The sequence below is a fragment of the Mastacembelus armatus genome, chromosome 13 (genome assembly GCF_900324485.2).
Source record: "Mastacembelus armatus chromosome 13, fMasArm1.2, whole genome shotgun sequence".
Lineage (NCBI taxonomy): Eukaryota > Metazoa > Chordata > Actinopteri > Synbranchiformes > Mastacembelidae > Mastacembelus > Mastacembelus armatus.
In genome coordinates, this window is record NC_046645.1 from 7,235,113 (window position 1) to 7,365,338 (window position 130,226).

At 38.8% G+C, this 130,226-nt stretch overlaps 7 protein-coding genes, 1 long non-coding RNA gene and 2 other non-coding genes across 18 annotated transcripts in view; 6 read left to right on the plus strand and 4 right to left on the minus strand.

The window, feature by feature from the left end:
* The window catches only part of arhgef17 (Rho guanine nucleotide exchange factor (GEF) 17), a 53,788-nt gene extending 51,490 nt beyond the window's left edge, over positions 1-2,298 (plus strand). Inside the window, exon 24 of the mRNA XM_026327936.1 lies at positions 1-2,298. This exon is cut by the window's left edge and continues 1,942 nt beyond it. The gene's annotated coding sequence lies outside the window, so the exon portion shown is untranslated.
* Positions 2,299-3,783: 1,485 nt separating this feature from the next.
* relt (RELT TNF receptor) lies at positions 3,784-27,142 on the plus strand. 2 transcript variants are annotated; one of them, XM_026315571.1, is made up of 11 exons: positions 3,784-3,983; positions 17,578-17,652; positions 17,877-17,960; positions 18,274-18,458; positions 18,853-18,905; positions 19,051-19,305; positions 22,473-22,553; positions 22,965-23,043; positions 24,881-25,258; positions 25,449-25,574; positions 26,226-27,142. In XM_026315571.1, the coding sequence occupies exons 2-11, from the start codon at positions 17,611-17,613 to the stop codon at positions 26,227-26,229; spliced, it is 1,287 nt and encodes a 428-aa protein (XP_026171356.1). In that variant the 5' UTR covers positions 3,784-3,983; positions 17,578-17,610; the 3' UTR covers positions 26,230-27,142. The 2 variants fall into 2 exon arrangements, with proteins under 2 accessions (XP_026171356.1, XP_026171365.1); XM_026315580.1 differs by having other exon boundaries at positions 19,054-19,305.
* A 2,009-nt stretch (positions 27,143-29,151) lies between these two features.
* Positions 29,152-34,455, minus strand: p2ry2.1 (purinergic receptor P2Y2, tandem duplicate 1). 5 transcript variants are annotated; one of them, XM_026299169.1, is made up of 6 exons: positions 33,675-33,700; positions 31,820-32,164; positions 30,574-30,742; positions 30,094-30,321; positions 29,976-30,003; positions 29,152-29,893 (listed from the first exon to the last, which is right to left on the minus strand). In XM_026299169.1, exons 1-6 carry the CDS (start codon positions 33,691-33,693, stop codon positions 29,699-29,701), a joined length of 984 nt encoding a protein of 327 aa, XP_026154954.1. In that variant the 5' UTR covers positions 33,694-33,700; the 3' UTR covers positions 29,152-29,698. The 5 variants fall into 5 exon arrangements, with proteins under 5 accessions (XP_026154954.1, XP_026154952.1, XP_026154953.1 ...); XM_026299167.2 differs by lacking the exon at positions 33,675-33,700 and adding an exon at positions 34,311-34,455 and having other exon boundaries at positions 29,976-30,321; XM_026299168.2 differs by having other exon boundaries at positions 29,976-30,321; positions 31,820-32,058; positions 33,602-33,893.
* A 1,415-nt stretch (positions 34,456-35,870) lies between these two features.
* On the plus strand, positions 35,871-89,046 carry fchsd2 (FCH and double SH3 domains 2). 2 transcript variants are annotated; one of them, XM_026321054.1, is made up of 21 exons: positions 35,871-36,169; positions 39,807-39,904; positions 51,877-51,922; positions 62,076-62,155; positions 62,632-62,776; positions 62,933-63,066; positions 64,567-64,621; positions 64,811-64,939; positions 69,023-69,145; positions 69,713-69,808; positions 73,962-74,078; positions 74,169-74,273; positions 78,611-78,700; positions 78,870-78,932; positions 83,394-83,528; positions 83,908-83,991; positions 84,145-84,322; positions 85,173-85,393; positions 86,772-86,964; positions 87,055-87,149; positions 88,166-89,046. In XM_026321054.1, exons 1-21 carry the CDS (start codon positions 36,149-36,151, stop codon positions 88,256-88,258), a joined length of 2,301 nt encoding a protein of 766 aa, XP_026176839.1. In that variant the 5' UTR covers positions 35,871-36,148; the 3' UTR covers positions 88,259-89,046. The 2 variants fall into 2 exon arrangements, with proteins under 2 accessions (XP_026176839.1, XP_026176845.1); XM_026321060.1 differs by lacking the exon at positions 35,871-36,169 and adding an exon at positions 36,390-36,493.
* On the plus strand, positions 46,251-46,324 carry trnat-agu (transfer RNA threonine (anticodon AGU)). Its single transcript has one exon. It is a non-coding gene; the product is annotated as a tRNA-Thr (tRNA).
* Positions 48,540-48,612, minus strand: trnam-cau (transfer RNA methionine (anticodon CAU)). Its single transcript has one exon. It is a non-coding gene; the product is annotated as a tRNA-Met (tRNA).
* Positions 89,047-92,955: 3,909 nt separating the features above from the next.
* LOC113135599 (NACHT and WD repeat domain-containing protein 2) lies at positions 92,956-101,379 on the plus strand. Its single transcript, XM_026315772.1, has 10 exons — positions 92,956-93,106; positions 93,259-93,347; positions 94,240-94,347; positions 94,806-95,012; positions 95,384-95,525; positions 95,609-95,754; positions 95,885-96,232; positions 96,346-96,447; positions 97,189-97,981; positions 98,120-101,379. The coding sequence occupies exons 1-10, from the start codon at positions 93,034-93,036 to the stop codon at positions 101,281-101,283; spliced, it is 5,172 nt and encodes a 1,723-aa protein (XP_026171557.1). The 5' UTR covers positions 92,956-93,033; the 3' UTR covers positions 101,284-101,379.
* Positions 101,380-102,101: 722 nt separating this feature from the next.
* Positions 102,102-103,027, minus strand: LOC117152714 (uncharacterized). The gene is made up of 2 exons (XR_004463192.1): positions 102,877-103,027; positions 102,102-102,773 (listed from the first exon to the last, which is right to left on the minus strand). It is a non-coding gene; the product is annotated as an uncharacterized LOC117152714 (long non-coding RNA).
* Positions 102,527-113,053, plus strand: LOC113135606 (probable E3 ubiquitin-protein ligase HERC6). Of its 2 annotated transcripts, none has more exons than XM_026315784.2 (23): positions 102,527-102,794; positions 104,469-104,616; positions 104,743-104,819; positions 105,239-105,466; positions 106,081-106,172; positions 106,339-106,466; positions 106,677-106,831; positions 107,003-107,061; positions 107,228-107,319; positions 107,433-107,492; positions 107,623-107,719; positions 107,907-108,087; positions 108,373-108,524; positions 108,634-108,753; positions 108,874-108,972; positions 109,155-109,334; positions 109,906-110,046; positions 110,234-110,400; positions 110,681-110,747; positions 110,858-110,928; positions 111,241-111,424; positions 112,090-112,192; positions 112,390-113,053. In XM_026315784.2, exons 1-23 carry the CDS (start codon positions 102,560-102,562, stop codon positions 112,620-112,622), a joined length of 3,069 nt encoding a protein of 1,022 aa, XP_026171569.1. In that variant the 5' UTR covers positions 102,527-102,559; the 3' UTR covers positions 112,623-113,053. The 2 variants fall into 2 exon arrangements, with proteins under 2 accessions (XP_026171569.1, XP_026171578.1); XM_026315793.2 differs by having other exon boundaries at positions 107,006-107,061.
* On the minus strand, positions 112,390-119,939 carry yif1b (Yip1 interacting factor homolog B (S. cerevisiae)). Of its 2 annotated transcripts, none has more exons than XM_026315813.2 (8): positions 119,390-119,939; positions 116,742-116,835; positions 116,264-116,393; positions 116,008-116,112; positions 115,502-115,638; positions 115,249-115,404; positions 115,022-115,115; positions 112,390-114,702 (listed from the first exon to the last, which is right to left on the minus strand). In XM_026315813.2, the coding sequence occupies exons 1-8, from the start codon at positions 119,424-119,426 to the stop codon at positions 114,547-114,549; spliced, it is 909 nt and encodes a 302-aa protein (XP_026171598.1). In that variant the 5' UTR covers positions 119,427-119,939; the 3' UTR covers positions 112,390-114,546. The 2 variants fall into 2 exon arrangements, with proteins under 2 accessions (XP_026171598.1, XP_026171589.1); XM_026315804.2 differs by having other exon boundaries at positions 119,381-119,939.
* Between the last annotated feature and the right edge of the window lie 10,287 nt (positions 119,940-130,226).

A 130,226-nucleotide genomic window follows, 5' to 3' on the forward strand; every position in this document is an offset into this window, starting at 1 on the left:
GCTTGTTTGTTAAAAAGGAGTGTATGGAATGTACACAGTCATAGGACACTGAGCACCTGCACGTGCCTTCAGAAGGTTAAAGTTAAGCCATTTTATTTACACACATGCTCAGAGTAAAACGTCAGGTCATCCTTGACTTACAGCAGACGTCTGTGGAACTGAAGGATTTCTCTGACCTGTCCATGTACTCACACAACACATGTTAGCCTCAGGCTTTGGGGTTAAGCAGTGATTGCCTTTGATCCATCCAAGCCTAGAAAACCTCATTGCACATTAACCAGCCACCTGGTCTTCACCTCAGCGTTCCCATTCCCAAACACATCCACGTTGGATTAACTCTCCCACTGTGAGCGGAGTTAAAAGAATTAGCTGCTCACTGTGCAGCTGTTAATGAGCTAGTTATCTCTTTGCCTCTGGAAGTGTAAAAAGTGAAAAGGCCTGTGTCTGTGTGTCCTCCACAAGTGCTCTGTTAGTCACTTCAAAAGTAGAAAAACAGAGCTTCTTTGAGATTTACAGGCCACAATTGAGGGAAAATTCCAGTGAGTTTGTGGCAGCCTGTGAAGAGGACAGCAGAGGACATGATTTTAGGGAACATTGAGAAACAGTTTGACATTTTGGAGAATAAAAAGCATATTTGTTTTAGTTAGTTGAGAACTTTAATAGCCTCTTTAATCTGCTCCAAATATAAAAATCAGCTGGTTAGATTAATTTAGCATAAAGGATAGAAATGGGCAACAAACAGGAAGATAACAAACCAGCACCTAAAAAAATACGTACCATGCCATAAATTCTTTAATCCACACAAAAATCAAAGTGTATAAACAAAACACTGTGGCTTTAAGTGGGGTTATGTACAGTGACATAACATTTTGGAGTTTTTGTACGTAAACTACTGAGATTTACAGGTGCTGTTAGTCACTCTTCAGTTTGTTTCCCAGTCTCTGCAGTTTTTATGCTGTGCTATGGTTTCTAGCTGTAGCTTCATATGAAGATTCTTGGCAACAAATAAGCAGAGATATGTCCCCAAATGACAAACTGTTTCTTCAGTGTCAGGTATTATTAAGGTAGCTGATCTTTGTGGGGGTTTTTTGGGGTTTGTTTTTTTTTTTTTTTTTTTTTTTAAGTTTGTATTCTCAGTGCCAAGACCTGCCCAGTTACCCATGAAGATGCTGTATATCTATACTGGCTGTAGGGCAAAGGAGAGCTCCCTGCAGGAAAGTTAGTGCACTTTCTGCGAACAGTGAAACATTGGAGGTGTGCTATCTCTGCTGCTACCAGCTCTTTTGGGGCAGCGTTTCTGTGAAGGGCAGCAAAAAAAAAAAAAAAAAAAGTTTTAATAGCTGCTTGATCTCATGTGCCCAGTGAATTTTTAGTGTTTTCATGCTCTGGGTAATAACATGATTACAAAGTGTACTAGGCTGAAAAGAGTACAAAATACTCATTAATATTTTTCTGAAACCGCTACAGTGGTTGGAGTCAGTAACTTTTAATTCAGCATTCTTCAAAATCTGAAGGATTAAGGATATACATTTCCTCATTAGTCACGTAAGTGTAAATGACTGAATAATATGCATTGTATTTACATTGTTGGTTTTGAATCCACTGTATTGACTTCATTTTACAGACATACGCATGCACACACGCAAACCTACTACATTTTAGATATGAAGTAAAGCTCAATGCTAATTTGACCAGCACTGAGAAAATGAAGCATGTTGTGTGCCAGTTAAAGAAACACCATCACATCACATTCATCCTAACATCGCTGTAACAGTCAGCCACTTGTAAGCAACCTCCTTATGCCGTATGTGAACTAAGCCTTTTGTTGTTGTAAATATTGGTATATATTGCCTTTTTTCTGTAAATAGTGCACCCACGGTCCTCAATTGTTGATATGAATCTAATGCCATATTTTTATATATTTGTGTTAGGTTTGTTTTTGTTTGTATTTTCCCCCACTCCTTTGGCATGCGCTGTCAGTCACATTTAAATTATACATGGCCTAGATCTGTCCAAAAAAAGACAAGATGGCCTCTATTGTTCCCAGAGCAAGTGGAAGGTAGAGTTTTGATTGACTGATGTTTTCACTGGTGGCCGTGTTAGCTCCAAAACATGTTGCTGTTTGCTGTGTTACAGAAAGGAAAGCACCCACGTGGTCCTAACTCTTGTTTGTCTCTGGCTCTGGTTGACATCTTGCAGTTGTCATGGTTACAGTCTATCAGAGTTACTTCTTGTATGTAGCGGTTCTTGTTTTGTTCACTGTGGGTTCATCTTTGTAATTAAATCAATTCACTGGTGCCAATTTGTGGCTGTTCTGCTTTGTTAAGCATGAGACATCTTTTAAAATTGCAAGTTTGATATCATTGCATAATAAAACCAAATCTGTTTATAGTGGAATTTTGCTGTATATTGGGTACAGATATTGGGTACCAGGTCCTACTGGTACCTAAATGTAGGTAATGAACAATTCTAATTTGAACGAGGGAGAAACAGTACTGGACAATTACAGGGTACAATAATGTAAATACAAAGCCGTGGTAACAACTTTGTTCTTAATTATGTAATTAATGAGGAAAAACAGGAAAACACAGTATTACAGCCCACATACAGTAGTAGTTTTAACATAATTTAATGTAAAACACAAATTATAGATGAAAGTGTATTGTAAAAATGATTTGTGCTGCAACAGCACATTATTTAGACTTGAATAGAAAACTACACGTTTGTTAAATGTAGACTTACATATAGCTATGGCAATTTCCTATTGTTACATAAGGAAGAAAAACGTATAATATAATATAATAAAATACTGATGAAGCAAACTAGGTTTATGGGTTGTAATGTAATGTCCCCTGTTCCCCTTTTTACGCTTTAATTACACAACAAAAAATTTCACAAAGTTCAGTTTTTACAAAAATATTTGGAATGTAATTTCTCTTTTCTGAAAAACATCAGGTTGGCACCTCCTTGCTCACAACAGTCTTCCTTTTAAATACCAGTAGGAAACGGTATTTACTGGCACCTGTTTCACACTACACTGCAAACTGCAGTCTGTGCTTACACTAATTTTATTAGATCATCACGTGACTTTTGACCCCTCCTTGCCTCCTACAGATCATACAAATTTACCATCGTGATTTTTGCCACCACATTTCTGTGTCACTCTACTTTTCATCTGACTTGAACTCACTGACACAGTGAAGTGTATTGTGCCAATGATCGTCCCGCAGTGCAGAGAAAGACTGTGTGAATGCAGGGTATTCAAGACCCACACACAGATACAAATGCTGGCCTCTACTCTCTCATGAACATGCGCACTAGTTACTACTCGCTTATCTCTGCGCACTGCATTAAACAGTGATGATCTGTGCCATGAATGGAAGAGGCAGAGGAGACAGCAGCACAGAGCTGCATGTGTCTCAGCAGAGAGACCAGCAGATATTGTGATTCACTGAGTGACGCTGACTTACTGGTTCAGTTGAGCTAAAGGATGTAGTCATTTAGCGGCTCAGATATTACTTACAATATTATGTCTATCTCTGTGTGTTTGATTGTTTTGATCTTTTTCAATAAAATCTTAGTGCTTGTGTCTTTTGGCAGACTACTTTAAAGATTTGTCATTATGAGAACTAAAAAAATGTCAATAAAAACTATGCAAACAGCATCGTTTAAGACCACTGGGGTCTCTTTATACCGACTCTGCGACCTGCTGTGTGGACAAAGTACGGCCGACAGAGGGGGTTTACGCGCACCAGGGGGATTCAGCGGTGACGCACTGTGAGCTCACAGGGACAGCGCAGTGTTTTGTCTTTTTTCACACTTAGGGGAGCTAGAGAAAGCAGGAGGCGGGGCGTTGTGATGTTCATCCATTCCTGAGCGTCTTTAAATTACGCTACATAAAGTACACCGACCAACTCGGTCCACTCCAGCTGACGAAGCTCGTATCCGAACCCTGATTTCAGTTGCATTTATTCACCAGACCGGTAAGTCTGACAACTTTTTTTTACGCTTGCTCGAGTGTGAATGGCTGCTGAAGCCGGTAGTTTAGTTACTATGTGTCACTCATTGCCGACTAGTGTGAGGCTTTTCTCGCCACAAAGCCGGTCACGACCACATTACGCACGGCGGTAATGTACTCAAATGACTTTCGTGTGTGTTCACACGTCTGCCTGTTCATTCGGCGTGTAGCCTACGGTGCAAATCCATTTAGCGCTGCTCTTTATGGAGGAAAAGAAGTTTCTGAGTAGAGTTCATTGTCTGTCTGTGCAGGCTCTGTTATAATATGTGCATCGACATAGGACATTGCTGTGTTGTTCGTATTGTGACTAAAATATGTGATAGCAGCATTTAGGAACAGTTTACCGGCACGTCATTTAACAGATAATATCTCGATGTAGGCAGGAAACCCCTTTAATTCGGTTGAATAAACTTATATGGAGCATATCTATGTCAGACACTATGTCGTGCTGTAATGACAAGACTGAGCACATGCTTGACGCAAACGTGATGGCCACGGGATGACGTCACGGGCAAGTTGCCTGCTGCTTTGGGTTTTTGCCAGGTAACTGGCAACCTTAGTATTGCATTACTAGCAGAGTGAGCCTTCTCCCCTCTCTTTAATGAAGTGCATAGGATGTTTTGTATAAATCTTTATATGTTTTAGTCACATTAAGTCCTACTAAAAATCTACAGGTCTGTTGTAAAAGCAGACTGCATAGAGGTTGCCAGAAAATGGAGTGTGTGTCAGAGAATTAGCGTACAGTATAAAGTATCTGTTAGAGCCTACCCTATTTGCTTGACCTGATTTGTGTGTGTGTGTGTGTGTGTGTGTGTGTGTGTGTGTGTGTAAGTTGTGTCATCACTTTGTGTGCCATACTGAGGTTTCTGGCAGGAAGCTGCTGAATAACGAGCCCACAACAACGTGGATGAGTGAAACTATACTAAACTAAACTATACCATACAGACAAGCTCCTGGCTGGCTTCTCTCACACACATGTACACACTCGAAGAGGCTCACGTACAGCTTCACGGGCTCTTCCCTGTGTTATCATACAGGCATTTTAAGGAAGGGATCTGGATCTGGATCATCTTATCACACCACAAGTGAAGAGAGGTCAATGTGTGGCTCACACAGCACTTTAAATGTTTGACGTGTAAATATTTATTGTATGAAAAGGCAAACTTCCTGTCAAATACTTTGACCGCATGTCAGTTTTTATCCATTTCTTGCATACAGTGGATATCGCAAATATAAAAATTTCTTTATCACAATAGTTGAACGGACTTGACCTGAAAGCCTTTTTAAGATCACATAATCACAGTGGGCACATGTTCCTGTAGAGGGCTGCCATGTGTTTCAGCCTGCAAATACGTTTTTCCAAGATTATGGATTTAAATGACACTGAAGTATATTGGTCTTACTTGAAAATAACTATATTTATTTTCGGTTCATGATGTCATAGATTAGTGAGAGCGAAACAGCATGTTAAATCAAATAGACTTTATTTTGACTGCTTCAGTTTTGAGTTTATTAATGGTGATATGGTGTGTGATATGTCTCTAGCCTGCCACAAAATGCTTTTGAACACACAATCCTAACACATCTTCCCCCCTGAGAGCAGTACACAATTCAAAGGAGAGACATCGCCTTGGCACATTATTGTTTTGAGGACTGTGTACTGTTTTAGTGTGTACTGTAGGTGTGTAACTATTGTTTTGTCCATCACAAAGTGTGATCAACTTGATGTTTCAGCTAATTGCAGCAAGGCTGGCACCTGTAATAATACACACACACCTTAATTAGTCATTTGGCGCATTACAAATGTAAGTGTGGATTTGTCCTGAGCCAAATTTAACTTTTCATTTTGTGCGCTACCCCACCCAGCATTTGCTGTACTCTGTACATACTTGGGTTTTGGGCAGAGAAAGGAAGACAGAATGAGAAAGGAGAGAGAACAAGAGGTATAAGTAGTGAGGACAGGTCAAAGCGTATATGTTGTTGCTTGGAGCTGATAACAAACTTAGGGGTAACTTAACATAGACAGATGCACTCCAGCAAATCTGTTGGAGCATGTGTCCATGTGAAGGCCAAAGACTGGGCTAATCTTTAATTAGCTCACAAGTCCTGTCATCTGTCCGTCCGTCCGTCCAGCTGGAGTGGCTGGGAATACTGCCTGATGGTCTTTTATCCCCCATACAGTGGCCTGTATGCCTCCCCAGTGTCAGCCAGAGAGCTCCGTGCCAAAGAAATTCCCACTGCTCCGACCACAGATCCTGGTCCAAGCTGGCTCAGTGCTCCACACACTGACTGGTGGAGAACTATAATTACAGGGAGACCTAGACACAAAAACCTGGAAATACGTTGGCACGCACGTACTCTTAGTTCATACACACACAAGCTTAATTATAAGTTATTTTTTAATGGCAAAGCAGAATCAGTAGCGGTTTTTTCTGGACAGCAGTGTACTAAATGCGCAGCAGGCAGTCTCCTTCAGGCGGTGAGACTTTCCTCAGAAGAACAATGTGCAGTTTCTCTGCAGTATTTGTCTGCTAATATGCAGGTCTCTCATGATTTTATAGAAGGTGAGCAAACTACAAGTCATGCTGCAGATGATTCATTCTTTTGAAAGGAAAAGTGTCACTTCCCGGACGTGTCTGTTCTTTCGTCTCGTGTTTTATGTCACATTTCAACCTACTTATCGTGTGAAGTTTCTTTACAGGGTTTTGCTCAGAAAAAATGCTTTAAAAGTAAAAACAGTGATGCTCGTTTTGTCCAAAACCCATACATACTGGCATATATCACAAAGAACTCAACTAACTGGAATAATTATTGCTTTATTAATACTGTCATCAACAATACATCTAAATGCATCAATACTTTGTAGTTTTGCTTCATTTTGAATGTAGGACATTTACTTTTAGTGTGAGTATTAATGTAAACTTTACCTAAGAAAACAAAGTGAATTCTACCACTGCTGCCCACACATTATACTGACACACTGTATTTGTATTGTGGTTCATACCTTGAGCGGTTGCTCAGTCACATATCATGAGATTTGGTTCAGACTCGAAACAAAGGCGGACAGCTGTAATCTCTCCCTGAGTTCACAACCTTTTCCCTCTGTCTCCTCCTCACTGTACTGTGTGCTGTGTAATGACACAGTTTTAAAAATAAGCTTTAAGAAATGAAGAAAAGGAGGCAGTAGATGTTCGCTACCCTACGGGCCAGCTCCAGGGGAGGAAATCTGAAAGCAACCGCAATCTGCTCGCTAAACCCGCCAGGGACTCACCAGGGCTTTCAGTTGCCAGAGCAAATCACACAGCACCATGTCAAACTCTTTGTGACGAGGCACGGGGGAGTGACTGTGCATGTATGTGTTGAATATGTGTGTGTGTGATGTCTTGGGGAGGATCCACACAGTTGTTCATGTGAGGATCGCTACAGATATGTGCAGTTTCAAAACAACCGCTGAGTAATGACAATGTAGCCAACAAAGCAGGAAATTAAACATCAGGTCTGTAGCAGCACTAATATCGAAATATTGAGCACAACTCAAAACGCAGCATATTCAGATCCAGGAATATATGTGGATGTGAGTGTGTATGTCTGTGGCTTCCATGTTGTGGGCAAAGGCGTTGTTGCAAAATCAGACTTTCTTGCTCATCTACTCATATTTTTTTGCCCTCATCATATCCCATCCTGTATATACTGCACAAATGATAATACAATACTGAACTCATATGGAGTTGTTTAAAATATTTAACACTCCCAAAGGTCTGGTTTTTGAAAAGATCCATTAAACTAATAGTTAGACCTTTTGGTAAATACAGTAATTAACTTTCTTGGCAAGAGATAGACAAGAAAACGATAGCACACTTGCATCTCTCTGCTCAAGTGGAAGCAATAGCTAGAAGATGTTAAGTCTATTTTAGCAAATGGTGAAAATTGGGAGAAACAGCATTGATACAGTGGGTACGGAAAGTATTCAGACCCCTTTAAATTTTTCACTCTTTGTGTCATTGCAGCCATTTGCCAAAATCAAAAAAGTTCATTTTATTTCTCATTAATGTACACTCAGCACCCCATCTTGACAGAAAAAAACAGAAATGTAGAAATTTTTGCAAATTTATTAAAAAAGAAAAACTGAAATATCACATGGTCATAAGTATTCAGACCCTGTGCTCAGTATTGAGTAGAAGCACCCTTTTGAGCTAGTACAGCCATGAGTCTTCTTGGGAATGATGCAACAAGTTTTTCACACCTGGATTTGGGGATCCTCTGCCATTCTTCCTTGCATTTCCTCTCCAGTTCTGTCAGGTTGGATGGTGAACGTTGGTGGACAGCCATTTTCAGGTCTCTGCAGAGATGCTCAATTGGGTCTAGGTCAGGGCTCTGGTTGGGCCAGTCAAGAACGGTGACAGAGTTGTTCCGAAGCCACTCCTTTGTTATTTTAGCTGTGTGCTTAGGGTCATTGTCCTGTTGAAAGGTGAACCTTCGGCCCAGTCTGAGGTCCTGAGCACTCTGGAAGAGGTTTTCTTCCAGGATATCTCTGTACTTGGCCGCATTCATCTTTCCTTCAATTGCAACCAGTCGTCCTGTCCCTGCAGCTGAAAAACAACCCCACAACATGATGCTCCCACCACCATGTTTCACTGTAGGGATTGTATTGGGCAGGTGATGAGCAGTGCCTGGTTTTCTCCACACATACCGCTTAGAATTAACTCCAAAAAGTTCAATCTTGGTCTCATCAGACCAGAGAATCTTATTTCTCATAGTCTGGGAGTTCTTCATGTGGTTTTTGGCAAACTCTATGTGGGCTTTCATGTGTCTTGCACTGAGGAGAGGCTTCCGTCGGGCCACTCTGCCATAAAGCCCCGACTGGTGGAGGGCTGCAGTGATAGTTGACTTTGTGGAACTTTCTCCCATCTCCCTACTGCATCTCTGGAGCTCAGCCACAGTGATCTTTGGGTTCTTCTTTACCTCTCTCACCAAGGCTCTTCCCCCACGTTTGCTCAGTTTGGCTGGACGGCCAGGTCTAGGAAGAGTTCTGGTCATCCCAAACTTTTTCCATTTGAGGATTATGGAGGCCACTGTGCTCTTAGGAACCTTGAGTGCTGCAGAAATTCTTTTGTAACCTTGGCCAGATCTGTGCCTTGCCACGATTCTGTCTCTGAGCTCCTTGGGCAGTTCCTTCGACCCCATGATTCTCATTTGCTCTGACATGCACTGTGAGCTGTAAGGTCTTATATAGACAGGTGTGTGCCTTTCCTAATCAAGTCCAATCAGTTTAATTAAACACAGCTGGACTCCAATGAAGGAGCAGAACCATCTCAAGGAGGATCAGAAGAAATGGACAGCATGTGAGTTAAATATGAGTGTCACTGCAAAGGGTCTGAATACTTATGACCATGTGATATTTCAGTTTTTCTTTTTTAATAAATTTGAAAAAATTTCTACATTTCTGTTTTTTTCTGTCAAGATGGGGTGCTGAGTGTACATTAATGAGAAATAAAATGAACTTTTTTGATTTTGGCAAATGGCTGCAATGACACAAAGAGTGAAAAATTTAAAGGGGTCTGAATACTTTCCGTACCCACTGTATGCCTTCAAATAACCAAATCTACTTAACCACCTTTAACTCCCCAGCAAGTAGTGCTTATGTACTTTAAACAGCTCCTTTCAGTGTGCACCCTTACAATAAAACAATGCTGAATGGTTGTATGACAACTATACATGAAATCTGCACAAACATGCGATGAAAGGCTTTTTCCAGTGACTAAAACGGTAATTACTAATCCTGCATGTTGAAAGTGCTGTTTTTACACTATTTGTGTGTGTGTGTGTGTCTCAATAGGAATTGTTTGTTATAGCATGCATGTGTGCTGAGTTTTATATAGAGCTAATATGTGTTTACGAGTTGTACATTAAAATTAAGGCTGTAGAACATCAGGAGCTGATTAACATCATCTGTTGGTGGTGGTGGTGGTGGTGATGTAAGGGAAAATATCTCTGACTCTGAAAAATACCTAATGTCACACAAATTTTTGCAACTCAGGCTGCCCCATGCTCTGCCTGAGAAATAAATTAAAGCAGAGTTTGAATTCTTTTACGGTTGTTTAGGAGCCAGAATGAGTTTGTGGCTGGTTTCTGGTGTGTTACAGTATTAGAAAGATGTACTAGTCTGCTCTTGGACACACTGAATAACAAAATGATTCTCAATGTTTTTAAGCTTTGAAGAACAGCACAACATTACATCTACAAAACTTTCATGTCCACTTGCCAGTTGAAGAGCAACTCTAGTGGGAATTGAGCGTCTGTGAATGAAAGACTTTCTATAAGATGTGGCATCTGTTTGTAAAGAGTAAAACTAACGTTATTTTTTTGTTTGCATATGCGATCATGGTAGCTGTGAGGAATTCTGCAGAGTACAGTCTGGTGTCACCAAGCTGTAAACAAGTTAGCACCTTACTGCATGTTTTCTCTTTTATCTGCCTGGACAGTGTGCAGTAGAGACACAGGAGAAGCCTGTTAGGTTTCTTTCGGTGTACAGTTCCACTGGAAAACATGACAGCTGGCATCACGTCAACCCAAGGACAGAGAGGAGGAATGACGGACGTAACGAGACAGTGGATGCATCTCCAGACATGTGTCGAGAGGCAACCCCTGCCTGGTTATCAGTCGAGCTCCCCATAATGAGATATTGTCTGAGCACTAACGTAGAGTGTGTTGGTGTAAATCTTTCATTTGCCAATAATGGGCACCTCCATTAAGTCAAACAGAGGGTATGGTTGTCCTGATCGCGTCGCTGTTATACACGTGCACATTATCTCTCAGTCCACGAAATGTCTAATGGATAATAGAGTGTAATTACCTTAAACCTTTTTTTTGCCAGCTCAGTTATTTTGTGTTGTATTTCACTCTTTTATAATTGCACCTCATGTGCATCACAATGAGGTGTTTCCCAAGGCTATGTTATGTTATGGGATAGGTAGCCATTATCTGCATGGGAACTTGGTGGTTGACTTTTATTATCAGGGCTTTCTACCTTATGACGAAAGGGAAATCCACATCTATAGAAGTGCTTTTGAACGGCCCAAGGGATTCATCAGCCTCTTCAGAAGCACGTTCAGCGTTCAGTGTACTGCACCTTTTTATTAAATTACGCCAGCATGCTACAGTAATGAGCTGTTTTCAGTTTGCGAATGCAGCCACTTCTGACTGCATGCAACATCTTGTTGTGTTTGTTGTAAAGTTAGAATTCTGGAGGAATTTTTAAAGACCTTGTTAAACTTGGTTACAATGCATGTCTGAGATAATCTAATGGGTTTTTAAAGGATTTATGAGCCTAAGACAGCAGGATTTCTCAATATGTAAAGTAATCTTTTGAACTTAGTCTTTTTCTGATGATGCATCATTAAACATACAGGGACTGTAGGATTCTGTTCTTATTTATTCCAGTCAGAAGTTTCCAGGACACAGCAAGTCAATCAATCAATCAATCAAGCAGTTAATATATTTTAACATATTTTAACTTTTCATGGTCCTAAAAACCATGAAAGGAGAGGTTTCGACCATTGCTGCTACTACAGTCAAAATGTCATACTCTATTCATACGAACTATTACAATACCTGTCAGTGTCACCAACCCCTCAGCAAACCTCAATGGATGAAGGTTCAAGAAAGGATAAGATCATGTGTTTTAACGACCTTGTGCAAGTGTTCACTCTGCTGCAGACCTTTTTCAATAAGGCAGCATATTGTAGTTGTCAGTGTGTCATGATGCCACAGGTTTGCAAACGCTGCTGATAAACCTTATAAACATTATAATCTCCAGCATTCAGCTATAACCTCAGATCCCAGGTTTCTCTGGAGCGAAGGTTTTTATGGTCATACTCACACCTCTGCCATAATAATTCTGACTTGGCTGACGGCACTTCCACATTGATCAGAAGACTCCTTGTATTGAGATGTGTTGAATTAGCTGATGTATTCTCAGGGTCCATGTTTCTTTGTAGTCTTTAAGTCATACTCTACACAGGCTGACTGTACACCCATTCTGTTTTGTCACAAAAGGTGTGCCTGAAAACCAAGGGGAAATTAAGTGTGGGACTGCAACAAGAAAGAAAAAGAAGTTATTTCATTCAATAGATTTTCATTATATGAAAAAAACACAGTCACATTTTAATGCACATGATGACGATGCATCTCAAGAATCAGTATATATGAGAATCAGTTATAAAGCTATAGCTAATAGAAGTTATGGAAAATGTTGTACCTGTAGACATTAATTACATTGTGGCATTAAAAATAAAATAGTCTGAGGTCTAAGGATCCTGTTCTTAAGAAACACGGCTCGTTGTTCGGAAGCCAATAGCTTGGTGGCCTGACCCTGCTTTACACTTGATCCCCTCAGCTGCTCAGTCACCTCGAACTGTAAGGCGAGGAAAATCGCACTCATTCTTGTGTTTCCTCTTTTGTGGTTCCTTCCTTCCTTCACGGCTTCATCCAGTAGGATTTCTCAGCTCAGCTGCTGCATGACATCAAGAGGCCAGAAAAAGCTTTCCAAACACATTAGCTGTGACTCTGGTCCTCACCCCAAAAACCACCACAAAATAGAATGATGCCCGTGTTTTTGTCATGCCTCTGCTATTACTTCTTTATTATTGTTATTTTTAGGTCCCTTGAACAACACAGAAAATGTGACTGGTCATCTGATGTTGTCGCGACATGTTATTTGAAGTGTCAAAACAGCACCACTGGGTAACTGCTGTTTTATACAGGTTGGGAAAACCTGTCATGCTCCTCCCCCTTCCCTTTTAACTCTATTTCTGAATATTTATCCTGTTTTGTTGTTTTTGTCCATCCCCATAAAATGAAGGCATTGTGGGTGGACGTCATTTGGCCTCTCTGTTGTCTGTGCTGGGATAAACTGGGAGGTGTCAATGTGTTGTTATAACAAACGCTCTCCTCCTCTCTCTGTCTACATATTTCTGTCTTTCTCTTTTATTCATGGCTCCTTCAACTCATTCATCCATCTCACTGCAGCCAAACCGAAGCACATGAACAGCCCAGGTGTGAAACACACCAGGTCATGAAAAAGGAAACATGCAAACAATAAAATGCAAGTACAGGAAAGACAACTCAGACAGGTTAGTGAGGACAGACGGATCATGTGGAAGCAAAGTGTGAGAGCTTAAGGAAGAGAGACACAAAAGTTACAACAAACAGACAAAGAACTAGTTTCAGCTGGGATTATATGAAGCCTTTGTTAAAAGGCAGTGATACCATCTACTTTTTATTGTCTTGCGAGCCAGTGAGTATCTCCACCTCAGTATAGCTTATGAAGTTCACCAGGTGGTGTCCAACTCAGCTAAGTGTCAACATCAGAAACTCTAGTAAGTCAATCTCATTACTCAGTTTTTCATTAGTTTCTCCTTTTATTGCTCTTCATACTAAGCTAGATGCCATAATCTTCACTGACAGGGGCTCAACAAAGTAAAATAATTTTGATTTTGATGTGGAGTAAATAAGCATGATGTGACATATTAATAAAAGAGCTTTACAGTTCTGGTTTGTGCAGTTTGTTACCTTGTGACAGACTTTCCAGACTTTATGCTACGATAAGTTAACAGGCTGCTGGCTGTAGCTTCTTTGTTAGCAGGAAAGTATGGCTCTTTTCATTATAGTTTATAGTAACTGTTAGAATTAATATTGCTTAAAGCATTTCGGCCATCACAGCACAGAAAAGAACTCTGCACTGCTGTGAGTCTTAGCACCACTTTGCTATAGATTTAGGAAAAAGAGAATGATGGGTATTTGTAAGCAGAGAGGGCCACATGTGGACGTGGAGTGGTCACGTGCCTGCAGGTCCAGTGGACGTCCCACACATGGCGAGCACATCTTTATTGGGGCGGGGGCGGAAAAAAAAACTTGGAAAAAGTGGAATTAAATACAAATACATGAGATGCATGAATATTTCATTTAGTGTGTTGCTATTTCCCTATTTAGCAAGCAGGTGAAAACAGTTTTAGCAGTAAAGACAGTCTGAACTGACATGCAGTAGGTTTTTCAATAAATTTACATATGCTGAGCTCTCACCAGGCTTTTTATTTTACGTTTGATTTTTAATCCAACCTTTGAACCACATCGTGCTGCTGTATAATGATAATTTCAGACTGTATGCATTCAGCCCATGATAGAGCAGTTTTACCTTGGTCTGCTGAGGTTTATGTGCAGTTGTTTCTGCAACTGCACTTCTGGAGGTCAAGTAAGGTTCTCTGTGGAAAGCAAATTTTCCTCTGCCACTCGAACTCGTTCCAATTTGTTACTTGACACTTTCCAAAAAAAGAGGTACTTAATTGTAGGTCCTGTTTTTATTTTGCTTGCTCTATCATTGTCGTTGTATTGATCATTTCTTCCCCCTTTCTTTTCAGTTGTGTGTGACTGTGTGCACATATACAGTATGTGCACGTGGGTGACTTGTAATTAGCCTCTTGCTCTGGTCTGTATGGCATTTTAACAAATGCTTCTATATATATATCATGCTATCAGGTTAAGGTTTTAGCAGTCTCACTCCTTACCACTTTCTCCTCTTTCCATCCCTCTCTCCCTCCCTTCTCCCTCTTTTCTTCCTCTGCAGAGTTCAAACTAGAGATTTACCCTCATGTTTTCTCTTTTCACCCCGAAATTATGCTTCAGTACGCAGAGCCTTGTCCGACCAAAATCATACACCCATGAAATTTTTTATTTTCTTGTTTGTTTAAGGCACAGCTAAGTGTTGGCTGGATGTTATGGCCTCCCAGATGGATGTGTGTGTGGGTGTGTGGGTGTGTGTTTGTGTGTGTGGGTGTGTGCGTGTGTTTGTGTGTGTGTGTGTGTGATTTGTGTAGGGGTAAGGCTGCTTTAATGCAACTCTCTGACCCTTTGACCATGTAGCAAAATATGTTTTAAACATAAGTAAGCAAATTAACACTCAAACGCATTAACTCTCTTGCCACAATACGTGCGGTCAGCAAACACACAAACACACACTACACACACCTCAACAGCATGTCCCGACTGTGCATTAATTTGTGAAGTTACTTGTTCATGTAGGTGACTGACACAGACACAGACACACACACACACACACACACGCACACATATACACAGAGACATACACACACTCTCACACTGTTTTAGCTGTGATAGAAGGGGTGTGTCCTAAGGATGAAAGGGGTGTGTCTGTGGTCAGAGTGACAGTATATGACTCAGCCAGGTACACTGAATTCCCCATTCTGCTACACAGAATTGTGTCTGTCAGAGTTTTGTTTTATTTCTTTAACTTTTCTTTTTGCATTTTAGTCTTAGCTTTATCTCACCAGTTGAGACTTATAGAATTTCAGATTTTTTTTATTTAAATTTTCTAGTTATCAAGTCTTTCATTTGTCTAAGCAGCATCTAATACGACGGTTATCAAGCTTATTTTTTGCTGTTTTTGACAAACTTTAAGAACATTAGAGCATATTTGAGTTTGGTCCTGATTTTTGCATTTGCAGTAGTGCGCACAGCATCTTCATTGAGTTGCCAAGGCAACTGTGTCAGTCAGCTGCAGGTCTGGGGTACGTATGTTGCTCTGTCTTTCTCCTCTCTCTCATATTCGTTTTCTGTTTCTTTTCTCTACTTTCTCTACTCTTGAAATCCTGTCTACACTTCATCTGCACTCTTTCTCAAACTTTCCTTTACACTTTGAATACTCCTCATATCTTCTTGAGTTTTTTCTGTCCCGCTTTCATCCTTATTCTTTTTTTTTTTGTTTGTGTTTGACATATTCCCACATGCCTCATATGTTTTTCTTCAGTCAGTGGCTGTATTTATGCCTATTTAGGGCCAACATTCTGTCAGTCATATTGTCTTCTCATAAGAGAAAAGAACAAAAAAGGAAGAAAAAACATTCTTAGCATTGCAATCTGGCATATCTGCTGCGTCAGTCATTACATGCATGTGTGATATCAGTAAATTCACAAGGACCGAAGTATGAGAATGTCTGTCGTGTCTCAGGTCTGTCATTGTTTAACGTTGCTATACAATGACATATCGGATCCCCCTCAGAATACTAGTCGTGTGTGAATTTACAGTCCTATAATTTCAGGTAAAGAGAGCTAACTACATATCAAATAAGAAAACATTACTTTCTTTCTGTAACTAATTTCCCTCACTGCTAGAATATTGTGAGACACAGTGGAAGTAGTGATTGAACAGAATGACTGAGCTTTTTTTTTTTTTTGTCACCAGCAGCTCAAGAAAGTGCTAAAACATCATGTTTTTAGAGGGCCCTGGATAGGTCTGTCGTTGAAATGCATTTAGTTTCTTTCTTTTATTTATGGGTGCAGTTGATATGTCACACACTTGACCTGTCATTATAGGTCAAAATTGAAAAGCCAGATTTTAAGTTGAGCTTCAGAACATCCACTCAGCTCTCCTTCCCTGTGCTGACTTTTTAAACTATCATAATCATCTTGTTGATAAAACATGATTAAACAGTGAAATCTGAAGGTGAACTTATGACAATGTCAGAATGCAAGAAATATAGTCGGAAAAACAAAAAATTTTGTTATAAGAATTTCGGATTCAGAATTATCAGATTTTGTCATTCTGGCTCTGTGTGTGCACGGACATGTTTGTGTGTGCACTGTAGGGAGTAATGCTTTTTTAAATAACTGTTGTCAAATACTTTCCGACTGCAAATAGCTAACTTTAGAGATGACGGCACTGTTGCTGTAACACAATACAGCAGCTTGTGGCACAGAGATCTAAACACATGACCCATCTTTGTAGACTAACAGATTGTTGAAATTTTTCTTTAATTTGTTTTCAAAATCATAATAAAATATCTTATTATAAAATATCTTATTTTGCAAAATAAAACAGTACAATCAGATTTTTTTATATTGTATATGTCAATCCTACTATGTCATTTTATTTGGATTTATCCATGACTGCTGTATTTTTCAAACTCAATTAAACTCCAAGAAATGCTCATTCCTGGAGCAGGAATGAGCATGTCAAGTGATTAAAAAAAAGTCAGCATGTTGGCAAATGAATATGTTGTACTATGAATAATTGCTTTAAATGTCTATGTGAGCACAGACGGTCCAAAAATAGCCAGAGAAAAGCCCTGGTTTATTCACTGCTGTCCAAAAAAGGCCCTGATTCATTTTAAATGTTATTTACAGCATTTACAACTGCTTCTTACTTACAAGACTCTGCGCTCCTGGATAAGTCACAAAAATGACTCAGGTGTTTTTCGCCATGTAAGCACTGTGTGTGTGTGTGTGTGTGTGTGTGTGTGTGTGTGTGTGTGTGTGTGTGTGTGTGTGTGTGTGTGTGTGTGTGTGTGTGTGTGACAATAAAAAGGTTCTGGCTTTTCACGTGTTGTACTGTCATCAATTATGTTGTGTCTTGTTGTACTGCATGTCATCCATATATGTCTATAAGCTGACACGGTTGATTTTGTTTTTTTTGTACACTTCAGTAAGTGGCCCTAATCATGTTTCGATTAAACCCTTTTCTGATCTGTTTTTTTCCGTCTCCATTAGATCATATGTACATAGAAGAATACATTGAAGAAGATGAGGAACCACCTTTGCTGCTCAGCTCTTGTCCTTCTCACGGTAAATATGTGCATCTGTGTGTTTGTTTGTTTATTTTTAAGGGTGTAGGTGTGGTAAACTTGACATTCATTTTGGTTCCTTATCATCATGACTTAGAAAGTATATGCAGTCAGTTTTACTGCAAATCTCTACTGACTCATGGGCTTGTGTGTGTCTGTGTCTGTGTGTGTGTGTGTGTGTGTGTGTGTGTGTGCGCGCGCGTATGCGTGCATGCGTATCTGCAGGTGTTTGGCTGTGGTGGGACTGCAGCAGTGCGGTGTCGGTGGGAAGCATCTCTGCAATGCCCTGCAGGCCAGGAACCTACCAAGGTGACACTAATCGCACATAGAATTCAACTCCTCCTCCTACCTGCCTTATAATTGGGTCACAACATTCAGTACAAAATCTAGATATTTGCTTCCATAAATCACTGTTCAATGCCAAACATGTATGCCTTTGCTTTATAAGGAGGACTTCTATGAAGGTCTGGCGTGGTTTGTTTTGATGCAGGTTGTGTTTGCAGTGTCAACACAGAGGCAGGACCTCTTTATCTAACAGCCCATTCTTTGCATTAGAGGGATGTTTCCTTTTTGGATTTTGCAACTGCTTTTGCCTGATTTAGTGTGGCTTATGTCTTTCCAGGCTGGTGAGCGGATTCAAAGTCCAACAGAGGAAGTGCAATGCCAGTTATGCCCAACTGGAACTTTTTCAGATGCTTTAGACTCAGAACTTTGCCGCCCACATGCTTCCTGCAAGTTCCTCAGCCGACAGGTTGCAACCCCCGGCACTGCGACCTCCGATGCCAGCTGTGGTGACTGTCTGCCTGGGTAAAGACTTCCAGTCTGTCTCTTTGGTGACCTACCTGTCTGCTTCTTCATCCACACACAGACTTCAGCTTCACATTCAAAGAGATTTGCTCATATATGTACCATATAAACTTTCATTTGTTCTAAATTAAGTCCTGAGGTTTTCTCTGTGTCGAGAGATCAAGAAGGCACACACGCATGCATGCACAAACACAAACACACACATACACACATAGTACAGTACGTCATTCGCCACATTGGGCAGGCCACATTGAGCACCAATGGACATAGCATGCCGCAGGCTATAACCGCTGATTCATTCTTTCGTTGTAAAACAGTCCCTCACTTTTTTTTCCTCTTTTCTGTCCACCTCTCTAATTATGCTCTTCTCTTTTCTTTCTTTTTCCATTTGCAGGTTTCACTCCACTGCCACAGGGGAGGTTTCCACCCAGACTCCCTGTGTAAAAAGTACGCATGCTCGTGCAGTGTCTGTTCTCTATTTCTGGGAAATGAGCAGGATTCACATACTGCAAATCATTTAATTTAAAGTATCATAACTAAGACCCTGTTTTTGCTCACTCATCTTTTTTTCATCTTCTTTTCTTTCTCTAAGTAGCTGTACTCGTCAGAACGGTTCGCACAGTGGGTAAAGGTCCATCCAATGATGCAGCAGGTCCGGTCAACGGCACAGTGGTCCGCAGCGCTGAGGAAAAGACTGCCGAATATGCCGTGTTTGCCTTGGTACCCATCTTCTGTGTGATGGGTCTGCTGGGCATCCTCATCTGCAATATCCTGAAGAAGAAGGGATACCACTGCACCACTGAGAAAGAAGGAGGAGATGAAGAGACCGCCACACCCCAGAAAGAAGGTAAGAAAGAGATGAGAGGACAGAAATTACAGGAAAAAAGTCAGAAAAGTGGCAGAGGGAGTGATTACTGAAACTTCCGTTTATGCCCACAGAAATGCCAAATTAGCACACACGCACGCACATGATGTGGCCAAGTATCATTAGAAGTCAGGGCAAATCCAAGCCCAAAGTGCAGCCACAGCCTGTGTAGCTCTGTTACATGACTGCACTCAATCGCACATGGGAGGCTTTTTGTCTTTCAAAGTTTGACCTCGCAGGGGTCATTACATCTCACGCACGCTGTTTTGTTCTAAGCATGCACTGTTATTCTCGTAATCTTCCTTTTTGAAAAGGGGAAAAACAGCATTCTTAACTTACTCACCCTGCTGACATCAGAGAGAAATAGACTTGAGCAAACACAGAACAAAGTATAAAGAGAGATGGGAGAGGGCAGAAGAAGAAAGAAATAGAGGAAAGGGAGGAAGATACCAATAAATGCAAACTGAAAAGAGTTCAGAAAGACAAAGATGGCATATAAGCAATAAATCAAGCAAGAAAGCAGGTTTTAACACACCAACTCTTTGTGGTTTACACAGTCTGACAATAATATGACTGCTCTTTTATTCTGTTCTTTCAAAAGTCTACAGTCATATTCTTTTTGAGACTTTTTTTTTGTCAATCTATAAACAATTTTCCAGGTCTTGACCCTAAAAAAATCTGTTCCATTCCAATTTGTTGTTGTAAGACAAAAACTCCACCATCCCAACATGTGGTTTGATCTCAATGGTGAAACATAAAACAGATCATGTCTTCTTTCCTCTCTTTCCCTATGGACCTCCCCTGCTCAGCACGCTACACCCTTATTTCCTTTATGCTAGTGTACATCATGTACTGTACATGACAGGCTTGTACAGCAAGTAAAACTGTGAAGTCACATGGGATGTTACACTGCTCAGAGCAGATTTTTATTTTTTTAAAACTGTGTAACAGAACAGACAATGCACTTTTTGGTATTTTTATTTTTTGTAATGTTCACTGGCGTGTGGACTAATTTAAAATTGCACAAACTCAAATGTGTGTCAGAGAGAGTTTAAATCAAAACTTAGCAAACACTGCACACTTATGTTTGTTTACAGTTTGAACAAAATAAAGAAAAATGAGCACTTATTGTGTTCAGCAGGAATTACACGTCACTGCTACACAGTGTTATCTTGGGGCTCGCTGTGCAGTAGCAGACAGACAGTACACATGGCCAGAAGTTACTGGCATTTGGTGCATAAGCATAAACACACTTAAAGGCTAAGCTGGCTTTGCCTTCACTCACCTGATGGTGTGAGGCTCAGAGGAAAGCTGTGCGACAGCAGTGTCATAGAACAGCTGCTGGCTCAGCAGAGCAGAACCTCTGACAGAACATGACACGTAAAGAAACTGTTTACATTTAGAAAACACCTGGGGCTTTGGACAACTTACCTTTATTAAAACGTTCAAATACAACTGGTCATATCGAAAGCAGTGATCTTCTTTGCAGACCAGAACCCACATCATACCACCTGTAGATTGTTATTTCATCAAACAGAACAGTAACCATACCTGTGGCTCTGTATGAAACTGCAGCCCACATTATGGGGGGATTTATTTTATCTTCATGTACCTGATCCATATTGACACATTATACAGTTTTTATTCAAAGTTACATATACACTCCATTGGAGGTATAGTAATAGTACATGATAATAGTACATGCAGGTTGGCCTGTGTACTGCATTTAATGGTGACCAGGGTGATCCAGGACCAGCAGATCTCCATTAGGTTTGACAGTATCTTCTAAAGCAGCTGCCAGTGTTAAGATGTGATGGAGGATTTCAAGCATTGTCGAGGAAAGACAAAGACCGAGACAAGAAGCTTTTTGTGAATGATCTCTGCCTTTTGTTTTCAGTGTTGCCTTGGTCTCTTCCTCTCTGAGGACGTTGTTATGAAACATAAGATGTTCCTTCACTTAAGGGAAACTCCCTGAATCCCCATTCCCCTGTTGCTCAATTTATCTGCTCAGTTTATCTATTCTCCTTCTTGGCTCTCTAACCCCCCCACCCTTTCTCATCTGAACATGACACTATTCATCCATCTCTCCTTTCCCAGACAGATCAATAATTCATTCGGGTCCTGATATCATGGTTTACGTCTCCTCTTTCTCTCTCCCTTCTCTTGTTTATCTCACTCCTTTTGTCTTCAGCTTCAGTGTTGTATATAAAAAGTAATATTTGTTAATGTTTTACAAATGTAATGGTATTTGTTGGAAGCAAGTAAGTACTCTCAGCACTTCCTCCTGCACAGCTTTGAGGACAGATGATGCAGTGGTGCATCATCATGATGGACAAGGGTTAGTAAAGAAGACCAGTAATGTAAAGAAGTAAAACACTGCAGCTACAAAAATAAGAATAAAACAATAACTAAAAGGACAGTGAAAGGCTTGAAATGTTTCACAGGAGAATTTTCTTTCTCCTTCTTTCTTGTTGTTATGCAACTGTACTTGTTGCAGTGCGTGTCTGTTGTAGTTCTGACTGAGCTAAGGTTAGAGGTAAATGTCTTACTCCAGCACTTTTCTCATCATCTCCAGTCAGCAGGAACACCCACGGGGATGAATTACAGCAAAGCCAGGCTTAGTTAGGCAAGGCTAGAATCAGACTCAGGGCTGCAGACAGGGAAAGGGTTTGACTTACTGGTGAGGACAGTGACAAGAGAACTAAGAGGTGGACAGAATGGGCAAATGTGTGGTCTGTAACACAAAGAATGTCATGGAGTCAGACTGTGTGTTTATGCAGCATGAAGGTCAGCCTGCTTAGCTGCAAGGGCAGAACAAAAGGTAGTTACTGCAGTTTTCCAATTCAGCCGCAGTACTGCTGCATGTACAGTAAAGTTGGGGATCAATATGAACTCTTTTTTTTTTAAATTTTGAAACATAAATGAATATAAAGCTATTGTTTAAATGTATCTACAGTCTAATGCTGCTTCTACAGGAACCGACCCATAAGCGCAAACACAGTCTATACAGTCACATTTTGTTTACAGGCTCTGCATGGCAACTCAGAGTAAAATTGATGTAATATACACTGATACAGTCTAACAAAACAGGTCCTGCAATAAATTAAAACATTTGACTTGATAATTTCTCTGCTTCTGTCTTTTTTTAGGTAACAATTGTCCCTACATATCTGATGACCCGAATGAAGACACCATCAGTGTTCTTGTTCGCCTCATTACTGAGAAAACAGGTGAATGTTCTGCACACTCTAACATTAATGACACTCATGAGCTAGTTGTCGATGCCATTTCATCTCTTGTGGCTTTAGTGGGGACCACAAGACCACAGTGTCGTCACAGCACAATGCAAACAAACTGAAGACGTGTCTCTAGTGCTGCCTACTCAGCAGCTCTTTCATCTTAGACTGATGGTTGACTTCAGAAATTAGAAGAGGGTCTAGTGGATTAAGCTTTCAGTAAAACTTTGCAATGCAAATATACTTTCACTGTTTGCAGGATATAAATCAAAAGCTGCTACATACTTTATGTAATTCTGTCTTCTGATCTGTCTGCACTGGAGACCAATAACTAGAACAAAATGACTGACTGTCATTGTAGCCATCGTCATCAGTGTCACCTGTCTGTATGTATGTGTGTCTCAGAAAATGCTGCTGCACTTGAGGAACTGCTGCTGGAATATGAGAGCAAACAGATGACCATGAGTAAAGGCTCTTCAATCAAGTATGAGACCACACGCACACACATATAAACATAAACACAAATCATCATATACTTTTGCTAAGTCATGCTGGTTAAAGAGGCTAGGATGGTTTGTAAGAGGACAAGACTGAAGACTGAAGAGAGGCTCTTGCAAAGGTGCTCTAATGAATGTGTTTTTGTGTATATGGCAGGTTGTTAAGGCAGAGACAGGGAGAGTTTATGTTCTTCCACAGAGAGACTACTAAGAAGGATTTGGACTGAATAATAATATAAACCTAGATTCAGAAATAGCTAATCTCTAACTTTCATGAAAATTGGTATATTGTATGTTGCTGGAGGAAAAACAAAAGGTTTGGTGGTTTATTCTGTGTCAGCCATGTTTTTCATTATCAGATACATTTACTGTTGATATTTACGTTTGACATCTACACAACAAAATGCTGTATATGTAATTTATGTATATCATCTATTAATAATAGAAAGAGACAGAAGTAGAGAACATGTGAAAATAGATAAATAAATATGATAGAATAACCAATTTTATTGCTTCTTAAAAAGGATAGAATTGCAATCCTGGCATAGTTGGTAGTATGCACAAGTCAAAGGAAAACAAAACTTAAAACATTAAAACAGGAAATAACTTGTATGTACTTTCATATAATACAATAATTTAATATAATACAAATATTTACTGCTTCTGTAAATGCTTAAGTAAAGCATTCAAAGGCCACCTTGAACTAGCACAATTCAGAGCAGGTCCTGCATGCATGATGCTGATACTTGGCAGTGACTTATTCCCACTGAGTGAACGTTGTAACCACTGTCTTTTGAGTCATGAGGCTCCAACAGTCTGCCAACAAGCTCTCTGGTTGTCACATAGCTTGAAGTCACATGATTTACACCACCAAGCATAGTTGTGCTTAGATCTTGGGCTATAAGTTGTGGCCATTAAACCTGCTCAAGTAGTAAGAGTTTAATTTAAGAAGTTCAGTATCATGCTGGGCTGCACCACTGCTCAGCAACTGTCTTTGATAGAAAACATAAAAAATCATTTGAACGATCTTTAAAATGCCCTTTGTCTTCTGCAGAGACCTAGCTTCTCTGACACAATCACTAAAGCTTATACACAATATACTCACAATATAATATGATGCTAATCGGATCCAATTTAATTCAGTGTGTGCCACAATACAATAATGAGGGGTCTCAGGGGCCCCTGGCAGTGTCCATCTGCTCAATGGGCTGCCCATGACATGTGATCTTTAGATTCGAGAACATTCTCTTTCACACACACAAACACACGATATATACAATTGTGAAAAGCTTTAAAACCCCGCATGTGTGTGGGCGCACAGTAGGTTTTGCAAAGGCTATCTGGGGTTGCTCACTCCCTAGCATTCATCTCTTCTGCTCTGCCCTTAAATGCAACATAAAAAAGACATTAAAGAGTCCAGGGCGAATGTGAGCAATACACAACACTAAGAGATAAAATTTCCAATTTGAATTTTTGTTTCAATTCATTTTCCATCTACACATTAAAATTTAAGGCTTACAACTGTGCAAGATGCTCACTTCAGTGTTTGGATGTGTTTGGAGTCTAAAAGACCTTTTTATGGTTCATTGCTCAGCAAGTTTAGTTAGCACAAATGGAAATATTAAAATGAATGAGCTTTTGTAAATTTCTGGGTCCTGGTATTGTGCATGCTAAGTCACTCACTGTCATTGCTGGTGGGAAACTTGAATGCCACAGGCCTATATAAAAGTTTCAAGAAACTAGTTTTTCCACTATACCAAGTCAAACTTTTTGTAGCACAAAATGGAGTGTAACTTATCCTCTCCTGGTCTTCTTTCCTGACAGGTTCCCAATGCTGTCTCCTCTGTCTCTGTTCCGTTCCCTCCCCAGACTTTGCCCCCACCAGTCCCATCTCCATACCATCTCTGGCTTGTCCGGTCTGGCCCCCAAACATGGCTACCGCTGCTCCCGCTGTGCCCACAAAAAATGGCCACCTGTTCTCATTCCTCCTCTGGATACCCTCAAAGATCCCCTGAAGACCCCCCATACGCTTATCTTGCCCTCCCTGGACACACCGAGTGAGCAGCAGAAGAGCTCTCTTCTCGGGGGAGAGTGTGTCGACACACACTGTACACAAGCTGTTGTGCCAAATACTGTAAAGGAAAAAGTGGAAGGGAATGGAGTGAAGAAGGAGGGCGAGCTGACTGTATTGTCTGTGGGGAGGTCAGATGCACTTTTTTTTTTTTACATCTTACATACAAAGCATATGATCATTTTTATCAAACATAAAATTACCAGATTTTAAATAAACTTTGAGAAATAGCAGAAAGTCTGTAAAGTGCATTACTGTTGCAATATCATCGTCATGTAATTTGAAAATAAGGATGATTATATCTTTTCGCTCAATTCACAGATTCCAAGTTGCACAGATCCCCGAGCAGACGCCTGTCACTGTGGAAACCAAGACCTCATCCCATGAGCAGGGAAACTTCCTGTTTGGTGGGAAACATTTCTCCTCTTCATCATCTGGAATCAGAAGGTACAACCTGAGACGCACACTTCTTTCTCTTTGCCCTGTTACTACTACACTATTATTGTTTCTCTTTGTCTTTCTACTTCTAGCCTGGCTAATATTTAAAACAGTTTCAGTCCTGTGATACAGATGGAGGTCATTACCATGCCACTGTCCCAGTGCCATTGCTGGGAAACTTGAATGCTACAGGCCTATATAAAAGTCTTAAGTAATTATACCAAGTCAAATTTGACTTGACCAGCATTTAATCATATTGTCTGTTTCGCTGGGAAAGGAAATTACACTAGTATGATCAGTTTAGTGGAGAAGTAACAATTAGTAAAAATGAGCTTGACAGGTCATGAGCACATACCAACACTCCCTGTAGTTCATCAGACCTGTGTCAGTATTATTTTAGTAATAATAATGTGGCCCTGCCTATTGTAAAAATGATATGGTTTTTTGCAATACTTGAAAAATCTCTGTTGGTACATGACACTTGCAAATCAGCTGAAATGAAGACTAATGGGATCAGCATATTGTGAAAATGATTACATTTGATTGACTTTGTTAATGATTATGACTACTTAGAAATGTGAGGTATCTACTTAGTTGGCTTTTGTTTTCCTTCGTGTCCTACCTGTGCATCCTCCTTGACATTTTGACTCTCTCTTTCAGGTGAAGACAGACTTAGTGATGCTGTACTATAACACTACCTCGCTGAAGATAACCTTATCAGCTGGTTGGGAGGGTGTTTTTAGACCACTTCGAACAGAGAAACCACAAGAACCACTTTCTGCTGGAAGAAGTTGCTTATAATTATGTGATATGAGGAGTATCACTGTATTTATTATTTCAGAAAACATTATTGAACTTCACATATGTACTATTGTAGAAGTTAAATCGCAGCTGCTTGACTGCCCCAATCCAAAGGGAAAAGCTTGTTGGATACACATAGAATGGAGAGATTTATGTATAGCTGTATTATGTAGCTATGTCTGACACTTGAAGAGAAGATTGCACCTGGAGCGACTGTGTTTGTGCTTCCATGTAAAAAAAAAAAATTCATAGGCTAATTCTGGGAGCAAGACTAAATACAAACACTTATTCATAAGAGTTAATGTTAAAGAAGAGGGAAGGATCCAGCCAAGCTGTCTGTGACCAAGTGCCATATTAACTACTGGTAAACGTCATAACTGTGGTTTGAAACAAGAACATGGATGATTTGGGGTCAAATGACACTTGATTAAAGACTGGTAGCACTACAGTGAGTATTATAAAGAAAACAATGTTATAAAATTATCATTTTGGAGTTGTAAATACTTTTATAAGTTTAGTGATTTATCTTCTCCTGCTTTGCTCAAATAGAAGTTGCAGTTGAGTTCGAAAGAAGATGCTGAATGTGGTGTTAGCTAAAGGAGCTCACTGCAGTCACTGAGTTCATTTGAACTTGCTGAGTTTGAGCATGATGGGCAGCACGGTGGATGAGTGGTTAGCACTGTTGCCTCACAGCAAGAAGGGCCTGGGTTCGAACCTTACTGTGTGGAGTTTGCATGTTCTCCCTATGCTTGCATGGGTTTTCTCTAGGTACTCCAGTTTCCTCCCACAGTCCAAAAACATGTATGTCAGGTTGATTGGTGATTCTAAATTGCCCATAGGAGTGAATGTGAGCGTGTGTGGTTGTCTGTCTCTACGTGGCCCTGTGGTGGACTGGCAAACTGTCCAGGGTGTACCCCTGTCATTCACCCAAAGAGAGCTAGGAGAGTCTCCCAGCAGATCCCCGTTGACCCTAAATAGGAATAAGTGGGTGGATGGATAGATTAATTTTTATCGATAATACCGATTAGTTGTTGCAGCCCTAAATGCAACACTATTGATATTGAACAGATTATTTTCTGTTTCTATTTTATTATTTACTTTATTTCTATTTTATTTTTAAAAATCACCTATAGTATAATACACAGAACCACTAGGTACAGCCACTAATTTCACCACATAGCAGAATCAACTCTTGACAATATACACTGAAAATGATCATAAAAGTACCATTCACTGCAGGGTTTGTAAGGTTTGTTTTACAGCAATATTCTTCTATGTCAGTGCACTGTAATGGAATATGTGGGGGATGTGTGTAAGCAATGAGGTTGACTGGTTTATTTTTTCTTTGTAAGTAATTATCTGACTGCCTTATACTTAGCAGAACCATCTTTTAACAACAAACTACAGTTATTGTTTAAGTCTAAGTCATAGCAGGTAGAAAACTAGTGCCTCTGCTTTGTGTGGCCCTGTGATGGACTGGCGAACTGTCCAGGGTGTACCCCTGCCTTTCACCCAAAGAGAGCTTGGATAGGCTCCAGCAGATCCCTGTGACCCTAATTAGGAATAAGCAGGTATAGATGGATGGATGGATGGAGTTCAAGATTAACTATATTTGTAACTTTTAAGCTGTTAGACTAGATCGAAGTAGGTAATCATGGGCCAAATTTTGTTTTATTTTTTTAAAAAACTCTAGCCTAATTGCAGTTAGATGATCTAAATGTCATTTGGGTCCTGAAATGGAGATATATATAGGTTAATATTACGTTTGAAGACTAGAACATCTACAGGAATCTACATATGTAAATAAGGATGGGCATAGAGAAACAGACTCTAATAGGATTTGTTTGCAACATTTCAGTGTTTTTCTTTTTCAGAGAAACCGCTACAGTTTTCTGCTTTAATAGCACACTTTTAAAATCTAGTCATACCCACAAACACATATGTATGTAGTACACATAGCCTCATGCAAACTGTACAGTAAGAAATCATTTCACGTTCACGTTTGTTATATGTACTTCAAAACTTTGCTGTACTTTATAAACCCATACCTGCAGAAGATTAGTAGTTGACAAGCCTATTCATTGACTGTAATGTGGCTTAGTGTACTATATTCATACAGGGTTTTTTAGCTACTCATTATCATATTTTCTTATTATGCTTTTACAAGGAATATGACATATGACCTGTCTGGTAATCTGGTAAACTAGATATTTATTAGTTGCTGCATTTGATGTACTGCTATTATTTCCACTAAATGAGAGTTATTATTAAATGCTTTGCTAGTGGGAAAGGAAGGATAAAAATATATTCATCTCATCAACTTTGCAGGATGAATTTATTATATTTACATTTTACATTACATTTACATCGCATTTGTTCTCTATGATCTTTTTACTCTGCCATTAAAAAGATGTGTATTTTAGATGATGTCTTGCTTGCTGTTCTTGCTACTGACATACAGTAATGTGGCTTTTTAGTTGTGTACAAAAGAATGAGGTATTAGTATGTGTAATTGGTGTGTGTGAGAGAGGACATAAGATGATCTTTAAATATTCCAAAATTGAGTAGAAACTTAAAGTACAATAAACAAAAGGCTGTCGATTTTTTTAGGGTTTTTTTTAGTCAGTATTGCCCCCTAGTGGTTTAATATTCATTAACCAAAAAAAAAAAAAGCAAAACACATTGGTCATGTCAAAGTAAAGTGCCCACAAAGGATAGCATCTAGGTTAAACAAATACTGTATGGGATATGATACAAATTATTTGAAAAACAATCACCACAACCATATTGTAAAAATTAGTTTTATTAAAATATACGTTTTTTTTTCACATTTTGAGACACTTATACTACTCCAGGACGTTTAAAAATAGACATCTAGTCACACTGTCCACTTTTTTTCAAAACAAGGTGAGCTCAGGAAAACTCACTGGGCCCTAAACAAACCAGAGGCACTGAGCAGTTGTCCAGTAGAAACATTTACAAAACTTGTGACTGTGGAACGTCACGAAGTTTACTGCTTTTCAATGAAACCATGGCAAACACAACAAAATATTACAAACTAATTTAAAGGTCTTTTACGGCTTAGGTCAGAAATGTGTTATACGCATCAAATCAGTCATTTATGAGTCATGATGATTTATGCATTTTTTTATATAGCAAAATATATTTTCAACTGCTAATTAAAAAATTATTTGCTCATTTTTGGTAAATACAGTTGCTTTTTCATACACAGACCTCACCCAAACTCCTGTGCTCACAAAGAGGTCATTTAGGATTGAAAAATACACTTTGAAAACAGTTATGGGGAGACACATGCAAGTTATTGTATGGGGTCAGAGTTGTGTTGTCAAGCCTTGACTCACACTTGTGGGTTTTGATGAAGATGACTTGGTCTTCTTTATGAGGTTACTACGGACATCCTGCCCAGCCAGAAAGTAAAGGACAGGGTCCACACAGCTGTTGGCGCTGGCCAAAGGTCGTGTCACCTTGTAGGCAATACTGCAGGCCTCCAGCACTTTACAGCTCACCTGGTGAATGTATAAAATGTGTTTTGCTGAGCTTTTAAAGTTATTTTAACAGATTTGCTTTTAAAAAAGGGTTTGTCCTTACCTTTGATGGATTGACCTGCCTTATGTATCTGAAAGAATAGTAAAGGCTCCTGGTTAAGTGAAAAGGGAGGAAGCAGAGCATGAACGCAGCCAGCACGATGATAATCATCTTCACTGACTTCTGCTTAGACCGTTGGGCAGTCAGGCCTCCTTTCTCGCCACTAGCTCCCCTTTCAGACCCCCAGCTGGGCTTTAAAAGCTTCTGCACCATGAGGCCATAGCACACAATCACCACCATGAAGGGCAGGACAAACATGAGTACTGACACCACTGAGCTGTACACCAAGAAGTCATCAAAGAGATCTGGGCTGGTGGTGTCGTAGCAGATCCGCTCATTGTCCTTATCCCTGGCAAAGGAGATAACAGATCACAGTTGTCCAGGCTTATTATATAGAGCTGTTGCATTGTTGAACCACAGAAGGAGAAACAGGAGTGATGAAAGAATTAGCTAGCCGTTGTATATTTAAGTGTTTCCCATTAAGGAACCAAAAGATAAGGCTCTTGGCAAAATTGGTATGCCACAAAAATGAATAGGCCACAGTTAAACACAATTAGACACGTTCAAAAGAAATAAAGATATCTATAGTAATTTAAATCACCTAGTTCTTGAGAAATAGAGAACAGGTCCCTGGCAGAATAAAACACAGGTCCATACTGCCACAGACACCAGCTTGGCCCTATGAGCGCTGACCCAGTAGAGGGAGTGGACTGGATAGCAGATACCAACAAATCGATGCAGGCTGATACAGCACAGGAACAGAATAGACCCTGTCAGGGGTTAATGATACATGACATATCATATCATATATCCTATCATATCATATCATATATCGTATCATATCATATCATATCATATCATATATCATATCATATATCGTATCATATCATATATCGTATCATATCATATCATATATCGTATCATATATTGTATCATATCATATCATATATCATATCATATATCGTATCATATCATATATCGTATCATATCATATCATATATCGTATCATATATTGTATCATATCATATCATATATCATATCATATATCGTATCATATCATATATCGTATCATATATCGTATCATATCATATATCGTATCATATCATATCATATATCGTATCATATATTGTATCATATCATATCATATATCATATCATATATCGTATCATATCATATATCGTATCATATCATATCATATATCGTATCATATATTGTATCATATCATATCATATATCGTATCATATCATATCATATATCGTATCATATATTGTATCATATCATGTCATATATCGTATCATATATTGTATCATATCATATCATATATCGTATCATATATTGTATCATATCATATATCATATCATATATCGTATCATATCATATATCATATCATATATCGTATCATATCATATATCGTATCATATCATATCATATATCGTATCATATATTGTATCATATCATATCATATATCGTATCATATCATATCATATATCGTATCATATATTGTATCATATCATATCATATATCGTATCATATATTGTATCATATCATATCATATATCGTATCATATATTGTATCATATCATATCATATATCATATCATATATCGTATCATATATTGTATCATATCATATATCGTATCATATATCGTATCATATCATATCCTAGTGTAATGTATTGTCATAGATCTGTGATCTATGGCAATATTGTCAAGTATATTGTATTCTTTTGTATGTGTTTTATTGGGTATTGCACATTGCATATTAAACCTTGCACTATATTGTATTATTATTAAATATTAAAAATATTATTAAATATTTTGTATGTATGTGTGCCATGTCAGGACTGTACCATATAAATTGGCATAAAACAGGAAGCGGATTAGCTTGCAGAATGGTTCACTGAAGGGCCAGTCATTCTCATCGGCATAGTAGTAGATGAGGAAGGGCAGAGTGAAGATGTAAAGCGTGTCACACACTGTCAGGTTGAACATATAAATTGTGGAGGGCTTCCAGCGCTTTGTGCGGAATATAATCACATAGAGCGCTGTGGCATTCAGTGCCAGGCCGATCACAAAGACCAGGGTATAGCTGACAGGAAGGAGAATATATTTAAATTCTTCATTAAATTTACAGTAGAAGGCACTGACATTGGATTGGTTTGTGTTATGAAAAGTAGCCATCTTGGAGGTAACACCTGAGGAAAAGATAAGAACAAAGTTTATGAATAGATTATGAAATTAAACATATTGAAAAGTAGATAAATGCAATGTTATAACACTGTAGGATTAGAAACAGACAGGATGGAGATACATGAAATGAGTATGACTGCAAGGAAGTGGCATCAGTTTACATCAGACTACATTTGATAATGCCGCAAGCCATTTACTTTGGCATGCTTCGACAACACAGTTCAGTAAGATTCACGCATAGTCATAAGTAATGGACTAGCCCATTGTGGTTTTGCAATCAGTTAGTCAGTCCAGCTTATAGCCTGAGTTATCTTCATTTAAAATCATTGTGTATTTCACATAAAGTGAATCATTTCAACGCCGACTTCTGTTAAGCATCTTTATCTTTTTTTGCTAAAAACACCCTCTCCATCTCTCTTGTGTTCTGATTTGAAAGATAAAAGATCTATGATGAACCCCAAATATCTTTTCTAATTGGATGAATCAGTGTGTAATGCACATAAAGCAAGACATGGGTTGCATGGCTTTAAGACAGAGGCATGTATGTAGTGTGCTCTGTGTGTAATATGTTGTTGTGTTTCACCACCTGTCCCAAGAGGTTTAGCTAATGACATATCACAGCATCTTGACACCCCTGAAATAGATATTGGTCAGAGCTTATTGTCTTTTTCTCCTCCTACCAAGGAATAATAATAATCAGTGTTTAAGATTTAAACAAATCTATATGCGCTCCTGTGTGACCAATTTTTACAGAACTTCTGGTGCAGCTCTGTTCTCATGAAGGAAAACAGAATTCATTCTGGCATTTTACTTTCCAGAACCTCACTGCTGTGAGAGGGAGAGGGAGAGACAGGAATAACTTTTTAACTCAAAGCAGACTCTCTTTTGAGACCGTGTTCAAACCTTTCTTTCTGTTTTCACTCATTGGCATGCATGCTACAGTACATTATTGTCTCATATAAATGAAAATCATTTTCTCTTCCCCTGTAAATCTGTTTGTCTGCAACTAACACAAAAATGTTGCTTTCATAACTTCACATGTAAATTAGACCATATGTGCCAGAATTACTTGTTTTCAATTGACTCGTGATGTCATCCACAGCACTTAGTTTGTTCTTCTCTTCATTATTTTCTGTATACCAAACACATTGCCTCTTGCTTCCTCTATACCCTTCACTTTCTTCTTTTTTCTCTACAAAATAGCTGCTGGCTGAATTTAAAAGATTCAGCAAACCTGAGACAAAAAGCATCCTTTTGTAGCCCCCCAAATTGTTCTGACCTGTTATATGAATATTATGATATATATGATATGATATATTATATTACATAGTCAGTTGTTTTTATATTGGCTGTACACAAATATCCATATTGTTTCCCATGCAATGTACCATAAAGCCCTCCTCCCCAAAGCTGAAAACCATAAAATGCATAAAATTACTCACACTGCATGAAAACTGTTGCTTTTCAAAGAATGTCCTGCATTGACCATCCTGTGTAATATATTCTTGTACTTACAAGTAGATACAGTGTGCATCTGAGTGTGCTGCTAATGCTTGAATGCATACCTAAGATATGCCTTTGGAGGTGTGTGCACCTATTCAACAAGCTGCAGCATGTATTAAGTACATGAGCAGTTTGGCCTGAGGCATTTTAGTCAAACAGACAGTCACTGGGACAAGATGTAGACTAACTCAGACTTTTCAAGTATTACAGTTTTTTAGGGTGGTTAACCCAGAAAAACATTATTTACATTTTTGAAAAAGAAAAAAAGATGCAGGCTTTAAATCTTACAGAGAATAATAAATGTAATCATTATACTATATTAGACGTGTATAATTATCAGCAATTACTTTCACTTTTCTTCATAACCTAGTGCACTTTTGTACACTAGGAACATTACACACGCACACAACACACCAGTATGTCTCAGTATGCATATTATGAATATCCCAGTGAACACCTATAATGTATTCCACAAAGAACATATAAAATTAAGCAAAATATGCTTACTGAGACAAACAATATGAAAAAAATGTATGAGCCACACAAAATGGCTAAGATTATGTGTAAATTACTCCATTTGAGCCAAACTTGTGAACTGAGACAAACCATGCTCTATTTATTAATTTTAGTATAAGTAAAGTATCTTACCTAAGTATAGAAAAAGGAGTTCACATGCTCCTAAACTGACTCATAGGATAAATTATAAACCAAAACAATCCTGGTAGGATTCTAACAAAAACAACATAATTCATCCATGACATCCTGACAGCCATTTTCTTCTTTGCAGCTGGCAGAAAGTTATGTGTGTGGGTGTTAAGAGATAGGTTTGGTTCCTCTGAATGTGACTGTGTGTGAATTTATAAGTGTTGTACAGGAAATGTGAGAAACAGTACTTAATGTGCTACCTGCTCCAGAAACTGCATTAATGATTACATATCCCTTAACCTCCTCTGTAATGAACAGGAGCTGTGAAGTTAAATTATACTTGCCGGTCCTGCTACTTCTGTCCATGTAGCCAATATTAATGCTTCCATGGAATTATTTATTACTCCTAATGAGTTGTTTTGTTTTTATTGTGTGCATGTGGGCGGGAGATGTTGAAACTTGCCAACTATTTAACAGTCTGTTGTAGTTTGACATTAATGATATCGGCAGAGTGAACAGAAGTATTTCAGGGCAACAATAACAACAATAACCTTGAGATCGTTGGGCTATTTCACTTGGTCACACTACAGAGAGGGACTAAAGTGATTGAATAACGAGAAGATATCCAAGGCTGGGAACCACTTATGCATGCATGTGTGTATATAACCTATTTATCCATCTTAAATTTATCTTATGCATACAATGCCTGATTGATTTCAAATCATGAGTAGCTACATGTAACACACTAACATACAAACTGCACACACACACAAGCATTGTTGCCATCTCATTACAAGGGTTTTGCACACACCCTCCATTGTAATGTATGTCTTTTATTGTTCACTTAGCCCTCACCTCCAGTAAATCCGACCCAAGCTTTCCTTGTCTACTCCCTTATATCCCACAGAATAGAGAGGACATAATCCTACTTAATAATACCAGGGCATGTTATAAATCAGTAGGCAGTAATTTATTTTTATTTACAATCCATTTGTACTGATGTCATCATTACTTTAGCTGAAACCTAAAAATATTATAAATTTATATTATTAAAACAATCTGTATTTGGAAAGCCGAGATTTATTTTGCTTGACTTTTTTGCATTTATTTATTTTGTAAACAAAACAAAAAAAAAAAAACAGAAAAATGTTTTGTCCTTCTCTGTGATCGATTTTCCCTTGATCGACTGCGGAGTCTTGTTGCTATGCGGGGCACAGCCTCCGGTCAGCGTCAGGCTGCAGCATCTTGAGCAAAACCCTGATGCTTAGTGGATAAATAGCCCAATTATTCTAGCTGTCATTCATCTTCCTGTTGGGTTTTAAATGCTTTTTGCACATGCTGACGTATTCAGCTACACCAGGCAAGAAAAGGCAAAACAAAAACGATGTCTTCTCTGCCACCGTGTTTTTAAGCCAGACACCGGGTGCTACTCCGCTCTCAGCCACACTGGGGAGCTGTTGAGCTGTAGTTGCAGAAGGGGTTCCCCGTTAAACTCACCCCCATCCCTTCCCTATGCTTTTCTTCTCCGCCTGTCTGCTCCCACCACAGCACAGTGCACACTAGTCCTGTGATAGTGGCAGCAACCAAGACAAGCGTGTGCAGTCTCTCCTCGCAGCTTCACTTTCTGTTCCCTATAAACCAACCATTTATCATCAATCATGGCCGCCGGAGTACAAATCTAACTCCTGTCTTTCCTCCCTGTCGTCCGGAGGGGAGGATTTTGTTTGGGGGGGGGAGGCGGGTTAGAAGAAACAAAATATTAGCCCCACACTGATTTGGATTTCCTTTCGGAATTACAACACATCTCATAAGGGAAATACCATTCATGTCAGTACTCCAAAATGCAGCCGCCGCCGAGGAAGGTGAGTGATTTCCAGAGTCCGTTATGTTTGAGCTGGGCTGTACAGACAATGACAGATATCATTGGAGTAGCGTTAACTATACGGAGGATTTTGTCTTTTACCAACAACACTAACAGCGTTTTATTGAGAAGACTTCAAATAAATAAAGGGGAGAAAAGACCCTTGCTAGCCAACATTAGCAGCGCTTGCTAGCTAGGTTAGTACGTATCCTAGTAACAGTAATATGTAACGGTTAGCGTTATCTGTCCAACCGTGAACCGTCAAATAACGTTAGCTAGAAAAGGCTAGGTATGCTAACACGAGACAAACAGCCAGAACATACTAGTAAGTAATTATTTTATTGTGGTTCTCGTTTTAATACATCCTAGACATAACTTTAAAATAAACAAAAAATATACGGTAGCGTTTGTGATTAAGGGTACTAAAATGAACTAGCGAAGCTAACTAAGGTAACGTTAGTCTTATACAGTCCACAGTTTAATCTCGGTGTAGTGTGCCACCGGCGTTGTTTTACCAATTTATTAATGGTGAAATTGCGACAACGCTCTCAGAGACAGCACAACAAAAACTGTGGTTCCTCCAGGTTGTGGTGCTCGTCTCAAGAGCATCCCGGGTCACAGTATTTTATTAAAGGTTCAGCTGACAAAAGCAAAAAACACATACAGAGGAAACACCCTGGCAGGGCCATGTCTGATATTAACGTAGCTATTGAATCTTTATAGGCTGAGTATATGCCATAGTCCCATATGGCTGGATACTTGGTGTGTGTGTACATGAGGCTGTGTTTAAGTTGCTGGTCCACTGGCTTCCATGAGTGTGTGTTTTGTCGTGAAATAGATGCATGAGAGTGCAGTCCATTACCCTGCTGTGAACTTCTGCACAAATTTCTCCTAATTACCACATATTCCCAATGTGCCATTTATGCTCTGGGCCTCTACACACAGACTGGCCGTGAACGTGTCATATCATGTCTGTAAAATATATACACACACACTCAAGCAGGCCCTTTCATCTTGGAGGCAGTGGAGGCCACTATGGTTGTCTTGTTCCACTGTGTGTGATCAAGTGCACCATTACTGTCATATTAATTTCTCCTTTACCAGCTGTCACTGTCTTTCCCATTTCATTTACTCAGTGAGAACATAACAGCATTTTCTAAATACTGATGTGTTACCCCCTGCCCATGTGGTTGGTACACTCACTCTACATCACCACTGTGTTTCAGTAATTTCCCCCTGTGCTCCACAACCCCTTAAGTGTTTTGTCTGTGTCCCAGCACATCTGGTTACAGACTGAACTTGTCTGACTCTATATTAGTTTTAGATCAGAGATGGCTGCTAATGAGTTACAAAAACAGCAAAACACTGCCACACAAATATTGTTTTGGGATGTGATAATGTCAGTTATTTCTTTCTTATTCCTTACTTTTATCTCAAATTTATCATTATGCTTAACAGTGACAATCACAGAGGGGAAGACACAATCACAAACCCAGCAATAATTAGCCTGCTACCATAAGGATTAAAATGTTGAGATTTTAGGAAGCTTTAACAGAGAAACACTGATTCACCTCTACTCTAATTTTTTAGGATTTATTTTGTGAATGTGTTCTGTTGATTAGTATTGGTTTCATTTTACTTTCCGTATAAGTGTTGGAAAAATTAACTAGGTTTATCAAAATTTAAATAAACCTGTAGCTAAATACAGATTAATATGAATAACAATTGAAAATATGCATTTTATATTGAATAACTGTAGTTGTTATTCCCCTGTCCTATATACATATAAGTGGGATGTGTGCATCAGGGTTTATCTTACACAAAAGGCACCACTTTCTTAGCAGTGTTACAGACCAATCTGCTGCATCAGCTATCACTGCACTGGCTAAGCTCTTTTCCTTTAATATGACATTTATTATACTTTATATACCTTTTTCTGTTGCTCATAATAAACATTTTCTGTCTTTTTCGCTGTTGATTTCACCTTACTTTCACTGACAGACTCTTTTTCAGACTCACCATCTTCTCTCTCTCCTCATTTTCTTCCTCTCATTTAATCACCCTTCCTGTTCATTCCTCATCCCTCACTTTGTCTCTCCATCTCTGTCAGCCTTTGCCCTCCTCCTTCTCCACACGGTCTGTGGTTTTCCTCTGAGTGATAGAAGGTGAAATCAAGTGAATTCACTTTGCTCTGATAAGGTAATGAACCACTCCCTCCTTATCTTCAAAGACACAGCACATGAAAGAAAGGAGATCCACGTGTGGTGGCGTGTCTGTGTTGTGTATTATATGTTGTTGATTGTTTTGTCGAGAACACTCATGAATTTGCCCAATGTTGCTCTGATGAATAGCCAATGGAATTCACTCGACAATACACAATGACCTTCAGCAGTGGCTCTGTGTGTTGGCAGTAGCTGTGTATGTATGTGTCTCTGTGCTTGGTTGTGTGCATGTGTGCATATAAAGGGTCTCTGTTTTTGCGCAAGATAGTGTGGATGAGTGCAGGTAATAGACTGTGGTCTAACTGCCCAAATTAATTTGTGAATAAGGTGGTACAACTAGCTTCTTTTTCCTAATGCACGAGTATTCCTCAACGCTGTTACGGGCTAGTAAAGTATCGTCAGTCACCTCTGACGGCAAAAGACTTCTCCAGCCTCTCCAAAACCCTGACACAACCCTGACACTGATTGTCATGTTGACAGATTACTGATGGGGGAGTGTGTGTGTTCATTTCAGGTGCCTCTAGACCTGAACACGATAGATGACATGTGATTGGCAGAAAGATTGATAAAGTTTAAATTGCTTGTGTGTGTGGGCCAGAGTGACTCAGGAGCAGAATTTTTTGATACAGAGAAGGTAAACTAAATATACATAACATTCACAGTTGAGTTGTAGCTCCTTTTGCATAATCCACCTTTTCTGACTCTATATTTGTCTGCATGAATGCCTTCATGATAGATAATGATGTAATCAGAGATATCTGAAATGAATAATGATTTTTATCTAGATATTGCATTGCCCATTCAGGTAATAGAGCTGAAACAACAATTCACGTAATCGACTAGTGGATTGACAATGTGAATAAGCAACAATTTTGATATGAGCAATGATTCATTGTTCAATCAGAGATAAGCTAAATGCTACATTTGTCTTTTATAGCTTCTGTGTTAAATGGAATATCTTTGACTTTTTGACTTTGACTATTTCTTTTCTACAAGAAATTCAACATCTGTGAAGGCTGCAGAACCTTTAAACTGCCAAGGTCACAGTTTTTTTCTTTTACAACAGCTTATTGAACAACTAATCACTGAGTTTGTCATATTGGAGTGTGGCTGTTTGCGATTTCATGCAACATTTAATCTAACCAGAGGTGGGTGATATGGCCAGTGAGAAAAAATACCTATTAATTAAATTACTAATTAATTATTTGTATTTGACTATAGATCAGGTGTTCATTCATTCATTCATTCATTCATTCACTCAACTTTTTTAGGACAAGGAAAAGACAATATGAGACATGATCTGAGTGAGAATTGGGTTTTCTCTATGCGATCCAGGTGATAAATAACATGCCTGCAAAGCAGAGGGATGAAGAAATGACAAATCCTTTACTTGCCATGTTGTTTTGTTTCCTCCAGGTCAAAGTGACACAGGAGCTGAAAAACACACACACAGAGCAGATGACAAGGCTGCACTTTAAACACCAGACCGAATGTGACCTCTTGGAAGACATGAGGTATGAACACATCTCTGTGTCACATGCTTGTACAGACAAAATCCTGTTCACATCCTCTGCAAAAGAACTGAGAAATAGCCAGATGATCTGCCATTTATTCATTATTTCTGACATGTGCATGGCATGCAAGGACACAGCCATGCACAAAAAGAGAGAAGGAAAGAACTGAGTGAAGGAGGAGTGGCATGAGAAAGAAAAGAGGAGTGCTGTCATATTCCAGTTTGTTGAAAAGGACAACAGGCCGGGAAAATGACGAAGGAATTTCCTGCTGCCTTCTTGCTGCTCTCTCTCTGTTTTTTTCTTCTTTTTTTTTTTTTTTTACCATTTTCCTCTTAATTTCATTCAAAATCTATTTTTCTGTCATATTGTCCTTCCTCATTTTTTTTCCCTCTCCTTGCCTTTTGCTAAGACTTTTTTTTCTCTCTCCTTATCTTTTCTTTCATTTTGGCTCAGCTCAGTTTACTCATGACATGTGTGAGTCTGGCAGTTTTCCATTTTGGACTTGGCAATGGGAGGAAACCCTGGTTCCTTCACACGCTCTCAATTTCTGTGTTGACTAAGCATTGATTATTTATGACAGCAAACTCTCTCCTGCTCTCTCTTCTCTGCTTCCATCTCTGTCTTTCCCTGTTTTTCATTTTCATGCTTTCTCGACCTCTTCTCTCTCTGAGACGTCCTTTCTCTTTCTCCCCCTTTCACTCTGGAGGGCAGCTCCAGCTGTTTGCGAACAGATTGCCTTGTTGTTGCTGGGTTTTGGAGAGTGAACAAGGCCCGACTCTAAAACTTGCACGAAAGAGGGAGAATCAGTTAAGCATATGCCACCACAGTGTGTTAGTTCTTCCAGTCAGTGAGGGATGGCACTACATGCCTCTGGGTGAAGATCTCCAAATTGGTTTTGTCAGTCTCATGGTTGAAAGACGCGGCCTGTAGTATTTTGTACGTGCAGTCCTCTAGATTTTAATGTTTTGTAATTATTTCTGATGGCACATTCTCATGGTGGTAAAATTAGGAGCAGTTGAGTGGTGCAGTGATTACAGAGACTGCCTTTCCACTGGGAGACATGGACTGAAAGCCCTGCCATGCATCTTCTTTGTTGTGTTCTCAACGCTGCCGCCCTGTTAGTTTTTCTCTAGATGATGTAGCACTCCTCTATCTTTAAAATGTGATTGTAAATGACCGGAATGGTTAGGGATATTGGAAAAAATTACATCTGAAGCAAGATGGCAATTTAAAACATGGAGACTGCCATAACTATTTTCAGAAAATAACAATTGTTTTCATCAATACCACAAAAATGACTAATTTCTTCAATCAACAAAAAAGGGCATTGTTGTTTATTTATTGTGCTGTCCAAATATAATATTATTATTCCATCATTGCATAACACAAGATGTCTGTCAAAATTTAATACGGAACAATAAGACGATCAGTTCACTAGTTGATTAAATGAAAAATCATTTTCAGCAGTTCTGTTAAAATTACGAGTCAAAGTTCTCATTTGTGATGATTTATTGGTTTCCACTGCAAACCATTTTGTGACATTTTTTGTGTGACATTTTTGCTATATATTTTGACTTTTTTAACAATAATTTATTCAATGGTATAAATAGCTAATGCATTTAAGATTACTGAAGCTAATAACTAGTCACAACCCAACACAGTGAATTAACTCAACACTTAATTGAGACATCAGATTTAACAAATGTGTCTCAAACCGACCTGACCATAATTTTAAAAGTGCAGAAGTGGTTTCCATTGAAAGAAGCAATTTTGAACCTGTGTCCATGCAAGGTCAAAATGCACAGCTCATAACTGCAGTCATGCTTGTCAACAACCAGTGAATGAAGTATGGACTTTTACAGTAATGCTAATAGTACAACTCTGAAATTGTTTACATAGATTAAGCTTCTAATGAGAGGTCATAACTACTTAAAATAACTTCCAAAAAGTCAAATTTAAAATAACTGGACCCCACAGGACAAGGAAAGTGTGGGTATTTAATGAAACACATATACAGCTCATGGACACACGTTTTTCTGCATAAGGTCTACAGTAGACTTTAACTCTTAAATCCCAAAAGCTGGTCTGAGGTTATTTACCCTAATTAATCCAATGGCTGGGTTTAATCAAAGCACACATGCATATAACCACAACCACATAACCACGATTCAAGTTAGGTGCTATAGTACATTCAGCCTATGTGGTAGCCAAATGTGAACAAACAAACAGAAACAGTAAACAAAATCCATGTGTCCTCTAGGTCTATGTGTTTAATCCTCAGAGACTGCATTTTAACTGGACTTGTCTTAGGAGTGAGGATAAGAGAGAGCAGAGAAAACGACAAGTTGATGGACTCAGAGTCAACTTGGTGTCCTCAATCCAACTAAATCCCCCATACCCTTGCGTCTGTCAAAACAGCTACACATATACACACACGCACACAAACACACACACACACACACACACACACACACACACACACACACACACACACACACACACAAACACAAACACACACAAACAATGCTGGCCATAAGGATAAGCAAGTCTCATACACCTTACCTTACACATATTTAGTACCGACCTACCTTTCATTTAACTTTTGGCCCTAACTTTACAACAGTGTACCCCTGTGTGGGTTTTTTTTTTTGTTCAAAACTCTTTTTTTGGAAACAGAACTTACAGAGAAGCTATGATGTCAAGTGAGCGAATGCATGAAAGTGCCGGTTTTTGTAGCCAATGCTTGACTAGATCGGACTGATGTGATTTTGGAATTTACCCCCCATGTCTGTGTTTTGTGCAGAACATTTGAATAGAATAAATGAAATTTGTGTTTCACTCAAATTTATTGACCAAATCCTGGGACTTTTCTGCAGATATCATTAGAACTTAATGGGTCTTCATGCTGAGTAGCTAGATGAGCCTCCCCATTTTGAACCCGAAAATGCTATCAGAGCTCTCATTAATGCTTTTCTCTGCAGTCTCCATAATTTAGGGAGGGGGGGTCGGGGACAAAAAAAAATCAAGGATTCATCATGGAAAAAAGATCCAAATGAATAGCAATTTAGACCCCTAATATAATTAGTGGCCTCTGTATCTGGCAACATGACAGCACATGACAAACTACTACTCTAAATCACAAGAACACTCCAGGTAATACTAGGTAATAGGGTTAGGGTTAGGGATTAGTTGATGCTAGAAAGACGGTATTGTTTCTTTCTCATAATGAGGCAGAGGAGATCCTTCAACCATGACTTACTGAACTGTTATTTAATGGTCATTTATTTTATTTTTCACAAGAGGACAATATATTGAAACATGTCAAATCCAAAGCAGAGACACTAGTTTTCTACCTGCTATGACTTATACTTAATAACTGTAGTTTGTTGTTAAAAGATGGTTCTGCTAAGTATAAGGCAGTCAGATAATTACTTACAAAGAAAAAATAAACCAGTCAACCTCATTGCTTACACACATCCCCCACATATTCCATTACAGTGCACTGACATAGAAGAATATTGCTGTAAAACAAACCTTACAAACCCTGCAGTGAATGGTACTTTTATGATCATTTTCAGTGTATATTGTCAAGAGTTGATTCTGCTATGTGGTGAAATTAGTGGCTGTACCTAGTGGTTCTGTGTATTATACTATAGGTGATTTTTAAAAATAAAATAGAAATAAAGTAAATAATAAAATAGAAACAGAAAATAATCTGTTCAATATCAATAGTGTTGCATTTAGGGCTGCAACAACTAATCGGTATTATCGATAAAAATTAATCTATCCATCCACCCACTTATTCCTATTTAGGGTCAACGGGGATCTGCTGGGAGACTCTCCTAGCTCTCTTTGGGTGAAAGACAGGGGTACACCCTGGACAGTTTGCCAGTCCACCACAGGGCCACGTAGAGACAGACAACCACACACGCTCACATTCACTCCTATGGGCAATTTAGAATCACCAATCAACCTGACATACATGTTTTTGGACTGTGGGAGGAAACCGGAGAACCTAGAAAAAAACCCACGCAAGCACAGGGAGAACATGCAAACTCCACACTTTAAAGGCCCCTGACGGATTTCGACACCAGGCCCTTCTTGGTATGAGGCAACATTAAATGTCATCATACATAAAAATAGTTGTTTTTTTTTTATGTGTAGCAAACCTGTTGTTTAAGGTTCATATTTTGACAATAACATGTTCTCTTCTGTAAAAATATGGTTAATTGATTAATTGAAAACAATCAACCAATTAATTGATTATTAAAATAGCTGTTTGTTGCAGTCCTAGTTGCATTCAATGCAGTGCTCCTAAAATCATCTTAATTTAGCAACATGGCCAGATTCTTGGTAAAGCTGGCAAAAAACTTGAACAATAAATCAATGTGTATGATATAGTTTTCCATTTCCTGTTGTTCAAATAAGTGTCACAGCAGCATTTTCATGATTTATATAATAGAAAACACTATGCTCAGTTAGCTTTAGTCCCTGTTAGAGAAATGGCAACAAATACAATTTCCTCTGATTAATTAGCCATAGCAGTACAGTAAGTAGTTGGTCAATGCAGAAGCTTTTTTCTGTGACAGAGTCAATGTGTTGTAATCTCAGGCTGAGGCAACTTTCATTGAAAACTGCATTTCTGTTTTTGCAGAAGGTTTTCTTGTCTCCATGGAGAACTCTTTGACATCTCTGTCAAACAACAGTAATAATAACAGTAGTCAGCTATGATGTTATGGCTCAGCTCCTTCAATTAGACTGTCAAGTATCAACCTAGAGCTTGGCCTTTCTGCTTTTGTTTCTAATTATGATTTTGTCACAACTAGGGCTGTCAAATTTAACTTGTTAATAGCTTAATTTTTAAATAACTAGTAGAAAGGGTAATTTTTGTGAGCCTTTACTTCCTCCAGTGTGAGGTTAAACACAGTTACAGTGTGTACATAGAGACAAACAACCCCACACGCTCACATTCACTCCTCTGGGCAATTTAGAATCACCATTCAACCTGACATACATGTTTTTGGCCTGTGGGAGGAAACCGGAATACACCCACACAAGCACAGGGAGAAGATGCAAACTTCACACAGGAATGTCCCTTGTGAACTTGACAGATTGTGAACCCAGGCTTTTCCTTAACACTCTCCATGATTTAAACCCCAATGGTAAACCTGATTTGACCATAATTTTTAATTTCCATTTGAACACACTGGTGGTTTACATATGACTATGTAGTTTTAGGTTAGTTTATCCTTGCACCATCCTGGGTTTAATAATTACTCAGCAGTGTTTTCCTACACTTTAGCAAGTTTGTGTGGGAGGAGTACTAGTTTGATGGGTTTGCATAAATGTACTACTTTCAACATTAGCATGTCATCTTCAAGAGTTAATCTTACAGTAGTGGAAACTTTGATTTTATTACAACATTCAGTTAATTTTGTTGTTCTTAACTTACCATTTGTAATGTATCCTAAAATGAAATATATGTGAGTGTTTCTGTCCAAGTGCCTGCTCAATCCTGGAGTGTGTAAACTGCAGTGAAACGGCTGTGTTATGTCTTGTGTTGATCACGCAGTGTTAAAACACGACCACCCTCCTCTGCTGCTGTCTCGTTCTGTAACTCATGTTGCTTTTATGCTGTTGTAACTGATCTCAGCCTGTGTCCTGTAAATCACTGTTCTCAGTTGTTCTCCCGTTTCATCATTAACTCTTTCAGCCTTTCAACCCATTGTGTGCTTTTGCCCTCACCATTCATAAGCACACACACACACACACACCCCCATGCATACACTTTGTGCCCACTCTTGAGCACTTAAGTATTTCCTGTCAGATGCACACTCATCTGAATGTCTAGGCATTTTCCTTCTCTCTCTTTTCCTCACATACAGCTGATGTTGACATTACTTTATTGACTCCTGCACTGTGCACACACAAACACATTAGACAAAGTGAATGCGTAGAGAAAGGATGAGGAGAGAAGGAGCAGTGTAGTAAGTTAGCAAGAAAGCAGAGTGTAGAAAGCTGAAGAGAAAGGGATAAGAGTAGCGAAGGAACATACAAATCCACAGGTGGAGGGAGGTTATGGAGAGGTTTAAAGGAACTCTAAAGAAATTGACTTTGGGCAGACCTAATGAAGAGACTGAGGAAAGCAAGGACTACAGAGGCATAGTTGGTGTGATATTCCTCTAGTTGGTAGTTGGCTGCCCATATTTCTGCCACAGTGTCACCATGGCAGCCTCAGAAAGCCTAATCATGTCCAAAGACAGTGTGTTACTTAATTTTAGTGTGTATTTTCCTCTGTTGCAGCATTTGAATCACATGACCATTGCTAACAGCTCCCCATCCAGTAGGCGCTGTGGCTTAGTTGGTTAAAGCGCCTGTCTAGTAAACAGGAGATCCTGGGTTCAAATCCCAGCAGTGCCTTTTTTTTTTTGTAATCATGTTAGCATGTACATTCTTCCAAATTAAGGACATAGTGTGTTAGGGGTTAAATATCGCTGCCACCGTACTACTGCAAAACAAGTCAAAATAGTATTGCTAGATACTAGTATATTGATACTTGCTTAAGATTACCACTGTGTAAGGCAAGGATGCATGGTTGTTGTGATCTTTCTCTAGCTGGTAATTGGGTTTCCATGTTTACATATATGGTGTCTGCCACAGTGTCACCATGGCAGCTTAAAAAGCCTAAACATGTCCAAACATCCCATTGAGGAGGTGTGTTTGTCAGCATGTGTCTGGAGAGTCACAGCCCAGTTTATTTTTTTTAGTTACAAGTTATTTGTCATACTCTGCAATTCAGATGAAGTCCTAAAGATTTCCTCAGCTGGAAGTCAGTCAGGTTTCCCAAGAAAATGCTGTTTTCTCTGTGGTTTTCCCCCAATATCACTGTAGGTGTTGTCACTTAGTTGGTTAAAGTGTCTGTTTAGTAGACCAGAGGTGCTGGGTTCAAATCCCAGTAGTGCCTTTCACACTCTTGTATGAGTGTGTTAAATTACTTTTATACCATTTGTGTTTTGAGGCAGCATGAAACATTTGTGGGATTTCACTCAAAAGTGGTGATTTGTGATCACTGTTGAGGTATGTTTTGTCTAATGATGCCATGCAAATGGAGAAAATGAACTTCGTTGAATTCTTTAAATGTAATCAATAAACATTCATTATTGTGCTTTGTTTGAAAGCATTGTGTTACCTTAATTCCTTTAGACTATATTTCAGGTAGTACAGCAGATCTTTCAGTGCCTTTTTCAGTGTGTGAGGAACTAGCTGTTTCTTCAGTTATGGTTAAGATAGGCAAATACAACTACTTTGTTAAAACTGCTGAAAACATTAGCTTTGTTGGTTAATCCTAATGTGCAGGCCATCCTGTGCTTGAATTCTAGCAGTGGGTTTTTCAATCCAATTCTTGTGTCAAAGAAAGAAGAAGCCTTTGGTTTTTATTGGTCCAAAAAAAAAAAAAAAAAAAGAGTTACTGCAACAATTGCTTTTAGCTACATGTTCATGTGTATCATGGTTGCATTGTGTATCCATGTTTTTGACCAAAGATGATTAGGCCCTAATCTGTACCCTCTTGATGTGCTTTGTAATCCTACAGATAAACTTAAATGTTAAGTTGCCTTAAATGTTGCCTAAAAAAAATTGTATGTACAATGACAGTGTTGTGGGCCTAAGTGCATAGAAGTGGTCCCTGTGCCTTTTCCCCGGGCAGGCAAAGTGTTTTTCTCAGGTGTCATCCTGAATTTACTGTAGAGTGGCTTTTTAGATAAGTATTACTCCTCTGTTTCATGCAGCATGTAGGTATAAGTATAGTTCTCTTTATGTAACATGATTTGTAACCTCAATATATGACCTTTATTTATCCTTCAGTTGAGAATAGACTCAGTACAACTCAGTAACACAGAATATTTACAACTTGGCAGCAATGCTGTAAGTTTAATAGATCTATTTTTAGAGCAACAATCAACACTCCCAATATTTTTCCATTTATTCAGACAACTAGTCTTAGATGGTCCATAAAGCTCTTTGTCTTACTAGCTGTATGCATGTCATTTTTTTGTTTGATTGATTGATTACAAGTTAAATGAATATTAATTGTCAATGATATTTAACCAATGAAACATTTGAATACAATGACAGAGTTGTGTTTGTCAGGGCTTTGTACTGCAACATGTTGATACTGACAGAAAGAATAAAAACACCTGTCATTGTCATATAGTTTAGTGTGGAACTGAGCACACACATCTGTTCCAGAGCAAGCAGAAACGGCACTTTAATGCCCAGAGACAGTTTCAGCATATAAACATCTGCGATCTAATGTTATGTTACAAACTAACAGTGACTCATTTTTATGTGATTGATTACATAAACATGATCACACAGAATCACTCCTGTGTACAGTATGTCTGTCATTATAACTATTTCAGATCTCGGAATTGATTCACTAAATGTATTTCCTAGTTTAATCGATATTTAGATTTACTTTGAGGCTCATGTATCAGCAGTATTTAATAGTGACAAATGCTAGATATGAACACATAGCAGTTGCCTTATGTTGAATCTCTTATCAATGTGTTGTTTTTGCTGTTGTGTGAAGCAATACTATTTGCAAAGTTGGCCTGCAGTTGAACTTCAAACAAAATGCCCCATATGAGGCTCGAACTCACAACCTTCAGATTATGAGACTGACACGCTGCCAACTGCACCAATAAGGCCTTAAGCTGTGCCTGAGAGTGAGCTCTACTGCGCTGAAAGGCAGGGGGTGGAAGCATCTGTGGTCAGGGACTGGTGTGTCGTGTTTCCGCTGACATGTTGGGGGCTGGAGTTAACACTAAACATGTTTTCTAGCCTCTCACTGGAGATCACTGAGACAATACAATTTTGAATGTGTCTCTTTCTCTGTGCAGAATTTAAAAGACAGATTCAGTCAAGATTTGTCGTGTCTCTTAATAGCAGACGCTGTTTAAAAAAACAGACAGGACACAGCAGGTTTAACACAAAATGATGCCTTGGAAAATGTTTGACAAGAAACACAACCCTGTTTGTTTGGGCTGTAATTAGCACAGAGAGAATTGGCAGTAATTATGTTGTCTTACAGTAAGTGTTGTGTCCCTTTCTGTGTCTTCCCCTACTGTTTTCCTTCCATGTTGTTCATCTGATTGTAGCTCTTTAAGTTTCCTTCAGTTGAATGGAGTTTTATTTTAAACAGGACTTGTTTAGTGAGTTGAAGTTAAAATAAAATTTTGTATTTTAGTATTACATGTGTAGTTTATTGTTTTATACACGCAACCTATGCCCTTAAGCTACATATATTGTATTTTGCTTTACTAGGTGATTTATCATGGACTTAGCAGAAGGCCTACAGCCACTGTCTTTTTAAAACATACAGAAGGGATGTTGTGTTAGATTTATTAAATTGAGTGAGTTTAAAATCCCAGTTAATGAAGCCCTATTCTGTGCTGTTATGTTGCAGCAAATATTTTGGATTAGGGTGAGAACCAGTTTTTTATGCTTGGAGTCAAAATAAATTCTTGCATTACATAAAATTTCATTGGTGCAATTATAATTCTGTTGTCCAAATCAATTTTCTTGGTACTGATAATATAGTAATTATTCAAAACAGGCATTCCTAGTCTCCATCATGTTTTTATATCTCCCAGTTTAGCCTCTTACATTTGCCTGCTATGGGTATGTCTTCTATTTATTGTTTCCAAGCTTTCTTAACAAGCCCTGAACAAGTGATTGAAATGGAAGCTCCTAAGAGGGTTGCTGAGCATCTACATATGAATAAACAACAAGGCAACAAGGCTAATGATTAGGTTGTTTCTAAAACCACGTCCACACTATTTACATGTGAAAACGACTCCCTCCCATCTAATTCCCATCATTTTCGTAAAGGGCTCTGTTCACATTGTAAAACCAGAGCAAGAGCAAATGGTTTGATGATCTCTTCTTCTTCTCCATATGTGGTCCAAAACAAGTCATTATTTGGTCTAAATAGCCTGAGCTTTGAAAGGCTAAAACCTCAACCTAGTATCCTCCTGCTTTCTATGATGTCTTATGTTGTGATTAAATATAGCTGAACAGACGGCTTGGCCCTATTTTCAAACGGGTTTTAAAAACCAAGAAACAGCATATCCTCATAAGACAGAAAACCTGTGACTTAAAGATCTTATTCATGTTTTCTTCATTTCTTCAATTCTCTATAAGTGCTCACTCCATGGTTTTTCATTGCAATATATGTATATCAGCTTGATGAAACTGGAAAACCTTCTGGTTTGGCCACCTGAAGGATAACCCTGGTCCCTAACCCTAATCTCTGGTGCTAGGAACTGTGGCTTAGTTGGTTAAAGTGCCTTTTAACCATATCCCTTTTACAAGAGACAGAATGCAAAGACGAGAAACACATCAACATAGCTTGTCACGCAAAAGCACACGCAATCAGCATCAGAAAGAATCCGCACATTTGTAAAGAGATTGAAAATTAAAATAAAATTGCCTCAATTTTCATATCATATACATATCTGAGTAACAAGTATCATATTCAAATAGCTGTGCCTAATTTATGTCAAAATATACAGGTAAAATGTTTGTTTGTTGGGTGATGTCATCTCCTATCTGCATGCGCCTTTGTTCATTCAGCAGACATGCCCAGTATTTATCCGACTGTGTAATCATATACGTAATATTATCTTTTTCATTCTTCACATTCCTCGGCCGTGATAAGCGCTTCCGCTGTCTCTGCTTCCAGAAAGTTGTGTGATGCTGAGAAGATGAATAGAATGTTTGTAGGAGTTTTTTTTGGAAAGGCAAAAGAAAGACTAATTTCTTTATTGCATAATGTCAGTTTATTTCTAATAGACAGACTGAACATTTCTAATAGACAGACTGAACATGATTGTACAGAGGTTAAATTAATCATTATTGGGATTGTCATATTCAATATGGCTTTTTTTCATTATTCTACAGAAACAATTAATTGTATTGTTTTTATTATTATATATTCATTTGTATGTCTTTAAGACGTATAGATAGGGTCATACTGAAAAAATCTTATCACAATAATTTTTTTCATATCAGTCAATATAGATATATATCACAATATAAATCAAAGCACTATTTTAGTCAAGCATAAGGGTTCCTTTTACTCCTAAGTGACATGTAAAGATATGAGGGTAATTTCGATTTAAATATAATTTATTTTCTTCTAAAAATTACACATGGCAAACAGTACATTATACAACTGTATTTCAATGAAATAAAATAGTTATATATAATAAACTAAAATCTTTATTCTGAACAGTCAAATCTGCTCTGCTTTTTGCCAGACTTTAAATATCCAAAATACCTCCACACTACTAAAGTCCTCAGACCCTTGCTCTCAACAATGCTCTTGTCTTTTGAGCCCTGGGCTGTTTCTGGTTGGGTGTTTTCATCATTAATGGCAACACTTGTCAAGTTGTTGTCAACATTTTCTGTTCTGTTCATCTTCTCTTTAATCAGGCCCCCACTCCTGACGTACTGGCTTAGACTCAGACAGCAGCCCAAACATTAGCATGCAAGCTGCTGCCGGCTCTCCTCCATGCTCTGTGCTGTGTGCATCAACCTAACTGATGTTCTGTAACACTCTTCCTGCCACATGATTGGTTCAGCGCAGCACTGTTTTTATTATCATTGGCTGTTGGTGTTTTCTGTCAAAATGTGGACGGAATGAGTTGTTATAGCAAAGTTACATTGCAAGTGGGTAGTAACCGTAAATACATGCTAAACTTGTGCCTCGCTGCTCAGTCATATTTCTGCTGCGTGATTGGCTGGAGGACCTGTCCATATTGAATAAAAATGGCCTTATCACCAAGATCGACCTTAATCATATTGTGATGCAACATAAAATTTGCTATTTGGACTGCCCTATGTATGCTCTCCTATTCACCTCCTGCAGACACTCAAACAAATATCTAACCCTGCCTCTGTCTTTGTAGGAGCTACAGTCTGAAGAAGGGACAGCTGGAGAGGGACTATGCACAGGTAAGAATGGGTGGACCTCTGCTGTTAGTCATTGTTTAGCTTCTTGTTTACAACACTAATTGAGAGTTGCCAGTTAAAATCAGAAACCTGAATGAGGGCAAGGTGAACAGGCATAAGTGCTCACTTTTACATACATTTTACATACATTGGATTGTATTCTTTGTTGAATTTTTTCACATCTCTCTGGCCTTTGAATGTTTTTTGTTTCAATTTTTTTTTTCTTTTTTCAGGAGCACTGGGGTCTGCCCCAGGAGAATTATAGACATTTGTGTATACTATATTTCAAACCTAATAAAAAGGTGTAGAAATTCTGTATTACTATAAACACTTATTACTGTTGGTAAAACTTAAACTCGGATGCATGTTATTCACAGACAACAGCCTGACACGCTGTGCTCTTATCCTACTTTTGTTTATTTTGTGATTTCTGACCTAAAGGCAGTCAGTGTGTGGTGATTCTGTTCAGTTAATCGCTTTTCTGAAATCCTGTTTTTGGGTTACCTGAACCTGAAGGGTGATTCTTGTAAAAGTATCTGCATGAGGCTTAGTTGGCAAAAGCACCGGCAAATTTCCCTTCATGTTGCACTGGGCCACTTATTTATGTCAAACTGAATGGCTGTGCAAATGTCAGTGCTTTTGTGGTGGAAGGTAAAATTATGATCTGATTTTCTGTTAGTCCTCCTTTTTTTATAGATGGACTAAATTTCTAAACTAATTACAGTGCAGTGCAGGTCTTCGTAAGTGAAAAGTATTAGTTTTGTTGAATAACTTATTCTTCACATAAAGGATTTATTTTCCTTTGTAATATGATTTTTATAGACTTAGATTTGTTATGCACTTTATACCATGTGTCTGCAAGTGTTCATTTGTGTTCTTGGCAATCTCCTATCATGTTGTAAACAACAGTGGGTGTTGAGGTTATTAAGTGAGTAGGATATGTATTGTGAATAGTGTGGCATAGGCTGAATCTTACTTGCTTCTCGGTTCTCCATCGGAGGTCTGTTGCAGGTTTGATACACCCCTTTATTGGAAGTCAGTTTGTGATTCGATGCTGTACATTAATTATTGGTGGAATGGACAATTTCATTCATTCATTGTCTATACCTGCATATTCCTATTTAGGGTCATGGGGACCTGCTGGAGCCTATCCCAGCTCTCTTTAGGTGAAAGTAGACCCTGGACAGGTCATCAGGGTGTAAGTTTGTGTGTGAGGTTGTTTGTTTCTGTGTGTCTATATGTGGCCCTGTGATGGACTCGTGACCTGTCCAGGGTGTACCCCTGCCTTTCAGCCAAAGTGAGCTGGGAGAGGCTCCAGCAGATCCCTGTGACCCTGGTTAGGAATAAGTGGGTATAGATAATGGATGGATGTAACAGTTGTAATGGATAAAATCTGTATGGGTTAATTTAAAGAACAGTACATAAATGCATACAGCTGCATTCAGTTGATCAAAATGCGGAAATATGTTTGTTCAACTTAAAATGAAATTCTGATAGGAAGTAAGAACTGTATTTGCAGGAGCTCTCTACAATTAGACCTTTTGTATTTTGTATTTTTCAAATGAATAAAAATGAACACAGTTGTGTAGGTCACATTTGGTTTCAGGTTTCAGTTCCCTATGAACAGATGTTTGTATTTCTCCACCTCTCCTTTTTCAAACATTCTTTCTTCCTGTTTTAAGAATTATGAAATACTGCATAGGAATTATGAATTTTGCAATTTAGAGATAGCAAACCTTTATGTATGTAAGTAAATCCTATAGCCAGAGCAATAAATAATGTTTCATTGCTTTCTGCTTTTGCTGCTAGCATTTCTATCTAACAAGCAGCTCTAAATGTTTTGAGTAGCCAGGATAGTCATCTTTAACAGGCAGGATTTATGCCTCAATTTGAGAACCTCCACTCCAAACCCAACAAAAGGTCAGGTGTCCACATTGGTTCATACAGCTAGTCTTTTTTTCTCTTTTTTTGAGAGCTTAAAAGTTACAGTTTCGACTCAAAACATTATGCTCTTGGGCAGATCTTAATTGGTATTTTATATACCAGTCGTGGCCTAATGGAGAGGGAATCGGACTTGTAACCTGAAAATTGCAGCTTTGAGTCTCAGGTCCGGCAGGAATTGTCAGTGGGACGGAGTGAATAGCCAGCGCCCTGTCCACCTTCAATACCACGATTGAGCAAGGCACTGGACCCCCTACTGCTCGTTATGCGCCACAGCACTGGCTGCCCACTGCTCCGGGTGTGTGTTTACTGCTGTGTGTGTGCACTTTGGGTGGTAATGGAATTTCTCCATTGTGGGACTAATAAGGGTAATAACTTAGAACTTAAATGATCCACAAAATAACAATAGAAGAAAATAGGCAGGTGATTCAATGAAAATAATTGTAAGTCAAAGCCCACTTTACAACTGTGATTGGTTTTACATCAAAGAAAACATTGCCTTTGTATGCTCTTTCTAAAATGACACTCTATATATTTTGCTCTTTACAGTGATGAAATTGAATGACGTTTAAGTTGATGAAACAGTTCAAGGGCTGTATCATCAGCTATATCATCAGTACTCAGACTAGAGGTCGACCGATATGGGTTTTCTCTGGCCGATGCCGATAGAAAACAGGGCAGCCGATGGCCGATATATGATGCCGATTCTTTTGTCCGATTTTAATTTTCCCCCTTCATCTCTTTCCTGTGTGTGTCGGACGCACAGACACATTTATTGAGGAAAGTTATCCTGCGTGTTTTAGCAAGAATATTCGTCTGAATTGCATGGGTTTCTACTTTCAGATTTGTTGCACACAATAAGCATGGTCAGCGTCAATTCTAATACGCTACAATGTAATTACGCGTTTGAAACAAATGGTTTTCTCCTGCCATCATTAGCTGAAGCCGTGTGTGTAAAATGCAAACAGGGCACGGCTACAGTGTGTGCGTTGCTCCGTCTCTCACGCAGAGGGAGAGAAACTCTCCGGTACAAATGCACCCATATGAATAACATATGAGTTTATCCATACAACGCATGCTGCTATAACAATTTAGCTGCTGGGCTTGTTAGCATGTTTTGGTACCCGTGCTTACAGCCTACAGCTCGCTAACAATACAGATCCAAAAATTTATTCGCAATCGCTCTCCAAAAGTAGCTTCATATTTAACCAATGAAATGTATAAAGGTAAATTAAAAACGAAAGATAAGTACTTTCTTACCATTTTTGGACGCTTTTCAGCAGATGGGAACATCAGCTTAGCTGGTTGCAGATGTGCCTGCCTATAATGTGCAGTGAAATGAGCTGATGCCGATTAATTAAAATGTGTAAAAAAAACGGCTGATTAATCGGCTCGGCCGATCGATAGATATTTCCAAGTGTTTATATTTTTTAACATGATGAGCAATAATACAATGAAATTATTTTCATTCATAAGACAGCCACTTTGTAGTATTGCTCTGATTTGTCAGGACCAACCAAATCAAAAATACATTTCCCAGTAGAAGGCTGCATCAGCATACTCCTTTTACTAAGCATAAGAGTGGTGTATAAGTAGAAACCATGCAGTGCTCACTGCCAACAATGTAAAAGATGATGTCTGATGTCTATCGTATTTTTTACTGCACAGCTTAAGCCCCCTTCACATGCACATTCACACATTCATACAGACACTGTGAACGGTCTCAGCGTCAAAATGCTCCTATAACGTAATGAAAAACATTCAAATATATTATGCATCCAGCACATAACTGAATATTAACATACAAATTTTCTCCCTATATGGCTGTCCACATAAATAATCCTTATTTTGTAGCCCAAATATACTCACTGTAGAGACATGAGAAGATCAGACAGACAGAGTGAAGATTGGAAGGGGGAAAGGATGGAAAAGGTGCATGTTTATGTGTGTGTATGTGAATGTGCATATATATTTGCTTTTGTTTTTAATGTTTAAGCGTGGGTTTCCCATGGTCAACCCCTCTGGTTTCAGGCACTCATTATTTCCCCCCTCTTCCACACTGTGACTCGCTTTCTGTCAGTCTCTCACCATTATCCCTTACCACTGTCTTGTTCACCTTAGAAATAGAGGTTGCCTAGCAACAACCCCCCTCTCAGCGGGACAATGGATTCCCTCCTAATTATAGGTGTGTGCATCTATTTGTGTGTATTAATGTGTGGGAATGTCAGAGTACATTGGTTTGTTTAATAGGTGCATAATGAATGGGAAATAGATTTTGTTTCATTATATGATAAGCAAATTAATTCCTCTGCCCCTCATTCTCTTTTTCACGGTAGCATAGCATTGTGGCAGTTCTGCCCTTGCTTCTTTTCTCTCTAGTGTAGACAGCCAGGTAATCGACTGTTGGCGGTTACTTGAGGAAACTCTGCTCACTCATTCGCCCCCTATTGGCGACAGGGACAGAAATCCAGCCAATAGGCTTGCCCAATATAGTGACAGAGAGAAAGTGAGAGGAAAAAGGGAGATGGAAGGAGGGTGCAAGCAAGAAGAGAGAGGCAGGGCAAGAAAAAAAAAAGAACATTTAACAAAACCGAGAAAGGTTTTGAGAAAAAGATCAGAGGACATAAAGTGAAAACAGAAATTAAAGATGCTGTCATTTAATCTTTGTCCTCTCACTGTGGCACACCAGATGTCCCCTCTGCGAATGAATCAGCAGCAATTACCAGATGTCACTCAAAAGCTCCATGTTATTGGGGCGCCTGTTAGCATGTAAGCGTTAGCAATTTGTCCCTTTGATCAACATTACTGGAATAGTTTCAGCTTGGGGTCACACTTATCAGTACTGCCCAAAATGCCAGCCTGCTGTGACACTGTTGCTGTGGTTTGCTGTCCTTCTATGTGGCCATAGTGCACTTGTGTTTTCCAGTATAAGATCCAGATCCAGTATTTCAGTATGAGATCTCTATAAGTAATTGTTTTTCAGGTTCAATATTAAACAAACTAAAATAGTCTACCCATTATAGTAACTCTGAAAATATAAATGTAAATTTTCTTTGTAATTCTAATAAAATTGCTCCACTTCTATTCCACCTCCTTTCTCTGTGCATTTATCTCTAATGTATATGATATGGCCTTTGTATTTGATCTACATAAATTTTGACAGTGTTAATAAATGTAAAGTCTGAGAACATGAGAAATGGTAATGAGAAAAGTGTTAATTTTCCCTGTTCTGTCTCACACGTAAACACATGATACATTTTTCATAAGGTGTCATTCCTCTCTGTTGCGATTGTAATTCTTTTTTCTTTCTCCATTTACCATAGTTTGCTCTGAAAATGTGGATGTCAAAGATAACCTGACACACATATATGAATGAGACAGAGAGCTGCAGGGCAGAGACATGCAGACAGGAAGAGACGGAGACAAAATCAAGTATATTGATTTAGGAGGAAGTTGAGATTGTAAGGGGGTGGAAAATGCAAGACACACAAAGGCTTGAAGCAAGAGAGACAGGCAGCAGATAGAAACTGAGTGAAAGTGACAGAAGACAAGCGACTGGAAGAGCGAGAATAAACAGAAAGGTGAAGTATAAAGGCGACTGCAGAGTTGTTTGGCAGGATGTGAATTTGAGAAAAAAAGTGGTGAATGAATGGAAAAACCAGAGTTGTCAATGTTGAATGCAACAGACAGTACTTAACTGTCAGTTTTGCTCTCTGCTTTTATTTAATTACTTGGTATCTTTATAAATAAAAAAATCTTTATAAATATTAGTCGCTCTTCTTTGAACCTGCCTGAACAAAATTTTGGGTGTGGAGAATGAACGAGCAAGATTTCAAAAAAACAGTCACCATTTAGAGAAACAGTGAGAGTCATTTTGACCTATAATTGTAGGGTCTCCCATACAATTCTGTAATTTTTAACTCAAAGATATTATTTTACACTTATGAAAATAATTGCTGGCATACAATATGCACACTTTTTTTTACAAAATTCAGCTACTCTTCTGCTTCCTTTTACCCTTTCTGTATCCATCCTCCCCCACCCCACCCACATCTCTCTCTTGCTCACAGACACACATGCAACACACACTGGTCAGGATATCCTGCTGTCTGGGTACCCTGTGTGCCACTCTGGTCACAAAAACAGGATGCATGTGTGGGAGAGCCACTGTTTTACTGTATCTGTGTGTGTATTAAAAGGAGCAGTCCCACCATACCCTGACCACACAGGAAGGGCAGAAGGGTTGTCATAGCAACATGCTGATCAGGTGGTTGTCAGGTGATGACAGCTTACAAAGGAGGATAGAGGGATGAGATAATAAGAAAGGTGAAGGTGATGGAGAGAGCAAAAGGAAGGAGGCATACAGGTTGAAAAATGTAGATGAGAGAGGAAAACCGGAAAAAAGGTGAAGATAGAAATAGAGGGAAGAGGGAAACTAGAGGGGGCAGTGAGGGAAAATGAAAGACCATCAGAAATCCTCTAAATACCTCAGTGAACAGCACCTCAGTGAAACTGTCACAAATCAGTCACTCAGTGTGTGTCACTGCCAAGTTCAGCTGTCATTACTATTGCTCAGATAGCAGGCCTGTCACCATAGAGTCATTTAAGAGGCTTTAAGTTATGTGCTGGTGTTAAAAAAATGTCTGGAGCCAGGAAATGGAGGTGGTCAGTGTCTGGTTTGACAGGGTTACTATGATCACTCTCACTACTTTTTCTTTTGGCTTGTGAAGATATAAATAAAAGCTAGGTTATCTTTTTACCCACATTTGCATATGTACACAAATGTTCCTTATGGAATATTAAGGAAATAAATAAACATTGTTTTTATTAATTTCATCCTTTTTGATTTCCCTCATCACCATAGTTCTGTAGGATGGATCATTATATATAGATTCAACATTATGGCATTCAACTTATGATTTATCTTAATTGAACAATTATTTGCTTTGCTTGTACAATGTCAGAAAGTAGTGGAAATGCCTTTTATAATTTCCCACATTCCATGGTGCCAAAAGAAGTCTTGAACATTTTTATGCTTGACTGAGGTGCAAATGTTGCTGTATTGATAAAAACTAAATGTGAAAAAGTGCAATGCAATGAGTTTCATAACATACATGAAGAGTCTGACTCAGGAAACAATGAAAAATAGCACCAAATCACATCTGAGTGGAGTGATGAGGACATTGTTATGCAGTAATTTAATGGTACCTGGAATAAATTAGTGCCACTATCAATGAGCCAACTCTTCCTATTCATATACCAGTGGTGGATGCGAGCACACATCTTGAAAAAGTTAAAACTTTTTTTATTGTACCATCCCTTGTCTCTCAGTTCCAACTGTACAATGCAGAGGGAAGAAATTATCATCAGGAAGAATAATTGGAGTTGAGTGATCTTTGATCAGAATTGGTTAATACAATGGGCCCAGTGCAGCAATAATTGAAGTGTTTATAATTGTTATAAATGACCACACTGGAAGGTGAAAGTCAGCTGTAATAGAGAGGGTGGAGAGGCAATATTCTTCATCATTTTCAGACAGACACCAAGGAAGCATTTACAGTGTTTCACTCACTGAAGAAAACTGACAGGAATTGATGAATCAAATAAAATCTAGAGAGAGAAGTTTAAACCCTGCCTTGTACTATACAGCTGGTCAATCATGATTTGAAGTGGCTGTGACCATTGTATTGTCAGAAATGGTCAGATACAGAATCCATTGTTGGGGTTGGGGACTTCTGAATTCGTTTGATCATCTGACACCAGTTTGGAAGAAACATACTCCTAAAATAACCAATTTAATGTACATATGAGCATGTAGGCATTGTTTTAAGATTGAGGTGAAAAATGTGAACCTTTTCTCCAGTGAATAACTGCAGTCAGCTGATTGAAGAAGACACTGAGCAGACACTAATGAGGGCTTATCACAGATGTTCAACTGGAACATATCCAAGAGTTTAGATTTGGTGTCATTGTGCTATGTCTGAGTATGCCATTTTAAGTGTTGCAGGATTCTGAGCATTTTCATTTACTTTTATAAAAGTGTAGCTAACAACACCTGTGCAGCAGCAGGTTTTATGTGTTTGTGATATGACCAACAATATGAACCCCTGTAAGAGAGGTGAAACCCAGTAGGGAGCATTGTGGTGTGGAAGTCAAATCAAATCAGTTCTCCTGTCAGCCTGCCAGCTTCCAGTCAGTGGGTGTCTTAACTGTCAGTAAGTGTCCTCATTTAACCCTCCGCCCACCCTGACAAACTCACACACACACGTGTTTCATTCCTCATGGGGGACTTTACATTGACTTACATTCATTTCCTAGACACTTGCCCTTAACCATAACCAGCAGTTGCCTAATCCTTCCCCTAACCTTAACCTAATTCACCAAGGTAACACCATAAAATTCAATGATTTACATGGTGGGGACCAGCATTTGGTCACCATGAGTCCCTACAGTGTGAGTGTGTAAGCAGCTTTTGGTTCCCACAGTGTGAGTAATACCAGAAGCACACACAGACCCACACACACACACACACACACACACACACACACACACATATTTTACACACCAACACTCAAATGATCCATGTTTATACAGCAGAAAGGCAATTAAATCCTGGGGCACATCTATTGCAATTTTAATATGGTGTGTCTCCAGCCCTACACACCAACACACACTTTCCCTTCTCTTTCTAACAAACATGCAGACACACACAGTCTCAGCTTTTCATCAAAAATATCCGCACCCACTCCACCCTTCCCTAGAGAGCAAGAGAGAGAGAGAAGTTGTCTTTAAGCAAATGTGTTTCCTCAGGCATTGGACAGTGCAGTTTTTGTGCCATAAGATGTGTGTGTGTCACAGATTCAACTTGTTTTTGTATTTTTCTGGCATTTACACCTCTTGCATGAAGGAGGCTGGCAATGGGTCACTGTATCAAAAAGTAATATATACTCTTAGAATGATTTGCCTCTTCCTCCTGTAAGCTGCGTTTTACCCTCAGGAGACACCATATTAATCTGCCAGTATTCATCATTATTAATTATACAAATAGTTTTAAACACAAGCTGAGAGAACCTGTTAAAAGTGCTTGTGTGAAGTATTGTCTCAGTTATATCTGTAGTCTGCAAAGTGATAATTTAAAATTTTTATTGTTAATATTTTTAGTAATTTACAAACATGTATACAGCACAGCTTTAATGAAAACAGGAAGAAACATTTGTTAGAATAAAATTAATTTACATGTAAATGGTTTCATTTCTTACATTTTTCTGCTGTATATGAGTGTATAAAGAGTGAAAATATTTTTTGAGGCATTATCACAGAAGAGCTGTACATTTTTTTTAGGTGCATGTGTTCTGGAATTTCTGACAGTATGGTGCAAAATAGTACTGGCCTTTGTGATATAAAAAAATATGTGCTCAGTTGGTTGCCAGTTCACCTAGGCAGGAATACTGTAAAGGTAATTTGTTTTTGTTTTTTTTCTGATGTCCTCATTCACCATCTGGAGATGGTAGAAAGGGTGAGATGAAAGAGACACAGAAGGTGATTCAGTAAAATATGTGTGAGAAAAAGAGAGAGGAGTGGAAAGTTGAATAAAACCTGTGTGAATAGTAATGTTAGAGATGTAGAAAACAAGTTGGAGAAAGTCACATGCAAAGAATTAATGACTGGGAGAAAGATGAGGTTTGAAGACGGTTCTGAGACCAGATGACCTCACAGATCTTTATAGAGGAGTGATGGATTAGATGACAGGAAGAATGTGGCTTGAGGGGATGGAGTATCAGTGTGTCCCTAAGCTCTGTTTGTCCTGATTAGATTGTTGTAGTTGCTCTGGTTTGTTAACAACTGTTTTATTAATGAGGATTTGCTCTCTCCCCTTCCCTTACACACGCTCAACCACAGATACACAGGCACACAAGCGAAGGGTGTCTGCATATTGTTGCATACTGACACAGTGACACAGTCCAGAAGATGTAGGTTAGCCTTTCTTGGTGCCCTCAGGTTTCTGCTGACTGAGGATTTGCTGTTACTGACACAGAGATGATCCATTTTATAGCAGTATTATTGTTTATTGGGTACAAAAGCCAAGATTTAAACTGCAAAATTTAAATAGAAATATAAAAATTCTACCGAAGGCTTGAGGCACAAATGATTTACAATGCCATATCAGGCACTGTAGAGCTGTTCCCACTCATAGATGTAACGTGTACTCTTTCAGGCTCTGCAGAAGTTAGCAAGTCAGTACCTAAAGAGAGACTGGCCTGGAATCAACCCTGATGACCAGAGAACAGACTACAGGTAGGTTGTAGTCTACCACATTTTCCAGAAAGTTAGAAAAAGAACTATTTTTCATCACTACTGCTGTGCTCTTGCACTCTCTCCAAATTGTTTACACCTACAGCTGCACCAGTCACATGAAAGGCAAATCTTTGCTCTGCTGGATTCCTCCAAAATTCAAGAAAAAAAAACATAGTATGCTCCACAGCACAATCATGAGTCATAATTTACGGTAAAAGATTCAATGAAATTTAAAACCTCTGGGTCCAACTTGTTATGAAAGGCAGAGATGAAGGGAGTGACTCTAGTTGTAGTTTTAAGCAAAAAAAAATTGCATTTTTCCATTGGTGTTTATTGCTTTCTATTGTATGTGGGTATAGTTTTTTTTAATCACATAATAGTAACTACATGCTGGTGTATGAAATAAAACATTCTATAGCAAAATGCAATGACTTGCGTGACAGCAACTGAGCAGTGTTATTTTTCTCTCTGCCCAGGAATGTATATGCTGTGTGGAGGTCCTACTTAGAAGGGACAGTGCAGGTGAGCCAGTCCAGGCTCAACGTGTGTGATAACTACAAGAGTCAAGTATCAGATCCCGCTAAGACTGTTAGACTCTACAAGGAACAGCAACTGAAAAAGGTGTGTGGATGTTTGGGCATGGGTTAGTCATAGTTTTTTGAAGAAATCTTTGCTCTTCATCCCTCTTTGCAATGTCTTTCAATGTGCTCACAGTGAGCTGACATGACTCATTCCAGTCTGCTCTTTCTTTGCTTGTTTTCCAATTTCTCTTCACAGACCATAGATCAGTTGAGTGGCATTCAGGCAGAGCTTCAGGAGTCTGTGAAGGAGTTGGCCAAAGCCAAGAAAAAGTACTACGACTGTGAGCAGGTCGCCCACGCTGTACGAGAGAAAGCTGACATAGAGGCCAAGTAAGTTCACCACAGTGCTGTGTGTGTGTGTTAGTAGGGATGTACGCAAAAATAAATATACTATGACTAAACAGATGGTCTCTATTGTCAGAAAGAATACCATCAAGAAAACAAAGTTGGGTAACCTCACAAAGTGTGAATGTGTGTTAAAGAGAGATAGATTGAGAAACATTATCATTAAGGCTGAAAGAAGCCATCAGTTTATATATATATATATATATATATATATATATATATATATATATATATATATAGTGTTGTTTATGAGAGAGCATCAGACAAAGAAAACAGCTATAAAAGTGACCAAAATAGCACAAGTAGAGAATCTTAGCTTGGGTGTTGTTTGTGAATCCCACCAATAAACTGAACCAAAGTTATTTTTGTAGATTTGAAATGCATGTTTCTGTTTTTTTTTTATTCTTTTATTTTGACAGATAAGGGCTATGGCAGATATAAAATGTTTTATCTAAAGCTTTCAAATGTAGAGCTAGACATGCATTTTTTCGTAGGTGTCTGTTTTTTCCTTTATATAAAATGACAGGATTTAAAGGCTTTCTCAATACACAGCCAGCTCAGTAGTAGAGAACCTGAGTCTTCAGCATTCACTCAGAATTCAACATCTTAAAGCTTTGCAGTCTCACCCAAGTTTGCACCCAAGTTTAACCAAGTGCTGATCAGTGTTGTTTACCTCTCAGCCCTAGGTAGTAGTAGCTATGGTGACATTTTCACTTCACTGAATTCTCAGTTCCAGTTGGTGCCTGCATCGATTACTTAGCCTTTTCTCTTCTGTACCAGTCAGTAGAAAGTCAGAGCCACAGATATTACTGCATTACCTCTGTGACATTATATGTGTGTGTATCTGTGTGTGTATTTCATTAGAGAAAAATAGTGAGACATTAGTCATTGTCGGGCACAAGGCACATAGGCACACACAGGAAGAAATTGGTGTGAATGCAGAGGCAGTATACACTTGAAAGTTTTAATAGCTCTTGGCACATAAAGCGGGGTAACATAAGTAGACACATCACAAATATAGGCAAACGTTATTGCACCATCCTATAATGTGTTTTCCATGTGTGTGTGAGGGATAACGGAATACAAACTGTTTTCATGCACATAAGCACAGTGGAACAATAAAAGCAGAGCACAGATACATACATTCATGCACAGAGGCTTGCTTCATCATTTTTATCAGGCAAGTCTGAGGTCGCTATTGATGTAATTCAGGATGGTTGCATCAGATTGAGATTTATTGCTTTTAAGCTCCAGACTGTTCAGGCTTCATTTATGATGACTGCTTGGAAACAGAGGATAGAGATGAGAGTTGTGACTGGATCCATTTTTTCTACCTTACCTAGTCGCTATTAAATGATTAATTAAATACATGACCATGACTGAATAGAATATCAAACATTACTTAACATATTTTAGGGCACATTAAATTGATGCGTTAGTCGTCAGGATTAACTTTGCTTTGCATGCTGTGTTTTGTTTTTTCAGATCTAAACTGGGTCTTTTTCAGTCAAGAATTAGTTTACAGAAAGCAAGTGTAAAGGTAAGAGGGTTCAATCTTAATCAGACTCTTTTAAACCTCGACACAAACACAAAAGTAATTGTTTCATATTGTTTCTCTAATGAGCCAAGGATATAAAAAGAGACTCATGTACTGCACTTAAAGCTTAAAAGCTCCAGTCTGTTACTGTAATGCAGTATTGCAATATCGTCTGCCTCTCTTTCTTTTCAGTTGAAAGCTAAGAGAAGTGACTGTAACTCCAAGGCGACACATGCCAGGAATGACTATTTGCTGACGCTAGCTGCTGCCAATGCTCACCATGACCGCTACTACCATACAGATCTGCTGCACTGCATACAGGTACAGAGAAAAAAATATTTTAAAAGTGTGAGCTGTGTGAAAGAGAATCCAAAAGTTTTATGAATGTGGACATTTCAGAAAATCATCAGATTTGTAGAAAATCCAGCCACTCGAAGAAGTTTTTATTACTGTAACATCTTTCCTCCACAACAACTACTGTAGCACTGACTTAAAAATCATGTGCACTGACAATACCCAGTGGATCCTCAAGAAATGTAAGAACAATTTCTGGTCCAGAAAATCAAAGCTTAAGTTTGTTGTGTATAAGTACACAAAGTCTGACTTTTGGTATTAGTATGGCGGCTTAAGGGGAGAACATCTTATAACAAAAGGTGATGCTCTCACAGTTTAGAATTTTTAAAAAGAGTTCTCTTCATTTGTGATTTGAAAGGGTCTTATGTGAAGTAAAATCCTACGAAGTAATTGCTAGGTATCAAAGTATAGTTTTCACAATACTGTATGAACTGTACCAAGATTAGAGGAATTGTCTGGTATTACATGGCCCTTGTAGCAATACAGAGTATCTAAACACAGGAAAAGATAGAATAAGATATCTACATGCCACTGTGGTTGAAAGAGAAGAAATCCAGGTCTGTTCATTGGTTACTATGATTTTGATATAACTGTAATAATGATATTTAGAGTATTATTTTCATCTGGTTATAATCTCATTATTACAGTGCTTAAAGCCAGACATTACCAGCCAGAGACACACACATACAGTCACACCAACAATTACACAGACCGACACACCTCAGCTTCTGTGTGACTGAGTGATGGTGATGTCATAGCTTTAAATTCTTTAAATGTCACTGTGACACACACACACCCGCTCACAGACATTGCGTGTGTTGTTCTCTTTATCTCTGCACTCATCAGTTTTAGACTTGACTGATTTGTCATTTAACACATACACGCATGGACAGGAAGACATACTCATTAGAGCAGAAACACTTAAAGTGCAGCGCCCTAATGTTTCTTTTTGGTTTTCTTTGTTTCTAGTAATTCTGCTTCTTTTTCTGCTTTTCCCATGCCTGTGTTTTCTTTCTCTTTAATTGGCTCTATCTTCTGCTGCCCTTCACTATCTCCATGATCCAGTCTCTCATTTCGGTTTCTCCTTCTCCCTCTCCTTCTCACATACTCTTGCCTTAGGCACGTATGGGCATCTATAGTATGGGGCCATTCTGAATAATAGATCCTTAGCTTCTAGTGACAGAAGGACGGGACTGCAGGGAAAGATTCACATACACAAATACATGCACACAAACTCACAAAGACAATGGGGGACATTGCCAGAGGGAAGCAATCTGCTCATCCTCTCTCCTTCCTCTGCTGTTTTATTGGTGCTGTTTACAGGTCTCCACCAGAAACCCACTGATAACAGCCCCCCCAATAGAGGGGCCAAAATCTGCATTGTAGAAAATTGTTCTTAACCATTGAGTTATTAAGACCATTAAAAATTCTTAACCGTATAAATGCAACTTAGATGACATAGTGATTATGTTATATAGTTATCCTATAAAATCCATTGTGCTTTTAGTGCTTTGCCATGGGCGTTCTCCATTAGATATCACAATCAGAGGACAATTTGGAACAATAGGTACCTGGTATCTGTTGAGCTCAATTTCACCTTTCAGCACTGAAATATAATCAAGTCCCATTCTGTCTTTCTGTCTTTAATGCTGAACCACAGAGATAATCAGCTACATGTGTAGATGAGGACTGAAAAAAAGGACAATTTTCTGGGGATGATGGATGAAGGGACTTGAAATTGAAAGTCTTGATTAGGACAGAAGTTCACTTCTGCACTAGGCAGAATATAATATATATGTTACTGTAATAGTAATATATAATAGTGAGTGGTATTGTCCTTGTTAATGCGACAGCTGAAGTGAAAGGGCAAAGGAAGGGCTCCACATCTCCCCCTGCTGTTAGCAGTCAATACCGTCGTTACTGTCTGTCTTTAAAGTACCCTGCTAAAGACACACACTCACACACACACATACACTTGCACATACACTTCTGCTTCACTGTCTGCTGAACTGTGCTGTACTATTTGTTCAGAGCGATGCAGTCATTCAACCCAAACAGACACACAAAAGTACACACCCGCTGACCGTGATATGGGTACAGGGCTTTTTCTGGAAGCTGACTCACTTCATTTCAACACTACCGTAAATGGATGAAAAGAGGAGGAGAGGAAAGGAAGAAAGGGGGAGGAGGAAATGGGCAGAATGATGAGGGAACATTTAGGGAGAAGTCAGCCAAAAACACACCCTTAATGACATAATTTCCTTGTCAATATCCCATTGTTTTATAAGTCTATGTTGAGTATGTGTGTGTGTGTGTGTTTGTTTGTGTGTATGCATAAATGTGCAGATGCTGCATGTGTATGGGGTTTTATGGTCATATTACAAAAGCATATTTTTGGATGTGTTTTTGGGTCTGTGCAAGAAGACAATGTAGGTGTTAGTGGAGACTGTAGACCTAAAACATACCCTTCAGGTTACTGAAGGTTTGTGTTTGTAAAGTACTTTAGTCAGAGGAGTGTATGTGCTTCTGAGTATTTTGGAGCCAGTTTGTGTGTGTGTGTGTGTCTGCAGTCTCTGTGTTTTGTTGAATTGGAATCTGAACCCCTTCACCTTCCCCTGCAGCTGTGAGAACGCTATCCAAAGAACACTTCTCTCTCTCTCACATACACATACATCTTTGTTACACTCTTTTTCAGTGGGTGCAAATGTGGTCTCAACCATTAATACATTTTATATCTCTTCAAAGGCTCACTCTTCCTCTTTTACCTCCTCTCCTCCTCCTCTCCATTAATCTCCTCATTCCTGTGTTTCTCTTTCCTTTGTGCCTGTCTGTTTGGCAGTCTGACTACAGCTTGGCAGCACTACCCCAGCTCTCCATAGAAAGGCTGTTCATTAGGACTACATACTTCATTAAAATGTCTTTATGTCGGTGTTGGTGCATTGGAACCTCTAATGATAAGAGCTGTGAAATAAAAACATCCGCTCAGTTTTCGTCCTTCCTTTGACTTTCTCGTTTTGCTCCTTGCTCTAATTGCTTGTTTCCCTTTCTTTCTCTTACCCTGTCTTTTTCTTTAATTCATTTACCATGTTTGTTCTGTCTAAGGTGTTGCATGGATGGTAGGCCAGATCTGAGGTGTGTGTCTGTGTTTGTTTGTTTTTTTTAACACTTGCCTCTGTTAAATGGATCACTATTTATATTGAATTGTTTTCATTTTTCATTTTTCATTCAGAGCTGAATGGAGCCAGGGTTGAAATTAGCAGGACATATATATTTGTATAGATTTTAACTTTTACTTCAGTTACATCTTTATCATATGTGAGATAAAGGCTGGTTTGTCTGATTTGTCTCCTGTTGTCTTGTCTATGCTCACAATTATAAATCGTTTTAGATTAATGCAGTGACAGTAATGTAACTGAGTAATTTCCTAAATGATACATAAATACTACAAATGTTTTCTGTTTTCATTTGTTTAGAACATGATATGCTGTTTGATGTATGTAAACCTAACTTTCACTTATCACTCACTCACTTATACTCATAGGAGAAACACAGTTGAAACTTGTACTATTCCTCTCATGTTCAGATTTGGCCAACAAAAAATATGTATATTTAAACAAAAAAGTGGAACTTCATAGGTTACATAATGCTATAGGTGATGTGTTTCCCCAGGCTCCAAAGCATCAAACGCAGGATGGACACCAGCATTGTTATGGTCAGGCTCCCAGTTACAAAATAGCTGAGGTTACACACTTTCTGGAAGTTTGATGACAAGAACTAAGGCATTGTTGTAGATGTTGGTGTGACGGTGAGAAAGTCAGTGACCTGTAACATATGAATGAATGTAGAATGAATTAAAAAATGTATATTGCCAAAGCATTTGCATGCTTTAATCATTTATGCTTTTGTATCTCTTTAGCTGATCTATCTGTATTTTTCTTGGTGTCACATCCTGCTTTTCTTGTACCCTCTGTTACTAAGGATTATGAAATTACTTTGAATTATACCTTTCTTCACTGTAACCCTTGCTCTTTCTCTTTCTCTGTCCTCTAGGCCTTGGATGGCAGGATCTATGAGCATGTGAAAGACTACCTGGTAGCACTTTGTCGTACTGAGCTTGAGGCCTCCCAAGCCACACACAATACTTTCCAGTTCCTGTTGGACAAATCCACCAGGGTGAGTTGGATGTGGTGTTTTATCAAAGTTTGTATGTTGCTTAAGTAAAACAACAAAAAAACAAAACAGTAATTTCTTTCTTCTATTACATGATAGGGGAACTATGCCTACTTTGGAAGCAGTGTTCACAAAAAGCAGTATGATAAAAATTATTTAGGCCTTGAATTTAGTTTTACTGTAGCCTTTATGTTCTTCTTTGATTATATTTATAACCAAAATGTGCCAATTCCATGTATTTTGATTGTCAATTAATGATCACCTTGCATCTTGTCTACACTATTATATAAGTGCATTTGGGACTCATGCAGTACTTGAATATGCTGCTGGCCTAGCTTGCAAACCCCTTTCCTTGACAAAGATGCCTACTCTGCATATTATCAAACCCATAATGTAAGAATGAAAATGAAATAACATCTGAAATACCATCTAAAAGGTGGCTATAAGTTTGGATGAATGGTGAATGGATTCACTTAAGTAACACTGGATTCTAATACTGACAGATTTTAACAGCAGGAAACTTAAATGCAAATGCACGATTTTAACAATCTGCCTCTGCCTTTCTCTCAGATAATACAAGAGTTCAACCAGCAGTTATTTATGCAGGAGAATCCAGTGTTTCACAAAGCACACGACTTCCAGTTCCAGCCCAGTGAATGTGACACGGTGAGATACACATAGCTGCACACTTATTCACTATTTTCATATCCATACATGTGCAGCATTATGCTAGAGTAGGTTGTTATTGCATGTGCAGTTTTTGTATATGAACCTGATCATACAGCAGGACAGTCATGCTGTTTCACCTGTCCTGTCTCTGTCTGACACACACAGTCATGCACACACTAGATAATAATCAGCCTCCTGTGGTGGCACATGGGCTTCTGTCCTCCTACTGTCCTGGCCCCTCCAGTACCATATTTTACAACAGTGGCCTGCGTCTTTAGCTCATCTCAGTCAGTTGAATCAATGAAACTGAATTTATGTACCTTTATTCGTATAATTTTTTGAGAATCCCATTAATGGATGAGCGGCTTGCCAAGCTGGAAATCAGAGAGCCAAAGCTCTGATCTTTCTTATTTTCTCTCGAGAGAGCTTTGGCTCTTATGTTTCCAGCCTTAAGAGCTTTTTCTTTAACAATTTATGTTAGAGTTGTCCAGTTAACTAGTGTCTAGTGATAGCATGACAGGTGCATGACTCTACTCTGCTATGTTCTAATTTTAATCATTTCAACATCAAATGTTTGTCCATTGGGAAATTGTTTTTATGGTTCAGAATATTTTAAATAATTTGCATAAGATAATAAAAGAAAGCCATGAATGGTAAAAATATTTCAAGTTGTTGGCAGTTGATCACTGTCTGTGTGATCATAATGCCACAATGGGAATCACACTCTCTCCACCCTCTTGGGATGTGTTAAGGATTGCTGGTTAAAAAAAGAGGTTTCTCCCAGTGGACACTGGTACTAATTCTACTATACAGTAGCAATCCTTTTCAGTAGTTAACAAATCCTTTTGTTCTCTCTTGTTTCTCAGCTACCTTTTGTCTTTCACTCTTTTACACAGTGTTCTGCCGATTTCTCTTTCCCTCTCCCTTTTTTTCTTGAATTCTAACATTTCTCTGTGTGACACTGTGCTACTCCTTCCCAATGTTTTCCTAATCCTGTTAACCTTTCTAACTGCTAACCCTTTCCTGTAAACTTTCTTTCCATTAACCCCTCCTTGTATTTGTGTGTCTGTGTGCTTGCCCTCCTGCTCCCGGTTGTGTGGTTGCGTGGGCACCTGCCTGTGTGTATGTGTGCGCCAGACTCTGAGCTCGGTGCAGCAGTTGGTGGACATTGAGCCGTCGCCCGTCAGTGCCATGAGAATGACCCTGGCACAGGTAGTCTTAACTGTTGTTAGCATTCCCATTTTTATTCCTGAACATCTTTTCCATTCCTGTCCTAATATACCTATCCTGCATAGGTATATTTATATAGGCCGACAGCCCTAGGCATATTATAGGCAAGGGTTATTTTGGGAAAGATTTGTCCCTCTTATTTAGTCATAGTGAAGGTTATTGTAAGGAACATTAGTCACCAAATTTTCATGTCTGATATAGTAACATGACCATGACTGATGCATGCTTTAGTACGATCACATAGGTGTGGTTACAGTTACACTTCACATCATGATTGTTGCTTTGGTAAAAACTAAGAATTAACATGACAAATATGTGAGGCTCTGAATTCCTGGTTTAGCCTTTGCAGCTTATCTTTCAATACCTGAGAAATTAAAACACTAATTATATTTTATATTTTTTATTTGATACCTAAAGGTTGCAGTTGGATACATCATGAGACAATTAAGATTTAATAAAGCTAATTCTCTTTCTGTTTGCTAGTTCCTCTATGATAATAAAACACATTTGCGCGATTAAAAGATACCACAGTTATGCCCATGACTTCCCAGCACAGTAATGGTGTCATACTATCATGTTAGTGAGCAGTGCAGTCCCAGCAGCAGATGATTCATCAGATGCCTAAATCCTGATGCTGCTGCATAATATCACTATATTATTCATCAAAATAATAAGAAAGTTTATTGATTCAACTGTCTGCATCTGCAGGCAACACCTTATAAAACAGAAAAGTTGCATGAATAATGATTTTTAGATAATAGTAAAACTTAGACCAAAACTAAATTGGATTTCAGATGCACATAAATGTCTAATCATAGCAGTGTATTTGCAAAGAAGGCACTACTATCTGTTTAACTGCAGGTTGTGCAGACTCATTGGAGTGCTCCCACTGCTTTTAAAACTCCATTAAAACAGCTTACATAGAAATGCTGCAACAATTATACAGGTCCTGTTCAACATGATGAAGTACTTTGGATTGAGATCCTTATTTAAAAAAACAGTGGGATGCAAACCTGCATTTGAACAGACAGTAATAGATTCTTACTGTGGCAACAGCATTAGTTTTATTTATTTTTTTTTTGCCATCACAGTAAAGATGAAAGTAAAGACTTACAATAACTTAACTTAAAATAACAGGCCATCTTCCTGCCACAAGCCCTCAGTGGTTTAAAACATGCACTTTCCATCAATAGACACCATTATTTCCCATTCACACAGACAGCTGCACTTTGACGCAGTTTATTCTCACCCCTTCATCCCTGTGGTTTCAGAATAACACAGTTGTTATATACTGTATACTAAATGACTGTTATTATGAGAGAGCAAGTTGTTATTGAAATCACACCATCACTGTGCTTTACTTCACATATTCAGCTGACAGGCTTTATCATAGTGACCTAGATTTAATAAATAAATAGTTGACATTGGTAGAGTGGAATCTATGTAAAACACTTTCATAATTGCCAAAGGTCTCCACTACAGTGTTGAAAATGAAAATAAAAATTCCATTCATTTTTGCATTGTTTCATGTAAATTGCCTTTATTAATAACCTTTTGAGTCTATAAGGCTGTAATACTACCTTTATAGAGGATTAGTAGAATGCTTTTAGCATTAAACATAAAACAGTTGGATGAGCAATCTAAACAAATAGCATCACAGAAAATCAGAGCTTACATGAAAGGCGAATATTAAAAGCATTTTGCATGCCACCACTCATTTATTCCCAACATGTAGATTCTGGCAAGACACTTGAAAGAAACATATTCACTCTTTTACCTTCATTAACATTGTACCATTAATTTTAGCAAACTATCAAGGCACAAATCAGCTTAGCTCCCTGTGAGATATGTCAGTTTAGAACCACTGTTCAAATGTAGCTTTCTGCCTCCCTGCCTTAACGCCCTGCAATGCTTTCTTGCCAGAATGTAATTAAGCTGTAAATCTCCTGTGTAATACTGTTCGTTTCACACCTATACTTAGCCAGATTTATGTCCTCTTGTTACTGAAGCAGCACTTAATCAATAGATATGATGAGCATGGGAACTTGCAATTAAAATATCATGTACTTTATTTAGTCTAGCTAACACACTTTTATTATCAGATTATGGGAACACAAGCCTCTTTAGAAATACACACATCAGTGACACTGAATATATGTACATTCTGATGCTCAGTTTGTTTTTGTCAGATGTGGCATTTTTTTGTCTTTAGACAGAACAGATACCACTGTTTTGCTCATCTTTAAGACAGTATAGGGTGCTCATATATACTGCCTATATAAATGTTAGGTTAAATGTTTCTTTTGAAAGGTATATATTCCTGGTAGTTATTAATATTACAGAAAGTCCCTGAAAACATGTCTTCAAAAGAAGGGTATGTAAAATGTATGCTGACTCTGTTTTTGTTATTGTTGTTTTTAGACACATTTAATATGTTAGTCTTTGAAGAAAAATTGCCACATTGTCATAACTGATGCAGAATGCTTTATTGGAAATTCATGCAGATTTTTTGACAGTGCCCCATATGTGCTTTTGCCTATTAAAAAAAAAAAGGCATGTTGCCATGCACCTCCTGCTCTCTCCCTTTATAGCACACACAAAAACGCACACATACACATTTTCACACATTAATTCTCCTTTACATGTGGTTTTAATAGCATCTATTTCATTCCAAGAAGATAACAATAGAGCTTTGCAACAAACGCTGTATTAATAATGTGGGAAGGAAACAATCTTTCTCTCACACTTTCTTTAGCTTAATTAACAGCTTCAAACCTGCAAATCACACACCTTGTGCTGTTTGCGCTGACACTGTATGTGTGCACTTGTGTGTGTGTCTGCCTGCCCTGATGGTGTGTCTGGGAAAATGTGTGTGTTTATCTGTGAATGCATATTATGTGTGTGTTTGTCTATATGTCAGAGTCGTCAGCTGGAGTCGGAGACGGGGACAACAGAGGAGCACAGTCTGAACAAGGAGGCTAGGAAATGGGCCACCAGAGTGGCCAGAGAACACAAGAATATCATTCACTGCAAGAGAGTAAGATGCACACACACATACTGACATATGTCACCTGTGCCTGTTTTAGAAATATATTATGTGAATATGATAAGTGTGTGTTATTTTCAGTCTCTGGAAGAGTGTGAGAGCCATGGCTTGCCCCCCACAGAGCAAGGCAGACTAGAGCTGGAGATGAAGATAGAAGACACCAAAGAAAGCATACGCAAAGCTGAGGTCTGTGACTCATATTGTCAACATTTGTTTTTGATTAGTAAGCTTGAGGATAAATAAGCTCATCCCTTTATGTTTGAAGTCTACATGTTCTCCTCATGTGTGTGGTCCTTCTTTCTCTCACGGTCCAAAAATTTGTGGTTGACTTCAAATTGCCGAATTTTGTATATTGTCATAGACTCAATTCCTGCAGTCATATCAATTTAGCATTAGCATAGTGAAAATACCCTCTGTCCCTTGGACGGCATAAAATCCAACCTTGTAATATTTCCTCTACGGTGTTGGAGGTGAGTTTCTAATTATCTGCTACAGTGCATACTTTAAATACATACAGTGGAGATTGGCTTTTGCTGTACTCAACTGCACAGCTGATGTAGCATCTGGTAACTAACAAACATGGCCCAGGATTGATCAGCCCACCTTTTACATTGTAGGACATCTCAGCTAATTCAGGTTATTCAACCATTGTTATCCACAAAGCCTGATAACCCCCTGCTATCTGTGGCTTTGCTGCATTCTGTTCACTTCAGTCTAAACATTCTTTTGCATTATATCTGTCACCGTGATAAGTAACAGATATGATCACATTACAGCTATAAAAATCTCAAATTGTCCATCAAAACTGCCATTTTATGGCACTGAAATGATCATTGCTTCTATAATTTTAAAATGACATTGCTTCTATACCTCCCACCCTTTTCATTTGCACAGATATGTATCGTTTATGTATTGATTCTCACAGATTTTACCTGTCACACACTGAATAAGATCAGCTCTGTCTCATTTCTTTCTTGAAACTGTCTGCATTAGTGTGCTTTTGACTTTTCATCTCTGTTAAGTTTTATTCTCTTTCCTCGCTTTACTTAGCTCATTCTCTCTCTATCATTGCCTCGTTTCCTGTACACTACCTTTCTTATCAGGCTTTTTCATGTCTGGCACCCTCTGCTGTCAGCTTTGTAAAATCTGACAGCAATCCTGGGATTACAATCATTTGTGATTTCTCTCTTATTTTTTTTTCCTCCCAAAAGATTGTTTTGTAAATTATTGGTTATGCTATACTGTTCAATTTTACCTTACACCGCAATAATATTTTATCAAGTACCTTGTGATCCCCATTCCTCCATTACCTGTTCACCTGTACCTGTACCATTACTGCTTATTTTGTAGTCACCAAGCACCTGGAGCCAATCCCAAATGACACTGGGTGAGAGGCGGGGTACACCCTGGACGGGTTACCTTTCTAACACAGGATGCTTGTGCTTGATGCTTGTAATCTTACTGCATTACTGACTACTACAAAATAATAAGGGAGTGCTTTTGCAAACTACAAACGTGTGACTGCATCACCGTTATCCTACATTCTCTCTCTTCCTCTCTGCTTCAGTCTGTCTCACTCACATAGTCTGTCTACTCTGCTTTGTTCTTCCAGTCCAGCATTACTTTGAGTAAGATGATGAATATTTCATGAGCTCATTTGGTACAAATGGCTTTACCACAGAGCTCTTATCACAGAATTATAAAAGGAGAGAAAGCAGCACAAAAGATATTATCCTGGTTTGATTACAGCATTATCTTGGTGATAGCGCCATAGTCCCACGTTCATCCTACCAAGTATTTGCAGTAGCTAATTCAACACCTTGTTAATAAGAAAATGAAAATGTGCCTAAATACCTAGATAGGATGTCGAATTACTAGAGAAGGACATTTCCATTGAATCTCAATTTGTGGATTAAAAGATATATTTGAGATACCTTTACTCAGTGGAGGAATTGCTGGGTAATAATCCATTTGGATTATTTACCATCTGCTAAAAACTGTTATTTCAGGAGTAGCATGTCTGAAACACAAGTTTAAGCACAGATGATTGCTACCAGTCGATTAAAAAGACTGATTGCATATCTGACAAAGCCTCCTGTTCTCATTTACATATTTTTTATAAATTGCCTAATTTGCTTATGACATCATCTTAGACAGTTTGACAGATAAACAAGTTTCAAATTTAGTGTTTATAGTTCATCTACTCTGTGCTAAATATGCGACCACCTCTTTCTGTGGAGATGCCGTTAGACTACAGGCCAAAAAATCCATGTTTTAGGTGTAAATGAGAAACTGTTTTACTGACCCTAACCCTTTTATTTTAAAATACACACTGTAGTAAGAATAATATTCGCATGTTCCTCGCTTTGTCTCACAGTTTTCCAAAGCATATACGTGAGTGCCCTGAACCATGTGCAACTTTTAATAGTTTACATACTTGTTTATTAGCCATACACATAGTGTACCCACAGTTTTAAAAATATGTTAAAAGTAACAAGAAATAATAGTAGGGTAGGTAACTGGGGTAGGGCACACACACACCTTATTGTGTAGCCACAGAGAGATTGCACTGTGCACATCATTAGAAGATTGTTTGAAATAGACCATGTACACTACTAGTCTACACTAAATGAAGCCAGTCTCAAAAATCATTCAGCAGTTAGCATAATTATTCTAAAAGCCAGTGCTGGCCTCATAAAGTGGAATGAACACATGGCGTACTTCTGCATAAGTTGCAGGCAGCGAACGTTAGTGCCAACCCTCTTTTCACTCCATTGCAAATTTTCAGATTAAGACCTTACTTTTGTGGACCATCTATGAAAATATTCAATACATTGGCATTCTGATCAGATATGTGTGATACTTTGAGATAATAATGTGCTTCATAGTCTGGTCCTCTTTGAGTGTCCTGAATTGTTTTTGTGAATCACAAATGTTTTCGCTCCAAAAAAATGATAATTCTTAATTGAATTAAAGATTGTGCCAAAGCCTGTTGGTGAGGGGAGACAATTGTCTCCCCTCTCTGTTGCTCCATCTATTTTCCTGTCTACCTTCCATTCGGTATTATTGATTACCGCTGCCTAGACGGACTGTCATTCTCTCTGAGGTTGTGCAGTCTTTCCACTAGTGATATGTGCTCACACTACCGGCTGCTTATTGTTTTGACTTTAACTAATGCTTATACTGTAGTACATTCTTTTGATCATCATTATCATATAAGCCAGTGTTTTACCTTTTCTCCTTAGTCCATTCTTTTGAACAGTCTGTTTATGGTCTTTTGCCAGACAACATCAGCAACTGAGGCTGATGCTTCTCTCTAGCATTTATTGGGTACTGCTAACAGAAAGGAAAAACTGAGGCACTTATGGGGAACAGGTCTTTATTGATCAGAGCCAAGGAGTCTGTCTTGACACTATGTCGGTCAGTCGCTGTAGGAGGGAAGCCTCAGCTATCATTCTGCTCTGTCAGTATATGGGAGAAGAGAAAGAAGCAGGTAATGAAAAAGGAAATTGATGAAAATGGTTAGAGCAAGAGGAGAGAGAAAGCATCAGAGATGAAAGAGAAATGAGAAAGGCACAAGCCAAACTGAATGTAAATCCCAGGAGTTTTCCTACCGCCGATGTTAGCTTCATCATATTGTCTTATTTGGAAAGAACACAGCACATGTCCAGTGTTCACAGCTCATTAAAAAAGTGCAACACGTTTTGACAGACTACATGACACAAACTCAACACAGTTTATGGTGTGGCTCACGTTTTCATTCTCAGCCCATCAGTGAATTGTGCTGCATGTAATATAACACAGCAGGAAGGCAAAGACAAAGACAAAAAACATTATAGTTTTTTCTAGTGAATTGATTCAATATTGACTACAAGATTTAAGTAGTTTCAGTAGTTTAACCCTTAGGAGTCTACCATCACGAAAGTAGGCCTAGACTTCTAAGGGTTAAAAAACATAACACCATTACAAGATGCAGTCGCTTATTTCAGTTTGCTCTCGCATACTTGTTCACTTGAGGTCGTTTTGCCTGTATCAGTTCAAGAAATCTATTGTGGAGAAGAAAAGTACTGGGTGCTTACTGTCTCTAGTGATATTTCCCTAATAGCTAATTATTTTGTTATGAATGTGTTTGTTTTGGAACCGTGGCTAAAGAATATGTGTTTTTCATCTGTTTCTTATAAAGGCCTAGTTTTCGATCACTAGAAAAGAGGCTGCCTTTACTGAACAGAAATAAAGCAGGGAGTCTGGCACCTTTGCAATCTGGAGACTAAATTAACTGCAGCCATTGTAGTAATCAGTCTGGTTAACATGGGCTGTTACTCTTGCCCCAACTGTAAAACACTTTAGGCTCTGACAGCACAGTACTTATATTATACAAATCTTTTCTTCTGTGTCCATACTAAGGGCAATTAAACTGGTTCCTGCTTTAAATAAAATGTTCTTTGTAAGACTGATGCAAGAAAAACTGGAGTAGTAAGATATTTAGATGTTTTTAACACTCCTTACACTTTTTTTCTCTAAAGACAATAAAGTTGAAAGCTGAGGCTCGGTTGGACCTTCTACGGCAAGTGGGGGTCGCTGTGGATACCTGGCTGAAGAGTGCCATGAACCAGGTGTGTGTCTGAGTGTTGGTGAAACTTTGTTTGTGAGTGCATTCACACATGCAGCTCTTGGAGTTTGTGTATAATTTTAAACTTTCACACATGATTTCCAGTTTGTGTGAGTGTGTGCCTGTTTGGAAATGTGCATAAACCCCCCACTCTCTCTATGTGCATGCTGTAGGTGATGGAGGAGCTGGAGAATGAACGCTGGGCCAGCTACACTTCCCACGATCCCTCACTGTCGGTGAGACATCCCCCTTCACTATGCCTACGTTGCTGCTTTCTTGCCAAGCCAGCAGAACTTGTCCTGTTTTCACAAAGCCAGAAAGTTTATTAATGAGATGTGAAAACACTGGAGGGAAAAAAATGAACACAACTATAAAAATAACATAAACCTTAACGTTACTATCACTATGCTAGTACAAAAATACATACAGTACATAATGATGAGTAAGGATTTTTGTCAGCTCAGTTCTGTCAGTTTTTGACTTGGCTGGAAAGTGTAATTTTGTCACCTACATTTCAGAACTAGAATGGTGCCTTTTCACCACACCATAAGTCGTAGCTGTCTATGTTGCATGCTTGGTGTCCAGTTTTACCCATTTCAAATGAAAACCAAGAGAACAGATGTGTGTCATTATTTGTTAGTCACATAGCTTAATTTGTCTCAGCTGTCTTCCTAACAGTTTTTCTTCTTGCACCACATGAAAACAACACTTAATTTAGCACATTCAAAAATGGCATTTTAAACTCTTAAAATACAGTCTTAATATCATAGACCTTTCATGCTTTATGGTTCCTTTATACGTGAAAACCATCCAGCTTGAATAGTTCTTTAGGAAAATCATTTGAGTGATGTTGCAAGGATAGATGACCTCGGCCGTGCTGCCTAATCTTCTGTCATCAGTTACAGCCCCACTTCCTCTGTGTAATCTGATGTAGTCATCACCCAAAAAAAGTCTAGCTTTTATAGTGCAACAGACTGAATACAAATGTAACGCTTGAATTGACATTTTTAACATGTCCTCATATTTATGAATGTGTATGAATGCACAGCATGCAGGTCAGGAGGGAGAAGTTTAACACCAGCTAGTTCCACACCCCTAGTTTTTGTTTGTTTGTTTGTTTGTTTTTTAGAAAAATGCAGATTTTCATTTTTCCTCCCCTACACAACATGGCATTCCACTATATACGAATAGTTTTGACATTTTGGAGTAGATACTTGTTTGTTTTCTTGCTGAGAGTTAGATGAGAATGTTCATACTACTAGTGTGTGTTGAATATGAAGAAATCAGACTGGCTCTGTAAAAAGGGTACAATAACAACAAGTGCACTAATATATGGATTAAAATAAACATGATAAAATTAATCTGTGAGCTTTAGAGATGGTGGTAGTTAATTTTTCTCTTCTCTGTACAGAGCCAGACAGGTCCCCCATTTCCAGTCTTAATGCTAAGCTAAGTTAATCAGTAGCAGCCTGTTGATTCATACTTGATTCATATTACCATACAGCCATGAGAGTAATGTCAATTCTGTTATCTGGGTGGCCACAGAATAAATATTTATATTTCAGTTGTACTTTCTAAAACACAATGTGCTGATAATAGCCCTGGTCATTGTGAAATTTTTACATTTATGTTTGTAGAGTTGTGTAGTTCTATTTCTGTCCCTCCTCTGTGTATACAGACAGGAGACTGTCTCTCCATGACTAGGAGTGTAATCCCACATGGGACTTTGTGAGGGAGACGTGTGTTGCTGTCAACAGGACTAAACATAGTCAGTCTGCTCTCCTGGAAGGATTTGACATTCTGTGCACATAATATTGCAGATCACAGCTAACACCAGATAGAAAGAGTGTTAGAAAAAAAGAGAAAGTCTGGAGAGTGGGGGAAAGAGCAATCTAGGAAGAGATAAAGGGAGGATTTGCAATGAAAATAGGGGAAGACAGTTACAGAGGAATGAGTGAAAGATGGAGAGAGCTGAGAAAAAGAAGAGGTGGTGTGATGTGGAGGAGAGGTTGAGGGAGAGAGGTGAGGAGGGAGTGGTGCCAGAGTGATAATATTGAAGTAAAATTGGATGCAGAGGTGAGAGAGATGGGGTAGATTGTGAAAAATAGCAGACAACATATTAGGGCACAGTATACACAGTCTAGATCTTTCACTGTACACAAGCCTCCATAATGACATGTCCATCCATCCATCCATCTTCTATACCCGCTTTTCCTGTTCAGGGTCACGGGGATCCGCTGGAGCCTATCCCAGCTCTCTCTCGGGTGGAAGGCAGGGGTACACCCTAGACAGGTCACCAGTCTGTCGCAGGGCCACATATAGACACACAAAGACAGACAACCTCACACACTCACACTCAGTCCTACGGGCAATTTTAGAGTCACCAATCAACCTGACATGCATGTTTTTGGACTGTGGGAGGAAACCGGAGTATAATGACATGTAAATATTAAATTTTATTTTTGTCCTTTAGGTTCTTTTTAGAAAAATCTTTTTATATTTTTAGCCTTATTTATGAGATGAATCTAAACCTGCTGAAAACTAGGCTAAACCTGCTGAAAACTTCTCCATCTGGTGTCAGTGTCAATAAAAGAATTGACCAGGAGGCAGATTGAGTACTGTATTCAGGCATATGACAGCAACCTTTATCAGTCTTTGATTTTATTTGGAGTGTGTTGGATCCTAAAGAGACTAACAGCAGCAAAAAAGACAGCAGTTTGCTGATTAGGGATAGGTTAAGTGACTAAAAGTGAGACAAAGAAGGATGGATGGGTGGTGACTAATATAGAGAAGACCACAGAAAAATGAGAACAGGGAGTTAGCACTTCCCTTGGCCCTTTTTTCATCCCACTCAACTTTATTAATATGACCATGAAATACTGTAAGCTCAGAACCCTCAAGGGCCACAGGCAGCCATTGCCTTCATTACAATATCTCTTTCACAGTTATTGCCTCTAGGACCAATAAAATTGGCCATTGGTCTGCATCTCAGCTATATTGGTACACATACGAAGATATATTTTTGGTGGTGTTTTATTGGGTTATTACTGAAATACATACAGGTCATTTTACTTCAGGGATGGAATGCAAGTGGCCTTCAGGCTGTGCAGTGTACTTGTAAACTACTGCAGTAAATTTGAAAGACTTGATGTAATACAACAAACACACTGCCAACAAAAATATAGCTTTGCCACCAAATCTCAACATGTGGAACTAGACATCAAACTAAATCTAGCTCTCCACCCATATGTTAAATATTCTATGGTTATTTGCAATATAAATACTGTCACTGCATTTTTAGTACTGGAAAGTGATTTTTTACAGCAAGGGGAATTCAGGAATCCTACTGATTTTGGTGATCTCCTAACCTGCCACAATGAGGCTAACTTGGTGTTTAGGAACATTCTTCAGAGCTAAACAGTGGATTGTCAAGACCTTGGTGATCCCCCGACTTTTGCTGTAGTGCTACCATCAGGACAAAACATCCACAAAATGAATGACCTTTCCTTCAGCCTTGGCTTTACTTTGTATAAAGTGTTAATTGACAAATGTTGACATGTTAACATCCTAAACTAAGATATTGACAAAGTAAACACTGCACTTGTTGAGCATCAGAAGGTTGGTATTGTCATTCTAAACATGCAGGGCCTGAATTGTAGTTCCAAGCCTCTTCAGTAGGCTCTTCATTTCCAATGGACAGCTTTGATAACTGTGTTCGTTTCATTAGATAATGCTTTAAGACCACACCTGAAAGTTATTATTTGCTTAGACAATAAATTCTTCTGTCCATGAGGCCAACCTGGGACATAATTCAAACAGGAAGCACTCATCTGTTTGCTGTCCACTGGTGTAGAGTCTACAGTGTCAACAGAAATCTGATGACTAAACACAATGACTTAGGAGTAGGCACACATGCACACAAAACCACACACTCTATAGTTGTGGCTAGTTCGGTTTGCTGTGTGTGATGGATCTTTCCACCAGCTGGATCACATGACCCTCTTATCAACCAATGAAATTCACATGGAACAAATGAGGGAGGGACTGGATCATATGAAAGATTAGTCCCTTTTCACCTGTCTCTAAAAGCTATAGTGTCTACACCGAGCAGGAAACTTAGGCAGGAAGAGAAGGTAAGAAGGTCAGTATACTTTAGGACACATTGGGTTGTAATACTAGCACAGAGGACGGGAAAACTAAATAGCCAGAGTCAGTCTCTGGTAAATGAACTGCTAGCAAACAAAATATGAAAAGGTGATGGCAGTAGAAGTTGGGACAGTGAAAGACGGTAAAAGCCAAAGGTGGTGAACAACAAGGCAATGTTAATGGGAGTGAATAAGACGTAATCACGATGGAGATAGCAGCTAAAACCAAGGATAAACACACACAGTAACCTTAGGACAGTTATGTCCTTAAACTAGGCTGTTTAATTTTTTAACCAAATTAATAAGACTAGTATTAGTATTTGTGAGTATTTTGTCCATCTTGTGAAGCTAGGATTGGTTAACATTAAGTTTTAAATATGTAATTGACTTCATGTAGAAATCACTTTTTTTTTTTTGTATTCAGGTACCCTCTGGTTTATGTAATCTAGAGTAAATCTATAGCTTTAGAGGTGAATGGAGTTTTTCTTATTTGTCCTTGTTGCTATCAGACAATTTGAGTTATCTAGCTCTGTTTGTGTTTGGTTGTTACAGGGCACAGTTGACTTGGAGCGTGAGGAGGGCGAAGAGTGTGAAGAGAATATGGAGGTATTTGATGACAGCAGCTCCAGCCCCTCAGGAACCCTCCGAAACTACCCACTGACCTGCAAAGTCCTGTACTCATACAAAGTATGAACCAACATACATACCTTTTGCCTTCTGCTGTTACATGGTGACACACCTACAGTACACATATCAGATGTCAACAGCTAGAAGCAGAACACCGACATTACACAGTATCACTCCTATTCAGAGTACACCAAAGCAAAATTTAATATTGGGGTTGTATTTATGTGAACTAGGAAATACTGATGAATTTGACATTGCCCTAGCATTGAACATTTTAAAGTCAGTTAGTAATGATAAGCTCAGTCTTTGCCTTAGGGAGTGTTTTTACTGTACTGTGCAGTGAAATATCTTAAAAATGTCTTCCATCATAATTTGTACAGTGTCCCCCATTGCTCTTGCTTTCCTCCTTGTTTACTGTTGGTTTCTGTCTCCCCTGCAGGCATCCCAACCTGATGAGTTAACGATTGATGAACAGGAAATGTTAGAAGTCATTGAGGATGGAGACATGGAGGACTGGGTCAAGGTGCACAATAACACACCAGGCATTATCTCATCAGTTTTTGTGTTGTATCCTGTGTATGCTTTTGGATATATGTATGGTATGGTTTCTTAGCATTGCATTTTTGCAAGCATGTGTATTTGTAAATGTACTTCATTGTGTGTATGTTTTGTCCAGGCTCGCAATAAGACTGGACAAGTAGGCTATGTCCCAGAGAAATACCTGCAGTTCCCAACCTCAAACAGTCTGCTGAGCATGCTGCAGTCTCTGGCTACCCTTGACGCTCGATCACACACCTCATCCAATTCTACCGAGCCAGAGCTGCACTCTGGCTGCATCAACGGAGATACAAGCAGTGAGTATGCTACAAACCTAGTTTTATATATATATATATATAACTAGGTTTATATATATATATATATATCAGATTTCATACGGTTTGTTCCTCCATAAATGTTTTCTGTAAATATATGTTTAGCAGTTACAAGTTTTGTTGCCACCATTCTAGTGTCTCATTGGAACAGAAACCGGATTAAAGTGGTTGTATAAAATTAGTTGGACTGAAGCCAGTTTAATAAAATGGTAAAGAGCAGAGCATTCTCATAAACATCCACTTTATTTTTGGCCTCCCTCTTATTTCAGTTTTTTTTTTCCCCAAACACACAATTTGGGTGTTAAAGATATTCAAGCAGCCAACTTAGAAATAAGCTGCAAATTAAGTTGCTGAAAACAAAATTTGAGATTAGGTTATACAGTGATATTTCATGTCAAGATGTATAATGGAGAGTTTTAAGAAGGATAGAAATGCGTGAACTCCGAGAAATGGTGACTGGACTGGCAATAACATCTCAGTTAATTACTTCAGAAAATCTGAATATCCACTGTATTTAAAGGCTTGACAGATCATCTTCATTCTTTATACGTCCTTTTTAACCTGACTACTTTCCAGTTTTCTACTCCCTCTTTCTTCAACCTTCTTTTTATTGTGGTGTTTCTGCTCTACCTGGCACCTCACCAAGCACATGAGGAAGCCCTGCCACCTAATTATCATTACAGTGCTGTCTGTTCTGTCTTCCCTGTTTCTCCATCTCTCCAGCAATGTCTACCATAACACAACAATAAAGAAGAGGCAAATAAGTACATTTCCACAAGAATTAGTATTCTATCTCTTATTGCTCTCTATGTCTTTCTGCCTTGCTCTGCAGTGGTTTATGTCCGCGCACTTTATGATTATGAGGGTCAGGCAGACGAGGAGCTCTCCTTTTCCGAGGGAGCTGTGATCCGTCTGTTGAGCCGCAACACTCAGACAGACGATGGCTTCTGGGAGGGGGAACTCAACGGACGGGTGGGCGTCTTCCCCTCTGTGTTGGTAGAAGATCTTACTGAAAATGGGGAGACCAGTAGTGGAGGGACGGGTGACATACAGGTACGGTAACACTTGCATGCACAGGTATAAATCTCACAAATTACACACACAATAATACATGACACAGTGGGGAAACCCAGAAAGGCTGGTTTATAATACTCCTTTTTCTGTAAGACACATTCACTCTTGAGCCAAACTGCAAATCTGGTCTTATCAGTCTTTCCTCAGGGCAGAAATACCAAGGAGTGTAGTCTGTTGTGCCACTTTCTTCCCCCTTTCCCCTCCCTTCCTGCCTGTTGTCCAGCTGATCTATCAGGAGAGCAGAGAGCACAAGCAGTGGATCAGAACTGCCGTGTTCCTTTAGTGCCCTGATAAAACCTGCACTGCAATCACAAAAAAAGTCTTATCTGTGACACAGAGTGCAGCCTTATTAGAGGTTCAAAACAGGAAGGATACAGCCGCTCCCTTCCTATAAGCCTGTAGACATAACAGAACAACGTCTTTTTAGACCCTGGCATGCTGACATGAAAACTTTCGCAGCGTATCTAGCGGCAGGCCACATGAACCAGCAGAATTTCTTTAGTGTATTCCTTAAAGCAACAATGCCTTGCTTTTTACCATGTATGTTTTCTACTCAGTGTTCAACCAAAGACCTAAATCTTAAATCTGCTTTAATGAGCATTTATGTATTAACAATGGATGAAAAGACTGTATAATGTATAATGGTTTTCTGGCCACAACCCTTGATTCATTCTCGCTGTTTTTAAGACTTACAGTAGATAGTATCGAAGATGTGTTTATTGTATTTGTGGCACGAGAAAACTCACGGAAACATGTTTTTAGAGACATGAGACATCCTTTCCTCTGGTCCTTTATCTGAAGTGTCCAATCACCAACTGATTTCTGATAAAGGGACATGTCAATCAATAAAAGACCCTCACAAAGGATGGTCTTGTTTCCTCACTCATGGCTCCTTCAGACAGCCTCCTTGCTCCTCTCTCTTCAGGGCAGACTTCAAGATGACAGACTAGAATAACTTACAGTTCAAGCAAGGAACAGTCAAATAGGGGAACTGGGATGGATCCATTGACAATTTCTTTTGTCCTGATGTTTAACTTACCAACAACCAGCTTCTTTTTTTTGTGTTCCCTGCCTCAAATTAAGTCATATTATTGTCTAGTCATTTTCTGCAAGTAGGACTGTCATTAGAAACACAATTTTACATTCAAAAACTGATCTAATCTTTGCTGTATATGAAAGGGGGTGTTTTTATTGACTGTTAAGCTGTGATGCAGTGGAGTTTAGTTGGATGTCCAGTCAATACTGTCAATTTTGTATCATTTGTGATGTGATTTATACACTACACAGTATATATTTATACAGCATAGGATGTGAGCTTTTCAGTGATATACTTTTCTGTTTCTGCTTCCTTCTGTAGATTTCTCCGTCCCTGAAGTTGCCATCTTCTCTGCCACCTCTTCCTCTGTATGACCAACCTCCCATCAGCCCTTTCACCAGCCCTGAGACCTCCACCCCACCTCCTCTTCCACGCTCACCCTCTTGTGCACTTAACGGAGAGCACAAGCCTCCACTGCCTGCCTCATCACACAAGGGTCCACTGTCAACTCATAGTAAGACACACAAACACACGTTTTATTGGCAGCTGAATAAACTGAAAAGGTCTCTGTGCCTTTTTATTAGAAATGTATCTTTCTTGGTAGATCAGAGCTCTGGCAGAAGTCCAGTGTCTCCAGGTTTTCCTCAGAATCATCCGCCACGATTCACCCCCGAAGGAGGCCCGGGCAAATTACGACCTGTTAGTATCCAAGTTTTTCAAGTTGTTTCAATGTTTATGCACGTTTACTGTCAAGATTTTGCTCACAACGTCTTTCAATGCAATATTTATAAAAAATCATCATAACTTTCCTTATGAAACTAGTTGTATGACAGACTAAATATTAAATAGATCACTTTTGATATTAAGGTAAATATAATTGATCTGTTGATATTGGTGGTTAGCACTGTTGCCTCACAGCAAGAAGGTTCCTGGTTCAATACCCAGCAGGTGCTTTTCTGTACAGAGTTTGCATGTTCTCCCTGTGCTTGTGTGGGTTTTCTCCAGGTACTCTGGTTTCCTCCCACAGTCCAAAAACATGTATGTCAGGTTGATTGGTGACTCTAAATTGCCCATAGGAGTGAGTGTGAGTGTGTGAGGTTGTTTGTCTCTATGTGGCCCTGTGATGGACTGGTGACCTGTCCAGGGTGGACCCCTGCCTTTCACCCAAAGGGAGCTGGGATAGTCTCCAGCCAGTCTCTGTGACCCTCATTAGGAATAAGTGGGTGCAGATAATAGATGGATGGATACTTGTTTCTTGTAAAAATATTCTGGTTACTGTGTGTATTGTTAAGAACTTCATATTTAACACTAGCAACAACCAGGTGATGAAACAATAGATGAATCAACAGAAAATGAATGTGCACTGGTTTGGATAACTGATTAATATTTTAAGGCCTGCCAATCAGTCCTAAGTTCCAGCTTCTTCATTGTGTGTATATGTATGTGTGTTTTATTTCTGGGTTTTGAACTGATGGCAAGACAAAAGGAGAAATTTCAAAAGGCTTAGAAATTTCATAACAGAATTGGTACAGTTGCTCTAAAAGTAGAGAATTTGCATTCCTTGGTTTTGGAGGCTCACATTTTAGAAAGAAAAGGTTTGTGTCACACAGCAGGAAAGAAAGAGATTATGCTGTTTGTCAAATTCTAAAAAGTAGGTCATCCCCGTTATTGCACTGGCAGTCATTTTTCTTATGTTCAATATGTTTTCACTGCAGGTGCGAGCTGCTCCTCCTCCACCTAAACAGCATCCCCGCCGGCAGCAGGAGAAAAGTGACAAGACGGAAGAGGTGGAGATCACACTGGTGTGACAGACAGACAAACTGATAGGTGGTTTTAGACAGAAAAAATGAAAACGTGACAGACAGGTGTACCCTACAGGCTGTGGAACTCAACTGCTCTGAACTGAAGTGAACTTAAACAGTGATATGAAGAAAACTGAACTAAACCATTTGGACCCTTCCAGCCGCTCCACATCCTCTCTCATCCAGGAGAGCAGAGAGAGGGGATAAAGTCAGACTATATAATTAAATAATCTCCGTATTAGCTTCCTAATGAAGTGCAGCAGTAGCCGTCCCCACATCTCTCTTTGCCTTCCTTCATCCACCCATTCTTGCCTTAAAAACCTCACCTCATCATGCAGTAGAGTAGAGCACAGTAAAGAGGAGGAAAAGGAGAAAGAGTGTTTGGAGAGGGGGTGCGTGAGACAAAGCAAAGCTTTATTTCCTATACCACAAATAAGTTGATAAAATAAACTAAAACCTACTATTTTACTCTTTTGTGATTATCTTATTATCTCTTTAATTTAATGAGATGATAACAATTTTGATCTTTCATTTGCTGTGGTCTTAAGTTTATATTGCGTAACTACTTTCCGACACATTTTCCGTTTCTCTCCAAATTTCAAATTCTTCTCATGCATATTACATACAATAAAAGAAATAGGAAAATGACCTATATTTGGAGCAGTGGAGAAGGCTGTGACTCTCTATCTTTATTACTTCAAGCTAATTGTCACCAGCCAGTGCAGGTTACAGTTTATACTGCGTTTCACTCTGCTTTAGCATCACACCATCAATTTATCTGAGAGCAGCTGAAGCATTTTTGTCTGCAAGCCAACATTTACAAAGCAAAATGTTTGAGCATGACAAAATAAAATATTGTTGCTCTTGATAAAGACATGCCTTGAAGATGTCTCTGGAGACTTTCAGTTTTCATGTAGCCTAGTAATGTAGCAAGTAGCTTGTTTGCAAACATGCTTTAGCTATAGCAGTATGCTCCCAGTGTTTTCAGTTTAGAAAGCTTCCCCAGCAATTGTCTCCAGTGCTCCACATATAAAAACAAATTTCCAAATGCTTTGTGTGAATTATTGTTTGAAAATAAAATTAACTAGTGGAAGAAGTAAAAAAAAAAAAAAAAAAAAACTTTATTTGTTTTATCAACCAGTGGTAAAGGAAAATAAAGTTTGTTTTATTTTTGACATATCTATTACCTTTACCTGCTACATTTTGGACCTCCATAAAACCAAGCTTGAGGAAAAGGAACAAGGTGAAACAAATTTGTTGTGCAGAGTGCAGTGGGGCTTGAAGTAAATGGATGGGTGCTGTGTGTGTGTGGAGGCAGCGTCGCCCTTCCCAGCCCTTCCCAGCCCTTCCCTCACCATATATATTCCTTATCATCATACGTATTCAATGTGTATTAGTAACAGTACATTACTGTTGTCATAGGAGTGTTATGCACAATGTTTCACATAGACTAACTCAGTTGAATGGATTACTGATATGTAGTGGAAGTTTTATCCTCATCTTATACTGAAAGGGCATTGTAAATACAGTATGCAGGAGAGGTGAAAGGAGAGAGGGAGAGGATGACTGTGGGTAAAAGGGAGGCTGGATCCTCCTTTTTGCTTTTATCACCATCTCATCCCATCCCTTCTTTTTTCTCTCTAATGTCTGTTCTGTCCATTGGCAGTCCGTGTGAATCATGTACACACATAGAGCTACATAATATTACACATGCGTTGCTATATCTTCTCTCATTCTGTGACCCACTGGTCCCCCGTGGGTTTGTGTCACTGATTGGTTCCAGGTGGAAGCTGGTGGTGCTTTTAAAGGCACTGAAATTGTTGGTATTCACTATGTGGTGACAAAGAAATGTTTTACTTGCGATGATAAAAAATATTTGGGGTCATGAGATTTTATCAATCACAGAATGGACTGTATAGCTCTTATCCTTACAGATCATATCTCCACTCTGATTGATTTCGTTCAAATATAACATTGATCAGTTCATGTATAGCATATATCCTTGTTTAGCTGACATGCATTAAGTTTGCAGGTATTATTTTTCTCTGTTGCCTTGCTAAGTATCTCCTTTGCATCACTATGGGAGTCTTTTTGTTGAGGCAGAGAAAACATCCATAAAAACAAATGATCCTTTAGGGTTTTCGATTTGAGGTCATCTTTTTGTTTTCCGAGTGTCTTATTTTTCAGCTTTCATTGATGCTGGAAACAGTAAACAGAAGATATGTATAAAAAAAATCATCCTGCTAAATGGGCAGAACTAGGAAAAGAGCTAGGGTATGATTCTATTGTTTTTCTACTACTTCCCCTTAATTACCCTTCAAGCCTTTGAAACTCCTTACCCAAATGGCAGTGTAGCACTTTTATTTATTTGTACCTTCCCTGGAAAGTAGCAGTACCATCACCTCACATCAGAATGACTAAAAAAAGACTGCACCACCACTGTAGTTACAAATACAGATGAGTTCTTCTTATTCTAATACAATGGTGGATCCTTTTTGTTTCAGTGTGACTGATAATTTTTGAAAAATTCTATACTCTTCTAAAGAGAAGAAGCAACAATTGTGGAAAATGTGATTTGGTGTTTTCCTTAACTTATAACAATAAACAAAATTATTACAGTAAAAAATTGTTTTTAGTGGAAAGAGGAAGAAATGTGTGTGGGTTTTTTGTTTTGTTTTGTTTTGTTTGGGTCCTTTAATTTAGAGACAAGCCTAGCTGTTAATGCATGGTTGTTTCCAGGGGAGAGGATTTTTGATCTGATCTGAGTATAACTCTAAAGATGTGCCCCAGTTCTTTACTACATATTTATTTTAACCAGGATTAACACTGAAACCTTTTCAAAATAAAGACATGTGGCATTAATGGACTATCATATCCCAGAATGCAAAGTTTGAGCTACTCAGAGACAGAAACAATTCAAACTAATTGTTCTGGATGCTGCGATAGCTCCAGTGTCTGTGATGCTTTCACTTTGTGAAGAACATCATCAATCATGCTCCAAAGTTGCAGTATCATAGCACATTTGCTGATAGTACAAGTTTATTAATTCTTGTATTCTACCTGCAAAAACAGTATGAGGTGTGAAGATGAGTGCAGTATAAAGCGCATACAGTACAATATTTGCACATAATATTGATTTGGAACACAGCATGAGGCTTTTTGTTTACAGAGAAAGAAAGCCACCTAATGTCCTGATCTGGGCTCCCAGTGGTTGGTTTACTCTTTGCACAGTGGAGGTGAATTATGTCATGTGAGATATGTTGAAAAGTATTATTTGTATTAACTTTTAGAAACATCACGTTTTGTGTAGTACCCACGCCTGAGAAAGTGAATGCCCTCTACAGACATTGCACGTTTTTGTGCACAAGCTCAAAGCTAATACACCCAAAGTAACAAAAAATTTTGTTCTTCAACCCTTTTGATTAAACTAATAAAAAACTTAAAATGATTGAGGTCACATTTGAAGGGTAACTAAATTTTACAATAGGTCATAAAAGGTCAAAATGAGTATAAGTGATACTGAGTCAAAGTTACAAACGCACATAGTGCAAATGTAAGTTTTTTATTTTGTCTCACTGTGTTTTTTTGTTTTTCACAAACTAAACAGGAAGTAAGGCCTGGTATAGTGCCTTTGTTGGGAAAACATTTTGGAGTCATTACTGCAAGTCTAAACCCCTTCTGTGTCAAAGTTGTTCATAATGGCACTAAAAATGGGCTTTCTGCATTGTTGAGAAGAATAAAATCAGTAGATTCACTGTCCAGTGCAGATTAAAACAGATGTAAATTAAAGAGTAAAGCATGCTGGGATTAGTCGCAGTGTCAGATTCAAACCTCTGCTCTTCTGCTGTTGTAGGAACTGACTTGTAACTATGTGGTCAAGGTGACTTGAACAGCAGTCTCTCCTTGATCTCTCTGAGATCTTATTTATACTGGTTTTCAAACTTGTTTTGAAGTTTATGGTTTACAGCAGCATCTCACAGAACTTCCAACCATAAATGCTGAGTTAGTTGTCAGAAATAAAATGTACGACCTTTGTTACCTTTTTAAACATTTCCCCCTTTTTTTTTTTAACATTCCCCTTGATCCGTTACAGTGTTTTAATTATCTGGTATGAGCCTGTTTTTGGTTATGTATTCTGTAGTTCTGTATTTTTCATCATGCTGTTATTAATGATGTGTCCGAACAACTGGCCTTTTCTCTCTCACAGACTGTTGCCATGGTGACAATAATGAGAACATGTGCAAAAGTCTTTCTGCATAATATTATTGGCTGTACAAAAAACAAAGTTTGTATTTATTGTGTACAAATGTTAATTAATAAAAAACAATATGGAAAGTTGTTTCTGGGTCATCTTGGGGTTTTTTGTGCTCATTTTGTTTCTTTTAACAAATGTGTGTGATGGTCCATTCCAGTACTGTAACAATTATTGTTATTGTCATTACTATTTAGTATTTTTGTGTGTTTTTATCCATCTGTTCTACAAATTGGACTATGTTTTTCATAGTTAAGAATGTATGTAGTTGGCACATTTATGTGAGCGTGCTGTGTAGCTGTCACTGGAAATGGGTGTGATCATAACATGGTCTGTAAACACCCAAGGCTAAAACTTCCTGAGCAGAGCAGGAGTAGAACAGTATATATCCTTGATTAGCAAAGTAGCAATTGTGAATTTGTTTATTTGAGTCTGTAAATATGCTCTTTATTTTTCCTTATACTAACAATAGTTAGTGTAACAAGTATAACAGTAGTAATATTGATTTGGCAAACACTCCAGAGAACAAATGGACCAGTCTCCTTCAAATTCTCCCTGCAGCTCATCCTGTGTTAAACTCTATTTGTGCTCCAACCCAGAGGGTATGTATTCAATTCATGTTATCAAGTATCGGCTGATTTTTCTGAAATTAAAAAAAAAGCAAAAGATGTCTGTAAGTTTATGTGTTGGTCATGTTCTTTTGAGGTGTTTTGTGACCAGAGGTATGTTGTGTTTGTGTTTATTCTCTGTACAGACAGCATTGTAGAGCGCAGAGCTCTGAGAGAGAATGTTTTCCCCAAACTTCGAGAGCATTGCAGACACACACTAGGACTGGACGTGAGGGTGAGTACACACTTCATTTGTGTTGTGTCTTGTAGCAGAACAGGTACTACATTTGTTTTTGAAGTTATACTGGGCTTTTAATACCCTTTCTGTCCTGTAACCACCATAAGTATAAACAGACCACAGTAGTATGCAGGTACTGTTGATGCTACATTTGAACTGTCATATCATAACCTTTTGCACTGTCGATGACTTTTGGAGCTCAGGCGATGATTCACCTATGGCTCACTGGAGGGAACATTATAACTAGCTTTATTTTAACTTTAATTTTGAAACTGGCAAAAGTCTGGTCTGGAAAATAGCTGTTTGTTTGATTGTTTTGTTCATTAAATATTTATTACAATTTGCAATATGGAAGTGAATTATTCTGAAAAGCTTTAGCCAGCAAATACATTTTCCTGCTATCAACAGTAACTCAACAGCAACACACAATCAGAGAGACCTTGTTCATCCATGGCAGACTGCCAACAGTGTAATATAAAAACAAGATTATGTAGATGTGTGTCTTTGTTTTCTTAGACTATTTCCATTGAGGCTTTTATTGTGAAAGTGTACGCACTTCTTCTGAACTCTCCCTAATTAAATTTGACAAAAAGCATGAGCAACAGTAATGTGCCTATAGTGTGTTAGTTTGCGTTCCTCTGTTTGTGTATGAAATCACCTTGGGGCATTTCAACTAGCACATGGTGCCATTTCTACCCAGCGACACATTTAGTTAGAAAATGGAAAAACCTGATAAGGGGCCGATTGTTATTACCTCATTGTGTGCTTTTCACTAACTGAGGCATCAGTCATCTCCCCTCTAGATCTTTTTAACCAGTCACATGTGTTGGTGTGTTTGTATGGGGGTGTATGTATGTGTGTCTGTGTGTGTCTGTGTGTGTGTCTGCAGGTGATAGACCCATTTGAGTCCAGTGATCCCAGTCGTTGGCCAGATGTAAACACCAGACAGCAGCTGATGAAAGAATGCAGAGAAAGCTCAGCCGGTCCTTTTTTACTGGTAAATAAAACACCAGGAATAATGTGAACTACATACACCAAGACCTACACACAAGTAGCAGCACTAAAGAACTATGAGATGCATTCTGTCCTGATACACTAGCTGACTATCAGCTGCAATTACATCATCTTTGTTGAATGCTAATGGTTTTAGTATTATCAGTGCATCTCTTCACGGTTCAGGGGTATACAAGAGTTGGACAGATCATTTGGAAATCATTGGTTGGAACACATCTACACACATTTATACGTGTAATTCAGCTAGTTCTCATCACTCTTGTGAATCATTTCACGTAGCAACTTGCCTAATTGAAAAAGAAATAATTTTTCAGTCATACCAAAAATGCAATCCCTGTGGACAGATCAGCAATGATAAGAAAACAACACCAGCAGCAATCAACAATCAACATCTCCTGTTTATGCTGCTCTTTCCTCTGTGTCCACTTGGCGGTGCTGCAGGCTCTAATAGGGCATCAGTATGGCACAGCCAGTCTGCCCACCCAGGTGGAGGTGTCAGAGTACCAGCTGCTGCTGCAGGAGTGCCAGCAGGTGGGCGTCAGCACCCGAGAGCTGGAGAGAGTTTACCAGAGGGAGGAGAACACCATCCCTCCCTCCTACTGCCTGAGACCTCCACACAGATACAGCTGCTGCACACAAGTGCTTACAGTGAAACGCAACATTCATGTTTCTTTAATTAAGTCAACAGAAGCAAGTTTAGCTGTAGGTGTAAATGCAGCTGCTAATTTTAATATTTGTGGCAGATCCACAGTTTATGCATAGTAGATTAATAAAATTGAATTTCTTCCACAATAAAAGCCATCTAGAAAAATGAATTTCAAGCGAAGCATTTAAAAATATCAGTAAATATTATGAAGTTAAAAATTCTGGGTGCTATTTTGTATCTTATTTCTTTGACAATCATATTTATGTTTTGTTATGTCCTATTTTAGATTATTATTTAGGTTTACCAAATATTAGTCATCACAACTGTTAGACTGAGGTGCTGTTTTGTAAATTGTATGCATGTTTTTTTTTAGCTGTCAGAGATTAAGGAGGAAGAGGAGGTCAAGGTGAAGGCTGAAGAAGAAGAGCTAAGGAAGTTGTTTCAGACCAGTGTGAGTATGTGTGTCCACAGTGGTCTGATGACCCCAGAAAGAGGACACAGCTACTACAGATCAGGTGAGATATAGTGTGTGTGTGTGTGTGTGTGTGTTGTTGTTGTTGTTGTATAATTTTATATACACTTGGCTTCTTCTCACCAGCACTGGATGCAGATCTGCGGTTTGCTCTGGACAACCGTCCTGACACTGACATCGCCAGACACTGCCTGATCTACATCAACAAGGTTGTTAATGCAATAGGAGAAAGAGACAAGAACTCACAACTGCAGCTATTGTCACAGTCTGAGGTAAAAGTCATCCATCATTATTACGTACGTTTTTAAGTAATAATTTTAAATGAGGGCTCATCTTTGTGTATATACCAAGAATAGCTAAATAGGAAATGTTTTGCTATTTATTCATATTTTGTATTTTCAGGCTGCTACCTCAGAATTACTGGCACCCACTGATGGACAATTACTCTCAGAGCTGTGTGACAACTTCCTCCCTGGTCTCATCACTTCCTGCCAGCTTGTAGTCTACACCACCACCACAGAGTGCGACCGTCGCCATGGTTACACAACAGCCAGGAGGCGGTGCTATGCCGAGTCTCTCTGCCAGCAGGTGTACACTGACCTGGTGGTGTTGATTGACAGCATGAATGCCTTAAGACCCAGAGCAGACTCTCACCTCGGTGATGCTTTGGCCAGAGAACAGGCCGAGCAGGAGGAGCTCTGTGACATCTTGCACCGGTTTTATGAAGTCCATCGACCAGAGGAGAAAAAGGTCAGGATCAAGGTTTGATTAGTTAATGACATTCAGAATTTTACATCATTGTGTTGTAAAATTCTGATTTAACTCATAGCATCCCACTGCAGTTTTCTTTACACTGGTTGTAGGTCAGAGCATATGTGGAGCAGAATGGCCAAGGGCGCCCACTAGTGGTAACAGGTGGGCCATGCACTGGGAAGACGGTGCTGCTGGCACACTGTGCTCAGCAGGTAAATGGACAAATAGTCCTACTCTAGTTATTTTTATGCAGCATTTTAATAAAGGCTGTATTCATAAATTTTCTTTTCTTTTTTGTAGTAATAATGGAAGACTTACACAAAATGAATCTGCTACTATTTCATTCATTGATTAATTATCCATCCATCCATCCATACATGATCTATACCTGCTTATTCCTAAACAGGGTCACAGAGATCTGCTGGAGCCTATCCCAGCTCTCTTTGGGTAAAAGGCAGGGGTACACCCTGGACAGGTCACCAGTCCATCACAGGGCCATAACTGATTAATTATTTAAGTCAAATATTTTTTTAAATGCCAATAGTTACATGATTTTAGCTTCTTACACAGAAATATTTGTTTATATTGGTTTACATACTCATCTAGTTAGGGTTTGGACTAAGTAACAAGACTTTTGATTACATCCCACTGGATTCTGAGAACCTGTGATGGACATTTTTTTAAAGACCAGATGATTAATTAAAAATTAATATAATCATAGTCATGAAAATGATTAATTGATGGAGCTCTTAAAATTATTTCAGATAAGTTAACTTTGAGGAAACAAAATATTTTTAACAGTTTAAATATGTAACTAAAGTTCAGGATAAATAAATTGATGAGAAATTGGATTAAACCACCAACAAATAAAAGACTGCACTGCCAAAGACAGAGCTATAGGAATCAGTAGTAAATAATAACATACAAACAGATGCCTCTGCTTTTCTCCACAGATAAAGACATGGCTACCAGACAGAAATCATGTGGTGATCACTTTTTTTTGCAGCCTGTCAAACAACACTTCCGCAAAGCACCTGCTCTCCAACCTGTGTTCTCAAATCTCCAGTCAATATCACAGTGACTCTTTCCCTAAACATGATCCCAAGTTCTTCCTCGGCACTAACCCAGATGATCCTGGCTGTACCACTAACTCCAGAGACTATAAAGCCACCTGTAGCAACACAACTACCCTGGAGCATGTTTCTGACTCTAACATAAACCTCTGTACTGTACCCTGGCCAGATTCTAGAGGTCCCATTTCTGGCACCATAAAACCTGACATTAGTCTGTCTGAACTTAAAGAACGTTTCTCCACAATCCTCTCCCTCCTGCCTTTTCCCAGGCGGACTTTAGTGCTTCTTCTCGATGGCCTGGATCAGCTCGAAAACAACTTTGGTCTTCAAATCATTGAGAGCCTTCCCTCTCCCCTCCCTCCTGGTGTCAAACTCATTCTCACAGTCTCTTCCAACCAAACACAAGTCCTTCAGGCCATCAAACTACATTACCCACAGTGCAACCCACCTCAGTGTGTATCAAAGGACAGTGAAACAAAGTCAGGATATGATTGTGTACAACTAGGATTGGCTGACAGGAAACAGTGTGTGAAGATGTTGGCGTCACTGCTGAGCAGTTCAGGAAGGAGGGTGACATCAGGACAACAGGCTCTGGTGAACCAGGCACTAACCTCCTGTGGCCTGACTCTCTACGCTCAACTCCTGCATGTACACACCTCGCTCTGGCGGTCTGGTATGACTAATACAGTAACCATACATATAGACTCTTAAAGGATAAGGCTGGTGATATTCTGTTTGAGCTAACAAATACCATAAAAAGACCAAAAGCATGACATTTCTCTTATTCTCTCTTCTTTTTGTCTATCTTCAGATTTAGATGTGACCGGGTCATCTCTCCCCAATGGTGTCCATTCATCTATTTCTGCACTCCTGGATCACCTTGAGCAAAAACATGGCTCGTCTATTGTAGCTCGTGCTGTCTCCTACCTCACTCTCTCCAGGACTGGGCTCACTGAGGCCGAGTTTGTTGACCTGCTGTCCAGTGATGATGAAGTTCTGGCTGAATATGTTCAGCGGGGTGAGACCCCTTCCTCCTCTATGAGGGTCCCACAAATTGATGTGGAGAGAGTTTTATTGGATTTGAGGAGGTTTCTTATAAGGAGAACAGTTGCGGGGTCACATGTTTTGTTCTGGATGAGCAGGCATTTCCAGCTGGTAGTGGCTAAGAGGTACTTAGGTACTCATGAGGCCAGGATGGAGATTCATTCGGAGATGGCAGACTATTTCAGTGGTCGATGGGGTGGTGGAAGTGCTAAACCACTTTTTGTTAACCAGAAATCAGAACCAAACAAGGACACTGCTGAAATGAAAATATACATAGACAGGCAGCTACCCAGCCAACCCTTTGTCTTCACGTCTTCGCCCAAAGACATTGGCCAAGTGAACTTGAGAAAAGTCGTAGAATTGCCATATCATTTGCAACGAAGTGACAGGTGGGAGGAACTGGAGGACAAGCTGTTAATGTCACTGAGGTTTCACCAGGCAATGGTTCAAGCCGGACTTCTGTGGGATCTGGTAGCCATCTTGGAGGGTGAGGAAAGCTCATCTCAGGTTCTGTTGTCAAGAGAAAGACTACTCTTAGCAAGCACCTTGAAGGCCTCTGCTTGCTTACTGCAGTCTGCACCTCTGCAGCTGCCCACAGTGATGGAAGCAGACCTCCTTCCGTATCTGGAGGTCTTTCCTGCACTTGAAGGTTATGTCAGAGAGATTAGTCAGGAGAGGAGAATGAGAGGAAGTGGATTAGGACTAACACTGTGTCCAGCTCCCTCCTCTGTTCCCTCCATTCAGTTTTTACAGTGTAACTCCAAACCTGAAGATGTTTCTGTTACAGAAGCAGCTGTGACAGAGTGCGGCGTTGTAGCAGAGATCATGGATGATGGCTCTGCTTGGATTTGGAAAAGTTATGCACATGGTGTAGTTCAACTATCACTGAGCTGTGAGCAGAAGGAGCTGAAGTTTGCAGGAGTGAAGAGTAGTGGTCAGTTTATGCTACTTTCCACACATTGCAACAAGCTTTTCTTGTGGGATGTGACAGGCCCAGAAATGTTTCTAGAGGTTAAAGACACTTTGAAAACAGAGTTTGAGTCAATCCAGCAAACACTGAACAAAGTTGAGGGGTTTGTTGCCAGGAGAAAGTTATTTATATGGTGGAAAGGTGAGAGTTTTGTAAGTGTGTTTGATGTCTCCAGTGAGACTCTGACTCATTTCCATTGTCTGAGCTCTGTGACCTGCTTGGTTTGCTCCTCTAATGGTTTTTACATGTACTGTGGGCAGGAGGAAGGAACGGTGTCTGTGTTTGATATTGAAACGAGCAGCCTGCTTGGCACCTGTTCAAACCCAAACCACAGTGCTGTTGCACTAATAATTCTCAGTGAAGATAAGAGAGAAATGGCATGTGTTGACAAGCTGGGGAATATAACTCTATGGGATGTGGCTGCACAACCACCAAGACTTATAAAAGAAAGCTACACTGGGTGTAAAGCTAACATCTTGAATATAGATTACACTGAAGAAAGTGACACCTTATTGGTGTGTCAGTCTCAACAGGTCACAATGTGGGACACATGTGACTGGGAGTTGTGGGATCAGTTCTTTGCACCACAAGACAGGGCATTCAGTCAAGCTGTGCTTTCCCAGGATGGTCATCTGTTTTTGGCTTTGTTAGACACCTGTACCTTTGTGTTAGTGTGGAGGGTCAACACAGGGGAGTGTATTCTCTCCTTAGAAACAAACAAGCAGCCTCATACTCTCCTCAAAATGGCCTCGGATGTCATTTGTATCACAAGTGATGGCTGCCTGACAGTGTGGGACTCTGGTATGATTGCTGCTGCAGGTACAGCTCTGAAAATGGGGTGTGGAGTGAGGGAAGTAGTGGCCGAACAAACGGGAGAGTGGTTCTATACTTCTGATGGGTCAGAGGCAGTGTGGAGATGGAACTTAGAAAAAGGCTTTCCACATGCTAAATTTCTGCATGACGGTCCTGTGGAAAAACTGCGCCTTTCTCCAAACAGCATCCACCTTGTGTCACTCTCAGCAGGAGAAATCTATGTGTGGCAGACAGAATCAGGTCAGAACATGCTACGTATCAGTGGCAGCAGAGCTACAGATATCCTGATCACTCCTAAGAGTAACTGCGGGGTGTGTGTTTCTGAGCGAGGTCTGTCTCGGGTGTGGAACCTGACACGTGGGAGTATTGTGTGCAGCATAAACTTGTATCTATCTGATGCCCAGGTGTCGCCTGAGAGCACCTTCCTCATTGGCCATCACCGTGGTGACCTGTTAGCTGCCAGCCTTTGGTCTGGCTCAATCAGCAAACGTTTCTCTTGCGTAGAAAGCTCAGAGTGTGTTGTGGCTTTCCACACTCTTCCAGAGTTCCCAGACTTTGTGGTTGTGATGGCCGCCTCAGGGGCAGTGTACACCTGGAATATAGCAGAGGAGACTGTGTGCAGACACTTTCATCTGCCACATATGTTTCACTGTCAGCCACGAGACTTCCACATTGCCTCCACAGGGAGCTACGCACTGTTGTCCACTGACAATGATGCCCTCAACCTCTTAGACCTATGTCAGCTCAGACTATACTCATTAAAAACTGAGGGCCCTGTTGTTAAAGTCTGTCTGGGCAAAACTGGAGACTATGCTTTCTACATATGCCGCACCACCAACCTGGAGAAAAGCGGTGTCTGTTACCAGCACTCCAGGCCCGTCCTCACCGTGGTACGACTCGCAGACGGTGAAAGAGTAGGACGTGTGCATCTGTGTAAGAATCCTTTGACCCTGGTTGTGAGTGAGCAACGTGTGTTTGTGGGCTTTAATGATGGGTCTGTTGGTGTGTATTCTTTCTCAGATGGCATCATCAGTGGGGACGAGTCGATCAGGTGCAGGGACAATTTGAACAATCTCTTGAAGCAATGTCCCTTTGACAGAGCATCACTCAGGTGGCCCCTAGCAACACCAAATATTAAATGGCCATGATATTATTAACTACTGTTAAACATGGGCTGTGTTTTTGTATAAATGTATATAGATGATAAATCTGAAAGCACACAAAGCAAAGAGCTTCAGATGTGACACAAACCCTAACCCTAACCCTAACCCTAACCCAAATTATATGAATATGTAGAGTCTGCTTTGGTAAGTAAAACTACTGCATGTCATTGTGTTCTATGCTTTGGAAGAACATTACATGGTATATTGTATTAAAATCAGACAACAGATAAAAACACATAGAGACGGACAAACACCCACATTCACACCTACAGGTAATTTAGTGTCACCAATTCAACTAACCCCAAACTGCATGTCTTTGTACTGTGGGAGGAAGCTGGAGTAGAACCACAGAGACATGGGGAGAACATGCAAACTCCACACAGAAAGACCCCAGGCCCGAATGGGATTCAAACCTGAAAAATTCTAGTTGTGAGGTAACAGTGTGCAACCACAGACACAGCCACGTTGTATGTTATATGTTATATTTAGCTCCTACTTTTTCAAATTCAAATGTTGTACAATGGCCTCCATATAAATCCTATTCCCACTATAATGAAGAGAAAAGATAACACAAGTGTGACTCTTTTCAGGTTGTCTGCAGATGGATGCACCTTTGTAGAAGACTTTCATTTCTGTGAAAACAAAAGTCAATAACTGTTTGTGTTTTATCAGACTCATTCGTGTGAAATGAAAGTGATTTTATGTCTGTGTCTGTATTGAAAACTGATACCATGACATTTTTCATTTGTAAATTCACTATACTCTTGATAAAAAACACAACTGGCTGTCTGAAGATTGCTTTCTAAAAATAAAATGATTTTATTTTACTTTATCCACTAAAAATATGACATTATTTTATTTTATTTACTGGAGCCTGTTCAAACATTAAATTACATCTATTCTTATTATTTAGTTGAACTTGAGAAAACACAGAGCAGAAGGAAACTTATATCATCTTTTTCTCTAAATCCTCTTGCTCTCATGCTGCCTTTACTGTTTCCCGATAAGCTCGTAAATTGGAGATGTCTGTCCCTTCGTGGTAATTCCCATGATTTCGGTTCAAATGAAATGTTAAACTGTACCCAGGAACAAACTTAGTTAATGTGTTATAAAGTGTTTTAAAAAAAAAAGAGAGATCCATAAATCTTCTAAAGTCCCCGAGAGCATAATTCTACTGGATATTTTAATTAGCTATCATGATATCCCCGACTGCACTTGAAGGCAGCATCAGCTGAGATAAATTGCCATCCCAGAGGCTGCAATGAACACAGGTGGAGACATGCAACTGTACTGTTGGGGAGACAGCTCCAGTGGACAGTTTGGTCCACAGAAAGCCCTCAGTCCCGTGTCCTGGACTGTCCCCGGGGCTATATCCAACATCTGCTGCGGGGAACAGCACACCTTATTCCTGAACAGGAGTGGAGGCGTCTTCTCCTGTGGACACAACTCACAGGGGCAGCTAGGACGAAACAAATCTAAAGATGGAAAGACACCGGGTAGGTAACTCTAAGAATAATGATAATAATCAAGAAGGCAGCGTGTATAATCTCCATGGGATATTCCTAGTGTTTTGTTTACCTGCTGGATTATGTGGTTCCTGTCAATACAGCTTCATTAAAAAAAGGTTTTATTCGAACCTTCTGAGATTTTATTTGCTTTATGCCCCCTGAAAGTTAATAATCCTGGTCGCTGCTCACATTACACAGGCGATTTAACTGCGTCATGTTTCAGTTTCGTTTCCTTTTTATCAGTCAACGAAAGTTACCGAAAAGTGGCCATTTATTTCACGCTGAGTTCATGTACATGCAGAAAAGTCGGACATTCAGGTGAATGCTGCGTTCACCGTTCAGATATGTTGGAGAACTGCAAATATAGGTAAACATACAAAAACACAGAAACGAGAAATATAGATATAGTAGTGGTGGTAATTTTTAAAATAAATATTTCACACACTAAGTAAAAGTAAATATTTTTTACATTGTGATAATTTTACAACTTAATCTACATTATTTGCAATATGTTATATAAGTACATTTGAAAAAGTACAGTAGCCTACTTTCTATTCAGAGTGCTGCCTTTCAGTGTTATATCATTGTTTTATTTTAAAACTGTAACTAATGCTAAGCTACAGTATACACTGCTGTTTGACAGTTATATTTACATCAATATAAAGTATAATATATTATATTATATTATATTATATAAAGTTTTCTAAAATGATAGTACAAGTTCCCCAGTGTTTATTTCTACTATAACCGTCAGCAGCGTTTTATGTTGCACTTGGGTTTGCCTCTACATTTGTCTGTCAGATAAGATGATATTTAGACACAAATCCTTTTTCTTCTTATAGCATTTTTAAACAGGCTCATTAGTTTAGTATTGGACTGATGTTGATGTATGTAAATATCAAGGGTGGAAAGTAATGAATTACATTTACTCACGTTACTGTAATTGAGTAGGTTTTTTTTCTGGGCTTGTAGTTTTTAAAATCTGTAATTTTACTTTGACTTAAGTATATAACTATATGTTTTCAAATCACACCCATTACTGATTAAAAAAGAAAGACAAGAGTCAAACCTCCTCCTGATGCAGCTAAGGAGAGGAGAGTGAGCCTAATGCAGATGAGAAGACTGACGAGCACCTCTGGCCGTATTTGACCTTTTTTGATTATTTGACAGGTAGAACAGTTTGAAACCCGATGCACTTTAAGAGTTTGGTTTTATTTGAGTCAGAGTGACCTGTTTATTTGCACAACTGCAATATTCATGATGATGAAAAGAAGGATGTTACACAAAAATACATGATATGCATTCCCAATATATTTTAAATGTCATGTTATTTTTATGGCACTTTAATTTTGAATGTTTGTTAAACAGAGCAGTAAAATAAATGAAATGTAGTTTCCCAAATGTCATGTGTTGACATGTCTTAATTTCTATGCACTGCAAAGTGACTGACTTTTACTTTGAGTAAATTTTAAATGGGATACTTTTTACTTTTACCTGAGTAGATTTTTACAATGATAATTTTACTTTTACTTAAGTAAAATGTCATCGAAGTAGCAGTTCTTTTACTTGAGTAGTATATTTTTGTACTCTTTCCACATCAGGTAAATATGTATTGATACACTTCCTATCCCAGTTGATTCTCTGTTTGTCATGCCGTGTAAGGCCGTGTGGAAGGACTGGGAAAAGTAGTGACGATAGCCTGTGGTCAGGACCACTGTCTGGCTGTGTGTGCATCTGGAGACGTGTTCTCCTGGGGAGCAGGAGGCGATGGACAACTGGGGAAGTTACAGGATCAACTGTACAGAGCAAGGCAAGTTCTCAGTCTGTGGAATATATGCAACTGCATGAACATAACCGATCATCAGTGGACAGTGGTTTAAAATGCAAAGCTTTTTTTCCCCCTTTTTAAACCTTTGATTGTCTCATCAACATGCAGTCGGGTGCCCATACCTCTGCCAGTACCAGTGATTCAAGTTGCTTGTGGGAAGTCACACTCCCTGGCATTGACTAAAGGTAACACTGAACACACTGATGGCAGCTTTGTGTGTTTATACTGGACATTTATAATCAATTTTACTTATGTGTAATGTTTCATATATATATCAGCATGTCTCCAAGTCCAGTTTTCCAAGTCCCTGTCCACAAATGAATGTTTTTATCAGCAGCAGCAGCAGCAAACTACAACTTTAACATTCAACTTATAATAACATCCCCAAATCTCAAAGAGACCATCCTGTTTAAAAAACATATAGAAACATCATCTCAGTGTTTCTGTTGTGCATTTCATCAACATTTCATTAAACTAGAAGAGAATCAGATAAATAGCCAGTGAATTATTGTAACTAATAATCCCAGTAGGTTCGTTTGTTACACACTTTTCCCCACAACTAGAGAACATAGAGATATTAAAGTTTTTCTTTTTTATTTTTCAGGAGGAGATGTCCTGTCATGGGGTTTGAACAGTCACGGCCAACTGGGTCTGGGGAAAAATGTGCCACTGCAGCCCACACCTGCTTTAGTGTTTGCACTGTCTGGTGTAGCAGTTACCCAGATTTCAGCAGGGGGGTCACACACTCTGTTCCTCACACTCTCATCCCTGGTGTACTGCTGTGGAGCCAATAAAATGGGCCAGCTGGGCCTCAACAGGATTGATGAGAAAGGTACAAATTATTTGACTTTACTCACAAACTTACTTGCATTACTATTATACTTAAGTTAAAGAAACTGTAGGTTGTGAACATGAAGTATAAATGTTCATTTGCACGAAAATAGAAAATAATATTCAAAATTAACTGCAAACTTATTTTTTCATCTTAAAGGTCCAATGTGTAATATTTAGAGGGATCTGTCAGCAGAAATGTAATATAGTATTCAGAAATATGTTGCCATTTGTGTCTAATTAGAGGAAAATACCAACTGTTGCATTTTGTTAATTTTAAATTGAGCTTTTTAAATCTACAATGGAGCAGGTCTCCTTTCAGAGAGGCAGCCATGTTGTGCTTCATGTTTCTACAGTAGCCCAGAATGGACAAACTAAACACTGGCTCTAGACAGGGAATCATGTTTTGTTTTAAGTAATGGCCACCGTACCCACGCTCACACATGGAAACTTTGGGGATAGAAAGTTGTGTTCCGTGATCTCACCACTAGATGCAGCTAAAGCCTTCATATTTTACACATTGGACCCTTAAATCTCAAAAACCTACCATAGGTTTTATTATTATCATTGTGAAATGAACAAGCCAGTTTGGTCTTTTCTTCTCATTTCTAACAGGCAGGTTCAATATCTGTATGGTACCTGCCCTGAGACCTCTGGGTGTCTCCTTCATAAGCTGTGGAGAGGCACACTCTGCTGTGTTAACTAAGGTACAGACTTCACTAAACCTGTCAGCCTGGTTCTCCACTTTAAACAGTGCTTGGTTTTGCAGAATGTGACAAAATGTCTGACTTCATCCAGTGATTAATCATTCAACTGTAAATAGAATTAGTGTTGTTTCTCATGATATTATGTGAAGCTGTGGCTGTTCCCTAGGATGGCAACGTTTTTACATTTGGAGAGGGAAGCCACGGTCAGCTCGGTCACAACTCCACTGCTAACGAAGTGATACCCAGACTGGTCAATGGTCTGGATGGACCTGTTTCACAAATTGCATGTGGCAGGTAACAATGTGGAGGGTCCTTATGTGCTCATCATTTAATATAGACATTTTTCTTTTTGCCAGTTTTTAAAAACACAATTTAAAGTTCATGATTATAATCTCTTGGAGTAGCTCTAACTAGGGAACCTGAATTAAATACTTGAAGTAATTTTACTATGTAGAAAACATTTGTCATGTCATGTTACTTTTTAAATTGGTTCTTGTCTCTCAGGTGTCACACACTGGTTTTGGGCTGCTCTGGCCAACTGTGGGCTTTTGGTGATGGGGTCAAAGGGCAGATTGGAACTGTGCGACCAGAGGGCAGTCTGCTTCCTACTCTGATTCAACTTCCATGGATTAATGGCAGTACAGCAGCCATACCCAGTGGTATGTTTGTGTGTAGACATATGCACAATAAGGAATATGGTGTGTGTATCCATCTTTGCTCATGTTTAATTTGCCTCTTTTAACCATCTAATCACCACATGATGCAACAAGGCAGATGAAGGTTTGAGGTAAAGATATTCCTTATCTCAATCTAATCTGTTTTTATTTAAGCAGACTTGAAAATATCAGCTGGGTGGAATACAAACTTCATTTACTGTTCACAAGCGCAGGTAATATATTTAACTAATTACAATTTTAATGAAAAATAAAATGTAAAAAAAAAAAAGCATGTATTCAGATGGATGTTTTGTCCCTGTGCGTCAGTTGTTATTTAATTAAAGTCTGTTCTGTTTTATTTATTGGCTGCCAAAAACTTTTTAAAACCTCGTTTTTAAGAACTTGGATCAAGGACACATCACTGGGCGGCTTGATGAGACAAAACTACAAAATTGGCTGTCAATGAAACATGGCAATGAACAGACAAAGAGGTAATTTATCATATTATATATCTGCATACATGTATATGAAGTATTCTGTTAGATTCTGTAACTGCAGTGTGTATAAGGCGTACCCAGTGCTTTTCTCTCTTCTCTTCCAACAGAGAAATAACTTCAATGTTTCTGACAAGTTCAAGTCTCGTTGCAAGTTTCACAAAAGCCAAGTAAGTCCTTTCATTGGCTGCTGTGATGTTTTAGTAGCAAAATCAGTCACAACGTCCAGGTCAAGGAAGTAGGCTCAGAGAACTGATACTGTCACTTTCTTTAGTTTTAATGCTTTGCCTTTGTTGTCAGTGGGCTCCCACCCGAAGCAGGAGCTTTAACTGTGGACCTGGAGGCAGCCAGCCAGACTTTTGACCAGCTGATGGCAGTACCATGGATCAAAAAATCAGTTAACAACCTTCAAATCATTTTCACACATTATCATTGTCTTTTTTGGGCGGGGGATTTAATGAGCAAACCACAAGGCTCTTAAACTCTTTTATCCATGAATATTTTGTGCGAAATCCCACTGAGCATATTGATTTGAAAGAAATGCAGGCTGTGTAAACATTTCCCTGGATCTGTTTTCCATTCAGGTAAACCTAAATGTCCTGGTGGACTTGCTTTATGATTCAAAAACTGTCCTGAAGTCTCCAGAGGTCCTCCTGATTCTGCTGACATGCCCTCTTCTACAAGAGGACTCTAGCGTCATGAGCAGTGTGTTGGCTCTGGCAATCATCATTGAAAACCTGAACGAGAAGACTCTGAAAACACTGAGTAAACAGCTACAGAAACATTTCTTTTTTGTCTTTTTGTCCCAGACCCAGAGAAATAAATGACCATTAGTAGAAACCACAAATTTCGACATCGAAATTTCAAGAGGGCTTTGCAAAATAAAAAATATATTTGGATTTTTCCATTTAAGTTTCTAATTATATCTATGTGCTACATAGTTTTTACATATTCCTATTTAAAATCGTTCCCTCTTGAATATGTGAAGAAAGTGAGATGTTCACCTGATACATGCTGAATCTAATGTTTGTGTTTTGTTGTGCTCTGCAGAAAGCTGGTGGTCTTCCCTGCCCCCCGCCATACTGATGAAGCACATCTTGGTCTTCAAAAATGGCCTGGCCTTCATGCTGAAAAATGGCCTCTTGGCAACTCACAACCCAGGAGTCAAATTCCTGCTGAAAGTCCTCAAGCTACTCTACAAAGTCAGTGCTGTGTGTTTTTATTTCAGTAGCTTTAGTGCCGTATCTATGGTAATATCTTTCTATGTAGAGTGTCTGTTCTTTTTTTTATAATGGAGATATTTTTTTACAGGCAAATAAAACTGGAAAGTCCTACAAAGTCCCACTGAGCACCTTTTACGTAGAGGAAATCGTTGGTAATGTGCAGCCATTCGAAGACGTCACGTTTTGGTGGAGATTTTCTAAAGTGGAGGTAAAAACACAGTTCAGTAACCTGTCCATTTGTCCTGAATAGTTTTACTTTTTTTTTTTTTTTTTTTTTTTTTTTAAGCTTATTGGTGAAATTATGTTTTGGTTGATTTTCTTCTTAAAGGACGACAAAAACACACCTGCCATTTTCTGCCGCTACCCATTCCTGCTCACTCTGATATGCAAGGTGGCAGTTCTTAACATCTTTGCATACGTAACAAAGGTATGTGTTAAAAAAACAGATCATTTCTAAACGTTTTACTAAAGGTCTTCATTGATGACACTGGCTAATACAACTGAAGTAGTTTCTGAATTGAGCATTCATTTTAAATAATATTTCATGTACTCTACTGTAGTGTATGATTTCAGAAGATTTCTTTATAAAAAGGGTTTTTGTTATTACAGGAAGTGCATCATTTCATTTACGACATGACTTTGGCGTGGCATGATCAATCATTGGTAAATCCCACAGACGCTCCCCCACCTCCAGTTTTCCAGCTAACTCTAAGACGAACCCACCTGGTCGAGGACGCCTTCAGACAGCTCGCTGCAGCCGACCACTGCGCCTTCAAACGGGAGCTTTTGGTAAATATGCCATCAAAGCCTTGCCAGCCTTAGTGTTCTGAAACTAAATTCGGTACAGTAACTTTGTCTTCTCATCACTTTACTCCGGGGTTATTAAAGGGTTAGTGCAGCAATTTAGCTTTGCACTTTAAGTTGAAATAATAAAATTTTGTTATATAGCAACTTATTAAAAAAAAAAGTTAAGTTTAATAGCATCTTCAACTTCAGCTTTAATTTTAGTGCAAAGTCTGTACACACTCCATAACAATACCAAACATCAGCATGAAGAATGGAATCAGACTCACAATAGCACTTCACAAAGGGCAGATAAAATACAAAGAAGACAGATTAAGGTATTATAATAATATGAGAAAGACTTGTGATGAATGCATTTTTAGGACTGAACATACTAATTGTGGTTCCTGGTATAATAGAACATTAACAATACTGAATCCTGCACTTCCTATAACACAACATAATGGCATTTTTTTCCAGAGCCTGAACAATGTGTGCGACTTACTGTGTAAAATCAGTGGAGTGCTACAAAAATGTGTTCAAGGACACTTCAGAGAGTATTATTTTGTCCTCCTAGGTGCAGTTTGTGGATGACAGGAAAGTGATGAACGTCAACAATAATGACTTCTTCCTCTATTTGTTTGATGAGCTCATGTCTCCCGAGTCTGAAATGCTCATGTACAACGAGAGCAAGACGCTGGCCTGGTTCCCCCCCAAGGTAAGACCAGTTCATTCACATACTAGTCCTTTGGTTAAAGCCAACCCATGAATATCTATAAGCATCTGGAACTGTTACTTCCTTGGATCACTTGAATCTTTGTAAACTGGATCATCCTGTGTAAACTTGGTCAATTATTGAAGGATACTTGATCATAATAGATTTTTTTATTCACTATCCAAAACAGCCAAAAGTTGAGGAGAAGAGTTACTTCCTGTTTGGCGTTCTGTGTGGCCTGGCTCTTTACAACCGCAACATCATAAACCTGCCCTTCCCACGGGTTCTCTTCAAGAAGCTGCTCGGGGTCAAACCCACGCTGGATGACATGAAGGAGTTTGAACCTGTAATAGCAGAGTAAGCTGGAGTTTCAGTTCACGGCTTTATTTTGCATGTAGGCTAATTTCCACATAATTAGATATAAATAAAATGAAAATGTATTAAAAATCTACACTCACTAACCTGTGATGATGATCAGATGAATTGAAAACACGTTTGTATACATATACTATTCCAAATTAAACCTACAGCACATTTAGTTGTGCAAACAGTGAAGAGGTCTGAGTACTGAAACTGGTGTTAGACAACGTGCAGGATGTGATTGTCAGATGAATCTTTCCCTGTGGTGTGTCTTCAGGTCTTGGCGGTGCATGTTGGAGGATTACACTCCTGATGCAGTCACAGAACTGGCGACTACCTTCACTGTAGGTTCACTAAATCACAGCAGGAATGACTGCAAGTGCCATTTCAGACTTCAGCTGTTTTTTACTCGTGTTGCTGCAATATTCCTAAATATAATAATTATTTTATGCAGGTAAGCTGGGGTGGTGAGGACGCTGAGCTTGATCCAAATGAAACTGGCAAACCTGTGACAGGGGCAAACATGTATGTTTAAAAAAAGTTGTTTGAAGTACAGTTATGTGGGGTATTATTTTTCTGTTTCTCTGCTATACACTCCTATTGTTTGTCATTTTGTTTGCCATCTAACAGTTTTAGACTTTGTGATCAGTAAGAAACTAAGCTGTTAATAATACAAGATTTCAGACTTAATAGAAAGGCCATAATTTGAGATGTGTAGCAAGATAATGTAGTAAAGTCAGTTTGCACTCCTCTTAATAGCATAATAATTGCATCACTTGGGGAGAAAGACATTCACATATGCCATCATCACAATTCTTTTTGTGTGTCTGTTAACAGAAAAGAGTTCATAGCTGCTTTTGTCAACTATGTCTTCAACACGTCAGTGAAGGGAGCGTTCGAAGCGTTCAGCAGAGGGTTTTTCAAGGTGTGTGACATCGACGTGGTGGAGTTCTTCCAGCCAGAGGAGTTGCAAGCAGTCATGGTCGGCCAAGAGAACTATGACTGGGAGGTGTTCAAGCAGGTGTGTTGAAAGCTACTAGACTGCTTTAGAGTCATTAAGACAGAGATAGTAAGATAGTAAAGATAAAACAATACAGCAATCTTACACACCGAGATCTACCTTCAAACCCATGTTTCACATTTAGACCAGATGCCAAGAATATCACATTAACGATGATTTTAACTTTAAATACATCTACGTATAATCACACATAAATCAAGATTGACTTTATAAGCCAATTAGTTACAAAATGTACAGTATGTGTATATCACTCCTCACTGCTTATCTATTCATACCACAGTATACTAAGTTTTAAAGATGTGCTTAAAACTTGAGAGGGGTTATATGTTTGTTGTGAGCAGGAACTGTTCTGTGTGTGTTCAAGCACTTGCTGAAACATCATCGACAGTGTGTGAAATTGAGTTTTCTCACCACAGTAACAAAAACATGAGGGTGACCTAACGACCATCATGATGGATTGATGGAGTCAGCAAATCTTTAACTGATTCTGTACCAATGTTACTGTGTCAGTGGTCTAAGACTGTGATATATATGGACAATATTCTGCATTAACAAAAAAAAATATGTAGTTTGTAGGAAGATGGCAAACCAAACAAAACACATGACCATTTAATTTAGAAGCCTTATTGGATTTCTGTTCACAATTGTTTTTATTTTTCAAACAGAACACAGTTTACGAAGGAGACTACTATGCCGGGCATCCAAACATTGTCACTTTCTGGGAGGTGTTTGAGAATCTGAGAGCAGAGGAAAAGAAAAAATTTCTTTGTAAGTATTTTAAATCATTGTGCTTATTATCACTGATCAAATTTTAACAGTGAAGTAGTGGTCTGTCAGTTTCATGAAGAACAGAAATTTTTAGATTTGTGTTCCTGTGGCAAGATACAAACTTTTTTTTTTTTTTTTAACTGGATACTTCCAGTAATCACTTTACCAGCTCATGTCTTTTATGGTTTTGTCACCAGTGTTCCTCACAGGCTGTGACCGTGTACCCTTCCTGGGCATGGAGAGCATAAAGATGACAGTGGCGATCTTGCCCGCTGCCACTGAACTCCATCTGCCAGAATCCCTCACCTGTCATTTTCTGCTACTCCTGCCAATCTATGAGAGATACCCGGTTGAGAGGACGATGCGGACCAGGCTTCTTCAGGCTATTAATCACAACAGAGGTTTCTCAAAGAAAGACAGACTGCAATAAGATCGTTTTACACCACTTGCACATTGTAGGTTTCAGTCGTATTCGCTAATGTTAACTTTCTGTGGTGCAGTCTAGAGTTACTTCACATAGTAGTAGTTAAGTAGTTAGTAGTTAAGCATTATTCATTACACTGTGGTGAGTCACAAATCAAAATATGTACTTTGGCCATGCCAGTGACTCTACAGGCTGCAGTTGTTAGGTCACTGCCATTGCTTCCAGTCACTGCTACATCCTACCTGAGACAATAACCTCCTGTCACTTTATCATAACATTATTAGCATTAAAAACATTAAGAGTATTAAAAACGCTTTCTGCTTAGGTTATACCGGCTTTAAATTTTGCGGATGTGCGTAATTTTAAAAAGCAGTAGAAATGTGTAATATTGAGTCATTTGTACTCTAGCTACCGAACAATAAACATCCTTCACTTCAGTAATGCCTTGAAGTTTATGTTCTAGTTGAGGCTGTTGAAAATTTAAGGTACGTTCACACCACAGACCACCCATCAAAATGCAACTTTGTAATAACCAAGATGCCAAGTAAAGAGGAGGACATGAGAAAACCCACAAAGACACAGAGAGCATGCAAATTCCACATGGAAAGGCCTTGGGAGTCAAACCTACAACCTTACTGCTGAGGCAATCAAACACTTCAGTTGCTCCATCAATCAGCCTTTATTTGTGTCTTTTTTTTTTTTTTTTTTTTTTCCATACCATGTCAATGGCTTCATTTAATAGGCTGTATATTTTCAGCCTACCTTAACAGTGAATGGAGCCGAGCCATTCATTATTAGTCACCAATCAATTACCTGCTACCTAGAATTACTCTGCACCTGTGTGATTCACATTTAAATGAGCTCCTGTCCAAAAGCAGATTTTTTTTTTTTTTTTTGGTAGCTTGGTTAACTGAGCATTTCAGCATTAAGCTTAATCTGAGGAAAATGCAACAGTCCTGAAATAATTCAACTGAGTGCGAATCTTACCCTGCTATAGAAATCATTTGTAATAATATTAGATGACTTACAGGTACAGCACAAGTAAACATTTCTGACAACTAAATCATTTCACATATCTCAAGGAGACTGGGACAGTCCCCTCAGAACAGACCACCTCGCCTCTTCCCTTCCGCCTCTTCCATCTGACTTTCAATACAAAATGCAGTAAATTTACTTTTTTTTTTTAAAAGGATATCAAAATCAACTAATTGTGAGGTCTACACCTTAATGTCATTGTGGCTTGATATTGCTGTTCAAGCGCTGTCAGGCAGCAAAGGCTCACACACGTATCAAAGCACATACATCAGGAAAAAACATAAAAATCACGGTGATACAACATCTGCACTTTTCAGATCCAACATTGACAGAACAGTGTGCTGTGAAACAAACAGACCAGAAATTAAGTAATTCTAGTCAAAAGAACCGCTTTTAAACCTGGATTTAAGTTCTTTACCTTAAGTGGATGCTTGGTGAGGTTAATGTGCTTTATGTAAGTGAGCTCAGAAATATCACTTATGAGTAATGAAATGGCAGCAATGTCTGCAATAATACTTTCTCTAGACACAAAAATACATAAATATTACTAAAAAACATAATTTAATAATTATACAGTATAGAAAAACTTAAAGCCACTTACTCTTGCTACAAATCTTTGAAGACATTACATTAAAAAAAAAGAGAAAAAGGCCCGGGGTTGTGCTAAGAGAGCAAAGACAGTAAAGCCTCACGTTTTCTCCTAATCGTCTTTTTGTTTTGCTCCATGCATGGAGCGAGTTTTATGACTGTGTCGATTTGTGTTTACCTCTGGAAAAGTGATGTGAGGTCCGGACAACAGTTGTGTGTTGTCATTCAAGTCCAGCTTCTCTATGTATGGGGAGGGACAGTCCAGTTCATCTTCTATACAAGTGAGTGAATGTGTGTGTGCCAGGTTTTATCTGATGAGGTGGTAGGTAAGCCAGTACATGAAGACTGGTTGTGCTGCTGCGATGGACATAGTGAGATACATTCTCAGCTGGTTTCTAGCTCCTCTCACCAGCCGACCCTCTGCCGCCGCCTCAGATAACAGTTTCAGGCGCAGAGTGCGGATCTGAGAAGAGAAGATTTTTAGATTCTTAGACAACTTGTCAAAAAAAGTTAAACATGCTGTAAATGAGCTGAATCATCTGTACTGCTTGACTGCTGAAGAATTAGTCCAACAATTTGTTTGCTTTGCAAATGAAAATGCTGATTTTTACATTAGTGAAGATGAAACTTTTGTGTGTGTAATTATATTTATCACTTTTATTTAAGCCATCATAACCATCAGTCGATACTGCACCCGTCTAATCCTGGTTTTGTAAACAGGAAATCTGTCTACTTAGAACAATAATTAATACTCTGGAGAGTTAGTACACACTTGTACTCACCATAAAGACAAAGATAGCAGCACAGCACCACAGCAGAGAGAGATAATATGCTGGCCTTCCAAACAAGAGGCCTGCTACTACACCTACAATCATCCTAAAGAGAGAGACAGGAGAGACAGACATTCACAGTTTAGCCATGACGTCCACAGACCCTTAGCGTTGCTACACTAAGAAAATGAAAACAAAAATAACAAAATGGAGACAAAAACACTGATATAGCTACATACCCAACATATTTATAGCCAGAAAAGGCCAGCAGGTCTATGGTCGTGAGGTCTGTATTTACAGTCACAAGGTAGAGTGACAACAGAACAGCCAAGACTTCCATAATTAACCACACGAACGCTGAGCTGGCATGAACTCCCAACAGCTCTGGGGAAAACCTGACGGGTGCACAAAATTATACAACAGGAGCTCAGCATGTCTTTACCAATCCTGTATCACCACATCGCCGGGACAATAAAACCTGGACACATGTACCTGTTCTGTGTGCCGAGGGCCAGTCCAGCCACCAGGATGTATGTGATGAAGCCCATGGCAGGAATATAAAGATCAGGGGCGTTCACATCAAAACGTGGAGCAACAGGAGTGTCCTGCTGGTAGCTCACCTCCCAGTTCTACAACACACATGATCACACACATAAAACCTGCTTAATTCTTATAGAATCAAGTTTGGGCTGATAGTATGTAGAATCTGACAGGTCTATGACTTTCAAAAGAGACTTCTGGTTGACATCTGCAGACTTTTCCCACTGAAAAAACATCTAAAAGACCCATAAAAACATATTTGTGTGTAAAGATTTAAGACAGAGGGTATGTGAGCTGAAAAACACATACTGAAGTTTGGTTTACTTTTTCAATACATTTGAAACTGTAAGAACATCAGGCAGAACTACAAGCACATATTTCCACAGGCACAGGATTGTCTCTACTCTGCAGTGTCATGGCTGACATAACTTACATTTGGTAGGTGTAAGCAGACTCACCTCGTGCATGTAAGGGAAAACTAGAAGGCCCAGCTTCTTGCCCACATACACCGTATCAACAGCAAAGTAGTATTTCAGCTTAGAAATTGGGATGAACCTGTCCAGCTGAAACAAATAAGCATACAGACATTTATGTATTATTCTTTTGTGTATATATGTTACAGGCTATTTTTAATGCAGCCTCTCTGGTCAGCCTGATTTTGCCTTGAATTGAAGTATAATTTGTGGAAAGGAAATATCTGTGAGTCAGTCTTACATTCTTGTCCACCATCTCTCTCCCCTGGGAGGCCAGTGAACTGCCATACGCCATAGCCAGGTTAGACATGGGTTCTGACAGAAGTGCCTGGCCAGGAAATCCTGCTCCTTGTGGCCCAGCTTGCTGGCTCCTGCCAAGATGATAAAGGAAAATGCAGTATGATCATATGGTCAGCTCTATTGCAAGCAAATAATGAAATCAACTACAGAACTGAATTAATAGAAAGATAATTAGGATGTTCTTTTTTCTTTCTCAGAGATTAAAATGTAGCTTGAATTCACTCCTGAATTACCCTCATGTTTCCTGGATCTAATACAGGATACAAACATACAAAATACAATAAAATTTTCTGTAGTGAAAGCATGTCCATGAAACATGTCTGATCAAGTTTGCCTAAAAGTGTGATTTACACTGAGCTGCTGCTGTAAAACGACATGTTTGTTCTAGCCTAATTCAGACTTGCTGTCAGGGGTCTCACCTATTGGGTGCCTGTGATCCAGGCCCAGCTCCACTTGTATCCTCAAACAACTGGCTGCCATCCACGGAGCTATTCCTTAGACGCATAATCGGTTCTGGATGACATGTTACAGAAAGAGATATGTCAAACACAGGAGCAGATTTGTACTTCTTGAATCACTTCTACAGTTTTGGGGGATGCACTGATCAGAATTAGCAAAGCAAACATCATGGCTACAGTCACAAGGACAAAATAAAATAAAAAAAAGAAACCAGACATTTAAGACCAGTCTATCAGCAAACCCAGAAGCCTTGCAGACATGCTGATGGTCGTTGTTAGAGAAATTAAAATGTTTACCCTCCTGTGACCTGATCCACCTTACTTTAGTAGAACTGAAACTCTTCTGAATAGGGCCTATTGTGTATTGTGGAAATATAATTGTTGCTCTCAGTGAGCACAGTTGCTCTAACCTTGACTATTTGATAAGGGCCCAGATGTCTTTCTGTGTGAAATCACCTCCCTTTTGTGTTACCATGAAAACTGATGTGTTGGGCTGCAAACAGCCAGTGACCCTCATGCTGTACCAAGGTGCTGTGTGACTGTTACTCCTTGCAAGTAAAAACTCTATATAATCTTACCGAAGTTCCTCTGAGTCTATTTGTTAAAAGAATTTACCTAACAATCCTCAAAATGGTCAACATTATATGTAATACTATATGCATGCACAAACACTAGAGGAAGGTTTGGGTTGTGTGTGATATGACAAAGTTAGATCGTGACGGATTAGAACAGAGTGACGATCTACCAGAGCAAAGAGATCATAGCATCCTCTACAAGGCACAATCTATTCTTTGCAGTTCTTGAACACAAAGACAGAAGTTTTTTCTCAGCCATCACACTATTTGCTAGTCTACTTCATGCCTATCTGACCAACCAACTATAGAGAACTACAGGCAATACTGTAGATTTTTTTTTTTTTAACTATAATCCCAGTTTAATTCAGTAGTGGGAAACTGCTGCTGAAAACAAAAATGAGGATTTGGTGTCTAAAAAGAACTCCACCTCAGTCTCATATGGAATTAGTTTATCTCTTCCTGCAAACATGGTTCACACATTGGATGGAAACACTACAAAAGTTTTCAACCACCTAAAGAGAAAGTATGCTAAACAGTATTCAAAGACACCACAGCTACAGGTGTATTCACACCTGAGCAGTTGTTCTGAAACAGAGAGCGCCTCCGACAGGGTAAAATCTAAGTGGACAGTCGCTGCTTCTTATGAAGAGAGTGGATCTGTCGAATATCGAACTTCAGAGTGGTCATTCAAGACCTGTAGAGGTTCGTTTACAGTGTGAACATAATCGACACAGCAGACGGGACAACAGACCCATAACTGTGGTTCACACTCCAACGGAGGGGGCAGTAATGCACCCGTTTGTCAAGCGTCAACCAAAACAAAAGAAGAAATAGAAGAAAGGTTTTTTCCGTTTTGCTCGTTTAGCGAACACTGGCGCATTAGACAGAAACACAACGAAACAAACTAGTCACATATGTTGCTGTAATTTGTTTTTCCCAGGTAAACAACTTAATATTTATATGGCGGTTGGCCAACAACGTATGGTGCATTATTACTGCCACCTTCCCTGACTTTTGCATTTTAAAACAATAATACTATTGTGTAAACCCCATGTTACCTTAGGAAAGAAGCCGACTGCTCAAAGTAGTTGTTTTTATATAAATGAAATAGTTTGGTTGTGCTTTTCAAAAGTCAGTGTAATAAAGAATCGTTATAAAGTGATTGTGATAAAATCGCGATTGTGATTTTACTATAAAAAAGTGGTATATTTTTTCCATATTTCCCACCCTTAGTTTAGGCTGGGCTGAATAGCCTCAAAACAACCTTTGCATCCCTATTTTTCAAAGTCTAGTTTTTTTTGCATATTTCAGACATGAAGCACTTTCAAACACCAGCTCTTTAACTCCAAGCCCTGAAGAACTGATCGGATTATCACACACTGATCACAAGAGCAGATTAGATCATCGACAAACAGCAGGCACCGATGTAGCAGACATTGTAATGGCTATGACATAAAGCCAACTGGTCGCTACTAGATCCACACAGAAACAGGCTTAAAGATGCAGCTGATGCATCTGGAGAACAGATGTTTTAGGAGCCTAAAATACGTTTAACACTAAATCTCAGTGGTTGTCTATATATTTTCATTGCTAACCTTAACCCACCCTGGACTGAAGCTTGAAAACAGAAGCTTTAATGCTAAGAAATGTAAACTACATGTACCAGCACAAACACAGCTTCATAAAGCACCACACTTTGCCCCTCCTCCGAAAACCTGCCCCATAAACCGGGGACACAACCGGCTAAGCTAGCCTGCCCACAGCTTGGTACATTAGCTATAGTTAGTTAACATTGTTAACTTAGCTGTTAGTGGGTTGGACTGCTAAATGCGCTTTATCTTCCAAGTTGGATTACGTGACCAGACGTGTTGGTGTCTGTGCTTTACGAGCTGTTAGTTGTTTGCCTTAACCAGGTGAACTGAGCGAGCTAACCTCATCTTCCATTTCCGTTAGCCTGGTATGGCAGAAAGCTACCACATGCAGCCGCTAATTTCAAAGACCGATTTGATCCATAAAGTCACGTACGTAACTTACGCTGTCTGAACCCAGTCTGAGGCGCAGTATAATCCATTGAGGCCAATGTAAAGGCAGCGGTGGCTGTCAGATTACCAACTCTGCAGAGATGAGGCTGATACTAGTTAAAACAGGGAAGTTTGAGTCATTCATAAAATTTACACGGAAGTTCTTCTTCTTCTTCTTTGCTCTTTAAGACAGGTTACAAACCGAATATCGCCTCCTGCTGTTATTACGTCGAAATGTCCATCCTGCAGGAGCTCCTGCTCTGACCTTAAAAAACTCTAAGTACATTTACTAAAGTACAGTAGGTGCAGTTTACGGTAGATTACTTAAATATGTTTCCATTTTATGAGACTTTATAGATCTGCACTGTGTTTCAAATATATACACAACAGTATGAAACAATAGAACTCTCTCCATCAACTTTAAAAAGTACTTATTATGTATTAGCAGCAATAAAGGTCTAAAAAATCCAGTAATGTATTACTAACAAAGGTCATTCTGTATAACATGTAGTCCTACTAGTGTTATCCCTGTTAGCTGAGATTAATGAGGAGCTGCGTTTGCAGATTTGATAAAGCTTCGCTGCCTGTTACTGGTGCATTTCAGTCACGGAGCCTGATGCAATGAGCCAGAGGAAATCTCATACATTATTCCAAATGTCAGATATGGAAATTGATAAATCAGAGATGGAAAGTGTCTAGTCACTGTATGTCTTCACAGCTGTGAAGGACTGTGATTTCCATACAGACACATGGAAAGTTATACATCTTGGAAAGATTCCAGTTTTCAGCAGTGACAGAAAATGTGACAATTCCACATCTTAGTTTAACATGTAACATTTGAAATTAGCATTTTAAAAGTGCAGACCTAAGGCTGATGGGAATCGTATTTCTTACCAGTTATGACAAATATTGTGATGTTTATGGAGGCGTCTACAGGTTTGCATGAAGCAACCACTGATTTTGATTATGCCTCATTAGTAAGTGCCAGCAGCTATAATGGTTACTTTAAGTCTGATGCTGGAAATGGTAACTTTAAACTTTCTATCAAACAGGAACTAAATGGTATGTAATATGAAAGAGGTCACTTATGGAATCAACACATAATTATCATCCACTTCTTTTTTAATTGTTTTTTTTTCAGTTTATTGTTATATTTTTATGAACCACAGTTTTACTGTTAGCTTAATACATTGTTAGCCACATGCTCAGTACAAAATAAGACCTATATCAACAACATCAACAAACTATAGATCAACAATTTTTTCACCAATACACTCCTGTTAATAAATAATTTCCCTAGGATTTTGTTGTTTTATGCATAGTTTTTTACTTCATGGGTGCCATCAACAGGAAACAAGTAGTGTACATTAGTTTTATCTTACAAACATCTAGTGTTTATTTAAAAAATAGCACTTTTGTCTCCCACTATGGAGGAAAAATAACCACTGCACACTGAAATCAGACAAAGATCAGCATCTGAAAGTTAATGATCCATTTGTACATGTATCCACATATGTGTGTGTAAAGGCTACCATAACATCAAAGTGTTTTCTCTATATATCTGCAAGTGTATTGTAAAAAGGAGACACAAAAACACTTCAGGCAAAGTAATCTTTCACAGCCAGTACTCCTTGCATAAAATGGAACAGTCGGTGACTCACTCCTATGCATAAAACACACTAACCTACAAACCACAGTGGACAATGGTTAAATAAATGTGCGTAAAACACATTTCTTTGTGTCCCTTTTGTTTAAAATGACTTCACGTGTCTCTCTGTTGACAGCTGGACTCACTGGCCCTCAGGGTAAATGACCATGCCTGTGTAAATGCACTGTATTGTACATAAAAGAGCTGCTCATTGTGCTAAAGCCGCCCTGCCTCGTGCACATTCCTCCATACACACATGTACATTTAGTGCACTGAAATTTACAGTCATTTTCTTGCTATTACTTGTAACAAACACACGCAAAGGCCAGAAATGGGACTGTTTTAAGGGAATTTCTCATGTGATAGTAATTGTTGCACAGGCCACAGAGAATAATAAAGGTCTACAGCTAACAGCTTGATTTATTGTGACACAGGACAGACGTGGGGCTAAAGGTAAAACTGTCTTTGAAAAGTAAATTCAAAAACTGAGACAAGCTTATTTGTGTGTAATTATACCTATTTATGATTTATCAGCTTATTTGTGCATTTGTGTATCTGGACAACATTCAGCAGACGCTTTAATGATTTTCCTTCATTCCTATTTATATTATCAGGACTTAATTGTGTCTGGGATCTTGTGCAGTAAGTCTTATATGTTGTACTGTGTTGGATGTAAAAACCTGTGTTGCTTATGTCAGGTTTTTGTTTTGTATTTGAGAATAGTGGAGTCCAAAGCAAATTTCTGTATTTGATCTCATCTAGTGGTTCTATTTTCACTTTGTCATCATGTGGCACTGAGTTTAGATTAATGAGAAAAGAAATTAATTTTAAACAATTGTAGTATCAGGCTGCAACATAACAAAGTTGAAAAAAGGGAAGGGGGTCTGAATACTTTCTGAATGCACTGTATGTACTTGGGGACCGTATTTTCAATATTGTCATTCACTCTTTGTTTCTAATAATATATACTGTAAGATCGTGTACACTAGATTTCAATATAACCACTACTATTTCAAGGTGGTACAATTTTAAATACTTAGCAAATTATTTAAAAAACATAGATCAAGTGATTCTATCTTGTGTTTTAAAAATCTCATAGTGTGTTTTCTCCTGTTTCAGCTCCTGCAGCAGTTTCTCTACACCATGTTAGAACATATTTGTCCCATTTTCTGCCAGTTTTTTTCCTCTTTGTCTCCTCTGACCTAAGATGCTGAGCTTTAAGTAGCTGCTACAGGGTTATCTAGCCTAGTGAACATGTTTTAAAAGCAATTACTGTGCTAAAGCTTTTGAGTGCATACAGAGCAAATGGCCGTCTTTCCATGCTTGCACTCTTTGCAGCTTTGAATCACTTACTTTGTTTGCTCTATCTGCAGATTTTTTTCTTTTTTTGTCAGCAATGGGCAATGGTTTGATGAAGTGAATGGCTATGAATTTGACAACTTTGTAAGAAAAAAATGTTTCAGTGATAAAATACTTAATCAAAAAGTTTAAAATGTCCATGGCATTTGCACAGACATTAAATTAAAAATGCCAAATTCTTGTCATACTGATATTTGGACAGGACAATTGAATTGCTTATGTTGACATTTTCCACAACATTGAATTTATCACTGCACATTGCACCATCTGCTGGCATCCTTGAAGAAAATGAAAAAAATCTTTTAAACAGCAGATTTAAACAGTGTGAACGTTTATTTATCAAATATTTTATGACACTAAGGTGCATCAGAAGTGATGTTAAATAACAAATAGTGGCCTAGAAGATGTCTTAAAGTGAGACATGCAGCATCCCTCTCTTGAAGATCCTGTCCAGCTGTGCATCTTTGATGGAAAAACTCTTATGATAACCATCTGCTCAAGGACACTAAATCAAACCCCCTGTGTGTAGGAAAGGATGTGGGTTTTCTTCAACCTTTTCCACACAACCTGTTAAAATTTCAAAATAAGATTTTATTGCATTGTAAAGAAGCGTATTAAGAGTCAAACTCTAGTTTCTGAATTGAGGGAGCTTCCACTTTAAGTCCCTGAACATATCACTGAGCTTGTCTGCTCCAGTCCTGAACCCTGTCTGGCCGAAGGAGTTTGATGGAAAGCCTCATCTGATAGCCATCTGTTCTCAGATAGTTAATCAGGTGTGCTCAATGCGTGGTCCTTAATCACCCCAACTGTCTCTGAACACCCTGCAGTCAACACCTTAACGCTCTAAGTAAAGAAAACCAAAACTTTGTTTCCAACATTCAAAAACTCAACAGATAAAATGTGATAAGCTAAAAGGATCTAGCATCACATAAAGATAAGTTTAAATTCTTTAACCTTGTTTTTGATAAATTAAAGGCAATAAACTACAAGTAAAAGTCTAATTTAAAGGCCATGAGGAATATGAAAAGGCCTCCATCTGAAATATTTTCTATTTCTATGACCATGGTGGTCTTTCTATCACAAAATCCATGGATTTTGTCAATGACTGACCTTGTGTTAACTACATTTTCTCCCTACCATTTTTTTCTAAGGAAGAGGTTAGATTGGTCTTAATTAAGCCATGTCTATCAAAGTGTAATTGATGGAGAATGAAGTCAGATTACCATCTGAAGAGTTTATCAGGAACCTCAGCAGGGCATTGCTTTCACACAGACGGTAAATCTGATCCTTTGTGAGTAGGTCTTCCTTTCAGTTAACAATTAACAATTAGAAATAACTAATAACAATAGTTGAAAAAGTCATTTTGAGTGTAAATTATATTTTCTTATATATTTAAACAACAAGAATTTCAGCACTATAATTTAGGGTTTGTAACAGATACCCTTAAGTCAGCATATAGTACTGTAGGATTATAAGGATGAACACAGTTTTTTTTTAGAAATCTGACATCCCCTTTATAAAAGCAATATTATAATGTCAACATTAATACTTAGTAGTTGGCTTGTTTTGCTAGCAAGTTTTACATTAATGTTTTGTTTTAAATAGCTAACAATTTAGCAAGCAATGCAAATACCCAAACACTTTCACAGAAACTAAGTATATTTGCACCTAGAGGTTCAGACCATGCTGCTTGAATAAAATTTTCCCCCAAACAAAGACATTCATTCCATCCAGCACAGCAATGCTGAAGTCAGGAAGTCTGAAGTTCAGGCCCATTAAAAACAACTGGAGTCCAGAAACAGCTGGAACAGCCAGGTAATGCATTCCCTCAAGACTTCAAGACTTTTGATTAATTGAATCCTGAGGTGTTTCTGTGAAGAGACAAGTGCCCTGCAGGCAGATGGAATAATGTTCCTTCAAGCGTAAAGGTGATCAGATCAGAATACAGACTGAGATCAGCTTTGCAAAGACACAGTGTCAGTAATGTGTAGTTGGATTTGTAGTGTGACCACATATTTGTCTTCTGGCTCAAGTCCATATATATACAGCATGACTGTTTGTCTACATATCCCAATATCTGAGAATACACGTCATCTTTCAGTATTTGCATGTAGTTGATTGTGTGTGTGTGTGTGTCAGTGTGTGTGAGAATGAAGGGTCCCATGAAAGCCAGATAAGGTCATTTAATGATGTCAGTGTATGCTGTTCATCTGTCAGGCTCTGCAGCCCCCAGCAAAACTAACAGAGATTCAACCAACCATGAGAACAAGCCTCTCTCTCTGTCTGTCCTCCTCTGTCTTTACGGTTTCTTCTAGTCTTTCCCTTCCTGTTCACCACGACCCACAGACCAGACACCTCTGCCTTCCCTCACTGACTCTTTTCTCTCTGCCACTTTGGCTTCTTTTCTCAGTTATTCTTGCATCTTCCATTTTTGTCATGAATTGAGTCACTTCAGGTCCCCTCATGACATATTGTGTTATTTTCAAGAACACGTCCCTCACAACTTCAGGAACGTCCATCCATCCATCCATCCATACATCCATCCATCATCTATACCCACTTATTCCTTATTAGGGTCACAGGGATCTGCTGGAGCCTATCCCAGCTCTCTTTGGGTGAAAGGCAGGGGTACACCCTGGACAGGTTAAGAAGCGTTTTATTTATTTATTTACTTGGTGTCCATTATTTTAGGGCAAAATCATCATCTCACAATGTGTAATTTCAAATTAACCCATGTGAAATTTGCTTTAATTCAAAACCAAGACCCACTGCCAGCAGGAGACAGTAACTGCAGGTCTTTAAAATCATTTGAAAATACAATTACATTATTTTAGAGTTTTGTCTTACTAAAATAGGTGAAGTTCCTCTTTGAAGATGTTTTTATGGATTGAAAAAAAATGTTCATGGAAGTAGATAAAGACAATAACTGATAATTTAACACCAATTATTATTATTATTGTTAATAACTTTTTTAAGTATAAGAATATGATTATAAAAGAAAGAACACTATCATTAATACATATCTAAGACTACAATTATTCAAATATTGTCATTTTTGATTGTTTTTACCTTATTCCATCAATGTGGAAACCTGAACTTGCCCCAACTGTCTCTTGTTAATCATATTTGTCCTGGTCAGACTAGACAGGAAATGAATGGTTCATATAGTATTTTCTTTCTGTCTCTCTGTATTCACCCTTTCTTTTGTTTCTCTTCACCACTTCTGCATTTACTTTCCCTCCTTCACTTTCTGTCTGTGTTTGTCTTTCTATGACAGATGTTTCAGAAAGAAGAGGAACAGCTGGCTGCTGCAGGGCTGTTTATTCTCCCTTTCATTTCTCTCTCTTCTGTGTCCTCCCATCCCTTACCTTTCATTCTCGTTTTTACATCAAAACAGTCATATATGGAGACCCAAATTTCCCACCTTAAAAATGTATACTGGGTATTTAAAATTCAAATTTAAAATGCAAATATAGTGCTCTTCTTCTTGGTAAAGTTTTTGCGTTCATAAGACAGTGTGCACAAGGCTGAAATATTCTCATTGCCCGGGAGCAAACCTCACGTCAAGAGATACACTAATAGCTTGTGAAACAAATAGCTTGTGAGACAAATGTTTCATAAATGATGAATGAGTTCTGGCCCCTTTTACTCTTCCCCCCATCGCTGGCTAATTATGGGAGAGTTATTTTTTTCCTAACCAAAAATCCCCTTATTCCGCTCAAATTCCCTTCATTTTAAATAACCCCTGGCCTTCAGTGTATCATTGTGTATGTGTGTTTGTGTGTATGTGTATGTGTGTGTGTGTGTGCATGTGTGTGTGTTTGCTTTCAGTGATTGATGAATGTGCACAAATGTGTGAGCATTCACTTGTGCCTTATATGCGTGTTCATGTTATCACCAGAAGCAGTTTCTGAATTTCTCCGCAACTTAGAAGAACTTAGAATTATATAACTTTTGTATCAGTTCTCTGGACACACACACACACACACACACACACACACACACTGACATGTACATGCAACCATACACAGAATAAAGGTTTAAATACAGTACATACAGGAAATGCATGCACTTGTCCATGTACAGCATGCTCCATTTCATTATGTTTCTGTAGAGACAGAAAAATAAATGCAAACACATACATTACATACAAAGAGGTACACAGATAAACAAACATGCACTCCTCACATATAGACACAAGAAGCAGATGTATATGACCACTTATTATACACTAAAACTATGTTGTGCAGATACATAATGCACAGCAATAATTCTCATTTTAAGAGATTTGGAGGATTGAAGCTGTATATGTCTGGCGCTAATCCCATGAGCCCTGCAGCACTGCACACTATACCAGAATATCCTGTCTGCATCCAGCCAGTCACTGCAGTGTTGGATAGAAGGATGGAAAGACGCTTAGGGAAATAGAGATGGTGGGAAGATATTTGGAGGGAAGGAGAAGAATATAAGAAATACACCATGAAGGTCAGGAAAGGAGAAGGAAGAAAGTGCATGAGTAACACAGTGACTTTATAGGTGATGACAAAGAGTCAACGTATTCAGAAAGAAGGATGTAGTTGCAGTTACTTTTCACATACAGAGGAATGTGAACTGAATGGCATAAATGGAGGATGGTGTTGAACAGAAGTTGGGCCAAAGGTCAAGTTAGGACATTCCGTCATGAAGACAGGACAAGCAGTCTATCATCTTTTGACTGAGGTACTTGCTGTTACCTACATGTCCACAAAATCCCACACACAGATTCAGAAAAGCTCATCATCCCGGTGAGTCAGCGGGCAGCCGAGCACCATGTGCTCACAATATTAAATCAGATTTAGGATTTTTGTCCTGTGAAGAATAAAACCATCTTTCAATTTTCACGTTGCTCATTGTGGTCTGGATAAAGTAGCTTGAGAAAAATAGTGCAATACTTCCAGATACATCCATTTTACACCTGACTGGATCCATATAACATAATTTCTCAGCTGTAATTGATCAATTTGGAAAAATATGTGGTTGTTATATAAGTTTAACGTTTCCTTTTATATTCTGCTAGTTTTTGACAGTTTTAACAAGATGAGGTCGGATCTTACTCAGCTACTGAGATGTAGTCTGGATATGTGAAACTAGAAATGTCCTGCTCAGCTGTTTCTGAGATTAAATCTCACACACATGCACGCATGCACGCGCGCGCGCGCGCGCACACACACACACACACACACACACACACACACACACACACACACACACACACACACACACACATTCAAAATACACTCTTCATACACCTGTGCATGACCATGGTGTGTTCTCTGTGTCACAAGTCCAGCACACATATTTTTACATGTATGGACTCATTCTGACAGCAGGGTTTATAAACCTATATCACATAGATGCTGTCACAGTGTGCATATATCTCATTTTGAATGGGAGGGATCTCTCTCTCTCTCTCTCTCTCTCTCTCTCTCTCTCATGAAGTGCTACTCCTCTCTCTCTCAGTCTAAGTCAGGGTGTGGGACGGGACAGGACAGGACCACGACAACTGATTTCTTTCTTCATACACAGCCGTCAGTAGGTAGACCCATCTTTCTCTCACTGTATTTCCTCTCTGTGCTTCTCTTTATCTTTTATATGTTTGTACCATACTAGCTCTCTAGAATGAATTCTAGCTATCTCAGCTGTTGTTTACACATTACAGTCAAAACTACCTGCACTGGATTAACGTTCTGTCCAACTACAGAGAATCTATAATACATATGGCATAATAATGAACAGATATGGTGCAGTCGTTCATGAGCTCCAGGAGCTACTAACTTGATATCAGCACTCTAACTTCAGTGATTCTGTGATGTTTGGAAGTGTTTAGAACAAAAAACCAAAAAGCTTCAGAACCAGCCTTGTCATGTCGGACAGTTTTTTGGGAGGAAGTTTTCTGTAACTCTGCCTGGCTGGTATGCTGTTGATGTAAAAGAGTCACCTTACTTCACATTTTGATTTTTATTTCCTGCAATCTTACTATAATTTTCCTTATGTCAATGTTTACATTAAAGTTATAAAACAACTAGAATTGATTACAGGTGAGTGTAACACAAACAACGTGTCATAACGTTTATATGTACACTTTTCATCTTTCCTCATGGTCTTTTGAATAGTTTTTAATTAATCACTAGAAAATGTATAAACATATTTCATAATAATAACAGTTGAACTGTTTAAAAAGTGTAAAATAAATATGTGTAGGTTGCATGATATTTCACAACAGTCAGACATTTCATACACCAAATATTTGAATGATTAATTGAGAAAATAATCACGGTAATAAATCAAAACCAAAAATAGTCGAAGAACTTTTCAGTAACAGTAGATACAAAGAAACTGTGCAGCTGTTGTTGCACAAATCTGTTGTTTGTTACTTATATAACTATCTTTAGTCTTATTGATACACAAATCAGTTCAGATACTCTGCACTCACTATACACGTGTGTTGTGTGTGTGTATTACTCACATTGTTTGGACTCAGCCTTTCTCATCAGGGTTAGGGTTAAGGCAAGAGTTAGGGTTAGGCAAGCAGTGTTTATGGTCAAGGTTAGGCCATTTGTGTGGTGTGGGTTTGTGTGTGAGTGCTCTTGGCCCCACTAATCATTTCATGTTCTACCGTACCACTCAAGCAGATAAAATAGTTGATCCAATGACAGACTTGTATCTGTCATCTTAGTATAATAAAACATTAAACCATTTGCAATAAATGTATTAAGTTTAGCTTAGTCTTTGTCCTCATTGAAACATTGGGAAAAGCACACACATTGGCAGGATTTTACAAACACTGTATGTTTGTGTTCGGTTGTCTTTGAACAGCTGAAGTGGTTAATATGGTGGGGGGTGTGATGTTGGTTTGAAATTAGTCTATAATTACCTGCATCATCTCCATCACTGCAGCTCCATCACCAATGGTGTGTGAAAAATGAAGCAAAGACAAAAAGAGAGAAACATCTGTTAGATATATAGTCTAACACCTTCACTCTAGACTGTCCTGGATGTTTGTTGTACTAATAAGTTGCTCTGTCCTCTGCAAAATACTGGAGACAATGTCATGCATAGTAAACTTTGTTTTCAGTTCATGAAAACAATCCTCCTGATCAAACGTCGTAACTAGAAGTGCAATATGACAGAAAACCCAGAATTAAGGTGAGGTTAGGACCTACTTAACCATGCAGCGTTGCAGGTAGAGCAGGTTTTTGGCTTTTTTTTTTTTTAATTCAAACTGTGTGGTTCTAAAAACAAACTCATTATGTCTTCGAGCAATTTATCTTCCAGGTGTGTGGTGTAATAACACTTGCACATGCTCACTGCTGTTTCTGTGGATGACCTTTCTGTGCTGTTTTACTCACAGAATGAGACACAGCTCCCAGGCAGAGACTTTTTAATGAGAACGTGAATAAGCTCCGCGTTCCCACTGAGAGAAATATTTTTGTTTTCAGGTTTGGTTGACAAGTTTCTGTACAAGTCAGTTGCATACTGGATGCTTTATTTTTGCACTCTTACAGCGAAATTTATTCTAGCCCCTTTGCTCTCCACTCATTATGAAAACCCTGGGAGGCAGTTTTAATTAAATATGCATATTAAGGTGCTGCCTTATCTTTACGGTTCTAACATTTTAGACTCCCATTTCCACTTTGACATCGAAGATTCATGAGCACAGTCACATACAAATGATGGTTGCTTGTGTTAATGGAAGAGCTAGATGAACTAGTGCATGAATAATGGTGAATAATGGAAATCCGACTTGCATCATTACTGTGGTTTAATAATAACCTCAATCAAAATGCTGTACAGTTTATTTTCA

What these genes read in the sequence shown, in the direction of transcription:
- LOC113135606 (XM_026315784.2), top strand. Translation starts at nt 102,560, where the DNA reads ATGAACACAGGTGGAGACATGCAACTGTACTGTTGGGGAGACAGCTCC. An exon ending in TTTACTGTTCACAAGCGCAG is followed by an intron (nt 107,062 to 107,227) that starts GTAATATATTTA and finishes CTCGTTTTTAAG; the next exon opens with AACTTGGATCAAGGACACAT. An exon ending in TGGCCTGGTTCCCCCCCAAG is followed by an intron (nt 110,047 to 110,233) that starts GTAAGACCAGTT and finishes TATCCAAAACAG; the next exon opens with CCAAAAGTTGAGGAGAAGAG.
- yif1b (XM_026315804.2), bottom strand. Translation starts at nt 119,426, where the DNA reads ATGGATTATACTGCGCCTCAGACTGGGTTCAGACAGCGTAAGTTAC. An exon ending in TTTTCCCTTACATGCACGAG is followed by an intron (nt 115,639 to 116,007) that starts GTGAGTCTGCTT and finishes TGTGTGTTGTAG; the next exon opens with AACTGGGAGGTGAGCTACCA. An exon ending in CTGCTATCTTTGTCTTTATG is followed by an intron (nt 114,703 to 115,021) that starts GTGAGTACAAGT and finishes TTCTCTTCTCAG; the next exon opens with ATCCGCACTCTGCGCCTGAA.
- relt (XM_026315571.1), top strand. Translation starts at nt 17,611, where the DNA reads ATGAGGAACCACCTTTGCTGCTCAGCTCTTGTCCTTCTCACG. An exon ending in CCAGACTCCCTGTGTAAAAA is followed by an intron (nt 18,906 to 19,050) that starts GTACGCATGCTC and finishes TCTTTCTCTAAG; the next exon opens with TAGCTGTACTCGTCAGAACG. An exon ending in ACTGTATTGTCTGTGGGGAG is followed by an intron (nt 25,259 to 25,448) that starts GTCAGATGCACT and finishes CTCAATTCACAG; the next exon opens with ATTCCAAGTTGCACAGATCC.
- LOC113135599 (XM_026315772.1), top strand. Translation starts at nt 93,034, where the DNA reads ATGGACCAGTCTCCTTCAAATTCTCCCTGCAGCTCATCCTGTGTTAAA. An exon ending in ATCGACCAGAGGAGAAAAAG is followed by an intron (nt 96,233 to 96,345) that starts GTCAGGATCAAG and finishes CACTGGTTGTAG; the next exon opens with GTCAGAGCATATGTGGAGCA. An exon ending in TGGCACACTGTGCTCAGCAG is followed by an intron (nt 96,448 to 97,188) that starts GTAAATGGACAA and finishes TTTTCTCCACAG; the next exon opens with ATAAAGACATGGCTACCAGA.
- fchsd2 (XM_026321054.1), top strand. Translation starts at nt 36,149, where the DNA reads ATGCAGCCGCCGCCGAGGAAG. An exon ending in ATCTGCTGCACTGCATACAG is followed by an intron (nt 64,940 to 69,022) that starts GTACAGAGAAAA and finishes TCTGTCCTCTAG; the next exon opens with GCCTTGGATGGCAGGATCTA. An exon ending in CATCAACGGAGATACAAGCA is followed by an intron (nt 84,323 to 85,172) that starts GTGAGTATGCTA and finishes CTTGCTCTGCAG; the next exon opens with TGGTTTATGTCCGCGCACTT.
- p2ry2.1 (XM_026299164.1), bottom strand. An exon ending in GTTTTATGCCAATTTATATG is followed by an intron (nt 30,743 to 31,819) that starts GTACAGTCCTGA and finishes AACCCCTGACAG; the next exon opens with GGTCTATTCTGTTCCTGTGC. An exon ending in GGCAGGTCAATCCATCAAAG is followed by an intron (nt 29,894 to 29,975) that starts GTAAGGACAAAC and finishes TACATTCACCAG; the next exon opens with GTGAGCTGTAAAGTGCTGGA.